The 144,179-nt window shown below is 46.0% G+C and overlaps 1 long non-coding RNA gene across 1 annotated transcript; it reads left to right on the top strand.

The window, feature by feature from the left end:
• Window positions 1-47,359: 47,359 nt before the first annotated feature.
• LOC138265341 (uncharacterized) lies at window positions 47,360-121,103 on the top strand. The gene is made up of 3 exons (XR_011199344.1): window positions 47,360-47,620; window positions 120,313-120,428; window positions 120,720-121,103. It is a non-coding gene; the product is annotated as an uncharacterized lncRNA (long non-coding RNA).
• The last annotated feature ends 23,076 nt before the right edge of the window (window positions 121,104-144,179 follow it).

Genomic DNA, 144,179 nt, shown 5'->3' with positions numbered 1-144,179 from the left:
GTGGGGTGTGTCTGTGGGTGTTTTATGGTGTTTTGGATGTGTGTCAGGTGTGTGGGTGCTAAGCCTAGCCAATGTGTGCTCTGGTTGCTGTTGGGCCCACTTGCCGCCCGTGGCGGTCGCAGCAGCCAATGGTCGTCCGGCCTCCACTGTCCGCTGAGGTGATTTGTGCATCATTATTTGGAGGGCGGGATGTGGGTGTGCTTGGCGGTGGCGTGGTGGTGTGGGCCGGTATTCCCGCCGACAGGGTCCTGGCGGGGAGTGGTGGTGTGGGAATGTTTGGCGGGGTTGAGTTTTTTGTTCATTATATGGCGGGTTTCCATTCGCCGCCACCGGAGGGATTCTGTTCACCGCTGCCACGGCGGTCAGCGGTCTTTCCCGCCATGTTCATAATGACCTCCATAATTTTAACACTATTTGTAGATCTAGGGAGTGCAAAGTTCTCTCTGCTGGTGTAGATGGTTTGGAAGAGAGATGGTCTGGTTAATATGGAAGTCAGGCACTACTTTAGGTCCTCATAACCACCCTGTTATCATGAAAAACTGTGTGAGGTTCTTTAGAACAGAGAGCCTGAATTTCACTGACTTCTGGCTGAAGTAATAGCAACAAGAAAAGCTGTCTTTCATCTAAGATGTTGCAAAGAGGCTTTGTGCATAGGCTCAAAGGGTGGACCCATGAGTTTAGACAAGACCACATTCAATTCCAACGGAAGGGAAAGGTGTACGAACTGGTGGAAATAGTTTCCTTAAGCCCTCTAGAAAATCTTTAACCACTGGCATTGTAAAGAATGATGCTTGAGAGGGTGATTTTGGGTAAGCAGTAATGGCTGACAGATGTACCTTAATTGATTAAAACTGCAACCCTGATTATGCAAGGCGAAGGAGGTAAGGTAGAATAACCTCCTCCTGAGCCAGAATTGGATTGGGGCCACTCTGGATAACCCACATGTAGAATCTTTTCCACTTGAATGAATAAGAGCGCCGTGTTGAAGGTCTTAAGGACCGCTTTAGAATCTTCATGCATTTCAGTGAGAGGCCTAGATGACCATACTGCAGGAATTCAGGAGCCATGCTGTCAAGCTCAGCGAGGGAGGGTTGGGATGAAATACCTTCCCCTTTAATTTGTGGAGAAGATCGGGTCGGTATTGAAGCCTCCTGTGAGGCTTTTCTGATAGGTGGAGGAGATCCGTGTACCACCATTGCCGGGGGCCATTCTGAGGCAATCAGTATCATCCTGGGTTTGGCCCTGTAGAATTTGTTGATCACTGTGGGAATTAGGGAAATGGGTGGAAAAGCGTAGATAAATGTCTCTGACCAGTCTATCAACAGGACATTCCCCTTTGTCCCTGCTCGGTAAAACCTGGATGCAAAGTTTCTGAATTTTTCGTTGTTTTCGTCGGCAAACAGAGCTACCTGAGGGTACCCCCATTGTTGAAAAAAAAGTCTCTTACAACATCGTCGTGAAGCACCCAGTCATGTGAGTCTGGGAAGCTTTGGCTGAAGGAGTCCGCCTGTGTGTTCTGGGCTCCTGGAAGGTGAACCACTGTGATCGACAACCTCCTTGCTAGTAGCCAATGCCAGATGTCCGCGACTCTCGAGATAGAGGGTGAGATTGTGTGCCCCCCTGCTTGTTCAGATAGTACATTGTGGTCATGTTGTTTGTTTGGACTAAGATGGACTTGTCCTTGATGGAAGGGTAAAAAGACTTATGGCTAGATGAACTGTCCTCAGCTCTTGCAGGTTGATGTGGTATTGCTGCTCTTTGTCCGACCACAGGCCTTGAGCTTGGAGAGAGCCCATGTGAGCCCCCCAGCCCAGAAGCGATGCATCCATTACCAGCGTTGTGGAAAGAAGGCTCTGATGAAATGGGTCTCCTATTAACAGATGCTGTCAGTGAGTCCACCATTGTAGTGAGTATTTTTGCAGCTGGTGACAGAATTATTCTGTCTTCCCATTTGTCTGCAAACTGACTCCACTGATCCTCCAGATTCTCTTGGAGAGGTCTCATGTGCAAACTTGTATTCGAAACAATGAAAATGCAGGAGGCCATGGAACGTGGAGTGATGCTATTTTCCTGGCAATTGGTCGCCGAGTGTGAAGGATGCTGTGGCACTTCTGCGCTATTGACAATAGTCTCTCCTCCAAAGGTTTGTATCCAGTGTTTCTCCTAAGTAGTGGAGCCTCTGGGTTGGAGTCTTGTAGGTTTACTTGTAGGTATTCAAGCTGATTTTGAGATGTTGCATCATCTGAATTTAAATGCTACTTTTCAGTAGCCAATCGCCGAGGTATGGATAAATAAAAACCTTTTTCTTCCTCAGGTGTGCTGCTTCTTCTGCTACACACTTGGAAAATGTGCGCAGGCAGCTTTTTTACCAAAAGGTTGTACCATGTACTGGGAGTGGTGGGACGCAACTACAAAGCGGAGGAATTTGCGGTATTTCACTGCCACTGGGATGTGAAAATATGCATCCTGTAGATCTATGGAACACATCCAGTCCCCTTGATGGAGTTGGGGAAAGATTTGATGAAGGGCAAGCATTCAGGATTTTTCTTTCCAAATGTACTTGTTGAGATGTCTCAGATCTAAAATGGCTCTGAAGTCTCTGTTTGGTTCTTTTTTTCGGCACCAAGAAATAACGGGAGTACACCCCTTTACCTCTCTGCGAAGGTAGATCTTCTTCTATAGCCCTTTTTCATAGCAGAGTGAGAACCTCTTTTTGCAGGAGACAAGCTGTTTTTGTTGGTTGTACTGGAGAAGGAGGTGATCCTTTTTCAACATTATTTAGAACTCAGCGCCACTCGCTTATATAATTTGTAATACTTGCCCCCACTGGAGTGGGTGATAGGATCAGGGGAAGCAATTCCTCATTGTTTCCCTGATGTTTTAGCTGCAGACTGATTTTGGCTGTATGCTCCTCATTCCCTTGTTTGTTTTTGGGACTGGTAGAAAGGTCGTCCTTGACTCTGCTGTTGTCTTTGGGCCCAGTGAGGGTTTTGAACCCTCTGCTGGTATGGATGTCTATCGTAAGGTGTATATCTTCTGCTGTATTCCTTGCGCTTTTCTAGACCCACAGCCTTGAGTATGTCCAGTTCAGACTTCATTCTGGCCATTTCTCCGTCTGTGTGGGACCCAAATAGAGAATTCCCAGTGAATGGGAGATTCATGATGCAATGTTGTGCCTATGGATGAGGCCTGTTAGGCGGAGCCATGATGATTGTCTTGCACATATACCATGCACATACCCTTGTGCAGCTAGATCCGAGCCGTCTGCAGCTGCGCTAATTACTTTATTGGCTACTAGACCTCCTTCTAGGAAGATTTCTTCTCTAGGCAGTTTATCGACAAACCTGGTTAGTGAATCCAGAGAGATCGATTGTATCGTCCGAATGAACAAGTTACTTACCTTCGGTAACCCTTTTTCTGGTGGATACATTAGCTACCTGTGGATTCCTCACCTTAAAACTTCTCCCTTGCTCCAGCATCTGATGGAAAATCTTCTTTCTAGCTCTCCACGTCGATGAGGACGTCACAATTGCACGGCTCCACGCGATTCCGTCTGACATCACCGTGCCAATAAGAAGCCCTCGCCGGTGTGCTGACGTCAGTTTCACCCATTTTTTATGTGCTTTTGAGGCAAACAGGTGATAACCGACCTCACAATAGCTCAAACAAATACATATATACATAAAACCATAATGATGCAATACAATTATAACCATCATTAATATATACATATAATTACCAAAACCTATATACACTTATAAAACAAAAATCTTGGTATGACCAGACAGACAACGGGGAAGTGGGTGGGACTGTGAGGAATCCACAAGTAGCTAATGTATCCACCAGAAAAAGCGTTACCGAAGGTAAGTCACTTGTTCTTCTGATGGATACAACTACCTGTGGATTCCTCACCTTAAGAATAGAGTCCCAAAGCAATACCACACTCGGAGGTGGGTGCCTGACTAGTAACACCAAGAAATCCTGCAATACAGATCCTGCAAAATGGCCCTCCCTCCTAACCTACGAGTCCAAGCAATAATGCTTTACGAAGGTGTGTAGGGACGCCCAAGTTGCTGCCTTGCAAATATCCACCACCGGAACCCCTCTAGCCAGGGCCGAAGTGGCGGACTTAGCCCTGGTCGAATGGGCCCTAATACCCTCAGGGGGAACCTTCTTTGCCAACGAGTAGCAAACCTTGATACAAAGAATGACCCACCTGGATATCGTTCTTTTACGGACTGCTCTTACCTTCCTCTTTCCAACATATCCCACAAATAGCTGGTCTTCCAAGCGAAAGTCTTTTGTCCTCTCAATATAAAAACTGAGAGCCCTTCTGGGGTCCAAACGATGGAGCCTCTCTTCCTCTTCGAGGGGTGAGGAGGAGGGTAGAAAGATGAAAGGCTAATGGTCTGCCCCATATGAAAAGGAGTGACAACTTTAGGTAGGAAAGCTGCCCCGGTTTTCAGCACCACTTTATCAGGAAAGAATAAAGTAAAGGGAGGTTTAACACTAAGAGCCTGAAGGTCACCATCACGCCTAGCTGATGTTATGGCTATCAGGAAAACCGTCTTAAGAACTGAAAATCTTAACGGGCAAGAATGTATGGGTTTAACGGTGAACCCATTAAAAGAGTTAAAACGAGATTCAGATCCCACTGAGGCATAAGAAAAGGAGTGGGAGGAAATTTACAAGTTAAACCCTTTAAGAACCTAACAACAATAGGCGATTTAAACAAGGAGGGCTGATCCGGAAGGCAAAGAAAGGCTGACAGTGTTGCCAAATAGCCTTTAACAGTAGCAACTGCACAACCCTTCTGTGCTAAAGCTAATGCAAACAACAGAACATTGGACAGATGGACCCTCAAACGATCAATTTGCTTCTCTCCACAACAGGCCACGAATTTTGCCCACCTGCCGGGATAAACAGTCTTGGTGGAGTGTCGCCTGGCCGATAAAATAACATCCACTACCTCTGGTGGGAGAGAGAAAGAACTCCGATTTCCCCGTTCAACCTCCAGGCATGAAGGTGCAAGCTCTGGAGGTGGGGGTGTACAACCTGCCCCTGCGACTGCGAGAGGAGATCTGCCGTGAGAGGGAGATGGAGCGGAGAGCACAGTGAGAGTTGGAGAAGGTCCGTGTAGCACACCCTTCTTGGCTAATTCAGGGCTATTAAAATGACCTGAGCCCGATCTTGGCGAATCTTCCTCAGAACCCGAGGAATCAAGGGTATGGGGGAAAATGCGTAAAGCAACTGGTTGCACCAAGAGATCTGAAACACATCCCCCAAAGCTCCTTGCACCGGATACTGGCGGCTGCACAATGACGGGCAGTGCGCGTTCTCCCGAGTGGCAAACAGGTCTATCCTTGGAGAACCCCACAACTGAAAGATGTGAAGGACCAGATCCGGATGGAGACGCCATTCGTGATAGGCAGAGAAATGTCGACTGAGAGTGTACGCACGTACATTGAGCACTCCGGCCAGATGGTTCGCTACCAAGCAAATCCAATGGTCCTGAAGCCAGGACCAGAGCCGCAGAGCCTCTTTCCAGAGAAGGTACGACCCCACTCCTCCCTGCTTGTTTATATACCACATTGCGGTAGTGTTGTCCGTCATGACCTGAACTGACTGACCGCGAAGGGACTGGAGGAAGGCATTGAGAGCCAGACATATCGCCCGCAATTCTAACAAATTAATATGAAACGTTTCTTCCACTGGAGATCAACGACCCTTGATCTCTAGGTCCCCCAGATGAGCTCCCCACCCTAGAGTGTAAGCATCCGTCATGACCGTGGCCACCGGAGGTGGTAGTGAAAACGGCCTTCCTTGAGAAAGGTTGCTGTCCACAGCCCACCATCGTAGATCCGCTGCAGCGTCTCTGGAGATCGATATTGACTCTTTGAGATCCCCTTTGTGTTGAAACCACTGCTTGCGGAGGCACCATTGGAGAGCCCTCATGTGCCAACATGCAGAAGTGACCAACAGAATACAAGAAGCAAACAGACCGAGCAGGCGTAGGACCTTGAGGACTAGAACAACCACTTCATTTTGAAACATTGGAATCAATGCCTGGATGTCCTGAATCCGCTGAGGCGGAGGATAGGCCAGATTCAATGTTGTATCCAGTACTGCCCCTATGAACAGGAGGTGCTGAGAGGGCTCCAGGTGAGACTTGGGCACGTTTACCAAAAAGCCCAGACTGAACAAACAACTGAGTTGTCATCTGCAAGTGATGCAGCACTACCTCTGGAGACTTGGCTTTGATCAACCAATTGTCCAGGTAAGGGAATACCGATATTGCCTTCCTTCTGAGACTTGCTGCAACCACCGCCATCACCTTCGTGAAGACTCGAGGTGCTGAAGTAAGACCAAACGGAAGGACCGCAAACTGGTAGTGTTGCGACCCCACCACAAACCGGAGATACTTCCTGTGCGACTTGAGTATAGGGATATGAAAGTAAGCATTCTGCAAGTCGACAGACACCATCCATTCCTCTTTGTTCAACGCCAGAAGCACCTGCGCCAGAGCCAGCATCTTGAATTTCTCCTGCTTGAGGAACCAATTCAAAATCCTCAGGTCCAGGATTGGTGTCAATCAACCATCCTTCTTGGGAATCAGGAAATATCTTGACCCAGACCCCTTTCCTGATTTGGAACCAACTCCACCTCACCTTTTGATAACAGGATTTAAACCTCCTGCTGTAACAACAGGAGATGGTCTTCTGAACAAAACGAGGGACAGGGAGGGATGGGAGGGGGAAACTCCTGAAAAGGAAGGGCATATCCTTTCCTCACAATGTTCAGAACCCAGGAGTCTGATGTGATTAACTCCCACTTGCGGAGAAAAAGACATAATCTTCCCCCTACAGGAGAAGTATGGGTGAAAATGGGCAGAAAACTAGGGCTGCTTCCCTTGTTGTTGTCCTCCAGAGGAAGAGGATGATGCAGGGTGCTGCTGGATGGCCCCTCTTGTCCAAACCCTCCCCACCCTCTAAAGGACCTATAAGGGAGGCTGGTAGGCTGTTGGACTGTGGACTGGGGTCTCCCACGGTAAACGGCTCTATGCCCAAACCCCCTGAACCTCTGAAAGGACTTGAAAGAGGTAGTAGTGGAAGCCTGCAGACCCAAAGACTTTGCTGTGGCCCTACTGTCCTTAAAGTGCTCTAAGGCAGAGTCAGCTTTAGCACCAAAAAGATCGGAATTATCTGCGTAGCCGCTGCCTGAGCATCGGACAGGAGTTCTTCAAATTTTCCTTGCACCTCCTGTGGCAGGTCTGGAACCATAGCCCTAGCTGAATCCATCAGGGCGTGCACATATCTACCCAATACACAGGTAGCGTTTGCTGCTTTGAGGGCCATACTACAAGAAGAAAAAGTCTTCTTCGCCGCCTGCTCCATCCTCTTGGACTCCCTGTCCGACGGAATCACAGGGAAGGAACCTGGTGCAGACCCTGTAGAACAAGAGGCTTGAAAACCCAGACTCTCCGGGGTAGGATGTTTCGACAAAAATCCCGGATCTCCAGGAGCCACCCTATACCTTCTTGTCACAGACCTGTTGACAGCTGGGGACACAGGCTCCCTCCATACCTCTAAGATAGGCTCCGTAAGAGCATCATTAAATGGAAGCAATGGATCCACTGAAGCCGAAAAAGTATGCAGAACCTCAGTTAGAATATTTGTGTTGACCTCTGCAGCAGGCAACGGAAGATCCAAAAGACCCTGGAGAAGAAAGGTCCAATTCCGGGGAAGTGTCTAGCCCACTGGCTGAGTCAAGTCCTTGATATTCCCCCAAGGGCTCCACAATCTCTCCTTCCTCCAGCAACTACCTTTGGTACTCCTGTTCCTCCAAAAGTCTTAAAGCTTTTCTGCGTGACCTCAGCCTGGCCTCTAACCTTGGCGTCGACATAGAATTAGCCGGCATCAATGACACCAGCTTCAGGACTGAAAGGCGCGGACCAGGAGAAGAAGGCTGTCTACGGTCTAATCTGTAGCCGGAAAGGATCCCATCGGCGCTGTGGTCACCTGAGGCTCCGTCATTGGCGTTGACTGAGAAGGTGATGACATTGCGCCGCAGGTCTAAAAGGTGATGTCATCGGAGCCGCAGGTCTAAAAGGTGACGCCATCCGCACCGAACCAACACCCTTAGCCGGCTAGAAGGGCATAAACGGCGCCGCCTTGTAAGGAGCCGGGGAGCTCAAAGTAAATGCCAAAGGACCCGAGGGACCAGCCTGTGTACCAGCAGGGGCCATAGCATTAAACATAGAAAACATGGCATTTAAAAATGCCGCCGGATCCGCTCCCGGAGCCGGGAAGGCAGGATACAGCTGGTCACCATGCGGCACTTGCGCCGGTTGAGCATCCGAATCCTGCGCCACAGGTGAAAAGCGAGGACTCTCTGGAGGCGCGACCACCTTGAAGACCGACGGGGCCGGAGAAGCCTGAGGGCTCTGAGGCTGTCGAGTCACAGTAGGACTAAATTCCCACGTCACACGGCACCATCTAGATGGAGACCTCGACCTTGAACGGCTCCGAGCTGAACCACACCGAGAGTCATGACAACGTCGCTTTTTGTGCTTCTTCAACGAAGTGTGAGAAGACGACCTGTGATGGCTCTTATATCCTTTTTTTGCCTTAGCCAAAAAGAGTTTGGCTTCTCTTTCCTTAAGAGCCTTTGTATTCATGCTCTGGCAGGATACACACTCCTCGACGTCATGCTCGGAGCTTAAACACCAAAGGCAATCATCATGAGGGTCAGTGACCGGCATGCGACCCCTGCACTTTCGACAGCTAAAATCCCGACTTCCTAGGAGGAGACTCTGTAACCAGAAACAAGATTGTAACCAGAAAAAAGATGGAATACCTTCAACAGTAGCGAGAGCTAGGAGAAAACCGTTAGCGTCGAAGGCACGGAAAAAAGGGAACTGACGTCAGCACGCCGGCGAGGACCTCTTATTGGCACGGTGACATCAGACGGAGTCGCGTGGAGCCATGCAATTGTGACGTCCTCGTAGACGTGGAGAGCTGGGAAGAAGATTTTCCGTCAGATGCTGGCGCAAGGGAGAATTCTTAAGGTGAGGAATCCACAGGTAGTTGTATCCATCAGAAAGTGCAGATGCACTAGATACCGTCATAAAGGAAACAGAGGTACCACACATCTTTCTCCCCAAAGAGTCCAGATGTTTGCTTTCCTTATCTGGAGGAATTGTTGATGAGGACCCCCACTGAATGAGTTTTCCTGGCTGCAGCTAGAATAACAGAGTCCAGCGGAGGATCGGTTCTGCGAAAAAATGGGTCCTGATCTGGGGCCTTGTATTTCTTTAGAATTCTTGCCGGTGCTGCACGTAAGCTTGCTGGTGTGAGGAATGTATGCATTACTGGTTACAAAAATCCTGGAACCAGAGGAAGGAGCTGCTTTGAAGAGGAGTGATGGTGCAGAGTTTCAAATATTACAGATAATGACACTGCAGGTTCATAGAGGTCTATATTAGGCTTATGAGCTCCTCGCACCAACACTTCATTAAAGGTTTTTATGTCGTCCACTGGAGAGACTCTCGCCGGAGGAGTGTCTGTTAACTTGGGTGAATAGTTATTAATAGAAGGCGTAGATGCAGTAGACCAGGAAAGTGATCTGTGTCTTTGGTGAAGGGACCGAGAGCTTCGAGATCTTTTGGAAAATTAAGGTGCTCTTGGTCTGGATGTTTGAGGCGATCTACTCCTTGTGAGTGACCGAGGAGTTCTGTGCCTTTTTTGCAGTGCGGGTGACTTATAGAAGACGGTGCTGTCGCTCGCTTGGTTGGTTGGAGGCATTTGTGATGGTGTCCTTGAAAGGGATCTTGAGGGAGAATTCATCCGAAAATATTGTGAGTCCAGAGATTGATGGGCCAGGCTCTTGTTAAGACTCACTAACTATCTTGGTGACAGATTTATAGGTGAGACTTGACCTCCCGAATGCAAAGAAGCTCTTGAGGATGCCAGAGAGGACCTACTTGGTATGGTTGTTGTAGGGTCATGTCTTTGAGGTACCGACGTTGTTAAAGTACCAGTAGGTGAAGTTGTCTTTGCCTGTGGATGATGTCCAGCCGTTGATCGGCGTTGTGGAGAATGCTTCTACGTCAAAACTTGTTTCGACGTTGACCAAATATGTGAGGTGTGCCTCGACGTCGAATGACGGTGCATTGTCATCGGCGTGGACCGTTCATATCTTGAGGTCGAATGTCTTGACGTTGAGTGTGATGTCACAACATTTGTTCAGGAACAAGTATCCTCACCCCCCACAGTGGCATGCTTTATCATAAGATTCTGTCACACAATGCCTAGCTCTATGATCAATGGGGGCTCTTTGATCAATACCTTTGGACTGCCTGTTGTAAGTACTAGTACAACAGTGAAGATAGTGGGTGTGGTGTCTAATGAAAGAAAGAACTAAAATTGTCTATAGAGCTCCCCCAAGAATATGACTTATTTACAAAGGCAGGAGATCCGTGGCATGGTTAAAAACTTTGAGGACCAGGTGAACCTAAGGTGTTCTGTGATCCTTCTACTATGATCTACACGTTTTGCACCGTACTGCCTCACACAGTCAAGTGGCTTTTCTTTAGTACCCTCTAAACAAACCCTATTACATCGGGTCAATGTCTAAAACTACAGGGATGATTAGTTTAAAGTGGTACACACAGTACTATATGTGCCATATAAGGAGAGCCCTCTTCGATTGGATGACTTACGTGTTCCAAGCAATAAACCCTTAAATTCATGGATCTCAGCCCTTAGGGTACAGATTAGCTCAGCATCCACAAAACAAAGTTGTTTCTGAGGTATGATGCACCTGCCGGTGTCCCATCCGCGTGCTCCAGGCTCAAAAAATGACCAATGACATAATCGGTCTCTGGAACATCACATTGTGCTATTTCATGCAACTTCTTCTTGCTGCAGTCTCAACAGTTCCGGAGTGAAGAAAGCAAGGTATTGCCCCTAACACATCCCAAACACAAATGTCTGCTCTTGGCAGTCCAAAAACACAAGAGCTTCAATGGAATGCCAGGAATGGAACCCTGGTTGAGTTATTGAGCTTAGACCCTCTTTCCGGGAAAAAGCCTTCAGTAATCTGTGCAGGGCTGCTGGCTCGAACCATGAATTTATAGCACCCACGGATCTGAACGGACCAGAGCATAACATGAGCCCCTGCAACACATGGGCAGGGCCATACACCCTTAGAGGTCCCACAAACCTTCATGGGGCCTCATTCAGGTCAAGGTCAACAAATATCTGGGATACAGTAGACTCCGGGGCCCCTCTTCACATTCTCCAGGGCGAGTGTAGGCATTATTTTGTGTTACACAATTGGGACAGACTGTTACACCATTGCACCACCAGCATTCCCTCACTCCAACTGTTTCTTCAGCAGCGTTTTCACTGGTAAATGCATTAGAAAAGGAGAAAATGCACTAAAAACTACGAGGACCAGTTTACTGCATCCCCATAGCTCTCTCTGGCCTCCGTCAGTATTTCTGTAACATTTCTAAACTTCGTTCAAAGCATCATTTCTGACTGTAGGGTTCAAATTCCTTTCACTTTCAACATACCCCAATGTCTACTTCTTTCCCTTTTATGCATGTATGTATGTGAGTAATTATACAAACGTGATAAGGGTCACGGAACACTGCATAGGGCCAAAGGCAAACAATACAATCAGAAATCGTGTTCAGGGGTCAGAGACCATTGAGGTTGATGAGTTCAAGAAGGACTTTCTGAGGCGCTGACAAGTAGTGTTCTTTGAAATGGTTCGCCTTCAGCGTGTACCCTTAATTGAAGCAGAGATGTGACAATCCTGAGACGTACAAGGGAGCTTATTGAAGGATCTCGGTGTATAGATGGAGAAGGTTCGGCTCCTGGAAACTTCTTCTTACACTTCTTTATCTCCAGTCAGCAGTGTCCTAGCTGGTGGCGTGCAAGAGCTGCTGAGGATGGTGAGCTTGTCAGCTGGATAGGCAGAGGTTTGTCACGGCTTTGTAGATGAGGGTGTTGGTCTTGAGGATGGTGTAGACCAGCAGGGGACCAGAGGTGTTCCACCAGGATGGGGGAGGTGGAGTGAAGTTGTCAGATTTATACAGGCCCTTGACGGGTTACGGTGGGGTTTGCAGGTTGGCTTTCAGGGAGGCCTGTATGTACAGAGGTCTCCCTTTTAGATGCAATTGTATGAGGGTCTGAGCAGCAGTTCTGAAGTACCTTTCCGGGAGGATCAGTTTCACTGACTTTGGAAGGGAGGGCGGACTTGGTTGTCTTGGTGATGTGTTCCCTGAAAGTGAGGTTGGTGTTGATGAATCTGAATAACTTGGCATTGGACGATGGTTGGGTTTCTGCTAGCACGTTCCTCCTGCATGTTGACTCCTGCACATCACATACCCTTCTCTACCTACTTCCTGTCTCACAGGTTGGCTATTCACAGCACACTATTGCTCTACCCAATGACATTAATCTCTATGGGAAAGAACCTCCCAAACAAAAGTCTCTTTCTTTACTCCAACTTGCTCCCTCTGTTCCTGTACCCTGGTAGCTCCCTTCAAACTCCCCATGTGCCCTCACTACCCTGCGCCAGAAATCAGCTTTACAGCGGGACATGTCAACTACTAGATAAGCAAGCAATAAACAGCGTACTGTGAAAGGCAACTGACATGTTTTCCAAAGCAAATACTGAAAAAATATTAAGAATGCACCCAAACAAAAATAAATCTTTGTCCAGCAAAACAACTTGTAGCTGTTGAAGTGCCTTTCCCACTTGCAGTTTTATTAATTCAGGCTGTAGATCCTCCAAGTGGGTATTTGCGAAATTGCGCTCACAATGTGGTTCTGATCAAAACCCTCAGATATGGACCTTCTCTGCATTGATACATGTGACAGTTCTAGTCTCCAAACAATGGATGTGCTGCACCAAAATTGCAGAGGTTGCCAAGTGGCATCAAGCATCCTTTCACTTTGCTGACATTATAGCGCTCACCCTGGTTCCCACCATCGGCCTCTAAAATTCATCCTATTACAGAAGGTAAATAGGGATGCGAAGTTCCTGGTTACTTTCTTTTTGTGCTACAGGAATTCAGTATGAATGTGAGAAATCTTTATCGAAAATAATATTGTGACGTATCCATCTTTTGAAGACTGTGTTTCAGGAAAGGAGTAATTATCCTGACTCACTATGAGTCACAATGGGTCATAGATGGATTCAAAGGCTTGCAGTGTCTCTTGGGGTGTATTTCAGCACCAATATCATCTGGAATTGCTTGAGGATTAAAGAATGCACAAACATATTTTATGGGAACTGCACTATGTTGCTTATATCACTGAATGCTGCACCATATTATAAATGAGCCAGTGGTCCTTTCCAGTACCACACTGAAGTGCCAACTCGGGAGAAAGTAACAATGCACATAGTTTCATCTGTATATGCAACTTAGCTCCCTTGCAGTGGTGTGGGCAGTGCTGCAGTGGGAAGAACCATCTTCGCCCCTCCCACACTACAAACATATTTATCTTTCTAAATGGGAATTCGATGTGCACAAACCTAAATAGTTTCTTTCTACAGAGCAGTTATCTCAAGGGATGTTAGGAGCACTTCACAGAGATTGTAGGATTATGGACATTTGTTCAACAGGTTGCATGTATGGAAAACATTTATATCAGGTAGTGAACTGCAACTAACATTACAGTAAGTAAATATATTATTTACCGCGGGAAAATGACCATAAGGTCTGAAGACGAGATGTAATCAGGAGTACTGGCCAAACGTTGGTAATGATAATAAATAAAGTTAGCGGGAGTTATCAGAGGGAGACAGGAGTTGGAGTTCGACTTATGACAGGTTGAGGGAGAGGGAAGATGAGTAGATGGTGCGAGTGTTGAGAGATCAGGTGCCTGTTCAATAGCTACAGATACTCTTCTGCTCTCTCTTTACAGCAAAGTCGACCAACCATCTGCGACCGGCGCCACAAAGAGGACAATCTCTACCATATCCAAGTGATGCTGAGATGGGCGGCTACTCTGGCGGAAGTTCCATCGCCCAACTAACAATGGCGAATGACCGGGTGACTGCCCGCAAGTTTCTCCTCCCCTAAAGTTTGACAAACACGACTATGTTAAAACATATGTACATGCTATTTTCAGAATAGCAAGGAAAACGTATGGCTAAGCCTCCTCAGCCTTTCGCACCTGCACCACTTCAAGTACTGTTAGTTTTATTGAGCAGAAGATGTGGTTCTTAAAACGTGAACTAGTTTTGTTTCAACTTTGGAACAGGTCTTTAGTGCTATAGATCTTTTGTGCTATAGTTATTATTTTCAACAAGCTTTCTCGATCATCACAGAGCCACAGGAGATTACAGCTCCCAGACGTCTGCTGCGCTTCTGAACGCCATGACTCCAGCGCACTGTGCCATGGAAAGCCTTCTCGGTGTATGCAGCCACACTTCAGAATGAAGCCCTCAGGACTCTCTCAGCAGTTAAAGAAGGAACATATATTAAGCCTCTTCTGACAACACCTGCTCCAACCAAGATAGCATGCCAGCATCAATAACATTCCTTGTGTGGCTCTATTGCCCTCTGATGTGTACGCGGCCTTACACAATTTATGTAATGTAATAATACTGCCTCATGTATGATTAGAGCTCCATGATTTACAGTATTTATTATTTGACAGGGGTGTCTGAATTTATCCTCATTTACTTTTTCTCACTTATTGTTTTTTGTCCACATGTATTTATCCAGAGGGTGCGAAAAATGAACTTGCAACAACAATATTTCAACATAAACTTCAGCTATTTTCTGTTTTCATGAATAAAAGCAAATAAAGCAACAAATCTGTTTTTGGTCTCTATTGATGTGTAAAATAACAAAAACGAAGAGCAGGAAGTCTTGTGTAGAATCCATCTTCCTGGGCTAGGCACCTATGAACAGCATTAGGTAACCCTGCTGTTTGTCATGTAACCCCCATGCTTTGCATAGGGTTCCCTGCCCTCTATGGCTAAGTGCTTGATAAAAATGCACCCAAATTAAAATTATAAAGTTAGTATAACACTTTATTTAAAATATCCTCAATAGCACAAGAAGCCCATTCAGTGCACATTTTACATTTTAAGTAAATCCCTGGTCAGCCTAGAGGGAAGGTCATTATGGGGCTGCTGGGGAGGTCACCAGCACGGCGGAGACCACCTCGTCGGGAGTTTGGTGCACAGGTGTTCCTGTCTACCAAACTTGTAATCGGCCCCAAAATTGGGAGAGAGGTTATAAGAGCGCTAGATTGATCCAAGCTGGACATGTTCTCAAACACAAACTTTACTCGGTCATAAAACCATCAAAGCATACAGCCATAGTACTCCATATGATTACACAATTAAATAAAAGCTAAAAACAATTTAAATATACATCATGCAATACTATCAGTAAAAAAATAATTGCTTCTCCAAGTCCTTGCCCTTGAGCATACATAATTAGCACCAATAATCAATCAGGCTTGTATATATAAAAAGAGAGAAAATATATATATACTACAGATTTTTTTAAAAGGCGAGTACGTATGTGCCATACAGCCACAAGGAACTTGCTAACTGCATGAACCAAGACAATAGAAGTGTCACTCTTTAAAATCCTAAGGGCGGTAAAATGTTGTCTGATGCCCATGTTCTGACAAATTGGACAAATCCACTTACGTCGTGCAAAAGCATAAGCTGTGCAAAAAAACAGAAAATGTGCAACTGATTCCGAGGCACCGTTATAGCCCGGGCATCGAGTAGTTACTGACAGTGCCCTCCAGCCACTGGTAAAAGACATTAGTGGCAAACACCCATGCCGAAAACAGACATTCAGGCTCTTTCCCAAGGAGTCAGGGATGAGATCCAAAAATGATTCGTACTGGGGTACCATTTGAAATCAAGAAATTGATTGGTCAACCGCCCATGAGATGTACCAAGGAGATAATTGTTCCTGACATGGGACAAATAGGCTAACTTCAAAGATTGCTTCTGGGCCTTCCCTAGGTCCTGAGGATTCTCCCAATTTCTCCAAAGACCCAAAATACGAAACCAATTAGACACATGCCTAAACCATGGAATAAAGGCTGCATTTGGTCTATTTAAAAGATCAAGAAGTGAGTCCCTGTAAGCAATGAGCTCCGGAGTAGTCCAGATCCTTACCCAAAAATGTAATGGTCTTAGGGCTAACATATCTGAGATACAATTAAAACCAAGATCCAGAAAGATAGGAACCAGGCGGGTTCTACCTGGACAAGCAAGTAGTGCTCTTGGAAAACAGTTTTCACTCACAGTTTGTGAGTTTTGCAAAAGCCCCACAACTCAGGGCCATAGGCAGCAGCACTTTGTGCTTTTGCCAAATAGATCTTAATAGCCGGGTAGAGGGCTTTTGTGTCAGTGCTTTTGTGTAAGCGCAGAATGGCTCCTGATCTATGTTGGAGTAGGGAGACGCTTTTACTAATCTGATCCTCCCCATGCAATTTATTAGAGATCCTAATGCCCAAATTATCTATTGAACTGACTTTACCCAAAGGAACACCCACTACAGTGATCGAGGATTTTGTAGCAGGCCCCGGGCTAAACACCCTTAATTTGGTTTTCCTAACATTCAGTTCTAACCCACGATCTGTGCTAAACACTGTAAACTTATTTACAAGGGTCTGGAGTCCCATTGGAGTCTTCCAAATGAGAAGGGAGTCGTCCGCTAAGAGTAGTGTAAGGATGTTTTGAGCATTTAAAGAGGGAGCATCATTCTTGCAAAGAGACATAGCTTGGACCACCTCATTTATGTATTGGGTGAATAGTGTTGGTGCTAGGACACAGCCTTGACGGACACCCTGCTGGATAGGGATATGGTCTGTTAATTCACCCTGATTGCCCAATCTCACCTGAGCATATGTGTCCTCGTGTAGCCACTGTAGAAGATGGATTATGTTCCCTGGAAAACCTATATTGTGTAGGTCATCCCACAATTTCTCTCTGGAGACCAAATCAAATGAAGACAGAAGGTCCACAAAAACAACCTATATAGGTTTTGTTTGGCCAGGGTTACATATTTCCAATAAAGAAGCGCCAACCGAAAAACTTGATCCACCGTGCTGGTTTTGGAACGAAAGCCCGTCTGCAGGGGGACATCACATGATTGATTTCAACCCAATTCAACAGCCTATCCAATAATTGTTTAGGAAAGTTTTTTTGAAGGTTATCGATAAGGCTGATGGGTCTATAGTTTGCGGGGGAACTCACTTCGCCCTTCTTATAAATAGGTATTATTTCTGTCCCTTTCCAGGTGCTGGGCATTGGGCCGCAGCTGCTATCGCATTGGATAACATATTGATATAACTGGACCAAATTTCCGGCTCAGAATTATATAAATCCCCCAGTATCTTATCTGGACCTGGGGCTTTTGATGGTTTTAAGGACTCAATTGTGGCTCTAGCTTCCCCCAGAGTAAAGACAATGTAATCATTGTAATTGCACACTTTCGCCCCTATGCCACCTGACAGTGAGTGCATTTCAACCAACTGTAATGGGGGGGAATCATGGATCAAAATATCGCAAGGCGGAGCATAAAGATTGGAAAAATGATCCACCGAACTCTCTGGTTGAATGTGAGTACGAACAGCGCTCCTACCCTAATTGTGTCTATTGGAAAGTAATTTCCAGAAGGTCACATTATCGTTAAGTCTAGCTGCATCAAGCAGGTTCTGCCATATTGAATCTTCCCAGCTTTTCTTTGCTTGTGTTATAACCCTATTATAAGCATTTCTGGCTGTTCCAATCGCCCCCTGTGAACGAGACGCAATGGCTAACTTTAATGCTAATTTGGCCTCAGAGCAATCCTTGTTAAACCACTCCTTTGTTTTGTATGTGACAGCGGATTGCTTGGTGGTAATCTTTCCTATAAAAAATATTCTGTAATTCAGGTATCAGTGTCTCATGAATATTAAGGATCAGGATATTTATAACCTTGTACTCTTCATCGTTAGCCATGGCATCAACAAACAGTTTATACATCTCCTTAAGTAAGCATGGATTAGACATAACTTTTGGCCAGCTAACATGTTTGTAATTATTAGCCACTAATGGCTGGGGGACCAAGGTGTAGCGGGTATTCTGAGACCTTCTAAATTCGACACTGCAAAGTAAGAAGCAAAGGACTATGATCACTGTCATGGCGAAAATCAACCCTCATGTCTTCCAACATTGGCCAAATCTTACCATCCACTAGAAAATAGTCAATAACACTAGTGGACTAGCCGCGCTTGAAGGTGAGAGTGATGCTTAAATCAGATCGTGTACGACCATTACAAGCCCTGAGCCCTCGCTTAAAATACAGTGATGTCAACTGAAGGGCGACATGAGAGCGAATATGCAATCGTTCCCCCGTTAGTGTGGGAATATTCATCCTCTTCCACCTTTAGATCACAAATTATAGAAGAGGGTTCAAATGTACAATTCATACCCCCTGCAACCACTAGATTGGTAGAATAATGCAAAGTATCAGTGAGTTCAGTTAGCTAGGCCAGAGTCTGAGACTCTACTCCCTGCGACACAGACCTGGCATATACATTGATTATTATTACCTTACTCCATTTGGCAGCCTTAACTGCTTATAGGAAGACTCCTTCGCAGACCTCTTTCTTCAGAATCCCAGTGATAAAAGATTTTCTAGAGGGGTTAAAGAAGGTCTTTCCTCCAATTAGAAGCACTTCGCCACCATGGGAACTTAATGTGGTCCTTTCACGTTTAATGCAGCACCCATTTGAACCCATACACAAGGCATCCCTCCAACACCTCACTTGGAAGACAGCCTTTCTAGTAGCGATCACTTCAACACGAAGGGTCAGCGTAATCCAGGCCCTCTGTGCTCACGAACCTTACACAATATTTCATTCTTCCAAAGTAGTCTTACGGACACATCCGAAGTTTCTACCTAAGGTCATATCCGACTTCCACATTAACTAGTCGATTTCCTTGCCCACATTCTTTCCAAACCCTTCCACCCCAGCTGAGAGGGCTCTCCATTCCCTAGATGTTAAGAGAGTATTGAAATTTTATCTATATAAGACCAATCCTTTACGGAGAACTACACAACTGTTTGTTAATTACGGATATGTACATACTGGCTTAGCCCCCTCCAAGCTATCAATAGCGAGATGGATAGTCTCTTGTATTGTATTGTGCTATCAACAAGCTCAGAAAACCTTACAGGGTAAGCCTAGAGCCCATTCCAACAGAGAAAAAGCGACTAACACTGCTCTTTTGCACATTGTTCCTTTAGCAGAAATTTGTAAAGCTGCGACTTGGAAATCAGTTCACACCTTTACTAAACATTATTGTTTAGATTCTGACGCTAGAGTAGATGTTCAAGTAGGCCAGGCTTCTCTTAGAAACCTTTTTTCTTGAGTACATATGCATGGATTACTCTAACTGCTCCCCCGCTGGTTTTGGGATGGGCTTGGTATTCTATTCTACGCTTATGACTATACATGGAAATCCCCTAAAGAGAGAAGGTATAGTTTCTTACCTATAACTCCAGTTCTCTCGTAGGGGTATTTCCATGATAGTCATAAGCAACCCTCCCTCCTCCCCGGGGGAGCAGTTCGATCTCTTGATTACGTTTATTCCGATTGTCAGCCAGTAACTACCTGCAAAAAGAACTGAGGTAACAGCCTCTCTCTAGGCATGATGGGATACTGGAGGACTGGCTTTTCTTAAAGGCACAGTATCCCTTTTCTTCATTTCTAATGGCAACATATGGACTACACTGTTCTGCACTCCTTCTTAGAGGTTTTGTGAAATAAAAGAAGTTTTTGGAAGTAGTTGGTCTGGAAAATGACTTTTATTTGTCAAGCATTTAATATTTTTACTTCCAGGACAATCTGAATGCAGGAGCTTGAACACTATAGCCCTTCCTATAGGCTGCATGGGAACATTCTTAAGTGTCTTGACAAGCCTTCCTGAAGTAAGGCGAACAGGGACACTTAAGATGTGATATTGGAAAAAGTGTTCCGGGGTCCCTGCAGGCCGGCGGGGAATTATTCTACGCTTATGACTATACATGGTAATCCCCTACGAGAGAACTATTTTTGGTACTGAATGATCACATTGCAGATTCTTATTTATCAATGTCAATAGGCCCCCTTGGCCCGGCCACTGCCCCCTTCTGCAGGTTGGGCCACCACATAATAAGACAGAAAACCATCCAGGAAGACTGGGCCCTCGACCCAAGTCTCCTGGAATAAGCATATATCCTGCTCATTTATGTAGGCGGGCGACTCCAAATCTACTAGTTTACTTCCCAGCCCAGCTAGATTCCAGGACATAATAGATAGTTTGGTACTATCTTCCAGGATGTTAAACCCATGTGGCCGAGCTTTCCTACAGTTGACAGACCTATCTGACACCCTGCACCTGCCCGCAGAAGCCACTGCTGGAATTGTTGGATAGACATGGTAAATAGTCAGTCGACATCTGTAGGTGAGGGGAGATTATGAGCTGCCAATGCCGGAGCATGATTATGACTAAGATCGCACTTCCCACCTACTACTCCCCTATGTTTAGTGGGTGAACTGATGGCGGGTGGGGAGAGTTTTTGTTTAATACCAGCCCCTCTAGGATTCCTAAGGTAACAGGTGCGCAATTCAAAGTCAATAAGATTATTCACTAACAACTTATCAACAAGAAAAATGGAAATAAAATCAAAATTTGATCCTGGCTGGCTGTGTCTTCCAACCTCTAAAATATCTGCTGGAACAACAGAAAGACAGTTACGCTGAACTCTCAACCAGTAAATGACCTTGTTTATCAGGGAATCCTGTGTTTCCATAGACCCTAATGGCAAATTTGGTACCTCAACCATAAAGATAGTGCCTCCTGATTTCCCTGTGCCTTGGGCCTGTTTCTTAGATGTAAGTGATCTTGCATCGAACTGTTGAAGGGCACAAACTAATAACCTAGTTTGATATACTCTTGGGGTAACTTCTGCAGCTTGCACCGGAGTACCAACCGCCCCATAAGGGCCCCTTATGTGCTCAGCTGGTTGAACTTCATCAAATCTGCCTGACTCAGCATGATTCCTGCTCTTGGCGTCAAGACTACACTTACGCCTGCCAGCCTCTAATGAGTCCTGTATTTCTTCAGTCTGGGGAGCAGATGAGTTGATAGAATTAATAGAAGGGAGATTAATAGCAGACCCTGAGAAATGGTTGCCAGTTGCTAGCCTAGATTCGGGCACATCAGTGCCTGTGGACGTTCCCCCTGTAATAGGCAAGGTGACACCCATACTTGGCCTCAAACACCTGCACCCACAAATTTGATCAGGTTCCCCGTTATTTTATTCAACAGCATCAACACCAGGCTTTTCACTTCATCAAGTTTCTGGGAAACAGATGCCAGTTCAAAATTGTTACACGGCGTTGACGGCCTTCCCTTGCCCAAAGATGTGTTGGTCAAGGCATTGTCATCAGCAGAAGCTCCAGTGAATGCAAGAGTGGCAGTATCACAAAGCACCCCAGTGTCCGGCAGAGGGCCACACCGATTGGAACACAAAATGTTTGTGACCACCAGGACCATAAGGGCTTGGGGGGGTGCTCTTCTGCTGCAGCAGAGCCCCCTATATCGTGCAGCGATGCGTCCAGGCCAATGCACTGGGTGTTGGTCAGCACCGGGGTTAAGCCTGATCTTATGAGTTGAGTTGCTTCCTTTTGACCAGACTCCCTAGAGATTTTCGACGGCTGCGGCCTTTTCCTAAACATCAGGGATTTTATTGGCTGAGTCACCACAATTTGCAGGGGAAATATTAGTATTACTTCTCAAAATGGCCTCTACTTCTTCAATTACAGTATCAATGTCCTCTAAGGTGTTACTTTCCTTATTGCCCAAACAGCTTGTCTCATTATTTGGGCGTTTCTTGGATTTTTTTGGACCACTCATATGTGCAGGAGCCTTCACAGCTTTGCGTTTCCCCATATCCTTACCAGCTTCAAAAAGGTATAGCACGAATCTGGATCATAAACGTACTTCTCAACAGCTAAGTGGAGATGCCCAGCCCAGCCTGAGTCAGGTGATGACGGACGAAGACGAGCCAGTCTTGGCCCGGTCTTTGCCTGGGCAAGTGCGGGGTCAATGGTGCTTAAAAGCATGAGGCACAAGGGACTGGGCCACCAGCAAGGCAGTCTGGGGGATGAAGTCCCACCCCAGACGATAGTGTGGCCCCAGGGAGAGTTCTGCAGCTGGACTTGTCTTCACTCCTTTAGCTCCAGATACAGCACACCATGGTTAGCCAGGGCACAAGGTTTCAACCATCATGGTTTGATCTCTACAATAACTTGTACAGCCAGTGCAGCAATACTTTGAAGGGGGGTGATGGATTTAAAGAACTAAAGATGAAGGTAACCCTAAATGCTGTGTGTTGAATCAGATGCCACTGTTGCACATCCAGAAGGTGGTCACATAGAGGGGTATTTACAGATTTGGCAATGTCCTATGACCTACGCACCTTGTTCACCACCCACTCCCATTATTTGCTTGTCCAAATATTAAAGCATTTGGGGCCCCATCCACCGAACGTCCGAAGGGAAGGTTGCCACCTTACTGGCTACCTGCCAGCTGGGCCCATTACGGCTTTCCCATTGGGATGACGGGCGGAAAATAAGGTTTCACTCTGTCAGCCCAGTGGGAAAGTGACAGCAGCATTGTTGCCGGTTCGTTATCAAGCCTGTGGCAATGCTGCCGCCCGCAGGAGGCATCAGCACCCTCGTAATGATCAAACTCATAATCAGGCCTGTAATCTGCTGGTTTGGTGCAGGCCTTAGCATTGACTATGCTCCTTGAAATCCAGCCAACTTTGCTCTGGAAGTTATTATAGTGTGGATGTGAGTGGGTGGGCGAGCTATTATGTGTGACTTGTTTTTTTTCTTATCCTGTAAACTGTAAGTATGTTTGGCTCACCGATTTCACTTCAATGTTATTTTTCACATGGTGGAGCACTTTTAAATGAATTGATGTGTGAGAAACTAAACACTGACTTTTCTCTACAGAGCGCAACACAGCTTACCATTGACCACATCAAAGCACATGCCAGTGGAAGACAGAAGATCCACTGCTGCAATAAACATCAACAGCACAGACTGAAAATAAAACAAACATTCACCAAACCCATAGGTTTTACTTATGTTTAGTGCAAGTGCACAGACAGACAACATCCACGCAAACTGATAAAGATCATATTATCATGCAAGGGTAAAGAGAACAACACAGACGACCATGCATACAAATCAACACACATGGAGATACTTACTCAGACAGGCCTATAGACACCCATGTACAGAGATATCCATGCTGTTGCTCACTCTTGCAGTTCCCTCTTTCAGTAGGATGTGACCATCTGCTGCTACACTATACCATATCCCTTGAGATGAACATTTGGAAAATCTTTCTATTTTCCAGGCCAACCAACTTCAGGATATTCACTTCGATTTTCATCACCTGTGTGTACCAAATAGATTAGATGTTGAGAAGGCATATTTGTTCTTCTGCTTAGCTTTCAGTGTCTTGAAAGTAAGCAAAAACAAGAAGACCATGACAATAACCAGTCAGTTGCATCTGTTGCTGTCCCGCAAACTAGACATGGTATCAAGCGTAATAAAACCAGATGGATCCACTACGAGTTGTTCTCCCATTCGATCACATCAAGCTTGAGGGGAAATAAGGGGAAACGGGAGAAAGGAAGAAAAAAACAGAGGTCAGTCATTAGCATGAGCAAGTCCAGTTATATGGTTTTTCTGTACCAACTTTTTGTAATCCTGGGTAGCACATTAAGATTAAGGTAACATAAGAACAAGTACCTTCGGTAACGCCTTTTCAAGTGGATACATTAGCTACCTGTGAATTCCTCACCTAAAGAATTTTCCCCACGCGCCAGCTTCGACTGACATTTTCTTCTAGCTCTGCACGTCGACGATGACGTCACAATTGCCTGACTCCAAGTGACACCGCATGACGTCATCCAGGCAATAAGAAGCCCTTGTCGACGTGCAGACGTCAGTTATCACCATTTTTTACGTGCCTTTGAGGCAAACAGGTGAACTTTGACTTTGCAGAGAAATATAATTACATCAAATAAAATGATATACCAATGTAGGAAGTTGGTTCTGTATGTACTACTTCAAAGTAAGAAATAGCATACACAGAGTCCAAGGGTTCCCCTTAGAGGTAAGATAGTGGCAAAAAGAGATCATTCTAATGCTCTATTTTGTGGTAGTGTGGTCAAGCTTTGTGCTGAAACCACTGTCTGCGGACGCACCACTGAAGAGCCCTCATGTGCCAGCGTGCATGCATGACCAGCAGAATGCAAGAAGCGAACAAACCGAGCAGACGAAAGACCTTGAGAACTGGGATGACCGCTCCATCTTGAAACATTGGAATCAACGCCTGAATGTCCTGAATCCGCTGCGACGGAGGAAAGGCCCGATTCAATGTTGTGTCCAGTACTGCCCCTATGAACAGGAGGCGTTGAGAGGGCTCCAGGTGAGATTTGGGCACATTCACTGAGAATCCAAGGTCGAACAACAACTGAGTTGTAGACTGCAGGTGACACCGCAAGAGCTCTGGAGACTTAGCTTTGATCAACCAATCGTCCAGATAAGTAAATACAGCTATTTGCCTTTCTTCTGAGCTCCGCTGCTACCACTGCCATCACCTTTGTAAAGACTTGAGATGCTGAAGTAAGACCAAACGGAAGGACCGCAAACTGATAGTGCTGTGACCCCACCACAAACCGGAGATACTTCCTGTGCGACTTGAGGATCGGAATATGGAAGTACACATCCTGAAAATCGACAGACACAATCCAATCTCCTTCGTTCAACGCCAAAAGAACCTGTGACAGGATCAGAATCTTGAACTTTTCCTGCTTGAGAATTCAATTAGAAAACCTCGGGTCAAGGATTGGTCTCAACCGACCATGGGGATCTGGAAGTACCTTGAATAGCAGCCCTGACCCCTCTCCTGCTCTGGGACCAACTCCACTGCACCTTTCGACAAAAGGGACATCACCTCCTGTTGCAATAACAGAAGATGGTCGTCCGAACAGAAAGAGGGGCGGGGAGGGAAGGGAGGAGGAAATTCCCAAAAGGGAAGAGCATACCCCTTCTCCACAATGCCGGTGACCCAGGAGTCTGATGTTATGGACTCCCACATGCGAAGAAAGTGAGTAAGTCTCCCCGCTACCGGAGACGTGTGAGCAGGGAGTGGTGGAGGACTAAGGCTGCTTTCCCTGCTGCACCCCTCCGGAGGAAGAGGAGGAGGCAGAGTGCTGCTGGGTGGCACCTCTAGTGCGTACTCTACCCCTGCCCCTGAAGGATCTGTAAGGAAGAGTTCCTGCAGATTGTTGTCCTGCTGCATGGAGCCTGCCACGAAAGGAAGCGCCATGACCAAAACCTCTAAACCTCCTAAATGATCTGAAAGCAGAGGAAGTGGCTACCTGGAGACCCAATGACCTCGCCGTGGCTCTACTCTCTTTAAAACGTTACGTTACGTTAAAGCAGAGTCGGCTTTTGATCCAACAAGTTTGTCTCCATCAAATGGCAGGTCCAGGAGAGTAGTCTGAACATGAGGGGAGAACCCTGACGATCGCAGCCAGGCCTGCCGTCTCGTCGCTATGAATGTGCCCATAGCTCTGGCCACCGAATCCGAGGTGTCCAGCCCAGATTAAATTACCTGGGTCTCCGCCGCCTGAGCGTCCGACAACAGGTTCAACACCTCCTGTGACAAACCAGGGTGGCCCTTAGCCTCATCCATAAGGGCATGAATAAAACGCCCCAAAATGCAAGTCGCATTGGTAGACTTTAAAGCCATGCTACAAGTAGAAAAGGTCTTTTTAGCTTAGACTCCCTGTCCGCAGGGGCCCCGGGAATGAACCAGGAGCAGAACGGGAGGAGCACAACGCTTGGACAACCAAACTCTCTGGAGTTGGGTGCTTGGTCAGAAAGTCCGGATCACCTGGTGCTACACAATAGCATCTCGCCACCGCCCTGTTGACAGCTGCCAAAGTCACTGGCTTCTTCCAAATGTCCTTAATAGGGTCTAAAAGAGCCTCATTGAAAGGCAGAAGAGGCTCCGCCACCGCTGACGCTGGATGCAGCACTTCAGTCAAGAGGTTTGTCTTCACCTCCGCAGCAGGAAGTGGAAGGTCCAAAAAGTCTGCTGCCTTCCTCACCACAGCATGAAATGAAGCAGCCTCCTCCGTATACTCCCCCGGGGAAGCCAGATCCCATTCTGGGGAAGTGTCCAGGTGTGGAATCACGTTCTCCTGGATCCATTTGGACCTAGTAGACCCTGTGATACACAATGAAAATACAGGCCTGTTTCTGTTGAACACATTACAATGTTGAATTAACTAGGCCTTGAAGAAATGTCTATTGTGCTTGAAACGCATTATGTTGCAAGGCTTGCTAAACTGACGGCCATCACAAGACACCACCGCATGCTAGCTTGCGAAATCCTCACTGCTAAAAGTACTAACGTATGCACTTATGGTTCCTCTTTCTCCACATATAGATGTATCACAAGACATTTGATTCAGAGGACATTGTGCAAGCTTCCTGTCCATGATTCTAACCCTTATATGGAGCATCACGTGTGCTATATAGAAACATTTAATCATACGACATTAGCAAGAACCAATGAAAATGTATTAAAATGTCTGCGGTTTAATGCTATAAAAGATCATGCATTACTTCTTTGGGTAGACTGTTCGAGCTGGATTTTGCCTGCTCAAGTCTCCGTGTACACGTATTTCTTATTGTGTCTTATTAGTTCTTATTAAAAGTAATCTAAAGAAGAGCGGCTGGTCTCGGTTTGTTTCCTGAATTGTCTGGATCTGAAATACTCTGACTTGGCTTCGATATCTTGGCTTCGACATCTGGTGGAGGATTGCGATTGGATCTACGATCTCACAGGCTCAGCTCCTGCCTCTCTGCGGAGGGGGGGCAACGGCGTTTTGGGCTGGTCGGGCCCCCTCCGGGGCAGGGTGTTGGTGTTGTCGTGAGTATCTGTCATTTCCATGGTCCCGTCTGTTTATGTTTTAAGTTTTGTTTCCCTCTTCTTCTCTCTCTCTCCCTCTGTTCGGAAAGGGTGTTGTATAGGGGGGAGGTGGCGGGGTGATTTATGTTTGCACTTCTAAATGGAGTTGTGGATAATTGTACTATATGCTATTCCTATTAGCCTGCTGTTCTTTCTTGTTATGTTTGTTCTTTGTTTACGGTGGCATGCGGATGTTCCTGTCCCCATTATTCCAGACTCTTCTATAGTACCTCGTTCAGACATTCAGATGATGGCCTTTAGATGGCCGCGTGCTGGAGTTTTGTGTTGATATTATCGTTTCTGCCTTATTGCGCCATTTCCTTCCCTCTTTTGTTCTCAGTGCTAAGGAATTCATGGTTCAGTAGTTGCTGTAAATATTAGCCAAGGGTTTCTGATTATCCAGCGACGCTACATGTGTGAGGCTGTTAGTGGTATGGTCTCGGTACACAGTGGACGGCGCTGTGTGGCCACAGCTCCCAACCGGAAAGGTTTGGGGCAGCATTTCCCAGCCGGAGGGGCTGTGGAGGGATACTTTGGCCAGAGGGGGTGGTGATTGTCCACCCCAGCAGGAAGGGCAGGTTGTGCCTGGTGATTGATCGAGTGGTAGGTGTCCACTCCAGTGGAGCAGGCAAGGCAGGCAGTGCCGTGCTCTCGCATATTTATTTATTTGTTTTCTCTCTCTCTCTGCGCTGATAGCGTTGCAGTGTTGTGCTCTGTGGGGGCGTTGTATTGCATTTTTCCTTCCTTCTTTCTGCTCTTTCTCTCTCTCTCTCCTGTTGGTTAGGTGGAGAGATGGACGGGGTGATAGAATTATGTGTTAGGATAGTGGCGAGAATGTAGTGAGGAAGGGGATGGGTATTAACTGACTGACTCAAGCTGCGGTTGTACCAGAACTCAGGAGCATTACGCCCGCCAGTACCGTTACAGTGACTGATTACTACGACTGACAGGGTCTGCCTGCACACCACACTCTACTGTCACCACGCACCAGCACAAAGGGTGGGAGGCATGAGCATCAAGTAGGGCAAGTACCTGTTTTTGTTATATTGTTATCGTATTGTCCTATATGTGATTGAGTGCACTGTTCACCATTATTGCATTACCTGTGTGACACCCGCCACGGATCTGGTCCGGCTTCCAATCCCATACAGCCGCACCCTGTCTCAGGGCAGGAAAGCAAGGGTTTGGGATCTTTGCCTTTCTCTCTTGACTTTCCTGTCATCTTTTATTCGCTAAAAGGACGCCAGTGTACGCCGTCACCAGCACCTTGGCACTGTTTTTTTTTTTTCTTTCTTCATTCCAACTTGTGCGTGCTTGAGGTGAACAAGGCTGCGTGTACTGTTGTGTGATTGCAGACAAACTCTCCGCTTCACTAATAACAAATGCGGTTGGCAGTACTGATTTGAGTGCAGGTTTTCCTCATGTGTCATTTGATATGAGCGGCAGAAATAAGCCGACTCCCTGGTGTTTCCTGGTGTGACCGAACTGTTTACGTGAAGTGGTAAGGGAAAGCAGGGACCTTTTATTTAGCTATGGGGAACCCCTTTAGCAAGGAACATTTGGACACACACCAAATCACACCCCCTAGGGATAGTCCTGCCTACCAAGTAGCCGTTAAGCAAGGACTACATGCATTAATGTTTCTTGCCAAATGGCACAGGCTGACGGAAAGACGACCCGACTTACAGTTTCCAAGTAATGGCACATATGACATGAACAAGTTGTCATACTTGAGACAAATGCTGATTCTAAGGAGACGTAAGACTCGTAACCTGGAATGGGACAGTTTCTATTCCTGGGACTATTGCCTACGAGACCTCCGTCACACAAACGACATAAAAGCTAAAGTGTGCAAGGAATTGGTGGTGTTGAAAGACGGATTTTATTGTGAAAGACAGAGAAATGAGAAGAGGGAGGAGCGGAGGGATAAAATGCTCGATATGGTAGGAACATTCCCATGTCTTCCTGTGGTAGGTGCACCATCACAGGAACACAGTATGCAGGGAACAACAAAGAAAGAGACCGAGGACGCACTCATAGAAGACATACTGATGGGGAGGTTAGGTAATGAGAAGAAAACAGTGAGTTCGGAGGAAAAAGTGCACGTTGAGCACTTAGCGACAGGTACAGAGCCTCCTGAGCTATCTCTGGCTCAGAAAACTGCAGCCCGAGAGCTCGCACATGGTTTAATAAAAGAGGAACTAACAAAAATGAACCTTGACCGAGTGAAAGACTTTCAAATGCTGCAGGAAGTCAGAGAGGAAGTGGCCCACATTGCTCAGAAAACGGACAAGGAAAGTGACAGTTTGTTGGCACAGGCTACAAAGAAAGGAAATGGACCAAAATTGCTGAATACACATTGGAAACAGCAGTTCCAAGACGCGTCCAGGGACAGTAGTGAAGGGATAAAGGGATTGCATGAGCTGATATGGGAGATATGCATTTTCACACACCACACGAAGCATAACATTGATATTTTGAGGAGGTTTTTAGACGGAAGTCTATTTGAAAAGAGGAACAGCCTCACAGCAACACAATTGAAAGGAAATTTACCATACGGTACACCGAGTGCTTCTCCCAGCACACTAAGAAAGACTAAGTTCCTGAAATCAGACAGAAAAAATTGTCGTGCCATACTCACAGATCTCATTGATAAAAGACAGATATTTGCGGAAGTAGAAAGAGATAACAATAGGGAATACAGAGAGGAACTTCTAGCCATGGCGCGATCAGAACTGATGGCCCTAGGCCCTGAGATACACCACACACACTACACTAACAGCACAAATCCCCTGCCAACAGAATACAGTTGGGACACTTCTCAAATGAGTTTCACAGATGCAGACGTGCCATCCTGGAGTAATGACAAATTGTCTGAAAAACTGGAATACGCTATATTAAAATTACAGAAATGGAAAGAATTGAAAGAAGGGTTAAAAGCAGCTCAGGTTCTGCAGAGCCTAGAGAAAAATAAGGAAGGGACAGAACAGGCACAGACGAAGATGATGCCTCTGAGAGAGGTACCTTCGTCCTCCCTAGGGGAGGATGGCCATACCCCAACATATGTCTATGTACCTTGGCATAGAGCTGACCTGTTTTCCTTCACCAAAGACTTCCCAAAATTACGCGATGAGCCACACAAATGGTACACAGAATTGAATAGAATAGTGGCAATGGGAGAAATGTTGTGGAAGGATTTGAACATGTTATTCAGTATAATAATACCACGAGATTTATGGGAGGATTGTAAGAAGGTGGTAGGATGGCCGGCAGAGGAACCAGTGAGGGGTAAAGGGGGGGCACCGGGACAAGAGGTAGAGACCGCAAGGGACAAGGTGATGAAATACATACGAGAAAAAGTACCAGAGGAAAAGGTTGATTGGTCTAAAATAATACATACAAAACAGGAGAAGAATGAAAGTGTGACAAGTTATTATGACCGCCTTCTACAGGTCTACCAGCAGAGTAGTGGAATGAGGAACCCACTGGGTGAGGCGATGCCTGCGTTTGTGACCAACTTTGTATATGGATTACAACAGCCTATACAAACTCATTTACAAACGTCTTTTGTGTGTTGGCAACAAGAACCCATTGACAAAGTGTTAGCAGCAGCCAGGTATTGCGCAGACTATCAAACAAATATCCAAAGGGCAGATGATGAGAAATTAAAAAAGGATAAGGTAAAATTAATGGTGGCACAAGAACGATTTTACAATAATAATCAAAGCAGGGGTAGGGGAAGGGGCAGGGGCAGAGGACAGGGAGAACGGGTAACTTTCACGCCCCCGCCAGGCACCACCTGTTTCCACTGTAACCAACAGGGACACTGGAAGGCAGATTGCCCTTTTTTAGCCAGGGGACAAAGAAATAGAGGTCAGCAGAGACAACAACAGGGCAGTATACGATACGGTACACAACAGTTACTAACCTCACCTTATACAAACAATGCATATGATGCTGCCACAGTAAATGACCCGGCTTGTGCGGGTGGGGTACATATCAAGACATACCACAGGCGCCTCAGGGGGGACATGGGTTTCCATACCCACCTCCTGTGGAGACACATTTCACAGGCCCAGTACTGTCGGTTGATCAAGAAGGTCCATATGTAGATGGAACAGTGCTAAGCAAAACTGTGCCTTTTTTAGTTGACACTGGGGCCACTATGTCAATGCTAAAGGCCTCTGATGTACCCAACGCACCATTATCAGCAACTCAAATAACAGTCGTAGGTTTGACAGGACAACCTATGAGTGAATACTTAACACAACCATTGAAATTCAAAGTAGGCCCTATTACTGTAAATCATCAATTTATTTTTGGGAGACACTGTCCAGTAAATTTGCTAGGAAGGGATCTCCTATGTAAGTTACAGTGCACCATCAGCTGCTCACCTGAAGGGATCTTCCTGGAAAGCAAGGAGAATGGGATAGCATTACAGGCTTTAATGGGATGTGACTCCAGAGGTAAGGGACAAGAACAAAGTCTCCCACAAGAATTACAAGACTCGGTCCCTAGTGAAGTGTGGGCAAAGGGGCCAAATGATGTGGGAAGAATATTAGATTGCCCCCCAGTGCGAGTGACACTGCGCCCTGGAGCCCGTCTACCACAGGTGCCACAATACAAAATAGCCAAAGAGGGAGATGAGGGGATAGCTCCAGTAATAGAAGAGCTTTTAAAGAAGGGAATACTGCGGGAGGTACGACACAGCCCATGCAACACTCCTATTCTCCCCGTGAAAAAGGCAGCGAAAGGACCAGATGGGTCCCCGGTATACCGATTTACTCAAGATCTTAGGGAACTGAACAAGGCAGTTATACCATCATTCCCTGTGGTTCCCAACCCAGCCAACATCATATCAAACATTCCCAGTACAGCTTCGCACTTCACAGTCCTAGATCTCAGTAATGCTTTTTTCTCAGTGCCTCTTCATAGGGAGTCTCAGGGTCTATTCTGTTTTACGTACAAAAATAGAAAGCTGACATATACTTGTCTCCCTCAGGGGTTTGTGGACAGTCCAACATTATTCTCAGACGCTTTAAGAACGGACTTGGCATCATTGCACTTTGCAGGAGGATCAACTTTGATACAATACATTGATGATTTGTTGCTAGCCTCACCATCACGGGAAGCGTGTGTCCAGGACACCGTGGCCCTACTCTGTCACCTTGCCATAAAAGGACATAAGGTCTCCCCAAAGAAGTTGCAGTTCTGCCAAACAAAGGTGAAGTACCTAGGGCACAAACTGTCACCAGGGTCCAGGAGATTGCTACCAGATAGGATAGCAACAATAACTCAGCACCCCAGGCCACAAACACAGAAGGAGGTGAGGGCTTTCCTTGGGGTGGCAGGTTACTGCAGGCATTGGATACCGAATTTCTCCCTGATTGCACGACCACTTTTGAATTTAACACACAAGGATGTGCCAGACAAAGTACCATGGTCAGAAAACTGTGAAGAGGCTTTTCAGAAATTAAAGTTAGCATTGTGTGCAGCACCAGCATTAGGCCTCCCAGATTACACCAAAGATTTCCATTTATTTTGCCATGAAAAAGGTGGTTGCTCCTTAGGGGTTTTGGCACAAAAACACGGCACCTTCTACCGCCCAGTGGCTTACTATTCGGCTACCCTGGACCCAGTAGCAGCAGGTCTTCCCCCATGTCTGAAGGCAGTGGCAGCAGCCGCTTTAGCAGTGGAACAATCAGAAAACATTGTCCTGGCTCATACTTTGGTGTAACATGTCCCACATGCAATTGACACATTACTAACTACCACCAAGACCCAGCACCTGACAAATGCTCGCCTCTCACGCTATGAGTTGACACTATTGGCACCACACATAAGGATAAAGAGATGCACAACATTGAATCCCTCCTGCCTGTTGCCTACCGAAATGGATCACGATGATCCCACCATAGATAATTCTTTCCACGATTGTATTATAGCAGTCGACACACACACCAAGGTGAGGCCAGATCTCAGAGACACCCCATTCCCTGAGGCCGAGGGTGATTTGTTTGTGGATGGTTCATGCATTAGGGACCACACAGGGATGCTACAAGCAGCCTATGCTGTGGGGACGGCCAAAAGATTACTTGAAGGAGGAAGGCTACCAAAGATTAAAAGTGCCCAGGCAGCAGAATTAGTAGCACTAATCAGAGCATGCAAATTGGCAGCGGGAAAGACAACAAATATTTACACAGACAGCCAATATGCTTTTGGGGTCACTCATGATTTCGGTCAACTGTGGGCAATGAGGGGATTTCTCACTTCAGCAGGCCAACACATACAACATGCTTCATTGATTGTTGCCTTGTTGCAAGCTCTACTATTGCCCAGAAAAATTGCAATTGTAAAATGTGCAGCCCACACTTCTACTAAGGACTATGTTTCTGTGGGAAATGCTTTTGTTGACAAAGAGGCACGAAGAATAGCCCTCAGTGGGTGGGAGTATGTAATGGTCCAGGTTAAACCCACCACAATAGCTAAAGAGGAAAGTACATATTTTGATCCAAAATGTGTTCAACAGCAGGCTGATGGGTCAGAACTAACAGATTGGGAAAAGGGTGGTTGCAAGACAGACGGGGAGGGTGTGTGGGTGGTTCCCAACGGTAAAATATGTCTACCATCCACATTACTGCCCTCTATGGCACGCCTTTTCCATGGCCCCTCACATGTGGGTAGGGATGGAATGATACGACTGTTTTCACAATGTTGGTTTAATACCAAATTTCGGCAATATGCAGAACATTTATGTAAGAGATGCACAGTTTGTGCACAGTACAACACGGGAAAAGGTACACCAACTGCTTAAGGCCATTTCCCACCGCCACATGGACCCTTTGAGAGCCTCCAAATGGACTTCATTGAGATGCCCCCGGTATACAAGCTAAAATATGTTTTGGTAATAGTTTGTATGTTCAGCAAATGGACTGAGGCATACCCCACCAGGAACTGTGATGCACAAACTGTGGCTAAGTGCCTTTTAAAAGAGTTAATACCACGTTTTGGGGTGCCGATTCTTTTAAGTTCAGACAATGGGCCAGGATTCATTTCACATGTTATTCAGGGCCTTTGCAAAGGGCTGGGAATAACACAAAAGTTGCATTGCGCACACCATCCACCTGCAGCAGGGGCAGTAGAGAGAAAAAATGGGGTGTTGAAAAACAGAATAGGGAAGATATGCGCAGTGACTGAACTATCTTGGATTGATGCATTACCATTAACGCTCCTCGCTATGAGAAGTACCCCTGATAGAGTCACAAAATTAAGTCCCCATGAGGTGCTATTTGGGCGCCCCATGAATATTCCAGGCCACATGTCAGTTGCCCCATTGGCAATAACAGATGATCTTTTGTTACAATATTGCAGGAAGATAACAGAGACGTTACGCTGTCTTCACCGCCAGGTACTCCAGGCCCTGCCAGAAGGAGGAACGCCACCTGAACACGGACTACTGCCTGGCAACTGGGTTTGGGTCAAGGCCCACACTAGGCGTCATTGCCTTCAACCACGGTGGAAATGGCCTTACCAAGTCCTACTGACAACAGCCACAGCGGTCAAGTGTGAGGGTCTCAAATACTGGATCCACAGCTCACACACCAAGAGAGCAATTGTACCTGAGGTCATCCAGCCACCACCTGCGGTACCCATAAAGGTCACACCTGCACCGCAGGGGTACAACCTTCGATCAACAAAAAACACCAAACAACACTAACAGGGCTGCTCGTGCTGCACTCCTACAGGAGTCAGGAGGTGCAAGCGGGTCCTGCGGAGAGACTACAGGGCTGCTCGTGCTGCACCCCTACAGGAGTCAGGAGGTGCAAGCGGGTCCTGTGGCTTGTGCTGCGCTCCTACAAGAGTCAGGAGACGCAAGCGGGTCCATCAAAGAATTCTTCATAGACTGCTCGTGCTGTACACCTCAGGAGAGGGATGGGTGCAAGCGGGTCTCACCTGAATATCTACGTATATCATGCAAGTGGGTTCAAGTGCTAGTAACCTCTGACACCACTCAGTGACATGCCAACAAGAAGATACAGAGAATAAGAGATTAACAGACAAGAACTAAACAAGTGCAAGTTGTGACACTTGGAATAGAATAATGCCTAGAAGAAGAAGAAAAGAGAAAAAGTGGCCTATGGTACTAACTGCCATATGTACCCCTGTTCCAGCAATAATTATCACTATAATACTTATTATATATCATGAAGAAATACAAATCCCATATCTGGACCAAGAACATTATATAAATAACAATGTAAATAAAATAGGGATTACCATTGCAGTGAAACAAGAAGAAGGGGAGAACTCTAGTGTGTTAGAAAGGGGGGGGAACAGGACACAGTGGATAAAATATTCCAAATGGGAGGAAGATGGGAACAATTACAGGGATAATGCATTTGTGCAAATGGTGAAATTTTATAAGGAATTGGCAAATGTGTCTGATTGCTATATTTGTACACATATACCCACCTCTGCCCAGGGAAGGACAGATTACGCCCAGATTCCTCTTCCTCAGTATGCTTCATGTCACATACTAAACAGCATGTTTGCAAAGGAAGTAAATGGGACTATAAAGAGAAGGCCACCTAAAAGGAAGAGGAAGGTTGGAAAAGGGAGATTAAAGGAGGGAAACAGTGGGGCAGGAAGAGAAAGTAAAGGAGGAGGTAGGATGGGTGTGTGTGGACAACTTGTACCGGAAAAAGGTGAAGCAGAGCTACTGGAAGCATTTAACATAGGAAGAGATGAGGGTTATGTACAGGGGGAGAAGAACATAGATATATCACAAATATCCCTTTCTATACATAAGGAGAAAAACGGGTCATGGTGTTTTCGATACCTCAAAGGCAGCATCCCAAGACCAAATACATTTTATGATAAGGTGTGTCGAATGGTTACACCAGTAATGAAATGCCCTAACATACACCTCCCCAACCATAATAAGAGCAGCATAAAAGTAGGAGAAAGCACCTGCTCCAAATACTCTGATTTGGATAACATACGGAAGGGCCCAGAAGGTTTGTCTATAGGTCTCTCAGCTCCAAGGGGAATATACATAGTATGCGGGACATCTGCATATTTTAAACTGCCTGCAGGGTGGCAGGGCTCCTGCTACCTGGCGTTCGTACTACCCCGAATGTTGCATATAACAAATTTGACCAATGCAACACAAAAGGCACCCGGTAGGGTACGAAGAAGAAGGGTACCTACTTGGTTGGATAGGTTCATAGCAGTGGAAGGAATAGTTGTGATGCCATTAGGAATAGCGCATTCAGAATATCAAATACACATATTGGCAGTATTGGTAGAAACATTAGCAAGTTCTACTGCAGCAGCCTTAGGTAACATTACTGAAGAACTTACAGACTTAAGAGCTGTTGTAATACATAACAGACTTGCATTAGACATCATTTTAGCAAGAGCCGGTGGTGTATGTAACGTGATCCATCAGGAATGCTGTGTTTTAATACCAGACAACAGTGGGAATGTGAGGATGGCAATAGGGAAAATAGAGGTGGTAGAAGAAGGAGCAAGGAAAGTGGCGGATGTGACGGATGTGACGGAAATAGGAGGATTACTAAAGGACATCGCAGCATGGTTCCGTGGGTGGGGATCCTGGCTGATAGAAGTACTGGTGGTGGGAATAGTAGGATTTATAACATTATGTATGTTGATAAGGGTGTGTCCTTCCTGTTTGAACATGTTAATGAAGAAAATGTGTCATAAAGACACTGAGCACCATCATAAGAGAAGGCATGAGGATGAGGCCAGGGAAAATGATGCTATTGAAATGACACCTGTCTATCAGGATGATTAAACTGTCAATGAGTGTTTTCATTGGGTATCAGAGGGCGGAATGTGGAATCACGTTCTCCTGCATCCATTTGGACCTAGTAGACCCTGTGATACACAATGAAAATACAGGCCTGTTTCTGTTGAACACATTACAATGTTGAATTAACTAGGCCTTGAAGAAATGTCTATTGTGCTTGAAACGCATTATGTTGCAAGGCTTGCTAAACTGACGGCCATCACAAGACACCACCGCATGCTAGCTTGCGAAATCCTCACTGCTAAAAGTACTAACGTATGCACTTATGGTTCCTCTTTCTCCACATATAGATGTATCACAAGACATTTGATTCAGAGGACATTGTGCAAGCTTCCTGTCCATGATTCTAACCCTTATATGGAGCATCACGTGTGCTATATAGAAACATTTAATCATACGACATTAGCAAGAACCAATGAAAATGTATTAAAATGTCTGCGGTTTAATGCTATAAAAGATCATGCATTACTTCTTTGGGTAGACTGTTCGAGCTGGATTTTGCCCACTCAAGTCTCCGTGTACACGTATTTCTTATTGTGTCTTATTAGTTCTTATTAAAAGTAATCTAAAGAAGAGCGGCTGGTCTCGGTTTGTTTCCTGAATTGTCTGGATCTGAAATACTCTGACTTGGCTTCGATATCTTGGCTTCGACACAGGCCACTTGCCGTATCTAAGCCTTGCAGGTCCCCTCGATTTCACCTTCCTCCAAATGCTGCCTCTCATACTCCTCTTCTTCCAGCAGCCTTAAAGCCAACCTCCTGGATCGGAGCCTGGACTCGAGCCCCGGCGTCGATAAGGCGTCGGGCGATGCCAAAGATCTTCGACGTTGCCAACCCTCTGAGCCATCTGACGCGGGACCCTCCGGCGCCACAGGTAACTTCACAGTCGACTAGATCCGCGGCAAATCTATTGGCGCCGGAACAGTGGACGTCGTCGGCGTCACCTGCCTTCTGGGCGACGACAAAGGCATAGGTGCTGAAGCAGTTCCTCCAGAAGGAAGAAAGGGCATAAAGGGTGTCAGCTTGTAAGGAGACAGAGGACCAAAGTTAAAGGCCAAAGGACCTGACGGACCCGCATGCCCACCACCAGGCGCCATGGTGGCAAAAATATTAAACATTGCATTAAAAAATGCTGCAGGGTCCGTGCCCGGCACCGGGAAAGACGGATAACCTTGAGGAACTGGCGCCGGAGGGGAAGCTGATGACGGCCCAGGCATCTCCTGCTCCGGAGAAGCCCTCGGCTCCTGAAGTGGTTCCACTTCATATACTGACAGTGGAGACGTCGGAGAAGCTGGAGACGTTGGAGGAGGAGGCGAGACAGTCGGGCTGATCCCCCACATTGGCCGGTGCCGAACTGATGGCGACCTTGAATAGGAACGTTCTCTGCTCGATCGGCGCCGTGAGTCATGACGACACTGAGAGTCCCGATGACGCCGATGAGTCTTCAAAGATCTTGAAGCAGACTCTCTTTGATGATGCCTCTCCTTCCTCTTCTTAGAACGAACAAGAATCAATTTTGCCTGTCGTTCTTTTAGGGCCTTAGGATTCATGCGTTGGCATGAACCGCATGACTCGACCTCATGGTCGCAACTAAGGCACCATAAACAATTTTCATGGGGGTAATTGACCGACATTCGACCCCCACACTGTTTACAGGGTTTAAAACCTGACTTCCTCGGTTGTGACATAGTTACACCGGAGTGAAACTGTAGCTCCCTGGTAGCCTCAAAGAAAAAACGTTACTTGAAGGCACGGAAAAAAGGGAACTGACGTCTGCACGTCGACGAGAGCTTCTTACTGCTTGGATGACATCATACGGCGTCGCGTGGAGTCGGGCAATTGTGACGTCATCGTCGACGTGCAGAGCTAATAGAACATTTCCGTTGAAGCTGACGCGTGGGGAAAATTCTTTAGGTGAGGAATCCACAGGTAGTTGTATCCATCATAATGGTAAGAGGGGATACTAATGGATTATGGGGGTCATAACGACCCCCAGCAACAGACTGGCGATACATACCACCACATTATGAGATTGGCGGGTTGGCTGCAGCCAACCTGCCACTTCTCCACTCAAACCGCCATGGCAGTATGAGCCGCCGGGCCGGAGATGTCTATCTCCAGCCCGGCGGCTGGCATAGTACCAGAGGTGGCATTATGAGCTTTCCTACCACCATGGTTTTCGTGGCGTTAGTAATGCCACAAAAACCATGGCGATAGGCCCTACCAGTGACAGGGAATTCATTTCCTGTCATCAGTATGCGGCTCTCCCACCAACCCCCAACACTCACCTGACAACCTACACCCCCGCTCCATCCAAACACCCACTCAGATCCTCAGACACCCCCTCCACCCCCATCCAAACATCCCCCCACCCCCTCCAATCCTCAGACATAACCCCCCACCATCCATACACGCACACACATGCAGACTCGCACCATGCATACACCCAATCACTCCCACTGGCATAAACTCATTCATACACACAGTGGCATACACGCATTCATACACGCATACATCCAGACATATTCACAAACAGTCTTACAACGATCACACTGACATGCAGAGACGCACTCACTTCACCATTCTTACACGCATTCACTCACACGCGTACAACCACGCAAACAACACAACACACACAGACGCATTCACACATGCAGACCGCACCATGCATACACCCAATCACTCACACTGGCATACACTCATTCATACACACAGTGGCATACACGCATTCATACACGCTTACATCCAGACATGCTCACAAACTTTCTTACAACGATCACACTGACATGCAGAGACGCACTCACTTCACCATTCTTACGCGCCTTCACTCACATGCATACAACCACGCAAACAACACAACACACACAGACGCATTCACTCACTCACATTCATGCACACACTCACACACACAGCTCCCCCCACCCTCACATCCCCCTCCCCTATCGGAAGCACGACTTAGCTTGAGCGAGGAGGTCTTCCGGCAGGGAGTGGGAAGGGGCACTGCTACTGCCAGAAGCGCCCCGCCAGAAGAACACCTCCAGGCCGTATGAATTATCATAATACGGCTGGTGGTGTTCTACTGGCGTGGTGGTGCCGGTGGTAGCAGCACCACTTTACCATCGTCCACCACCATGAACACTGCTGGAATTCCGCTCTTCTTGAGGTGGAAGACCGGCAGTGCTCATAATATGGCAGATGGATGGTAGCCGTGGTGGCGGTATTTTGGCAACAGTCACCGCAGCGGTAGGCGGTTTTTACTGCTGATGTCATAATGACCACCTATATGTCTATTATGCAAGATGGATTTTATGACTTAAACTCCAAGACAGAACTAGTTTTGACCAGCTTTCATACCAACCAGGAACTGGCAGAGAAACAATGGACTCCTAGGAGTAGTTAGTTTGAAACAAGGTGCAATCAGCAGAAAGTATATACAAAAACATACATTGAGAAAGTACTCTGATTAAAGACCCAAGGGAACCAAAAGGCGAGCAAGCCAAAAAAGTGAAGGGCCTGGAGGCCAAGTAACAAATTAAACAGCAAGTGCATAAGCCATACAATTGATTAAATGAATGAATGAATTCCCTGTCACCACTAGGGCCGACCGCCATGGTTTTCGTGGTGTTGCTAATGCCACGAAAACCATGGTGGTAGGCAGGCTCATAATGCCGCCTGCAGTACTATGCCGTCCGCATGGCTGGAGATACACATTTCCTGCCCAGCGGCTCATACTGCCATGGCGGTATGAGTGGAGAAGTGGCGGGTTGGCTCCAGCCAACCCGCCAATCTCATAATGTGGCGGTATGAACCACCATCCTGTTGGCAGTTATAACGCCACATTAACATTCACCGCCGGGGTCATAATGACCCCCATAGTGTGCACAGAGTCCAGGGTTTCCCCAGAGGTTTAACAGAGGCTAAAGAGAATAATACTAATGCTCTCTTTTGTGGTAGTGTGGTCGAGCAGTTAGGCAATAAATGAAGCACACACTCAATGACTAACTCCAGGTCAATTGTTTTTATATAGCAAAAATATATTTTGTTACTTTGTTTGTTACTAAGTACATTAGCAAGTATGTATCCAACATATGTATCAATACCACTTTTAATTTGGCAAATTAAATGGTTTTCAAATGAATAGCAATAATCTGTTTTAAAAGTTGACAATGCACTTTTCAAAAATAGTTCTAGGAGGGATTTAACATGGGCTTCTATGGAAACTGAGGGCACTCAGAAGCAGGCCTGTTTGCAGGTAAGTGCCCCGTCTTTAGAGGGCAGGCCTGGGAGGTTTAGAGGAGCACCAGGGGGGCCACAGCTCAACACCAACCAAACATCCTCAGTGGCAGAGGTACAGCGGGGAGCAGGGTGCAAACACAGCGTAGGCTCCCAATGCTTTCCAAAAGGGGGGCAGCGGGGTCACAAATATGCTGCAGGCTAAGCCCGGGGGTAGGTTCCAGAAAACCAAAGGCTTGACAAGGAGGAGGGCTGCCTGATGCGTGTGGCTGCAACAAAGGTCGGATTCCCCAAGGCCAGGGAGCTGTAGGTGCACGGGTACATTTTGGTGTCGGGAATCTTCATCTGGTTCTCTCACGGTCAGGGGGATCCTCCAGATTTAGGCTGCAGGCATTAGCGTGTTGAATAGGTGGGGTCAACTCAGGGTGGACACTAGGTCAGAATCACCTGGGGACCAGCTCTAGTTGGTTGGGCCACCTGTTCACAGGCCATGGGAGTCAGGTGCAGAGTGGGCAGGACCCGTGGATCCGGGCCGGTTCTGGAGTCCTTTTTTTGGAGTTTCTTTTTGGACAGGGCCACTGTCCATGGAAGATCTTGGTCCTATAGGGTGCAGGCAGTCCTTTTGAGGCTTTTAGGAGGTCGCTGGTCCTGCAGGATACGTCTCCTTCTTTTAGCAGGGCGTCAGCAGCTGGAGACATGCCTGTGGGGCTGGGGCCAAGTCAGTTGGTGTATTCAGTCTTCTCTGCTGAGGGTCAGCTTAGCAATCCTTCTGCTCTACTTTATTCTTGTTGTCTTTTTGAGGTCACCAGGAATCTGAAGAGATAGGTTCAGGGGAGCCCTTGAATCCTGGATTGAGGGCATTAGAGAGGTCAGAGGGCAGTAGCCAATGGCTACTGTCCCTGAGAGTGCCTACACCCCTCTGGTGTTCACTCCCTTTGGAGAGGGGGACATAGACCTAACCCTATTGGTCCCTGTCCTCCAAACCAAGATGGAGGATTTTGCAAGGACGGGGTCACTTCAGCTCTGGACACCTTAGGCATGGTCCCAGCTGAAGTGGTCACTCCTCCTTGTTTTATAATTTTCCTGCAGGACTTGCCTCCAAAAGTGGGGCTTTGTCTGGGGGGCGGGCAGCTCGACTAGCTGGAGTGCTTTGGGGCACTCTAACAAGAGGCATTAGCCCTTGAGGCTCACCACCAGGTGTTACAGTTCCAGCAGTGGGGAAGTGTGAAGCACCTCCACCCAGTGCGGGCTTTGTTTCTGGACACAGAGACCACAAAGGCTCTCACCCCATGTGGTCAGAAACTCATCTGGAGGTGGCAGGCTGGCACAGACCGGTTAGTCCTGCACTAGAAGTTTGGCTAAAATACAGGGGGCATCTCTAAGATCCCCTCTGGGTGCATTTTTAAATAAATCCACACTGGCATCAGTGTGGGTTTATTCTGCTGGCCAAACTTACCAGACTTCAGTGAAGCCATTATGGAGTTGTGGAGTTCGCAATGACAAACTCCCGCCCATATACTCTATATGGCCACACTGCACTTACAATATCTAGGAATTAACTTAGACACTGTAGGGGCATATTGCTCATGCAGCTATGCCCTCACCTGTGGTACAGTGCACCCTGCCTTAGGGCTGTAAGGCCTCCTAGAGGGGTGACTTACCTAAGCCACAGGCAGTGGTTTGTGGGCATGGCACCCTGAAAGGGGTGCCATGTCGACTTTGTCTTTTTCTCCCCACCAGCAAACACAAGTTGCGACAGCAGCGTGCTTGTGCTTGGTGAAGGGTACCCCAGGGTGGCATAATACATGCTGAAGCCCTTGGGGATCTTCACTGGTCACAGGGCCCTTGGTACCATGGGTACCTTTTATAAGGAACTTAACTGTGTGCCAGGGGTGTGCCAATGGTAGGCACAATGGTGCTGGGGCCTGGTTAACAGGATCCCAGCACACTCTCAGCCAAGTCAGCATCAATATCAGGCAAAACATAGGGGGTAACCATGCCAAAAAGGGTACTACCCTACACAACCCCCTCACAAACGAAAGAGGATGAGACTAACCTTTCCCAAGAGAGTCTTCATTGTCTTAAGTGGAAGAACCTGGAAAAGCCATCTGCATTGGCATGGACAGTCCCAGGTCTGTGTCCCACTGAAAAGTCCATTCCCTTTAGGAATACAGACCACCTCAGAAGTTTAGGGTTCTCACCTTTCATTTGCATCAGCCATCTGAGAGGTCTAAGGCCAGTTTGAAAAATAACGTGAGTACCAAACAAGTATGGTCTCAGGTTTTTCGGTGACCAAATCACAGCAAAGGCCTCCCTCTCAAAAGACACTCCAACTCTGTTCTCTGGGGAGTAACCCCTGCTAAGGAAAGCAACAGGCTGATCATGGCCATCATCATTGGTTTGGGACAGAACTGCTCCTATCCCATGTTCAGTGGCATCTGTCTGCACAATTAACTGCTTAGAATAATCTGTAGCTTTGAGAACTTGTGCTGAACACATTGCCTCCTTCAAAGGCATTTTGACAGTCAAGAGTCCAAATTACTTTTCTGGGCATTTTCTTTGAGTTCAAGGAATGCCCTGATTTGAGTCTAGGTTTTTGGAGCTTCCCAGTCCAGAATAGTCTGGATCTTGGGCTGTAGAGGTTGTACTTGGCCTCCATCTACACGGTGGCCAAATATACAACAGTGCCCTGCACTACCTGGCACTCTGATGCCTTAATAGTGAGGCCTGCTGATTCCAAGGCCTGCAAAACCTTCCCCAGGTGGATCAAGTGATCCTGCCAAGAGGAGCTGGAGACAGCAATATCATCTAGATATGCTGCACTGAAGGACTCCAAACCAGCTAAGACTTGATTCACCAACCTCTGGAAGGTGGCAGGGGCATTCTTTAAACCAAAGGGCATAACAGTAAGCTGATAATGCCCATCAGGTGTAGCGAATGTGGTCTTCTATTTTGCTCCAGGTGCCATCCTAATTTGCCAGTACCCTACAGTCAAGTCAAAGGTACTAAGGAATCTGGCTGCACCTAACTTGTCGATTAGTTCATCTGCTCTTGGTTCAGGGTGAGCATCTGTCTTGGTGACAGAGTTGAGATCCCTATAGTCCGCACAAAACCTCATTTCTCTCTTGCCATCTTTGGAATGAGGTTTGGGGGCTAAGGCCACTGGCTAACCCGAGACTGTCAGAGGGGTCAATAATCTCTAAATCCAGCATCCACTTTGATGCTCTCTTTGACTTGGTCAGACTGTCTATATATTTGTTTTTGACAGGTAAACTGTCTCCTGTGTCCACATCATAGGTACACAGGTGTCCAGGGGTCAAAGAGAAGAGCCCAGCCAACTGCTGTAGGGCATGCCTGCAGTCAGCTTGCTGTTGGGCAGTGAGGGAGAGTAAACAACCCCATTAACTGACTCATATTTAGGGTCATTTGAGAGGAGGTCAGGGAGAGGTTCACTCTCTGGTTCCTGCTCTTCGTCAGTAACCATCAGCATTGTTACATCTGCCCTGTCACAATAGAGCTTTAGACGGTTTACATTGATCACCATTTTGGGGGTCCTGCTGGTGCCCAGTACTACCAAGTAGGTGACCTCACTCTTTCTCTAGGATAGGGTAAGGGCCGCACCATCTGTCCTGAAGTGTCCTGGGAGGCACAGGCTCAAGAACCCATGCCTAAGCCATCCTTGAGCAGATGCTAAGCACATAGTCCACCACATCTTCTCTCCAAGGCTTCTTTTACAAGTGCCACTGGTCTCCTAACAGGGTGGCCAAACAGAAGTTCAAAAGGGGACAGCCAGGCACCTTTGTGTAGGCGAAAAGCAAGCATGCAGGAGGAAATCCCATCTCCTTTTGAGTTTTTCAGGGAACCCTATGATCATGCCCTTCAATGTCTTGTTGAATCTCTCAACAAGTCCATTGGTTTGTGAATGGTAAGGTGTGGTGAACTTATAAGTTACCCCACACTCATTCCACATGTTTCAGTTAAGCTGACATGAAGATTGTACCTCTGTCAGAAACCACCTCCTTAGGAATACCTACTCTGGTAAAAATACCAATCAGGGCCTTGACTAATGCAGGAGTTCTCATAGACCTAAGGGGAAGTGCTTTAGGATATCTATAAGCATGATCTACTGCTACCAGAATGTACTGGTTTCCTGAGGCTGTGGGTGGCTCAAGTGGACCCACAATGTCCACACCTACCATTACAGAGGGACCCCCCCCCCTTGAAGTGGAAAGAGGGGGCCACATGCCTTACCGCTGGCTTTGCAGGTGACACAGGAGTTACAAAACTCCTTCATCTTCTGAGACATATTGGGCCAGTAGAAATGGCTGACAAGTCAATGCCATGTTTTTGTCTGTCCCAGATGCCCAGCTAGGGGGATATACTGGGCCAAAGGAGCATTCACATCAAGTTTACCCATCAAATCCACAAACACAAAATTTAATTTCTGTATGTGTTAGTAATGGTAACGCCTGAGGTTACTCATACGAGGGCCTTTACTAAGCCTACAGACAGAAACAATAGCCTGCATTACAACAGTACAGTTTTCATCATCCTTCTCTGAAGACTCATTTAGCTTTTTCACAATTTACTAGATTAACAAGAATCATCTCGGATCCAGAGGAACTATTGAGTTAATTTGAGGAATTTAAAAACAAGTTTAAGGATAGAGATTTTCCTCAAAAAATTCTTGATAAGTCCATTTCACGAGTGGAACGATTACAAAGGAAGAACTTATTGGGAAAAAAACACAAAGAGAAAGTTCCCAAAGATAGGTTTGCGTTCTTAAATATTCAACCAAGGCTCATTCCCTGAAGAAAATCATTGAAAAAAGATGGGAATTTCTCACTAATGAACCAGATTTTCAAGGATTGCTCAGTCAAAAACCATTATACGCTCACAGCCGCTCGAGAAATTTGAAGGAAATTCTATACATTAAGAAACAAAAACAGAACGGTCCACGTAAGGGAAATCAGAAGTGTCTGAACTGTGAGCATTGCAATAACGTATTTACAGGAGACGCTACGATGCACCCTACGAAAGGCACTCGATTAAAACTGAAACACTGCAGACCGCAAAAGTAGGAATGTCATATATACCTTGAAATGCCCCTGCAGAAAAATGTATGTGGGTAAAATGGAGCGAAAGATAAAAGTGTGGATATCAGAACGTAAAAGTAACATACCAATAAAGTTTCCAATTCGAACATGGTTGTTCATTGGCAGGACATAACATTTCTCAATTAAGATTTCAGATTTTGGAAGTAGTGCAGCCAAGGCAGATAGTGACCATCAAAAGCAGCGGCCTCAGAACGAATTTGAGAGTATGCAACCGAAAGGGATGAATGATAAACTGGAATATACTTGTTTTCTTTGAAAGAACCAGTTACATCATTTTGTAAGAGAAAGTGATAATTTGGAGTGACATGAAGCATTTCGTGTATTTTATTTTGTTTCGATCATGTTTGTTTTTCTATTTGTATATTTTTCCAGTCACATGTCTTGTGTTTCGTTGTTTCAGAAATTGTTTAAATAATTGTATTCTTGAGGATATGTGGCAATAGACTTTGTAGGAGCCACTGTTTTAGTGCATGTGGCAGATATTGTATTTAGTGCTACGTGTTGCAGCTCGCACGTATAGCGATGGCACACATTGTTTCTCTAAAGAAGAGGGTAAAATTAGTCCATTATCAAGCTTTGGTAGGCGGGCGGGAAGGGTTAAAAGCTGGCGCATGTACGTCCGGGGTGCTGCAAGCCTTTGCTTTACAGATTCGTACAGAAGTACGCTTTGGCCTAGCAGTCTCAGTTACCGGTAGACTGATTAGCGGGCCCACAAGTCAGATGTACATAATCTCCACAAATAAGTGTTCTTGCATCATGTCGCACATACCAACGGTGGTGAGAGGTTGATGAAAGTTGCCTGCGCAGCTCACAGGTACTGAGGTAGATGAATCATGGCAGTAAAAGAGCGGGATAGCTCGGTTTCCATTAACCCACAAGCTTTTTTTTTTAAGCGCAGCCATGCAGTCACAGAGAGATTCGTTTGTAGCTATTTAGCCATGGGCGTAGGAAGTGTGGGGGACGCGGGGGATATGTCCCCCCCAGATTTTGGAGTGGGGGGGACACGGGGGACAAGGGTGGGGGGGACGAGGGCACAGAAGAATTTTCCCTTCTCCTGTAATTCGCAGGGCCATTAGCACATGAAAGCGCTACCTATATGGCCCTGCACTTGACCTGTGATCTGGCTCCAGTACACTCGCCCTCTGCCCTTTTGTTGTGCTGCAGCACACAAGGGATTCTTTCTCACCTTGCCGCCACAGCTGCCTGCAGTCTGCACTTCTGAGAACAAAGGGAGAGGAGAGGCCCTTTGTTGATTGCTCTGTGCATCCAGTCCCTCCTGAGCCCGACCCTTCCTGTCCCTTGAAGATCGAACCCTGAAGACAGCAGCCAGATTTGAGAAGGTAAGGAGGTTTGGGTAATTAAATAAACTATTGCTAAGTAACTCCCTTTCTTTTTAAATACAGTGCTGTGTTGCAGAGTATCTCCCTTTCTAAAAACAGTATTGTTGAGTTACTGTTAGATATGAGCAGGGCAGGCTTTAGCGCGCTAGTGGCACCCTGTGCGCCAGTGTTTGTTAGGGCCCCCCTTTCTGTCGCCTCTCTCTCACTCTCTTCTCTCCTCTGTCTCCAGCTTGCCTGCCCCAGTGCTAATTATTGTCCCCTAAGTTGACATCCTGCCACCCCCAACATTTCTGTCCCCTGTCTCTCCCTCAGCCTTCCTGGTATTTGTGAAAGCCCGCTCTGAAGGGCAAGGGCTGTCTGTAAATCTCATTTCCTGCCAATGGCCTGTGGATGCGAAGCCAGCACTGTGGCAGCTCACAGGCTTTACAGGACTTCACAGGCTATGGTGGAAAAGAGCCTGACACTGCTGGATAGACAGCGGAGAGACCAGCACACAGCATGGGTCCCAGGAAGAACCAGATGGCCTAAGAGATGGACAGGACAAGGTAAGGCAGCTAGGGCGATGCAACCGGTGCTGCCGCACTGGGTGCTGACTTAGGATGGGGGTGCTATGTTTGCAAGTATATTGTGACTTTAAAAGCACCTGCTGGATGTTCCTTGCCACCAACAGTTTTCAGGCAACAATAAAAATCTTAAGATAATTCCGGTGATTAATGGTCATTCTGGAGAGAGACTGAAGTTTTGTCTAGTGGAAGTTTTGACTCATCATAACGTACAGGGTTACTATGCCTGCTACAAAGGCCGTCTACATGCAGATCACAAAGTGTATATAATGTGAATAGGTCAGTGGGTTTCTGCTTTTGTCAGATGCAGAAAAGTACCCTCTTTTTGGCATGGTTGCCCCACTTTTTGCCTGTTGTCAGTATGTTTTGACTGTGTTCACTGGGATCCTGCTAACCAGGACCCCAGTGCTGTCTCCCATTAAATTTGGTTGCTTGGACCACACACACCCCCCACTTGGCATACTGGTGCCCCTTATAAGTCCCTAGTATATGGTACCCAGGTACCCAGGGCATTGGGGGATCAGGGGTTCCCATGGGCTGCAGCATTTATTATGTATTATGCCACCCATAGGAGCCCATGTAAACTGTGTCTGCAGGCCTGCCATTGCAGCCTGCGTGAAAAGGTGCTTGCACCCTTTCACTTCAGGCCACTGCACCAGGTCACTGTAAATCACCCCTATGGTAGGCCCTCCTAGCCCAGAGGGTAGGGTGCAAGTACCTGTGTGTGAGGGCACCTCTGCAGGAGCAGAGGTGCCCCCACGAACTCCAGCTCCATTTTCCTGGACCTCGTGAGTGCGGGGACGCCATTTTACACTTGTACTGGACATAGGTCACTGCCTATGTCCAGCTACATAATGGTAACTCCGAACCTGGGCATGTTTGGTAACAAACATGTCAGAATCATACCCCAATACTATTGTCAGTATTGATTGTATGATTCCATGCACTTTGGGGGCTCCTTAGAGGATCCCCAGCATTGCTCCTACCAGCTTTATGGGGTCTTCCGAACAGCTCACGCTGCTGCCACCCCTCAGACAGATTTCTGCCCCCCTTCTGCTGCTTGAGCAGCTCATGCCCAGGAAGGCAGAACAAACGATTTCCTTTGGAAGAGGGAGGCAACACCCTCTCCGTTACAAGGCTTGGGAGGGGTAGCCTCACCAAGCTACTAGTATGCTCTGAAGGACACATTTGGTGCCCTCCTTGCATAAACCAGTCTGTACCAGTTCAGGGACCTCAGCCCCTACTCTGGCGTGAAACTGGACAATGGAAATGGCGTAACCACTCCCCTGTCCATCACCACCCCAGGGGTGGTGCCCAGAGCTCCTCCAGGTGGCCACTTGATTCTTCCATCTTGAATCTAAGGTTGGCAGAGGCCTCTGTGAGAATCTGAGTGTCCAGGTCAGGGAGGTGACATCACAGCCCCCTCCTAGGTGGTCACCCGGCTAGGTGACCAATCCCCCTTTCTGGGCTATTTTGGGTTTCCCTCTTGGGTGGGTCCTCAGATTTGACGTGCAAGATTCCAGCAGGACTCCTCTGCAACGTTTAATTTGACTTCTGGCCACTGGAACCGCAACTGGACTTCACAGGAACCTACAATCTGCAGCTCCAGCGACGACTTTGCCACGCAACATTGTTTCTCCGACTCCTTCCAGCAACTGCAACATTTGCCCAGCTGTGCTTCCTCTGAGGGCAGCAAGTCTTCAGTCTGAATGAGAAGAAAGAAGGAAAATTCCTTGAAGTGAAGGAGTCACTTATCTGCATCCGCAGGCACCAACTGCAACAACAACCGGCTGCGTGCATCTCCTCTCCTCTCCTCCTGAGCTGCGTGGATCCTGCATCAGGGGTGGTAGTCTGGAGTGGTCTCCTTGGTCCTCTCTACCAGCTGCCCAACTTTGGAGTAGGTAGGTCCTTGCCTTCCCATGCAGGACAGTACCCCCATGCACCGCATCTCTTCCAGCTACCCCCGGCACTCTTCTCTGTGAAGCACAGCCCTCAATGTGCTTCGCCTGTGAAGTGGGACCTCTCTTCAGGTGTGCTGTGGGCCTCTCTACAGCTCCTGGGCTCCTTGCCTGTAGGTCTTCTGTGGGGGCTGCCTCTCCTCCTCCAGACTCTCTGCCTTGCTGATGGTCACCTGAGACTCCCCTCCATGGGTTGAGTCCCCCTGGACCTTGCTGGTCCCCGGTAGCTGCACTTTTCTCCTACTGCGACATTTGCTTTTGCCAAGGCTTGTTGGTGGGTTTTCCACACCACAGACTGACTGCAATTCTTCATCTGGCGTGGGACGTCGACTGCATCACCTAGGAACTCTTCATCTGCTCCAGTGCTGCATTGCTGACCATCTTCGTCTCCCCGTCGACCAACTCCTGCATCCACAGATGGGTGGGTAGTGGCTCCTGCCACGACCGGACCATCCTACGTAAACTGGACTTGGTGCCCTTCTTTTCCAGGTCTTACTCTTCCAGGATCCACCTCTAGTTTCTTGCAGTCTTGTCTGCGTTTTGCAATATCCTTCTCTGAAGTCCTTTTGGTGGGTCAGGGAAAAAACTGTAACTTACCTCTTTTCTCCTGGTCGCGGGGGGGGCACTCTGGTACTTACCTTTGGGGTTCCCTAGTTCCTCCAGCTCCCCTCTACCAATTCCACTTCCTTGGGTGGGGACCCGGCTTTCTCATTTCACTTTCTTAGTATATGGTCTGGTCCCCTCTAGGCCTTCAGTATTGCCTATTGCTTTTCACTGTTTTCTATTGCTTTTTATGCCAATTTGTGATTGCTGCTGTACATATAATAGTGTGTTACTTACATCCTATTGGAGTATTGCCTATCTAGTGTTTTAGTGTTTGTGTTACTGTAATAAGGAACCTTTATTTTCGCAACACGTGTTTCTTTCATGTGTGTAAGTGCTGTGCGACTACAGTGGTATTGCATGATCTTTGCATGTGTCCTAGATAAGTCTTGGCTGCTCATCCACAGCTAACTCTAGAGAGCCTGGCTTCTAGACACTGCCTACACTTCACTAATAAGGTGATACCTGGACCTGGTATAAGGTGATAATACCATAGGTACTCACCACACACAAGGCCAGCTTCCTACATCAGAGAGCTCCTTTTTTGTCCCCTGCAATTTATAAATGAAAACTGAATATAGAACAGTGAGCAATGAACTCATCAAAGAGCTGCATGCAAACATCAAGGTATAGATTAGAGCGTCATGATTTCCCCCCACTTTTTGATTAACTTAATGTTGCAAAACAAGTTGATTTGAGTGCAGTTCTTATTATTAAAGAGAGCCCCCAACCATGGTGTTATGTTTTAAATTCAGAGTTTGCGCTTCTCCAGATAAAGCACTCTGAAACTATACCTGCTACCAGTATGGATGACCTGTGACACCTACACCTTGTAGTCCTCTGTCTTATGTAACATTTCATATACACTGATTTACACATATATGATGATTGTTTCTGCGTAATGTCTGTGTGATGTAAAGTGCTTTGACACCCTAGACTGGTATGAGGGATGAATGATAGAACAACACATGCGTATATCGTGCATGCCTTAACATCGCGGTCTCAACAATGACCGTGTCTTTACTACGCATGCCTTTACAACGAATTTCATTGTAAAAGCATGTTTGGTAAAGGAACATGTGTGGTAAATTCTCCCTACCCTGCCCCCTTACACCTGATACCATACTCCACCCATCCAAGCACTTAAAACTGCCCCTGCCCTGAGCCCTAAACCCCCCTGCCCTGAGCCCTAAAAGTAACCCTGCCCTGTCCTAAAAACTACCCCGACCCCCACTCTGAAGCCTAAAACCTACCCTGAACTGCTCTAAAAACTACCTTGATGCCCCTGCCCCCACCCTGAACCCTAAAACCTACCCCGCTCTGTCCTAAATACTACATGACCCCCCACCCTGTACCCTAAAACCTATCCCACACTGTCCTAAAACTACTTGAACTCCATGCAATCCTCCTGACCCCTAAAACCTACCCCACCCTGTCCTAAAAACTACCCCGACCCTACCCTGCCCTAAAAATGACCCCAACCTCCCAACCTCCCACTCTAAACCCGGCCACAGCCCTACTTACTTACCTCTCTCTCCTCTGCTTCTTCCTGTTCCACCCGGACAGCTAGACCGCTATCTATGCTGTAACCACGCATATGTGTGGTAAAGATATGTGTGGCAAAGGTATGTGTGCTAGACCCATATTTGTGGTAATGGCAGCATGGTCAATGCATTGCATTGCATTGATTGCGTTGTAAGGGATATTTCCCGGTATGAGTGGTGCTATAAAACGAATGAAATGCATCTGAGAGAGAGTGGTGATGGATAGTAGTGAGGGAATCCGTGGCAGAGGTGGTCACTGGGGGGCACCAACAAACAATGTCGCACAGGGCGCCACCAGCACTAAGGGCGGCCCTATCAGACAGCACAGCAGTTCACAGGAACGCGGCAGCACAGAGACTGCCACTTGACAGTCAGACAAGGACCTAGCAGCAATCATAGGCCTTACTGGCCTTCATAGGCAGGCGGAGGCCCCGAGACTTATACAGCCTGACTAGTAAGAAAGCTCCCAACAGGCAGCACAGTGCCTGGCAGGCAGCACAGGAATCGACAGGAAGCACTGCGCCCAGCAGGCAGTACAGGCCTCTTAGGACTTCACACAGGCGAACAGCATCACAGAGCCTGTCGCTGCCTAACAGGCAGCAAAGGGCCCAGCAGACAGGGAATTGCAGGCCACACAGGACTCGACTGGAAGTGACTGTCTTCCCCATCTCCCCCCACCACGGCAACCCTTCTGGGTGCAAACTTTGTGCAGGGGGCCCACCTCAAGGTTGTCCCTGTCCCCCCCAGAAATTTAGTGTCTCCTACGCCCCTGTATTTAGCGATATATACTCGTGTGATTTCACTTTTCAACTACTTAGAGAGTCACGCACGGAGCACTCACTAGAAGCGTTGGGTTACAAACATTCACTTGCCAACAGTGTGCAACGCTTTAGGATCGATGGCTCAGTCTGAGTCACTGCAGTTACATTTTTGGTTTGGTTTGCGATTGCCAGTTGGTCTTTGATCTTCAAACTGAAACACACCGTTTACCATTATGGTCACATCACAAAGCATGTTGCACTCGCACTTCGGCGTCATGGGGTCACCAGTGTAGAGCCAAGTCAGGCTGAGAGATTTTTGTTTTTCAGATACCCCTGATAAGGGGTTATTTAACACGAAATACTGTGGGACTGGGACACTGTTTCTGTGGATGATACTGTTAATATCATGTAAATACATTCATTGCTGATCACATATTCAGAAGGATGATAATCTACATGGTTCAGTGGATTAAAGTCAATGGAGGTTGAACACATGAAATAAATGGAAAACGTTTTAAACTAGAAAAACTGGAGAACCGTGATTTTTATTTGTTGGTAAAATTTGGAATGAAAAGACCTTAGAGGGTTTGAAGCAAAGTGCGCCCAGTTGCCAGCAATAGAGGGTCCTCATTGCCAGCATATGCAAATAGTGGTACTCAATAAATGCCCCTCGCTCTTCTAGATAACAAATAACTACACAAACACCTAACGCATCACTTCGCACATTCATTTTCTTCATTACGCTCAGTTTGGCATTTCCCATTTCAGTTCCACAAAGCGTCCTGTTTCACAACATCGTGCCTTTCTAAAGTACATTTAAACAATCAGCACTTCTTTGAATTGAGGAGCATCCACTTATTTATACATTTTAGACAATATAGAGAAACTGACTCTCCTGAGCTCAAGCAAATCAAAAACCTCTTACATTGAAAGTACCAATAAGGGCCGTGCACTCGAGCGAAAGCTCCACTGAAAAACATTAAAAACAGGCCCTTCCCGAGGTTTGAAAGACTATGCCACAGTAGTACCTTTTCAGTGCCCATGTCATAAAAGGAAATCCTATACACCATTAAATTATTGGACCCATAAAACAGCCTCCTTCTTGTGGCCATTCTTTGATCAGGCATGATGTCATTGCGGTGCTTAATTCAGTGTGCCATATTTCACCAAGAGAGGATTGTGGGAGAGGTCGGCTCAGTAGACGAGTTTTCCACACCTAATGTGGTCGACACAAGTAGTCTAAATTATGTTTTTTCAAGTTTTCAAATGCGGTCTAGTGTTTAGAGCTTCGCCTGCAGGTAATGCATGTTTCTACCTAACCTAACATGAGAGATAGGCTGGAGATACTTCAGTACATGCGCTGTCTCCCCTCCCTCATAACCTATTTCCCATTTTCTGGTTCTTCAGCGCCACAATGTCATACAACTTAAAATAGCGCTATGCAAATATCATCACTCCACTGCATAAGAACGTTTTTAAAAACTGCCTCTTTCAATGCCAAGAGTCCTAACTTTCCCATATGCAAGACCGATTGCATTGCAAATGCTTGTTAAAGACATCTTGCTGTAAAAGTGCAAAAATATAACAAAGTCTCTTTAAAATTTAAAAAGTGTATTTTATTACCATACAAAACCGTTTCTCCTTAATACATAAGATTATATCTGTGCATTGAGAAGCATGTTTTTTTTTTAAAGTGAGCGTTTAAGGATAAAGTTAGAAACATTAATTGTTCACCCCACCCTGGCAGCAATGCCATTATTAAGACAAGTCAGTTCCTATGTGAACTCTCTGGGGGGGCCTGGGTTCCTATCATCAATTAACTACATTATAGTTCATTACATAAAAACCAGGAGAAGGTGTTGTACAACACATATCCCGAAGCCTCCCAGCAAAGGAGAATCAAATCACCCCAGAATTTTCAGCTTGTAAGCCCCATCTCCCTCAGAGCCCGAGTACTGTTCCTTGTTGACATAATTTAGAATGAGAGCACCAGTCACTGCCAGCTACTGAAGGTGCAAATTTCATGTCACCTGGCAATACGTAACATCCACTGGCCTCCTGCTAAGATGCAACAGGTTCGCAGCAAAAGTCTGAGACTGCCAGAGATAAGGGTGACCCCTTCCAGTAGCCACGTTGCTGTCATCACTATATAGCACCTAGCAGGAAAGTGTCTTCCGGAAAAAGTCCAAAAGGAGATGGAAAAACAAGGGTAAAAAAAAACTCCTGACTGTAGGTGGGGATTTAGGAAACCATAGAATCCTGACTGGTGGAAAGGCAAATTCAACAGGAACCTAAAAAATATCAAACTCGGGAGAGATGTGGAGCTGGAGGAAGTACTGCTATGCAGAAGAAAATTCAAGAAGGTTAATAAGAGAAATGTAGTTGCTTGTTGGGGGAGTGAAATCCTATTCAAGCGACAGCCATAAATCTTGTCAGGGTGAACCATGAAAAGTCACTAAATTAACCTGTGCTTAAACCTCTGGTAGCTTGGCACAAAAGAAGTCAGACTTTACTTATGTAAAATATAATGTATTTATGCAAAATATAGCAAAAGATAAATCTAACACCAATTTAGAATAACAGAGTCATTTTTAATAAGTTATTTGACACCAAAATGACAAAAATCCAATCAGTAGAACCAGAGTTATGAATTTTTAAATTTTAAAGTGTGAAATAGTACCTAAAAGATCAACGCGCCAGCCGTGGGTATCTAGTAGCGTGGGACCGGGCAAAGTCGAAAGTTATGAAGGACCACGATGGAGCGCAGGTCAGATACACAAAGTGGATTGGGCCTAGCCTCTGCTTACCTTCAGACTTAAAGACATTTTATAGAAAAATGTCTGAGAAGGTAAACTTCAGCTCAGCCGGCGGTGCCCAAGGAAGTGAGTGGTGTTGTCTTTGGGGACCCACTGGTTAATGTCGAGGTAAAGATCTCTATGTTCGGACCTATAACCCCATTACGAGGCTGGCGGTCGAACTGCCAAGGTTGTGGAACCCTACTGATTACAACCTTGCTGATTACAACAGTGTTCTCCACCAGCCTTTTCATAGCAGTTTCCCCACCATGAAATGGCTGGCGGAGAACAAGTGCAGGGGGCCACAGGCAGGCCCCTGCACTGCACATGACATGGGCAGTACAGGGGGCCCCCTCTGCCCAGCACCCTCGGAATGCGCACAGTCTGCAAAGCAGGTGCTGTTTGGTCACCTCTGATCTACAAGATAGCACTCGGCTCCTCTAAGAGAGCTGAGTGTCTCGTAGCACTGTTTCCGCTGGTCCGACCAGTGGGTTTGCTGACGGTCAGCCAGGTCAGGCCGGTGGAAACCTTGTAATATTCCTGCGAGTTTGGCAGTCCCGTGTTGGGACTGTGTAGGAAAATGCCACTGTTGGCATGGTTGCCCCCCACTTTATTTCCTAGTATTGATGCAAACTTTGATTGAAAGTGTGCTGGGACCCTGCTAACCAGGCCCCAGAACCAGTGTTCTTTCCCTAAAAGCTGTACCTTTGTTCCACCATTGGCACAGCCCTGGCACACAGTTAAGTCCCTTGTAAAAGGTAACCATGGTGCCAAGGGTCCGGTGGTCAGGGAAAGTCCCCAATGGCTGCAGCATGTATTATGCCACCCTGGGGGTCCCTCCCTGAGCCTATGCTCACTGCCTTGCAGCTTGTGTGTGCTAGTGGGGAGAAAAAGACAAAGTCAACAGGGCAGCCCTCTCAGGGTGCCCCACTCCCAAAATCGCTGCCTGTGGCATAGGAAAGTCACCCCTCTAGCAGGCCTTAAAGCCCTAAGGCACGATGCACTATACCACAGGTGAGGGCATAGTTGCATGAGGATTTCCTTTTATGACATGGGCACTGAAAAGGTACTACTGTGGCATAGTCTTTCAAACCTCGGGAAGGGCCTGTTTTTAATGTTTTTCAGTGGAGCTTTCGCTCGAGTGCACGGCCCTTATTGGTACTTTCAATGTAAGAGGTTTTTGATTTGCTTGAGCTCAGGAGAGTCAGTTTCTCTATATTGTCTAAAATGTATAAATAAGTGGATGCTCCTCAATTCAAAGAAGTGCTGATTGTTTAAATGTACTTTAGAAAGGCACGATGTTGTGAAACAGGACGCTTTGTGGAACTGAAATGGGAAATGCCAAACTGAGCGTAATGAAGAAAATGAATGCGCGAAGTGATGCGTTAGGTGTTTGTGTAGTTATTTGTTATCTAGAAGAGCGAGGGGCATTTATTGAGTACCACTATTTGCATATGCTGGCAATGAGGACCCTCTATTGCTGGCAACTGGGCGCACTTTGCTTCAAACCCTCTAAGGTCTTTTCATTCCAAATTTTACCAACAAATAAAAATCACGGTTCTCCAGTTTTTCTAGTTTAAAACGTTTTCCATTTATTTCATGTGTTCAACCTCCATTGACTTTAATCCACTGAACCATGTAGATTATCATCCTTCTGAATATGTGATCAGCAATTAATATATTTACATGATATTAACAGTATCATCCACAGAAACAGTGTCCCAGTCCCACAGTATTTCGTGTTAAATAACCCCTTATCAGGGGTATCTGAAAAACAAAAATCTCTCAGCCTGACTTGGCTCTACACTGGTGACCCCATGACGCCGAAGTGCGAGTGCAACATGCTTTGTGATGTGACCATAATGGTAAACGGTGTTTCAGTTTGAAGATCAAAGACCAACTGGCAATCGCAAACCAAACCAAAAATGTAACTGCAGTGACTCAGACTGAGCCGTCGATCGTAAAGCGTTGCACACTGTTGGCAAGTGAATGTTTGTAACCCAACGCTTCTAGTGAGTGCTCCGTGCGTGACTCTCTAAGTAGTTGAAAAGTGAAATCACACGAGTATATATCGCTAAATAGCTACGAACGAATCTCTCTGTGACTGCATGGCTGCGCTTAAAAAAAAAAGCTTGTGGGTTAATGGAAACCGAGCTATCCCGCTCTTTTACTGCCATGATTCATCTACCTCAGTACCTGTGAGCTGCGCAGGCAACTTTCATCAACCTCTCACCACCGTTGGTATGTGCGACATGATGCAAGAACACTTATTTGTGGAGATTATGTACATCTGACTTGTGGGCCCGCTAATCAGTCTACCGGTAACTGAGACTGCTAGGCCAAAGCGTACTTCTGTACGAATCTGTAAAGCAAAGGCTTGCAGCACCCCGGACGTAAATGCGCCAGCTTTTAACCCTTCCCGCCCGCCTACCAAAGCTTGATAATGGACTAATTTTACCCTCTTCTTTAGAGAAACAATGTGTGCCATCGCTATACGTGCGAGCTGCAACACGTAGCACTAAATACAATATCTGCCACATGCACTAAAACAGTGGCTCCTACAAAGTCTATTGCCACATATCCTCAAGAATACAATTATTTAAACAATTTCTGAAACAACGAAACACAAGACATGTGACTGGAAAAATATACAAATAGAAAAACAAACATGATCGAAACAAAATAAAATACACGAAATGCTTCATGTCACTCCAAATTATCACTTTCTCTTACAAAATGATGTAACTGGTTCTTTCAAAGAAAACAAGTATATTCCAGTTTATCATTCATCCCTTTCGGTTGCATACTCTCAAATTCGTTCTGAGGCCGCTGCTTTTGATGGTCAATATCTGCCTTGGCTGCACTACTTCCAAAATCTGAAATCTTAATTGAGAAATGTTATGACCTGCCTCCTGCCAATGAACAACCATGTTCGAATTGGAAACTTTATTGGTATGTTACTTTTACGTTCTGATATCCACACTTTTATCTTTCGCTCCATTTTACCCACATACATTTTTCTGCAGGGGCATTTCAAGGTATATATGACATTCCTACTTTTGCGGTCTGCAGTGTTTCAGTTTTATAAGAGTGCCTTTCGTAGGGTGCATCGTAGCGTCTCCTGTAAATACGTTATTGCAATGCTCACAGTTCAGACACTTCTGATTTCCCTTACGTGGACCGTTCTGTTTTTGTTTCTTAATCTATAGAATTTCCTTCAAATTTCTCGAGCGGCTGTGAGCGTATAATGGTTTTTGACTGTGCAATCCTTGAAAATCTGGTTCATTAGTGAGAAATTCCCATCTTTTTTCAATGATTTTCTTCAGGGAATGAGCCTTGGTTGAATATTTAAGAACGCAAACCTATCTTTGGGAACTTTCTCTTTGTGTTTTTTTCCCAATAAGTTCTTCCTTTGTAATCGTTCCACTCGTGAAATGGACTTATCAAGAATTTTTTGAGGAAAATCTCTATCCTTAAACTTGTTTTTAAATTCCTCAAATTAACTCAATAGTTCCTCTGGATCCGAGATGATTCTTGTTAATCTAGTAAATTGTGAAAAAGCTAAATGAGTCTTCAGAGAAGGATGATGAAAACTGTACTGTTGTAATGCAGGCTATTGTTTCTGTCTGTAGGCTTAGTAAAGGCCCTCGTATGAGTAACCTCAGGCGTTACCATTACTAACACATACAGAAATTAAATTTTGTGTTTGTGGATTTGATGGGTAAACTTGATGATAGATAGATAGATAGATAGATAGATAGATAGATAGATAGATAGATAGATGGATGGATAGATAGATAGATAGACAGGTAGATATTCACTGGAAAAAACAAAGGTTAAAGCAACATTATAGTAAGGTGTAAATTTCAGTGAGTACGTTTGTTTTACACTCCATATTCCACTGACATTTACCACTTATAATTATCTCAAGTAACTTTAACTTGTGCCTCAAGGTTACTAAGTAAGTTGTAGTGCTTTAAAAAATATGGTAAGCTTTCCTCAGCTCATGGATTTAATGACCCTGGTAAATTACTATTCCTTTTTGTAATGTTGTTGGGGCTGCTGCACTCCTCACAGCCCCACACAACATAAAGAAAAAGGCTTGGTGGTGCCCCTTCGTCTTCTAGGTGCACCTCAAAGCTCAATGAAAATATAAGCAAAAAGCCCTGCAGTTTATAATGGGGCACTCCTTCAAGGAGGAGTAAATAATAAATTAGTAGCTCCTGTTCCTACCGGTGGGAGCAGCTGCTTTTGCATGCTCCTGCCGGACAGTAGCAAGCTGAGTTTCCCGGCCCACAAGAGCGCAGGTAGAGAAACAAATCTCTTCTCCCAAACAGCGAAAGCATTTTTAAAGCTCATGCTGAGTGTAGGCAGACAGTTTTTTGGAAACAGTGTCCTAGTATAGCTGCAAACAGACTAAACCAGGACAGGGAGGCATGACATTCCTGGCATTGCTGTGGGGGAAAACTCCATTAGCTTTCTTCCTCTTCAAAGTGGGCACCAGGATTAAAAATAGGGTTTTCAGTCCCTCCCTTCAGCTCACTTCCGGATCTGTTGCCTGCTGTGTACTTCAAAGGACTGTTCTGCTGCCTAAAGCCTGCCTTGCTGCTTCAGAACTGCTTTTCTGCTTGAACACTAGACTTCCAGAGTGACTCCAATAGCTAATTGGCGGCCTCCTGGTCACAGCGTCAGAGACAGAAAAGGCTCCAACTATTTTGAACCCGCTCCTGTACCCAGTCTGAGTGAGTCCTGACCCTCCAAGTGGTGGCCTTCCAGTTCCGGACCCTTTGCATTGGTGCTTAAGCTGCGCAGATACGCTAAATCCAAAACTTGGGACTTCGAACATTTTTTACCAAAATGTGCTTTGAGAACAGAGAGGAGACCAAGATCTGTCTCATCTGCCCAAGGTGCATCTGCGGTCAGCTCGACTTCACCGCAATTCCTACTACATTCTTCACCACATTAGCAGATCCTCTTCAGTGGCTCCTCGAAAAAGGGTATTTGGTCCTGTGGAGCCCTTGTCAACTACAGTCTGCAAGTTTACCCCAATGGAGATTTTTGACTTCCATAAAAGAGACTAAGGGGCTCATTACGTGTTTGGCGGTCTGTAGGAAGCTGGCTCTGTATATACTATATCAAAATGAGATACAGTGTGCACAGAGTCCTGGGGTCCCCCAGAGGCTTGACAGAGGCAATAATAGGTAATATGAATGCTCTATTTGTGGTAGTGTGGTTGAGCAGTTAGGCTTATCAGAGGGTAGTGTTAAGCATTTGTTTTACATACACAAGTAATAGGAAAAAAACACACTCAATGACTTAACTCCAGACCAATAGAATTTTATATAGAAAAATATGTTTTCTCAATTTATTTCTAGAACCAAAAGATTCAATTTACAGGTAAGTACATACATTGAAAGGTGCCTTGCATAGGTATATTCAGGACTTTGAATAGAGTCAACAATGTACACAGTTTTCTTTAAAATGGCAAAAAGCTATTTTAAAAGTGGACACTGCAATTTTCAGTGGTTCCTGGGGGAAGAAAATAAAGTACAGTTTTTGAGGTAAGTAATGAACTTACAGGTTTAGTCTCCAGGCCATAGGTAGCCCACCATTGAAGGTTCGAGATAACCCCAAACACCCAGCACCAGCAACACAGGGCCGGTTAGGTGCAGAGGTCAAACAGGAGCCAAAATAACGTGGGCCCCTACGGAGAGGGGGGGTACAGTGGGTCTGAGCTGCTTGCAGGCAACTACCTGCGTTGTCAGACGGCAGACCAGGTGGGTTTAAAGGAGCACTGGGGGGATCCCAAGTAGGCACCAATCCCACACCCTCAGCAGCACTGGGGAGGCTGGGTGCAGGGTGCAAACAGGGTGTCGAGTTCCCAATGGAACTCTATGAGGGGACCCCGAGGGTCACTTAGGCGCTGCAGGTAAGGCACAGAGGGGTCCGAGCAGTTTTCATCTCCTTTTCTTCTCTGCTGGGGTTTCAGCTTAGCAGTCCTTCTTCTTCCTGTAGGTCGCCAGGAATCTGACGACTTGGGTTCGGGGAAGCCCTTAAATACTAAATGTAGGGACGTTTTAGGGGTTAGCGGGCACTAGCCAATGGCTAGTATCCCTGAGGGTGGTGACACCCTCTGTGTGTCCTCTCCTTTTGGGGAGCGGGCACATTTTTAATCCTATTGGCCCTGATCCTCCAAACCAAGATGAAGGATTCTGCAGGGAGGTGGGTCACCTCAGCTGGAACCTAAAAAATATCAAACTCGGGAGAGATGTGGAGCTGGAGGAAGTACTGCTATGCAGAAGAAAATTCAAGAAGGTTAATAAGAGAAATGTAGTTGCTTGTTGGGGGAGTGAAATCCTATTCAAGCAACAGCCATAAACCTTGTCAGGGTGAACCATGAAAAGTCACTAAATTAACCTGTGCTTAAACCTCTGGTAGCTTGGCACAAAAGAAGTCAGACTTTACTTATGTAAAATATAATGTATTTATGCAAAATATAGCAAAAAATAAATCTAACACCAATTTAGAATAACAGAGTCATTTTTAATAAGTTATTTGACACCAAAATGACAAAAATCCAATCAGTAGAACCAGAGTTATGAATTTTTAAATTTTAAAGTGTGAAATAGTACCTAAAAGATCAACGCGCCAGCCGTGGGTATGTAGTAGCGTGGGACCGGGCAAAGTCGAAAGTTATGAAGGACCACGATGGAGCGCAGGTCAGATACACAAAGTGGATTGGGCCTAGCCTCTGCTTACCTTCAGACTTAAAGACATTTTATAGAAAAATGTCTGAGAAGGTAAACTTCAGCTCAGCCGGCGGTGCCCAAGGAAGTGAGTGGTGTTGTCTTTGGGGACCCACTGGTTAATGTCGAGGTAAAGATCTCTATGTTCGGACCTATAACCCCATTACGAGGCTGGCGGTCGAACTGCCAAGGTTGTGGAACCCTACTGATTACAACCTTGCTGATTACAACAGTGTTCTCCACCAGCCTTTTCATAGCGGTTTCCCCACCATGAAATGGCTGGCGGAGAACAAGTGCAGGGGGCCACAGGCAGGCCCCTGCACTGCTCATGACATGGGCAGTACAGGGGGCCCCCTCTGCCCAGCACCCTCGGAATGCGCACAGTCTGCAAAGCAGGTGCTGTTTGGTCACCTCTGATCTACAAGATAGCACTCGGCTCCTCTAAGAGAGCTGAGTGTCTCGTAGCACTGTTTCCGCTGGTCCGACCAGTGGGTTTGCTGACGGTCAGCCAGGTCAGGCCGGTGGAAACCTTGTAATATTCCTGCGAGTTTGGCGGTCCCGTGTTGGGACTGTGTAGGAAAATGCCACTGTTGGCATGGTTGCCCCCCACTTTATTTCCTAGTATTGATGCAAACTTTGATTGAAAGTGTGCTGGGACCCTGCTAACCAGGCCCCAGAACCAGTGTTCTTTCCCTAAAAGCTGTACCTTTGTTCCACCATTGGCACAGCCCAGGCACACAGTTAAGTCCCTTGTAAAAGGTAACCATGGTGCCAAGGGTCCGGTGGTCAGGGAAAGTCCCCAATGGCTGCAGCATGTATTATGCCACCCTGGGGGTCCCTCCCTGAGCCTATGCTCACTGCCTTGCAGCTTGTGTGTGCTAGTGGGGAGAAAAAGACAAAGTCAACAGGGCAGCCCTCTCAGGGTGCCCCACTCCCAAAATCGCTGCCTGTGGCATAGGAAAGTCACCCCTCTAGCAGGCCTTAAAGCCCTAAGGCACGATGCACTATACCACAGGTGAGGGCATAGTTGCATGAGCAACATGCCCCTACAGCGTCTAAGTCAATTCCTAGACACTGTAATTGCAGGGGAGCCATATTGAGTATATGGTCTGGGAGTTTGTCATTACGAACTCCACAGCACCATAATGGCTGCACTGAATACTGGGAAGTTTGGTATCAAACTTCTCAGCACAATAAACCCACATTGATGCCAGTCTGGGATTTATTGAAAAATGCACACAGAGGACATCTTAAAAATTCCCCTGTATGTTAGCCAACCTGGTAGTGTAGGACTGATCGGTCTGTGCCAGCCTGCCACTGGCAGACGAGTTTCTGACCACATGAAGTGAGTGCCTTTGTGCACTATGTGGTCAGAAACAAAGCCTGCCCTGGGTGGAGGTGCTTCACACCTCCCCCCTGCAGGAACTGTAACACCTGGCGGTTAGCCTCAAAGGCTGAAGCCTCGAGTTACAGTGCCCCAGGGCACTTCAGCTAGTGGAGATGCCCGCTCCACAGACAAGGCCCTACTTTTGGCGGCAAGTCCGGCGGGAAAGTTAGGGAAAACTGGGAGGAGTGACCACATCAGCCAGGACCATCCCTAAGGTATCCAGAGCTGAGGTGACCCACCTCCCTGCAGAATCCTTCATCTTGGTTTGGAGGATCAGGGCCAATAGGATTAAAAATGTGCCCGCTCCCCAAAAGGAGAGGACACACAGAGGGTGTCACCACCCTCAAGAATACTAGCCATTGGCTAGTGCCCGCTAACCCCTAAAACGTCCCTACATTTAGTATTTAAGGGCTTCCCCGAACCCAAGTCGTCAGATTCCTGGCGACCTACAGGAAGAAGAAGGACTGCTAAGCTGAAACCCCAGCAGAGAAGAAAAGGAGATGAAAACTGCTCGGACCCCTCTGTGCCTTACCTGCAGCGCCTAAGTGACCCTCGGGGTCCCCTCATAGAGTTCCATTGGGAACTCGACACCCTGTTTGCACCCTGCACCCAGCCTCCCCAGTGCTGCTGAGGGTGTGGGATTGGTGCCTACTTGGGATCCCCCCAGTGCTCCTTTAAACCCACCTGGTCTGCCGTCTGACAATGCAGGTAGTTGCCTGCAAGCAGCTCAGACCCACTGTACCCCCCCCTCTCCGTAGGGGCCCACGTTATTTTGGCTCCTGTTTGACCTCTGCACCTAACCGGCCCTGTGTTGCTGGTGCTGGGTGTTTGGGGTTATCTCGAACCTTCAATGGTGGGCTACCTATGGCCTGGAGACTAAACCTGTAAGTTCATTACTTACCTCAAAAACTGTACTTTATTTTCTTCCCCCAGGAACCACTGAAAATTGCAGTGTCCACTTTTAAAATAGCTTTTTGCCATTTTAAAGAAAACTGTGTACATTGTTGACTCTATTCAAAGTCCTGAATATACCTATGCAAGGCACCTTTCAATTTATGTACTTACCTGTAAATTGAATCTTTTGGTTCTAGAAATAAATTAAGAAAACATATTTTTCTATATAAAATCCTATTGTCTGGAGTTAAGTCATTGAGTGTGTTTTTTTCCTATTACTTGTGTATGTAAAACAAATGCTTAACACTACCCTCTGATAAGCCTAACTGCTCAACCACACTACCACAAATAGAGCATTCATATGACCTATTATTGCCTCTGTCAAGCCTGTGGGGGACCCCAGGACTCTGTGCACACTGTATCTCATTTTGATATAGTATATACAAAGCCAGCTTCCTACAGACCGCCAAACACGTAATGAGCCCCTTAGTCTCTTTTATGGAAGTCAAAAATCTCCATTGGGGTAAACTTGCAGACTGTAGTTGACAAGGGCTCCACAGGACCAAATACCCTTTCTTCGAGGAGCCACTGAAGAGGATCTGCTAATGTGGTGAAGAATGTAGTAGGAATTGCGGTGAAGTCGAGCTGACCGCAGATGCACCTTGGGCAGATGAGACAGATCTTGGTCTCCTCTCTGTTCTCAAAGCACATTGTGGTAAAAAATGTTCGAAGTCCCAAGTTTTGGATTTAGCGTATCTGCGCAGCTTAAGCACCAATGCAAAGGGTCCGGAACTGGAAGGCCACCACTTGGAGGGTCAGGACTCACTCAGACTGGGTACAGGAGCGGGTTCAAAATAGTTGGAGCCTTTTCTGTCTCTGACGCTGTGACCAGGAGGCCGCCAATTAGCTATTGGAGTCACTCTGGAAGTCTAGGGTTCAAGCAGAAAAACAGTTCTGAAGCAGCAAGGCAGGCTTTAGGCAGCAGAACAGTCCTTTGAAGTACACAGCAGGCAACAGATCTGGAAGTGAGCTGAAGGGAGGGACTGAAAACCCTATTTTTAATCCTGGTGCCCACTTTGAAGAGGAAGAAAGCTAATGGAGTTTTCTCCCACAGCAATGCCAGGAATGTCATGCCTCCCTGTCCTGGTTTAGTCTGTTTGCAGCTATACTAGGACACTGTTTCCAAAAAACTGTCTGCCTACACTCAGCATGAGCTTTAAAAATGCTTTCGCTGTTTGGGAGAAGAGATTTGTTTCTCTACCTGCGCTCTTGTGGGCCGGGAAACTCAGCTTGCTACTGTCCGGCAGGAGCATGCAAAAGCAGCTGCTCCCACCGGTAGGAACAGGAGCTACTAATTTATTATTTACTCCTCCTTGAAGGAGTGCCCCATTATAAACTGCAGGGCTTTTTGCTTATATTTTCATTGAGCTTTGAGGTGCACCTAGAAGACGAAGGGGCACCACCAAGCCTTTTTCTTTATGTTGTGTGGGGCTGTGAGGAGTGCAGCAGCCCCAACAACATTACAAAAAATAATAGTAATTTACCAGGGTCATTAAATCCATGAGCTGAGGAAAGCTTACCATATTTTTTAAAGCACTACAAACTTACTTAGTAACCTTGAGGCACAAGTTAAAGTTACTTGAGATAATTATAAGTGGTAAATGTCAGTGGAATATGGAGTGTAAAACATACGTACTCACTGAAATTTACACCTTACTATAATGTTGCTTTAACCTTTGTTTTTTCCAGTGAATATCTACCTGTCTATCTATCTATCTATCTATCTATCTATCTATCTATCTATCTATCTATCTATCTATGTATCTATTTATAGATATATTACACAGTGCCCAATCACCATCGTGTAGTTACTATTCATATGGACTGTCCATTGAAAAGGCATCTGTTGATTTGCTAATAACTTTTGACCTTGTGGACTGATTTCTACAAAATTGCAAATAGCTACCATCAGCAACAGGGCAAGTTTCGTGCAAATCCAGGCAGGGGAAAGAAAGGTTAAATTGGGAGGGTGAAAAAAAAGAAGCGTTTTCCCATTTTTTTCTCCCATAGGCAATTGTGCTCACAGCTAAAGCCCAAACAACTGAACGGAGTAATACCAAAGTTGGAATGGAAGTAGAACTTTATTTAGAACATGTGCTTTTATTTATTTGATGTAAATCCTTTCAGTTGTTTTTGAGAAATTAGATTATACAAAGTAGGAATCACAGTACAAGCAGAGCTGATTGGCTGTCATTGGTTACACATTTTTGAAGGAGCAGCCACTACAGAATGCAGAGCACTGTTGCTGTGTCGTACAAATTGGCTTATAAGGTGACAACAAATGCAACCCTAACTTCAAGACCACACTAGGAGGAACCCACAAAGTCCCTATTAGTTTACATTTAAACCCACCCCACCCCAAAAGTAATGTGACTGTCATATCAGACTAACACATCTCTGACACCTAAAATTGTGGTAGTATACTGCTGTGCCTTCTTCTGTACCTGGGCCCTACCAATGTTATTTTAGGTGTCAGGAGTTTTTAAATGACAATCATGGTGGGACCCTTTGAGAGTCCCTCGACTGTGGCCTGTCGTCAAGGTAGTATTATCTTGCATATTACATTTCTTTGTGATTTATTTTATAGTTTTAAATCCCAATTTATGCCTTAGATGGATCTTCTTTTCTTGTTCTCCTTCATCTTCTATTTATTTCACAAATGGAAAAAACTCCAAAGTCTGATCATACATTCAAATAAGTAGTCATTAAAATGATAAAAAGACGGACGTTCTATGAAATATGTTTATTTCTGGCTCCTAATGAGACAAATATGTCCAACATCACCTATGTGATGAGAGGCCACGAGAGACCACAATTTAAAAAAACATAGAAAACTGGAAGTCACATCAATGGATTTCCCCAGGTGATGCTGAGAATTCTGCGTAATTACTGATGACCACAGAGGAATAACTCCTTAGCTACCTCCAATTAGGCTGCTATAAAGTTTAGCTTAAATGTAGGAGAGCTAAAGCTCTGCATCTTTGCTCGAGAAAGAGATGGTCCCATTGGCCGTTACCCGAGACAGCTTTGGCAACATTCTCTTGCTGCTTTTCCATTTCTGCCTGGCCACCGCCATTATGATACTTAACCTCTCCGTGTTCCTCGCCATTGTGCTAACGAGGTCATTCCGGAAGGAGAACAGGTTCATTTACATGATGAGCACGTGCGTTAGCGATTTCTGCACAGGCGCTTCCTGTTACTACGTAGGGCTCTTTGATGTCAAAGATGATCACCCCAGGAAGAATGACACCAAGTTCATTGCTTCCAACTTCCTAGGGCTGTCCTACCTGTCCATCCTGGCAGCCCAGGCGGACAGGTACCATGCAGTTATATCCCCAATCTATTACCCTCAGAGAATGAGTCCTAGAAAGACTCTGTTGGTCATCGGGAGCCTGTGGCTTTATGCATTTGCAATTTTAGCATCCCAAAATCTCACCACTTCAGCAAATGCACTCAAGATCCAAGCCACAGGTATTATCATTTGGAATCTAATCACGTTCTGCATCATGATAGGCCTCAATATCAAACTGTACCTTGTCGCCAAGTACCAGTTAGAGCGTGAGCCTGCCACTCCCGAGAGGGAGGCAAAACAGAGCTCTCTCTACCTCATCATAGCTGTGGCTGCCAGTTTCATCCTCGTTTGGTCTCCCATCTTTCTGCGCATCAACATCTGTAATTTCACACCACTGAAGTGCTATGTGACCAATAACCTGGCGACAGATCCCCTTGCAATACTCCCGCGGATCAACTCAGCTGTCACCCCGATCCTGTACATCAGAGGGTGCACTCCTCTCCGGAAGGTGCTGTGCAGCAAGATCTGGAGGTGCACCTGCATCTACAGTAGGTCCCACAGGTAAGTCCCCCCGCACAACTAATTGCTGATAGCAGCACAATCATAAAAACATCTGTAAATCTACATCTGTGAGTTTATGCATCCTGATAGAGTAGATATACCAGCTTTTGGAATTCTCAAAGAGTTTCACGAGTACTGCAAGGACTGCAAGAGATGTTGCTTACTCTTGTGTACTTTAGTGGTGAGATGGGTTGACAGGGGGCCTAAACTATGTTATGCTATGCAGCTTTGTAAAGTGCACTTTCTCTCAGAGGGTATCATGGAGCTGAGCCGGTGTGAGTGTAGGCACATCTATGGCCTAGTGGGACTACTCAAAAAGACAGGTGTTCAGCTTCTTGAGGAATTCAAGAAGTGAGGACCACCATTCAAACTCCTTACCCACAATATCAAGGCACTATATAACAGTGGCCCAGCATACCTCATTAATCACAAACTTTCCAGACACCTTTGCTCATCCAGACTCCTACTTGCCCAAATTCCAAGCATATGGAAAACCAGATCTGGCGGTTGAGCCGTCTCCTACTTCTCTCCTAAAACATAGAAGGCCCTGACGCTACACAATAGAGACTCGTCGTCACTTCTTGCATTCCGTGAGGAGCTGAAGACCTTGCTTTTCGAGCAGTCGCATCAGGCCACAGGTTAGGCTAGACTCACATGTGCTCAGCGCCAGGATACCCTCCCAGGTAACAGAGCACTCTACAAATCTGCATAACATAACTACAAGTGTCCATGTTTGTGAAATGCAGCTGCCTGCAAAATGAGCCTAATTTGGAAGCTTCTCTAACATCTGTATTCGTGTTTTGCTACAAGCTCACACAAACATTTTAATCAACCACAGAAATATATGTATCTTGTGCTGGACGGTATTTGCCACAAGCATGCTCATGTGTGACCCTAGTCAAATACCTGACCATGACGATCTAACTTTATTGTTTTTTTAAGAGAATCTCCATGATCTCACCTACCTCCTTACGTACTCATTCATGGCATGTGCATCTCGCTTCGTCCCTTACAGCTCCTTGTCGTTAGCAGCAAATAAACATTTGTCTACCTTTGTTTACTTTAACAGAGCACAAAACATTCTGCAGTAATTCACTACAATGTACTTACAAGGGCTGTTGTTAAAACGGTTAAGGGTGTTGTTTATAGTAAAGTAAAAGACCAAAAATACATGTTTAATCAATGCGGACACAGGGCCTGATTCAATGCAAGAGGTTGCACCCTAGGATGCCCAAGAAACAGTGGATTCCTCAGTTCCAGTGGGTGGGGAGGGTGTAACCACCTTATTTAGTTTACCTAAGGTGGGGAATTTGCCGCTGGTGGAGATTTCTCTAACTCCACCAAGGTGAGGGGAGCAGACTCGTGTAGACATGGTGCGCAGGACACATCCATCTTTGACTTGCCTGTCATCATGTCTGGTGGCAGTAGCACTAGGAAGATTGCCATGGGAATGGTTGTGCCTTTCAAGAAAGGTAAGCATAGTGTCCTTAACTTGCTCTCTGATATACTCCTAGCATGCTATGGAGGCCAGTACAGGGGTATTGATTGTATGCCACCCCCTCTTTGAGGATATTCCAAGTGTCCATGTTTGAGGGTAGAGTTTTCATTAACATTGACACACTTTAATGGCCTTTCCTTTAAAATATTTACCATGACCGATTGGGCCATTATGGGGGAAAAAAACTTCTCACTCTCTAGGGAAAACCCCTAAATACCAGTCCTTTTCTTTTAGCATAATGTATTCTATGTACTTAGTTCAAAACTTTAAAAAGCGTACTTCTACTGGAGACTACAGTAAACTAATCACACGCCTCTCTGCAGGCCTACAGCAGTGACAACATACCGGTTTTTCTACGCACATCTTCATTGCTGCTGTATTTTTAAATGAATATGCAGCACCTACTGGCAAGGACTTTGGTGGAGTTGAAATGAGACTCGGGAGTAATAAAAGGGAAAACATGCAATTTCAGATTGTAGTTTAGTAAACTAAGTAAACAACCAACCAGAAGAAGTGATCAGAGCAAACACAGTTAAATAATTTACAAACGTTTGGGGCAAACAAAGGGAACAACATCGCGAAGGAAGCAAGTAAAAGTAGCAAATAATGCTTAAGTGGCAGGGATAGGTTCGCAAGTAGGGAAAGTGGCTTGGCCTAGGATTCCTCGTTTCCTTTCAAATTCAAGATTACTTTAATTTTATTCAGTCATGCTGCGGGAAGGACTGGAGAAGCAAACATCACACTCCTCGGTTTTGAAAAATTAGCATCGTTATTTGCATAATGAATTGCTCCCGTATAGTTATTTGCATAATGAATTGCTCCCGTCGTCTGCCAAGATCACTGTTTCAGGTCACAGAGCTGCTCTACACTTTTAAATCCCATTTCTTTTTAAGAAATGTAACGCGTTTGCATTCAAAAGGCAGATGTTTCACCTCTTTATACCTTGGCCAGCTGACACTGTCTGTGTAGCCCACGTCTTTAATTCCAACTAGGTACTCTTGAGTGCCTCTGTTAGTAAGAAGTTTCTGAAAATCCTGCAAATGTACGCCTTGATAGTAAGGCATGGCCAGAAGGTGACCAACAGGAATTGAAGAGAAGATCTGGGTAGATTGGGAGGTCAATTCTGGGTTAAAGTACTGTGTAGAGAAGGTTTGTGAAACTAGTGCCCTCACCTACGTAACTTCCTCTGTAACTATGGGCCAGATTTATCATGTAATGGGTTTGCGATTCGCAAATAGCGATTTTTAAGAAATCGCTTTTTTTGAATCGCAATAGGCCATGTATCATAATTGCGATTCGGAAGTAGCGATTTCTAAAAAATCGCTATTTGTGGTTTGCAAGGCCCAATTACCGAATCGCAATTTGCATTTTTGCAAATTGCGATTCAGTAATTGAAAATCGCAAATTGCGAGAAATTGCGAGAAAGCACACCTGGAGGAGCCTGATGACATCACAAGCAGGAAGTGAGTCATCCCAGGCAGTTTTAGGTGCCACACCCAAACCAGCACTTAGAGAGAGTCAGCCCAGCCACACTGAGCAAGTCTCTGGAGAAGGCAGCACAGCTGAACAAACATGGACACCTCTGCCCAGGGAAAGGAGAAGGGAGAAAGAAAGCGCAAGCTGAAATATAGCGAGCAAGAGCTGGAGGTGCTGACAGAGGAGGTGGTCAGGAGCCATGACCGGTTGTTTGGCAAAAGCTCACTCCAGGTGCCTGACAGTGAAAAACTGAGACTCTGGGCAGAAATCCAGACAAAGATCTGCGCTGTTGGAGTTGCACAGCGCTCAGTAGAAGAAATCAAGAAGAGGTGGTACGACCTGCGGTCCCGTGCCAAGGAGAGGGTGGCAAGACAACTGCAGGAGGCCATGAGCACAGGAGGCGGACCACCCACAGAGACACCCTCCACCCCGATAGAGGACCTAGTGGAGTCCACACTCCTCCCAGAAGCAGTCAGTGGGGTCACTGAGATTGACACCTCCGGCACACCAAGTACCAGTAAAGGTAAGTGCAATATTGAATTGTAACCCAACATGTGTATGCACAAAAGCCCCTTAGGAATTAGCAAGTAATGTAAAACATTGTGGGAAGTAGTCCATTCCACATCTTAGAAGCAGCACAACAATGCCTTATGGGAGTGGTTGTCCACAACCCGGAGCTGAAAGTAGCACATACAATGTAAGAGGCAGAGCGACACACAGAAGAACACAACACCCACTACATAGTGATATGATGGAACTGTACATTTATTACCATTGTGTGACCTTAATTGTAACAAACATAACTGACATGCTGCATATTGTTGTTGCAGGTGGGCCAGGCCCAGCAGCCACAGCATGTGCCAGTGTAGGGGAGACAGACACCCATCCTGCTTCAGATTCCAATACGAGTGGGGCTCAGAACATTGCACCACTCCGACGCAGGCCTAGGGCACTGCCACTGCCAGAACTGAGTCAGGACTCCGATGAGCAGCAGGAAGGCCCACAAACACCATCCCCAACTGGGAGATGTACCCAGATGCAGGAGCCCCGTTCGCAGCAGACTACAGCACCCTGCAGGATGCCTACATATGCCGGCGCACAGGCTTATGAGGCAGGTGAGGGAACCTCCTTATTTGGTGGCCTGGAATCGGCTATGTTGCAGCAGCAGCGCCTGCAAAATAAAAATATAATGGCATTACAAAGGCAGATACAGCAACATAATGCTAACACGGGGGGCCTGCATCGCCAGCTGGAGTGCCTGAATGCCAACATTGAACAGCTGCATGAGGGACAGGTCCAGGCATCGCAGGACACAAGGGAGCTCACTACTGCTGTGAGGGAACTATGTCAGGAGCTGCGCCATGACAGGGTGAGCCACCGCAGGCAGGAGCGACGCTTCATGAGCATGTTTGGGGGATTTTGTCGCTCTGTGACTAGGGTGGCTAATTCCACCTCCCTAATTTCACGTCGTGCAGTGGCTGCACAGGTTGAGGCAGCACACAGCAGCAGGGATGTGGCTCAAGGACTGGTACAAATCACCAATGTAATTGACAATATCATGGGAAACAGGTCAGCCACACCTAGCGAGCTTGGACTGGGGGACACGGAGGACACATCCAGCCTCAGCAGCCTAGCTGTGCCCGCAATGGACACCAGACGGCACAGTGCCAGGCACAGCATTGCCACAGAGGAAGACAATCGAGGTGCCAGTGAGGCAACTGGGCACTTGAGTGGCGTGGTATTCGTTGGACTAACATTACCTGACATTAAGGTAATACATTTACTCACTACAGGTATATTTGTCAGTGGATTTGTGTTTTCATACTTACATCTGAAGTGGTTGTGTGTGATGTCAGCACGCCTTTGCCTTCCCTCTGCTGCATTGGTCCTGTCTGCTGGCTGTAGGGGTGGTATGGGATCATCATCCTCGTCTGAGTCTGGCTCCGATATTTCCACAGGTATGCCCCAGATTGGACTAGTAGCCACTATTCTACATGTTGTCTCTGGGCTGTAGTGTAGTGCCCCTCCACTTTTGTGGAGGCACCGGAAGCGACTCTTCAGCAGGCCAAAGGTGCGCTCCACCACGTTGCGGGTCGCTCTGTGTGCTGCATTGTATCTCCGTTCTGCTGGTGTTGCAGGATTGAGGTAGGGCATCATCATGTAGGAGCGCACTGCGTAGGCACTGTCTCCTGGAGGGGACAGAAGGTATATTGAGTAATAGAGCCATCTGACATCAGTAGGCCATCAATGCTCCAGTGTACAGAGGGACAATACCTAGTAGATATCCTTCACCAAACTCCCCAGCTAGCAGTCTTGTCTGAATGCCGCTGTGGCGAAACGTATGAATCATGGGTGCTCCCTGGGTACCTGGCCACGAGATCAGTTAAGATGTATGAGGCATTGCATATCACCTGTATATTCATTGAATGTTGGTATTTACGGTTGCGGTACACATACTCTGTGGCTGATGGTGGACAGATTGCAACATGTGTCCCATCTATGGCACCTAGGACATGGGGGAACTGTGCTATCTGATAAATAATCTATTTTTGTCTGCTGTATTTCCTGTGGGGTGTTGGGGAATCTGATCTACTGGTGTATTCTGCTCAGCATGGCGTTAATAAATGCATTGAAACATCTAGAGAGGGTTTTCTGTGAGACCCCTCCAGCTGCTGCTATGACCCCTTGATAGCTCCCTGAGGCAAGTAGGTGGAGGGAGCATAATACCTGCACATGGGTGGGGATGCTATGGGTCCTATGTGTTCTGCTCTGCAGTATGGGTTGTAGCTCAGCTATCAGATCAAGTATCATGGCTGAGTTCAACCTATACCTCTCAAATATTTCCTCCTCTGTCTGGTCAAAAAGTGTTATGCGCACTCTGAAAATGCGCTCCTGTCTCCTCCTTCCTCTCCTCAAATCTGCCAAGATCCTCATCCTCCTCGCCATTACGTAGAGTGCAGCCATTGTGGAAAAGAGTCTAAGGCATTCTGGGCTTCTTTATTTAGGTTGCACCTGGTTACCACCTGGTTTCACTTAGTGGTATTTTGCATGTGCAAAATGCCATTCTGCGAAAAAACGCAATTTGCGATTTTTTGATGCATCGACTTGCGACTTGGATTTTGCGAATCGCATTTTGCGCCTCGCAATTTCCTACTTGAAATAAGGAATCGCAAAATGCGACTCGCAAAAACAGGTCGCAACGCAAAAAATCGCAATTTTTGCAATTTCTTCTTTTTGGTCTGCGAATGCCTTTCATGCATCGCGTTTTTGCATTCGCAAATGGCCGAATTTTGCGATTCGCACCATTTGCGAATGCAAAAAAGTTTCATACATCTGGCTTTATATTCAGAGCAGATAATGGTTAGTGGAAAGATTAGCTTATGGTTTGCAACTAAATAAATGTCAGTTACACTTGCACAAATATGGTGCAGTGCGAGATATCAGAAAGTGCACCAGTGGCATGCCATTTAGCACCAATACTAGACCATTTAGCATTGGTGCTGGGAGGTTTTCCATTGAGTGCCACTTGTGAACTGATGGATGGCAATTTAGCACCAGTCCTGGGCTGATACTTGTACTGACCAAATGCTGCAGAAGGCTTATGCAAAGGACAGTCAGTACAAACGCCATTTTTGCACCTGTCATCTTCGCAAATGTCAGTGCAAACTTGTTAGTGCTGTTGCAAATTACACAGAACCATCGCAGAGTTCCAAGACCAGGGAAATATATGTGATATGGTCCATGCTCTTGTTCATTCTCCTTTTTTTCTTCACTCTCAGTTCATTCTCCTACTCATTAAGGCTTCTCCATACATTTCCATCTGGAAATAAGATTGTTTAAGGTTTGTTTTATACTCATATTTTCAGCTATTCAAAGATCCTAAGCTTAGACTCATCTTTGTAGTAGTTTGGTAGGTACGGTAGTCCACTGTCCACGTATACATTTTACATTTCCTATTCTGTTTACGATTAAAGACAGGCAACTGTTGCACAGTGTGGGACAGGAAATAATTCGCACAGAAAATGACAAATTAGCTGAAACGTCTCACAGCAACAACAGTAAAAGATTTTAGTTGTTTTGTTGTCCGTTCGTCCATTTTATTTCTCCCATAGTCCTCACCCACTCATAGAAGTCTTTAAATCTTTGGCACGGGGACTATGGGTGCAACAAGTGCTCAGAAGAAACCTTAATGAGCTATTTACAGTGATTCCTTCTTGCAATGTTATCCGTTTGTTTCTAAATAAATTTTATAGAGTTGTCACAGCAAGTAAAATAAGACACACATATGACATATCAAGGACACCAATACAGCAGTCAAGCACAATTGCCCCAGTCGATAGACACATAACAAAAGCACTATATTTGTACCCCTCGCAAGATCTCAAGCCAGCTGAGCAAGCCATTTCCCCCAGATACGGTTAGATCTTGTAGACAGCCTTCTCTTGCTGAGAACACCAACACACCCCCTGGCACCACTGGTATATGTTAGGAGGAGATGGAGTTCTCACGTGAGTGGCTTTGTCCACTTGGCAAAGATTAATGCTGTGCCGAGGAATATCCTTTCGGCCCTCGTACCTCCGGTCCCTCAAGGATTCCCAATAAATGCATCAAAGGGGAAAGGGAGAGTTCTCACCTCACAAGTACCACTGAAACTCTGGAACTCAGGACACACCCAAACCATATGATATAAGTCTATAGGCATTCACCATAATGGAGGCAGGTTGGTTCAGAGAGGAACCCTGCACAATGCAGTCTAGCTGGGGAGAGGTAGACACTATACAAGTAGTACGTTTGAATCAAGTGCAGTTTAGAAGATATGGTGATGGTCAAAGGCAAAATAAGGGTATCTCGCCAATCATCATTCTCCAGTGTGCCTATCCATTTCTCCCATCGAGCTCTGAGGTGGTCTAGCGTGCCCGTAGTGTGAATGATCAATATACAGTAAATCTGGGAGACCCCACCTTTGCCCAGTGGGCCCATGAGGAGTTTGGCTTCCAACGGGCTTAACTCAGGGAGGGTGGTGGTCTGGGAAACAGAGGAGTAGAGGGTGTTTCTCAATTGAAGATATTTATAGAATTGCATGTTAGAGAGGGTGTAAGTGGCCTGATGGTCTTGAAAGGACAACAAATGCGCCCCTGACCAGACATCACCTAACAGTGAAAGGCCTATAATGTCCAATTTCCCAAAGCCCTGCAGTGACGCAGTCTCTCGCAGCCAGGTGCCATGCCAAAGGTGTGCTTGCTGCATGAGTGTTGCATTCCAGTGTTGGATGTGTGGTAGGGCAGCCCTCCAAGCCATGAGTACCGTTTTGGTCACAGAAGGTGTGTTTTGGGGAATCAGGGAGCAATAGAGTATTGCCAATAGTTGGGAGAGCCCTAGAAGGGAAAGTTCTGTCCGACAGTCAGGGTCCGACCATCCCCCATTGAACCAATCGTGGATCACTAAAATATGGAATGTCAGCTAGTAAAGATAGAGGATGTCCATACCCAGGCCACCATCATATAGGGGACGTTTGAAATGAGTGTAAAGCGTGACCTAGATCCATGCCAAAGGAAGGAGGCTGCAACCCTATCCAGTGCTTTAAATCAAGGCTGTGGTACGAGGAGCCGTAGGTTTTGAAGCTTGTATAAGAACCTCTGCAGTATCATGATTCTAAATAATGCTATGCACCCCATAACATTCAGAGGGAGGGCTTGCCATTTGGTAAGGTCAGCCTTGGCTTTTCCGCATCAGGGGCTCAAGGCTGAGGGCCCAGGTAAGTTTGGGGTGTAGTGCCACCAAGAAGTACTCTCTTTTGAGGACTGACAAGATATATAAGGACATCATCCGCATATAAAGCTATGAGGTCCTAGTATCCTTTGTTCCATTTCCAGCCCTGTAGCTGGTCATTGCCGCGGATGAGGCATGTCAGTGGTTCACCTGCTAAGAGACATAGAATGGGGCACAGGGTCAGCCGTGTCTGGTCACCCGGCTGATATGGGAGAGGACTCTGTTAATTTGGACTTGGGCCTGGTGGTTTGAATAAAGGACTTGGACCGATCCTCGAAAGTGGGACCCCACCCCATCACCCGACAACACTGACTGCAGGTAGCCCCAGTCCACACCATCAAATGCTTTCTCAAAATCTATAAAAAGTAATGCCGGATCAGGGGCAGGAGATGACGGTGGGCCAGGGCCGCATGGAGGTGTAGGAGGCAATGCCTTGTGCTGTGGTTCGGCATAAAGTCGCACGGGTTGGGATGTATCAATGTACAGAGGATCATTTGTCACAAAATGTTGTGTAATATTCTGCAAGAAAGACGTCAGGACCTTGTGTTTTCCCTGAATCCATCGCAGACAGGGCCACACCTATCTCCGCCACCATAAGCGGTTTGTCTAACAACGGAATTTCCGGCGCAGGACAGGTGGGGGAGGGGTATTTTGCTAAGGAACTGAGAGGAAGATTCTATGTCCCCAAAAAGGACTGCTGTATATAGACGGCAATAGTAAAGGGCAGAGGCTTACATTATCTCAGTGAGGGTATGGCGAATAATACCGCTTTCGCCAGCAATTTCCGGCACAATTCTGGTTGCATGGTGACGAGAGGTCAACCAATACGAGAGTTTCCCATTCTTGTCTCCCCACCTGCAGACTCTGGCTGTTGTGGCATGCCAAAGGTGTTTAGCGGCTTCCAGGGATTGGAGGGGTATGTCTTCATAGAGAAGGCTCAGCTGGTGGGAGGTGTTGCCATGTGAGTCTGTTGCCATAGCACTCTTCAGTTGGAGAGTGCGGGCCTCCAGCTGAGCAATGTGTAGGGAGCGTGCACGCTCCTTTGCACGGCTGTGTCCCTTGACAACGCCCCTCATGGTTGCCTTACCGGCTGCCCACAGGGTGCCAACTGGGGCAACAGAGCTTTTACTACAGAAGTAGGCTTGGAGTTCAGTGCAAAGGGCCTGGGTCCTGAAGGTACAAGGCATGAAGTCGCCACATAGGGCATTGGCCATTCTGGATAGAGCCAAGATGGAGGAGGAGAGGAGCACAGTCTGATATGCCCTGAGGGAGAATCTGAACTTTCGAGATGGTATGACAGTCCACTGCGGGCATATAGAGAAGGTCTATAAATGAGTGTGTGTGATGTGCTGCCGACGTGTAAATTGACGTCGACGGAGATGCCGTATCCTCCATTCATCACCAAGTCCAAAAGTGTTGATCCAGTCAGAGAGTCGTCTACGTTATCCATTTTCAAAGACATTCAAATGTCAAATAAAATTAAACAGAACAAAAAGGCATTGTCTGCAGTGCCTTTATGTAAAAGGAAGATATCTTGAAGTTACATGACTCTACTGTAAGGTTCCTGGAGGTGTGAACAGATGTAGGAGGCTGGACTGGCTTGTAGTGAGTACCAAGGGGTACTTACACCTTGCACCAGGCCCAGGTATCCCTTATTAGTGTATAGGGTGTCTAGCAGCATAGGCTGATAGATAATGGTAGCTTAGCAGAGCAGCTTAGGCTGAACTAGGAGACGAGTGAAGCTCCTACAGTACCACTAGTGTCACTTGCACAATATCATAAGAAAACACAATACACAGATATACTAAAAATAAAGGTACTTTATTTTTATGACAATGTGCCAAAGTATCTCAGAGTGTACCCTCAGTATGAGGATAGCAAATATACACAAGATATATGTACACAATACCAAAAATATGCAGTATAGTCTTAGAAAACAGTGCAAACAATGTATATTTACAATAGGATGCAATGGGGACACATAGGGAAAGGGGCAACACAAACCATATACTTCAAAAGTGGAATGCGAACCACGAATGGACCGCAAACCTATGTGACCTTGTAGAGGGTCGCTGGGACTATTAGAAAATAGTGAGGGTTAGAAAGATAGCCCACTCCAAGACCCTGAAAAGTGAGTGCAAAGTGCACTAAAGTTCCCCAAAGGACAAAGAAGTCGTGATAGGGGAATTCTGCAGGAAAGACACAAACCAGCAATGCAACAACGATGGATTTCCAGTTGAGGGTACCTGTGGAACAAGGGGACCAAGTCCAAAAGTCACAAGCAAGTCGGAGATGGGCAGATGCGCAGGAAATGCCAGCTGTGGGTGCAAAGAAACTGCTACTGGACAGTAGAAGCTGAGGATTCTGCAAGAACAACAAGGGCTAGAGACTTCCCCTTTGGAGGATGGATCCCCCACGCCGTGGAGAGTCGTGCAAAAGTGTTTTCCCGCCAAAAGACCGCCAACAAGCCTTGCTAGCTGCAAGTCGTGCGGTTAGCGTTTTTGAATGCTGCTGTGGCCCAGGAGGGACCAGGATGTCGCCAATTGCGTCTTGGGACAGAGGGGGCGTCGAGCAAGACAAGGAGCCCTCTCAGCAGCAGGCAGCACCCGCAGAAGTGCCGGAACAGGCACTACGAAGAAGAGTGAAACGGAGCTCACCCGAAGTTGCACAAAGGAGTCCCACGTCGCCGGAGACCAACTTAGAAAGTCGTGCAATGCAGGTTAGAGTGCCGTGGACCCAGGCTTGGCTGTGCACAAAGGATTTCCGCCGGAAGTGCACAGAGGCCGGAGTAGCTGCAAAAGTCGCGGTTCCCAGCAATGCAGTCTGGCGTGGGGAGGCACGGACTTACCTCCACCAAATTTGGACTGTAGAGTCACTGGACTGAGGGAGTCACTTGGACACAGTTGCTGGATTCAAGGGACCTCGCTCGTTGTGCTGAGAGGAGACCCAGGGGACCGGTGATGCAGTTCTTTGGTGCCTGCGGTAGCAGGGGGAAGATTCCGTCGACCCACAGGAGATTTCTTCGGAGCTTCTAGTGCAGAGAGGAGGCAGACTACCCCCACAGCATGCACCACCAGGAAAACAGTCGAGAAGGCGGCAGGATCAGCGTTACAGAGTTGCAGTATTCGTCTTTGCTACTTTGTTGCAGTTTTGCAGGCTTCCAGCGCGGTCAGCAGTCGATTCCTTGGCAGAAGGTGAAGAGAGAGATGCAGAGGAACTCTGATGAGCTCTTGCATTCGTTATCTAAGGAATCCCAAGAGACAGAGACCCTAAATAGCCAGAAAAGAGGGTTTGGCTACCTAGGAGAGAGGATAGGCTAGCAACACCTGAAGGAGCCTATCAGAAGGAGCCTCTGACGCCACCTGGTGGCACTGGCCACTCAGAGCAGTCCAGTGTGCCAGCAGCACCTCTGTTTCCAAGATGGCAGAGGTCTGGAGCACACTGGAGGAGCTCTGGACACCTCCCAGGGGAGGTGCAGGTCAGGGGAGTGGTCACTCCCCTTTCCTTTGTCCAGTTTCGCGCCAGAGCAGGGCTAAGGGGTCCCTGAACCGGTGCAGACTGGCTTATGCAGAAATGGGCACCAAATGTGCCCATGAAAGCATTTCCAGAGGCTGGGGGAGGCTACTCCTCCCCTGCCTTCACACCATTTTCCAAAGGGAGAGGGTGTAACACCCTCTCTCAGAGGAAGTCCTTTGTTCTGCCATCCTGGGACAAGCCTGGCTTGACCCCAGGAGGGCAGAAACCTGTCTGAGGGGTTGGCAGCAGCAGCAGCTGCAGTGAAACCCCAGGAAAGGCAGTTTGGCAGTACCAGGGTCTGTGCTGCAGACCACTGGAATCATGGGATTGTGCCAACTATGCCAGGATGGCATAGAGGGGGCAATTCCATGATCATAGACATGTTACATGGCCATATTCGGAGTTACCGTTGTGAAGCTACATATAGGAAGTGACCTATATGTAGTGCACGCGTGTAATGGTGTCCCCGCACTCACAAAGTCCGGGGAATTGGCCCTGAACAATGTGGGGGCACCTTGGCTAGTGCCAGGGTGCCCTCACACTAAGTAACTTTGCACCTAACCTTTACCAGGTAAAGGTTAGACATATAGGTGACTTATAAGTTACTTAAGTGCAGTGTAAAATGGCCGTGAAATAACGTGGACGTTATTTCACTCAGGCTGCAGTGGCAGGCCTGTGTAAGAATTGTCAGAGTTCCCTAAGGGTGGCAAAAGAAATGCTGCAGCCCATAGGGATCTCCTGGAACCCCAATACCCTGGGTACCTCAGTACCATATACTAGGGAATTATAAGGGTGTTCCAGTAAGCCAATGTGAATTGGTAAAATTGGTCACTAGCCTGTTAGTGACAATTTGAAAGAAATGAGAGAGCATAACCACTGAGGTTCTGTTTAGCAGAGCCTCAGTGAGACAGTTAGTCATAACACAGGTAACACATTCAGGCACACTTATGAGCACTGGGGCCCTGGCTGGCAAGGTCCCAGTGACACATACAACTAAAACAACATATATACAGTGAAAAATGGGGGTAACATGCCAGGCAAGATGGTACTTTCCTACAACAGAGAAGACATGAAAGATGGCCACAGATGTAAAATATGCTCTAGGTGCTGTGTAATGTTTACATTTCAGATATAAGGTACACTGTGCTTCTTAAAGTGGATAGGAGATGAAAACATATTTTAAGTAAGGTCGTTTAAATAAAAACACGAAGCAGTAATTTTACTTTAGTGTGATAGGCACATGGCTTGCACAGCTCTGCTATGTTATTGTACATTTTCCAGTTAAAAATTATGCAGGTGTAGAATCAATATTCAGTATACAGTGTGACATGGAATGCAAGTCTTCTGGCAAAAATCTAAAAAGCAAGCTAAGGATCATTATTGACACTACAATATCAATGATATGCACTTTTAGACTGTGATGGGTTCAGTTTTCTGATCCTTGAACTTCTGCTTTCACACGAGTTTTTGGAGAGCTGACACCATTGACCAGCACCCCACTCTAAAAATTGTTCCAGCGACACTGTTTAAAATATTATTTCACACTTTCTATCACTTGCAGCAAACTCCTTAAATAATTAAGTATGCCAGATACAGATTTAATGGAGAAAATGTAAGTCTTACTGTTGAAAAGACTTAGGGCCTAATTTATATGTTGGCGGAGAGCGAACTCCGTCGCAACAGCAAGTGTTCCCTCTCTTCGAACACAGTTGTCCACCAGCTCGATTTTAATGTGAGCAGACCTTAAATTTGCCCACAGGGTGACTACTTCGTCACCACTATGGCCAAGCATCTCAAAAAGCCAGACAGAGTAAGGCCCATCAGAGAAATTACTATACGTCCATCGACCTAATTAAGATGGGTGGACAGATAGGCCCTCATTACAACCATGGCCGTAAATGCCACCTACCGCTGTGCTGACGGACGTCAACATACTGTGACCGTGGTGGTATTCCGCTACGGGTATTATGACCCCCACTGAGCAATCCGCCACGATACAGACACCCACACAAGTCCGCCACCCCAAAGGTCAGTGAAAAACTGGCGATAGTAAAACCCACACTGTTACGCCAACAGGAATACGCCCACAGTATCACGACCCACAAATCTCTGCAGCGGTCTTTCAACCCCGGTAAACCATTGGCGGTACACACCGCCGTGCTCAAAATACACACACATTTACAAAACACCACCATATTAGACAATTCAAACTACACACACCTGACACACATATACACACCACACCCACACCTAATCCAATATAAAACACACACCCACATTACCAACAACCCTTTAATAGAAAAAAAATATTGCCAACAGAGTAAGACACAAGCCACGAGCACCCACTCAATCTGAGCCATTGAACACCATCACCCATACAACATCCACACACCACAACACAGCACCCCACACATCACCCCACACATCCTCACACATATCACTCACACCACATCCATGGCACCCCAAAGACACCCCAGGTTTTCAGAGGAGGAGCTAAGGGTCATGGTGGAGGAAATCATCCAGGTAGAGCCACAGCTATTCGGACCACAGGTGCAGCAGGCGTCCATTGCAAGGAAGATGGAGCTATGGCGGAGGATCGTGGACATGGTCAACGCCGTGGGACAGCATCCAAGAACAAGGAATTACATCAGGAAGAGGTGGAATGACCTATGGGGGAAGGTGCGTTCCATGGTTGCAAGACACCAGGTAGCCGTACAGAGGACTGGCGGTGGACCCCCACCTCCTCCCCCACAACTAACAACATGGGAAGAGCAAGTCTTGGCAATAATGCATCCTGAGGACCTCACAGGAGTAGCAGGAGGACTGGACTCTGGTAAATCAAATCTTTACTACTTTATCCCCTACATCCTACCTGCATGCCATCACAAACTCCTACCCCTACCCTCACCCCCATCACTCCACCACCTCACACATACCCTACCATCACAACCCACTCATCCCAATACCAAGACCTGCATGTAACACCAATGCATGGACCTCCATCTCAGACCTGCATGGACACCCATCACCACAACATGCCCAGTAGAGAGACTCACCCAGCGCACAAAATAAATCACCACTCACATAAGGCCAGGCTAACAGGGAAATCACAATCATACAGGGAAATACACCCATGCACAAGATGGCACACGCAGATACAATAACTGCATTTGCATCCCCACAGGACCCATACTCAATGTCACCCAAGAGGAGGTGCCAGCTACATCCAGCCCCCCCCAAAGAGGCCCACAGTGACGACAGCAGCTGTGCACGCCTGGATCAGGATGAGCAACCTGGCCCACCTGGGACCTCTAGACAGTCTGTTCCCCTGCCACAGTCCCAACCCACCACAGACCTTCCCCCTCAGGAAACACCAACACAGCACATCGGACTACTCTTTAACCGGGTCCCTCCGTGCTCCTCCATTCATTCGGGAGACGCGGACCCGGGTAGGTTGCCCGCCGGTAGGAGGATCCTAAATCAGTAAGTTACTGACATTCTTCCCTACGCTGGTTTCTTTAAACGCTAGGTGCTTCGGATGAAGCATCTGTCCGGGACCTTACGGGGCTCCGCAGGCACTTCAATACTATCAGCATTACTTTGAAGACACTTATGGGACCCTCATTACGAGGATCCCATGTTGTGTACTTTGCGCTTTAGACCGCAGCAGGGTCTAGTACGGCTCGCTATGGTTTACATTGGCAACCACTATGGCGATCTATTTCTTTTTATGACATGTCAGTTTGAGAGATAATATCTGATCTCTCTCAGATTTCATTTTTCATTTTTCTGTATACTGACCTTTACTATTCAATGGCCTCCTTTAATGGCTGAATTATATTAAAAACACTGCATTTTTTATAATGCTTCATATAAATAGTGTTGTAGTATCGTGCCTTTCTGAGTATTTTACAAACTCTCTTCGCTCAATATAAGCACAGCCTCATTTGTTACATTAACTATTTTATGTACCATTACTCTCCCACTCCAGAGGAGGTATATACCTGACCATTGGTCCGCTCTGTCCCATGTAGCACGCTCCTTAATGGGGACGGTAAGCCCTTTTTTTTATGTCTTTACACCTTTGTTTCTGGGGTCACTTGTTTGACACTCTCACTGAGCCTGACCACTTTGTTTGACACTACTATTTTCCCTCTCCCATGTTGAAGAATGTGTCATTATGGGTATTTATGTCAATATTACATACCATTGCTCAATTATGTTTATCTCATTTCAGAGGGCGACAGACAGGATTAGCAATCCCATATTAGTGTGAGTGACTGGATACAGTTTATCCTGACAATTTCAGGTATAAGTTTCTTTGTACTTTACACAAATAGGAGATACATCTAGTCTATTTTTGGTCCTGAAGAAGCGTCACTGGACCCGTTTGGGCCTCTGGGAGACGCGAAACATGTTGACCTTTATGGGGGATGGCGTGGAAATTCCCCACCCCTGCCCTAGAGTGATTGACCATTAACTCTGTTTCACTCTTATGATTAGTTTTAACCTTGGCCTCTGACCTACACATTCTTATTAAATAGATTCTTCTTTGAGGTTCAGTGAGTCAATTTTAGATTTCTCTTTCTTGATCTCCTTACTTTATGCACACACTTAGGGTCTTGGCATCATCTCAGACAAGAACTCCGGCAAAGGGCCCCCCCATCTGGGGTGGTGCCCGTCAGACATTGCAGCGCCAGTCTGACGAGGAGCAACTCCGATGATAAAGCATGACACCTATTTGGGTGTGTGAGGTTTTTGCTCCTAAAATAGGACCCTCCCTTAGTTGCTGTCTTTCTCCCTAGCTGGAACAGTGTACTTTTCTTGTTTTGCATACCCTGTAACAGGTTGTCAAGAAACCAAATGCCATTGACAATATCTACTCTAGTGGGTTGGTCGCTGGCATGCAAGTGGAGGTTTAAGAGCTGAACTTAAACAAATCTTTAAACTGCCTTCAGTTTTTCCTTCCAAGAATGCGTAATAAACAAATGATGGACTGTTCCCATGAAGAGGCGCCTTAGTCTAGATCGGCATGGTGGCCAAAAAATGAGGGACTGAAATGCTGACCTCAAGTGATCCCAGTTGGTGAAATTAATTCAGGCATTCTATACATCACCTTGTTGTTGTTGCAGTTGACGGCCTAAGTGTGATGGGTAGGCTCTGATGTGAGTCCTGTTAAATAAAAATCGCTCTCAGACTTGTTGAAGTCTGGAACATGTTTATTACAAAAAGCAAAGAGGTTTATAATCGTGAAATAAATCACTGTTGCTTTGCCCTCACAGTGCAAATGAGGGTATCGATCAAGGACTTCTTGTAGAGCGCAAGCTTTTCACCCCGAGGGGTCTCCAGGCGCTTGAAATTGTTTTACTTTTATATAATTTCTTCAAATACACAATGGAAGGAGTCACATGACAGAAAATTAACCAAGAGATAATGGGAGCAGGTGTCACTTCTTAAGTAACCTATTGATGTTTAAATTCACCTTGTCGTCCCCTATGAATTCAAGGAGAGAAGTAATCTGCCCAGTTCTAAACAGTGTATAGATGTGTTTTCCTTTCTGTCGTGTGACATACTTGTGGCATCTCGTTGATGAACAGATTTATCTTTGGACTCAGACCTCCAATGTGAGGCCATCCTTCATTAGGCTTGAAGCCTCCATATAGATACTCCTTCAGAAATGAAGGAACAGTGAACAAGGAACAACACACTGAGGAATAAGAACGCTAGAGCCCTTCTGGGCCATTCTGCATCTGTTGAAGGTAGCGTTGCTGCTTATGTATTTTTCTTGGCTCCACAATTTCTGAACGTGATGGTCTTTAAAGTGAAGTGGATCTTGAAAACAAAGAGCATCTCAACATCAAAGTCCTATTGCCCCTTGACTTTCAGTGCAGGCAAAAGACCGCCAGCACTGAAGATCTTTTGCCCCCCATATTTAGAGTGTTCCGCTGGGCCAGCAGGCGAAAACAGTGTTTCCACCCGCTGGCACAGCGGAAAACTCACCATAACATTATGAGCCTGCAGCAAGGTTGTGGTGCGTCGGGTGCGACAGCACCCGTCATGCATTTCACTGTCCGTAATTCGGGCAGTGAAATGCACGATAGGGCTGTGCATAGGGGCCCCTGCACTGCCCATGCCAAGTGCATGGGCCTCCAGGGGCCCCCCGATGCCCCCATTCCTCCATAACACCGCCATGGAAAGGCTGTCGGATGGGTACTCGTAATCCGGAGCCCTCGCGGATTAAAACTGCTGGGACGGCCAGGCTCCAGCCTGGCGGTGTCAGCGGTTGGACCGTGGCATGCAAATGGGGGCATTCAGACCGCCCTGTCTGCGGTGGTCCGTACCGCCATGAGCCCCTGAGTTTTGAGGCTGGTGTGCCACCTCTCTTGGTGCTTGCACAAGGATAGGAACTGGAGATAATTACTTTCTACCTCTTGGTCTCTCTACTTCAGCCACCTATTTGGCATCTCTTGACACACTGCGATCCTCAATGGTGTGAGTGTGTGGAAAACAAGGCACGAAAAACTCTCTATTTATCCTTACCACCACTGGGAGCAAGCTTACCAAAATAACATAGCCGACACTGTGGTTGAAAATGCAGCTTCATTGCTCGATGAAAAAGAATGAATCTGATAGCTGAGATCTGTGGTGTCTACTGAATGGTGTCTATTGATGGCTAAAACATGCTACAATATTGCTTTCAGTGGAAACACAAGTCTAAGACAGTTAGAAGTGTTCAGAAATCCCAGATCCAACGTGAACTGGTGAAACAGCACCACTTGAATTCGGGGACAGAGAAGCAGATGGATTCCTTAAAGGAGCGGTATCAAAGGTCTCCGTTTTAGATGATGATGCCTATTTACACAATTTTCTGTTTTGTGTTTATTTATTTTTTAAATCAAAGTGGCCTTCACTGCTATTTTTAGATAAGTTGTTTCATAATGTCGTATTTAAATTTAAATTATTCCGCAAGTAGTACGGAAATCAAATCCCAAAAAATCAACATGTAAAGATATTGTGACTTCAATCTCGAAATAAATATCAGATAGGAAGGTGCACAGAGGGCGGTAAGGATTTACTATTTTTAACTCTGCATCTACCTACCTTGAAGGTATACATATATGGGCAATATATGTATATGTGGAGTCAATAGCATAGGCATAGGCAGCTTATGAGAGGGCTAAAGTGGTCCCAGTGGTCTGCTCAGATGTTTATTACTCAACCCTTACTTGTTGCTTATGTTTTTTTTCTGTCAGCTGGTTTTCATAAAAGGAGAAGCTGCTAATAAAAATGCTGCGGAGAATACAACGAAAGAGGACTGAAGGGCTGCTATGCACAGTGATGGGAAGTTAAATTATGCAAAGAAGGAAAAACACTTAGAGGGGGTAATACAGATTAAGTAAGGATGAGAGAAAATAATGGGTAGATAAGTGAAAGAAATAATGGGGAGAGGAAGGAGGGTGAAAGGAAGCAAAGAGTGAAAGGAAACTTGGAAAAGAGGGAAGGTAGGATGAAAGGTGAATGGATTGATGGAAGGGTGAAAGGATGGATGGAAGAGTGAAAGACTCGGTGGGTGAACCTATGAATGGATGTAAGAATGAATAGTTGAAGAACGAAAGGATGGATGGGTTAAAGGACAGATGCATTCATTTATTAATGGGTGGATGGGTACATAAAAAGGTGAAGGGAAGTTAAGAGGGATGCATGAATAGATGGAAGGGTGCATGGATGAATGACTGGGAAGATGGAAGGATGAATAATGGGTGTGGGTGAAAGACACTCTTCTAAGGAAGGTCAGGTTTGCTCGCTTTACATTCACGGTGTGATGAGGTATGTTTCAAGTGGAGGGTACCTTAATTTTCTGGCTACTCCACTGTGTGGAGTTAGGTATGGAAAATGTATACAAACACACCCTTCAATATTTTATCCATTGACACTGTGATCACAATACCTTGACTCGTCAATATTTCAGATTCATTATTCCCACCCTACACCAATTGCTCCTATTAAAAAAAGACAGAAATGCTGCCGTTTGAAGGTATCGTTTTTTTAAGGGACCATTTTCAGAAAGTAAACTTTTATATATGACCATGACTTTCAGGAACCTACACACACAGGTGAAGATATTCTGTTTATGAATATCATAGCTCCATGATGGAGAAGGATAGGTTACTTACCTGTAAATCCTAGTTCTCTTCCAGCAGAATCCTCATCAAAGTCATAAGCACTGAATATCGCCGCCCACATGCGGGGACCCCGGAGCACATATAAACACACATGTATATACCTTAAATGTATATGTAAAAGTAAAAATTGTATAGAGAATTGTGGTACATATGTATCATTTACATGTGTAAGCAATCATGCAGTCTATGTTGACTAACAGGCCCCTTGAGGGCCCTGCTAGGAATTGTGTGACAGAATCCTATGATGAAGCATGCCACTGTGGTGGGTGAGGATACTTGTTCCTGAACAAATGTTTCCCTTGCAATTATGTAAGGTTCATAACAATGTAGAAAGTACTACAAAAATGTGATTTTACTGAAATAACATTTTCCTATGGTTTCTCCGGAAAGTCATCTTCTACTGTTTTATTTTTCAGTAAAGAGAGTGTATGTGACAGACTGATACTTACCTCCCAGCCATTCTCGTTTTATGTATTTATAATGAATGGCATGACCTAAGCCTTGGGACTATTAATATTGTTTTATAACTTATTTTATATGTCTGTAAAGACCTTAGTATCGTAGCTTTGATGCATCTAAAATCTGTAAGTATCATTTAACCGCTCTAGAAGACTGGTGGTACAAAAGAGTGAACATCCACTGTAAAAAATACTTAATTTGCATATCAAGTTAAAGATGCTTTGACAAAACAAGTTTGTGGGATAGACACGTATTCAATTAGTCTTTTCATGCTTTTTTTCTGTGAAATGTCTGTTTTTTTCTACCTGACCTGTGTCTTCTGGTTACATGTAGAAGCCTACTTCTCTTCTAGGGAATCCTCATCAATAGTCATAAGCACTGAATATACCCGTCCACGTGCGGGGACCCTGGAGCACATATAAACACACATGTATATACCTTAATTGTATATGTAAAAGTACAAATTGTGTAGACAATTTTGGTACATATATATCATATACATGTGTAAGCAATCATGCAGTCTATGTTGACAAACAGGCAAAAAATGCCCTATTTTTGTAAAGTTTTTATTTAATAAAACTCTTTAACTAGAGTTAAAATGTTTCAGTAATCCTAGAAGAGAGCATAGAAAGCACTACCAATATCTTATAGAGAGAAAACGGCAGTGAAAATAGGCATTTTTAGCCAACAGGCTGCATCCAAATTAACATAGCAGAACCAAAAAACTAGCACTGTGCCTTTAAGGCCCATAGAACCTCCAGTATCCCACCATGCCTCAGAGGTGTGAGTGAGGTGACAGTTGGACTACAGTTAGGTCAGTACTTTTTTTTCGGTGATCAGAGGAGTAGGATAAAAGATTAAACTGCTGCACCTCCAGAATTACATCCGGGATGGCAGGCGGGTCGCTTATGCCTTTGATGAGGATTCTCCTGGAAGAGAACTAGGATTTACAGGTAACTTATCCTTCTCTTCCAGGGGATCCTTATCAATATTCATAAGCACTGAATAGATTAGCAAGCCCATCCCACATCCCTGCGGACGAAGAGGTGGAAGTATAAGTAGTTTACTCATTCTAATTAAATAAATTACTTAAAGAAGTCTGACCCACTTGTGTGTCAGTCTTAGCATATGAATCTAGACAATAATGTCTTGTAAAAGTATGTACCGATCTCCATGTTGCAGCTTTGCAGATTTCAGAGATGGGCGCATTCTTCAGAAGGGCTGTTGTTGCCACCTTGCCCCTTGTCGATTGGGCTTTTGGTCTGGCAGTCAATTGTTTGTTAGCCACTTTGTAAGCAAATACAAAACATGATACTATCCACCTGTAGATGAGCTATGGCCGTCCTCGTGGGACCATAGTTTACAAGTAATTGATCAGATTGTCTGATATGTTTAGTCTTAGGGAGTGCAAAGCTCTCTCTGCTTAGGGAGTAGATGGTTTGGAAGAGAGATGGTCTGGTTAATATGGAAGTCAGACACTACTTTAGGTAGGAACCCAGGATGGGTCCTCATAACCACCCTGTTATCATGAAGAACTGGGTAAGGTTTTTTAGAACACAGAGCCTGAATTTCGCTGACTTCTGGCTAAAGTAATAGCAACAAGAAAAGCTGTCTTCCATCTAAGATTTTGCAAAGAGGCTTTGTGTATAGGCTCAAAGTGTGGATCCATGAGTTTAGACAAGACCACATTCAATTCCCACTGAGGGGGAAGGTGTACGAACTGGTGGAGATACTTTCCTTAAGCCCTCTAGAAAATCTTTAACCACTGGCATTGTAAAGAATGATGCTTGAGAGGGTGATTTTTGGTAAGCAGTAATGGGTGACAGATGTACCTTAATTGATTAAAACTGTAACCCTGATTTTGCAAGGCGAAGGAGGTAGGGTAGAATAACCTCCTCCTGAGCCAGAATTGGATTGGAGCCACTCTGGATACACCACATGTAGAATATTTTCCACCTGAATGAATTAGAGCGATGTGCTGAAGGTCTTTTGGACCGCTTTAGAATGTTCATGCATTCCTGTGAGAGGCCTAGATTACCATACTGCAGGAATTCAGGAGCCATGCTGTCAAGCTCAGCGAGGGAGGGTTGGGATGAAATACCTTCCCCTTTAACTTGTGGAGAAGATCTGGTCTGTATTGAAGCCTCCTGTGAGGCTTTTCTGAAAGGTGGAGGAGATCCGTGTACCACCATTGACAGGCACCATTCTGAGGCAGTATCATGGCCCTGTAGAATTTGTTAATCACTGTGGCAATTAGGGGAATGGGTGGAAAAGCGTAGATAAATGTCTCTGACCAGTCTATCAAAAGGACATTCCCCTTTGTCTCTGGTCGGTGAAACTTGGATGCAAAGTTTCATCATTTTTTGTTGTTTTTGTCGGCAAACAGGTCTACCTGAGGGTACCCCCATTGTGAAGCACACACTTGTGTGAGGCTGAGAAGCTTTGGCTGAGGGAGTCCGCTTGTGTGTTCTGGGCTCCTGGGAGGTACAATGCTGTGATTGACAACCTCCTTGCTAGTAGCCAATACCAGACGGTCTACGACTCTCATGATAGAGTTGGCGAAATTGTGTACCTCCCTGCTTGTTCAGAGAGTACATTGTGGTCGTGTTGTCTGTTTGGACTAAAATTGAGTTGTCCTTGATGAAAGGGTAAAAAGACTTGAGGGCTAGGTGAACTGCCCCCAACTCTTGCAGGTTGATGTGGTATTGCTGCTCTTTGTCCGACCACTGGCCTTGAGCTTGGAGAGGGCTCATGTGAACCCTCCAGACCCTGAAGCAATGCAACCATTACCAGCATTTGAGTAAGAATGCTCTGATGAAATGGGTCTCCTATTAACAGATGCTGTTGGTGAGTCCACCATCGTAGGGAGTATTTTTCAGCTGGTGACAGAATTATTCTGTCATCCCATTTTCTGCAAACTGACTCCACTGATCCTCCAGATTCTCTTGGAGAGGCCTCATGTGTAACCTTGCATTCGAAACAATGAAAATGCAGGAGGCCATGGAACGTGGAGTGATGCTATTTTCCTAGCCATTGGAGTCTGTATAGACTTTTGTAGGTTTACTTGAAGATCGAGATTCTTGTAGGTATTCAAGCTGATTTTGAGATGTTGCATCATCTGAATTGAAGTGCTACTTTTCAGTAGCCAATCACCGAGGTATGGGTAAATAAAAACCTTCTTCTTCCTCAGGTGTGCTGCTACTACTGCTACACACTTGAAAAACGTGCGCAGGCTGCTTTTAGACCAAAAGGTTGTACCCTGTACTGGGAGTGGTGGGATGCAACTAGAAAGCGGAGGAATTTGAGATGTTTCACTGGGATGTGAAAATATGCATCCTGTCGATCTATGGAACACGTCCAGTCCCCTTGATGGAGTTGGGGAAAGATTTGATGAAGGGCAAGCATTCTGAATTTTTCTTTCTAAATGTACTTGTTGAGATGTCTCAGATCTAAAATGGCTCTGAAGTCTCTGTTTGCTCCTTTTTTTTCCGCACCAAGAAATAGTGGAACTAAACCCCTTTTCCTTTCTGCAAAGGTAGATCTTTTCTTATATATCCCTTTTTCGTAGCAGAGTGAGAACCTCTTTTTGCAGGAGAGGTTGTTGATGACAAGCTGTTTTTCTTGGTTGTACTGAAGAAGGAGGTGATTTGAAACGTAGGGAACACCCATTTTTGACAATATTTAGAACCCATTTATCTTTGGTTATTGGGCGCCACTCACTTACATCATTTGTAATACTTGCCCCCACTGGAGTGGGTGACAGGATCAGGGGAAGCGATTCCTCATTGTTTCCCTGATGTTTTAGCTGCAGACTGATTTTGTCTGTTTGCTTCTCGTTCTCTTGTTTGTTTTCAGGACTGGTGGAAAGGTCGTCCTCGACTTTGCTGTTGTCTTTGGGCCCAGTGAGGGGTTTGAACTCTTTGTTGGTATGGACGTTTATCGTAAGGTGTATACATTCTGCGGTATTCCTTGCGCATTTCTAGACCCACGGCCTTGAGTATGTCCAGTTCAGACTTCATTCTGGCCATTTCTCCGTCTGTGTGGGACCCAAATAGAGAATTTCCAGTGAATGGGAGATTCATGATGCAATGTTGTGCCTCTGGTTTGAGGCCTGTTAGGCGGAGCCAAGATGATAATCTTGCACATATACCATGCACATACCCTTGTGCAGCTAGATCCGAGCCGTCTGCAGCTGCGCTAATTACTTTATTGGCTGCTAGACCTCCTTCCAGGAGGATTTCTTGGAAATCCTGTCTGTCTTCTCTGGGCAGTTTATCAACAAACCTGGTTAGTGAATCCAGAGAGATCAATTGTATCGTCCGAAAAGTGCAGATGCACTAGATACCTTCATAAAGGAAACAGAGGTACCACACATCTTTCTCCCCAAAGAGTCCAGATGTTTGCTTTCCGTATCGGGAGGAATTGTTGATGAGGATCCCCACTGAATGTGTTTTCCTGGCTGCAGCTAGGATAACAGAGCCCAGCGGAGGATCGGTTCTGAGAAATAATAGGTCGTGATCTGGGGCACTGTATTTGTTTAGAATTCTTGCCAGTGCTGCACGTAAGCTTGCTGGTTTGAGGAATGTATGCATCACTGGTTACAAAAATACTGGAACCAGTGGAAAGAGCTGCTTTGTAGAGGAGTGATGGTGTAGAGTTTCAAATATTACAGACAATGACACTGCAGGTTCATGGAGGTCTATATTACGCGTATGAGCTCCTCTCACCAACACTTCATTAAAGGTTTTTATGTCGTCCACTGGAGAAACTCTCGCCGGAGGTGTGTCTGTTAACTTGGGCAAATAGTTGTTAATAGAAGACGTAGATGCAGTAAACCAGTAAGGTGATCTGCGTCTTTGGTGATGGGATCGAGAGCTTCCAGATCTTCTGGAAAACGAAGGTGATCTTGGTCTGGATGTTTGAGGCGATCTACTCCTTGTGAGTGACTGAGGAGTTCTGCGCCTTTTTTGCAGTGCGGGGTGACTTATAGAAGACGGTGCTGTCGCTCGCTTGGTGGGAGGCATTCGTGATGGTGTCCTTGGAAGGGATCTTGAGGGAGAATTCATCAGAAAGTATTGTGAGTCCGGAGATTGATGGGCCCGGCTCTTGTTAAGACTATCCAACCATCTTGGCAACAGATTTATAGGTGAGACTTGACCTCCTGAATGCAAAGAAGCTCTTGAGGATGCCAGAGAGCACCTACCTGGTATGGTTGTTTTAGGGTCATGTCTTTGAGGTACCAACGTTGTTACAGTACCAGTAGGTGAAGTTATCTGTGCCGGTGGATGATGTCCAGCCGTTGATCGGCGTTGTGGAGAACGTCAATGGTTTTGCTTCTACATCAAAACTTGTTTTGGCGTTGACCAAATATGTGAGGTGTGCCTCGACGTTGAATGACGTGCACTGTCATCGGCGTAGACTGTTCATATCTTGACGTTGAATGTCTTGATGTTGAGTGTGATGTCACCGGTGGTGTGTGTCTCAATGTCGAAAGGCACCTCGTTGCCGTAGATGGAGAAGCAGATCTTTGCCTTGACGTCGATTTGTGTGGCATCATGGTCTTCGACATTGACTGCTTCAACGTTAATGGGTGGAGTTTCAGCATGCCGGTGCTGGCTCGACACTGAGTGGTGGGTGGCTGCTGACAAAGACTTATCTTTTTAAGTCGACTGTGTTTTAGACGTCATGCCCCTTGACATTGCGTGTGTCGCCGTTGACGTAAAAGTGCTTCTCAACGTTGGTTGATGACATTGATGTGACAATGACGGAATTGATGTCGACGCTGACTGAGAACAAAGAGGTATTATCCTACTTCTGGAGTTAGATCTTGCGCGCCGTTTTTCTGTTGCACTTTTTTCTCTGGAGACCTTATTATGAAGAGAGGTGGATGTTGTCTTCTCCCTCTCTTGTAGGCCATGGAGCCGAATCCTTCCTCTGTCTTTCAATGTTCTTTTTGAAATACTCTGGCAGTGACTGCAGGTCTCAGGACATTGGCTTTGAGGCAGGGCATTTAACAAAAAGGGATGGCATTTTGTGAGATTTTTTTTTTATTTTAGTCAGAAAATTAAAAAAGATTGTAGGAAGTTGGCTCTGTATTTACTATTTCAAAGGAAGAAATAGCATGCACAGAGTCCAAGGGTTCCCCTTAGAGGTAAGATAGTGGCAAAAAGAGATAATTCTAATGCTATATTTTGTGGTAGTGTGGTCGAGCAGTAGGCTTATCAGAGGGTAGTGTTAAGCATTTGTTGTACACACACACAGGAAATAAATGAGGAACACACACGCAAAGACAGTTCCAGGCCAATAGGTTTTTATATAGAAAAATATATTTTCTTAGTTTATTTTAAGAACCACAGGTTCAAGATTTACAATCAATACTTCAAATGAAAGGTACTTCACTCAGGTATCATAGGAACTTTGAATCAGCAAAATAGCATGTACACTTTTGGCAAAAATGGCAATAAGCTATTTTAAAACTAGACAGTGCAAATTTCAACAGTTCCTGGGGGAGGTAAGTATTTGTTAGTTTTGCAGGTAAGTAAACCACCTATAGGGTTCAAAGTTGGGTCCAAGGTAGCCTACCGTTGGGGGTTCAGGGAAACCCCAAAGTTACCACACCAGCAGCTCAGGGCCGGTCAGGTGCAGAGGTGAAAGTGGTGCCCAAAACGCACAGGCTTCAATGGAGAAGGGGGTGCCCCGGTTCCAGTCTGCCAGCGGATAACTATCCGCGACTTCGGAGGGCAGACCAGGGGGGTTTTGTAGGGCACCGGGGGGGACACAAGTCAGCACAAAAAGTACACCCTCAGCGGCACAGGGGCGGCCGGGTGCAGAGTGCAAACAGGCGTCAGGTTTGTAATAGGTTTCAATGGGAGGCCCAGGGGTATCTTCAGCGAAGCAGGAAGGCAAAGGGGGGGCTTCTCAGGGTAGCCACCACCTGGGCAAGGGAGTGGGCCACCTGGGGGTCGCTTCTGCACTGGAGGTCGGATCCTTCAGGTCCTGGAGGCTGCGGGTGCAGTGTCTTTACCAGGCGTCGGGTTCTTTAAAGCAGGCAGTCGCGGTCAGGGGGAGCCTCTGGATTCCCTCTGCAGGCGTCGCTGTGGGGGTTCAGGGGGGGTCAACTCTGGCTACTCACGGGCTCGCAGTCGCCGGGGAGTCATCCTTGTAGTGTTGGTTCTCCGCAGGTCAAGCCGGGGGCATCAGGTGCAAAGTGGAAAGTCTCACGCTTCTGGCGGGAAACATGTTGTCTTTAAAAGTTGCTTCTTTGCTGCAAATTTGCAGTCTTTGTGGAACAGGGCCGCTGTCCTCGGGAGTTCTTGGTCCTTTTAGATGCAAGGTAGTCCTCTGAGGCTTCAGAGGTCGCTGGACCCTGGGGGACGCGTCGCTGTTGCAGTTTTTCTTGAAGTGGGGAGACAGGCCGGTAGGGCTGGGGCCAAAGCAGTTGGTGTCTCCGTCTTCTCTGCAGGGCTTCAGGTCAGCAGTCCTTCTTCATCTTCAGGTTGCAGGAATCTGTTTTCCTAGGTTCTGGGGGCCCCTAAATACTCAATTTAGGGGTGTGTTTAGGTCTGGGGGGGTTAGTAGTCAATGGCTAATAGCCGAGGGTGGCTACACCCTCTTTGTGCCTCCTCCCTGAGGGGAGGGGGGCACATCCCTAATCCTATTGGGGGAATCCTCCATCTGCAAGATGGAGGATTTCTAAAAGTCAGAGTCACCTCAGCTCAGGATACCGTAGGGGTTGTCCTGACTGGCCAGTGACTCCTCCTTGTTTTTCTCATTATCTCCTCCGGCCATGCCGCCAAAAGTGGGACCGTGGCCGGAGGGGGCGGGTATCCCCACTAGCTGGAGTGCCTTGTGGTGCTGTAAAAAAGGGTGTGAGCCTTTGAGGCTCACCGCCAGGTGTTACAGTTCCTGCAGGGGGAGGCGAGAAGCACCACCACCCAGTACAGGCTTTGTTACTAGCCACAGAGTGACAAAGGCACTCTCCTCATGTGGCCAGCAACCTGTCTGGTGTGTTGCAGGCTGGTAAAACTAGTCAGCCCACACTGGAAGTCGGGTATGTTTTCAGGGGGCATCTCTAAGATTCCCTCTGGGGTGTATTTCACAATAAAATGTACACTGGCATCAGTGTGCATTTATTGTGCTGAGAAGTTTGATACCAAACTTCCCAGTTTTCAGTTTAGCCATTATGGTGCTGTGGAGTTCGTGTATGACAGACTCCCAGACCATATACTCTTATGGCTACCCTGCACTTACAATGTCTATGGTTTTGCTTAGACACTGTAGGGGCACAGTGCTCATGCACCTATGCCCTCGCCCATGGTATAGTGCACCCTGCCTTAGGGCTGTAAGGCTTGCTAGAGGGGTGACTTATCTATGCCATAGGCAGTGTGAGGTTGGCATGGCACCCTGAGGGGAGTGCCATGTCGACTTAGTCATTTTCTCCCCACCAGCACACACAAGTTGGCAAGCAGTGTGTCTGTGCTGAGTGAGGGGTCCCCAGGGTGGCATAAGACATGCTGCAGCCCTTAGAGACCTTCCCTGGCATCAGGGCCCTTGGTACCAGGGGTACCAGTTACAAGGGACTTACCTGGATTCCAAGGTGTGCCAATTGTGGAAAGAAAGGTACAGGTTAGGGAAAGAACACTGGTGCTGGGGTCTGGTTAGCAGGCCTCAGCACACTTTCAAATCATGACTTGGCATCAGCAAAGGCAAAACGTCAGGGGGTAACCATGCTAAGGAGGCATTTCCTTACAAAGATGTTGAGTAAAATGTAGAAAGTTGAGTATTCATAGAAATTTTCTACTACAAAAAATCAGAAAATGAGAGCTCAATGCTCCAGGATCCTAACAGAAGGAGCCCGAAAAGAAAAGTGACCTAACTGTGCCCAACTGTCACCTCAATCTCACCTCTGAGGCATGGCGGATACTGGAGGTTCTCAGGGCCTTAAAGGCAGTGTTTTGGTTCTGCTATGGTAATGTGGATGCAGCCTATTGGCGAATAATGCCTTTGTATTTTCATTGCGGTTTTCTCGCGTTGCTAGTGCTTTCCAAGCTATCTTCAATGATTTCAGAAACGTTTTAACTCTAGTTGAAGAGTTTTTTTGGTTTTTTTTACAAAAATAGGGCAGTTTTAGCCTGTTTGTCAACATAGACTGCATGATTGCTTACACGTGTATATGATATATATCTGTACCAAAATTCTCTACACAATTTTTAATTTTACATATACATTTAAGGTAGAAACGTGTGTTAATATGTGCTCCAGGGTGCCCGCACGTGGGCAGGAATATTCAGTGTTTATGACTATTGATGAGGATCCCCTGCAAGAGAAGTAGGCTTCTACATGTAACCAGAAGACATAGGTCAGATAGTAAAAACGGACATTACATAAAAAAAAGCATGAAAAGACTAATTGAATACATGTCTTTTGTGAACTATCCCACAAACTTTTTTTGTGAAAGCATCTTTAACTTGATATGCGAATGAAGTATTTTTTACAGTGGATGTTCACACTGTTGTACCACCAGTCGTCTAGAGCGGTTAGATGATACTTACAGATTTTAGATGCAAAGCTACTATACTAAGCTCAGTACAGACATACAAAATAAGTTATAAAAACAGTATTAATAGTCCTGAGGCTTAGGTCATGCAATTCATTCTAAATACATAAAATGAGATGGGCTGGTAGGTAAGTATCAGTCTGTCACATACACTCTCTATTGGCGAATAAAATAGTACAAGATGACATTAAGGAGAAACCATAGGAAAAACTTATTTAGGTAAAATAAAATTTTTGTAGTACTTTCTACATTCTTATTAACCTTACATAATTGCAAGGGAAACATTTGTTCAGGAACAAGTATCCACACCCACCATGGTGGCATGCTTCATCATAGGATTCTGTCACACAATACCTAGCATGTCCCTCAATGGGGGCTCTTTGATCCATATCTTTGGACTGCCTGTTGTGAGTGCTAGTGCAACAGTGATGATAGTGGGTGTGGTGTCTAATGAAAGAAAGAATTAAAATTGTCTATAGAGCTCCCCCAAGAATATGACTCATTTACAAAGACAGGAGATCCATGGCATGGTTAAAACCTTTGAGGACCAGGTGAACCTAAGGTGTTCTGTGATCCTTCTCCTATGACCTACACGTTTTGCACCGTACTGCCTCACACAGTCAAGTGGCCTTTCTTCAGGACCCTCTAAACAAACCCTATTACATCAGGTCAATGTCTAAAACTACAGGGATTAGTTTACAGTGGTACACACAGTACTATATGTACCATATAAGGCGAGCCCCCGTTGATTGGGTGACTTACGTGTTCCAAGCAATAAAGCCTTAAATTCATGGATCTCAGCCCTTCGGGTGCAGATTAGCTCAGCATCCACGAAACAAAGTTCTTTCTGAGGTATGATGGACCTGCTGGTGTCCCATCCGCGTGCTCACGGCTCGAACAATTCATGCAACTTCTTCTTGCTGCAGTCTCAACAGTTCCGGAGTGAAGAAAGCAAGGTACTGCCCTGCGCATCATCCACGTGCCCCTAACACATCCAAACACATATGTTTGCTCCTGGCAGTCCAAAAACACAAGAGCCTCAATGGAATGCCAGCAATGGAACCCTGGTTAAGTTATTGAGCTCCGACCCACTTTCTGGGAAAAAGCCTTCAGTAATCTGTGCAGGGCTGCTGGCTCGAACCACGAATTTATAGCACCCATGGATTTGAATGGACCAGAGCATAACATGAGCCCCTGCAACACATGGGCAGGGCCATAGACCATTAGAGGTCCCACAAACCTTCAGGGGGCCTCATTCAGGTCAAGGTCGACAAATATCTGAGATACAGTAGACTCCGGGGCCCCTTATCACATTCTCCAGGGCAAGTGTGGGCATTATTTTGTGTTACACAATTGGGACGGACTGTACAATTTCACCACCAGCATTCCCTCACTCCAACTGTTTCTTCAGCAGTGTTCTCACTGGTAAATGCATTAGAAAAGGAGAAAATGCATTAAAAACTACAAGGACCAGTTTACTGCATCCCCATGGCTCTCTCTGGCCTCCCTCAGTATTTCTGTAACATTTCTATACTTCATTCAAAGCATGGTTTCTGACTGCCGGGTTCAAACCCCTCTCACTTTCAACATACCCCAATGTCTACTTCTTTCCCTTTTATGCATGTATGTATGTGAGTAATTATACAAACATGCTAAGGGTCACTGAACACTGCATAGGTCCACAGGCAAGAAATACAATCAGAGATCGTGTTCAGGGGTCAGAGACCATTGAGGCTGATGTGTTCAAGAACGACTTTCTTAGGAGCTGACAAGTAGTGGTCTTTAAAATGGTTTGTCTTCACCTGTACCCTTAACTGAAGCGGAGATATGACAATCCTGAGACGTACAGGAGAGCTTATAGAGGGTTCTGGGTGTATAGATGGAGAAGGTTCGGTTTCTGGAAACTTCTTCTTACTCTTCTTTATCTCCAATCGGCAGGGTCCTAGCTGCGAGAGCTGCTGAGGATGGTGCGCTTGCCAGCTGGATAGGCGGAGGTTTGCCATGGCTTTGTAGATGAGGGTGTTGATCTTTAGGATGGTGTAGACCAGCAGGGGACCAGTGGAGTTCCACCAGGATGGGGGAGGTGGAGTGAAGTTGCCATATTTATTTAGGTCCTTGACGGGTTGTGCTGGGGCTTGCAGGATGACTTTCAGGGAGGCCTGTATGCACAAAGGTCTCCCTTTTAGATGCAATTGTATGAGGGTCTGGGCAGCAGCTCTGAAGTCGTTTTCTGGATCAGTTCCACTGACTTTGGAAGGGAGAGCGGACTTGGTCTTCTTTGTGATGTGTTCCCTGAAAGTGAAATTGGTGTTTATGAATCTGAGTAACTTGGCATTGGACGATGGTTGGGTTTCTGCTAGCATGTTCCTCCTACTGTTGACCCCTGCACATCGCATACCCTCCTTCTCTACCTACTTCCTGTCCCACAGGTTGGCTATTCACAGCACACTATTGCTCTACCCAATGAGATTTATCTCTATGGGAAAGAACCTCCCAAACAAAAGTCTCTTTCTTTACTCCAACTTGCTACCTCTGTTCCTGTCCCCTGGTAGCTCCCTTCAAACTCCCCATGTGCCCTCACTACCCTGTGCTAGAAATCAGCTTTACAGTGGGACTTGTCAACTACTAGGTAAGCAACCAATAAACAGCGTACTGTGAAAGGCAACTGACATGTTTTCCAAAGCAAATACTGAAAAAATATTAAGAATGAACCCAGACAAAAATAAATCTTTGTCCAGCAAAACAGCTTGTAGCTGTTCAAGTGCCTTTCCCACTTGCAGTTTTATTAATTCAGGCTGTAGTTCCTCCAAGTGGGTATTTGCGAAATTGCGCTCACAATGTGGTTCTGATCGAAACTCTCAGATATGGACCTTCTCTACATTGATACATGTGACAGTTCTGGTCTCCAAACAATGGATGTTGCAGCGCCAAAACTGCAAAGGTTGCCAAGTGGTATTAAGCATCCTTTCAATTTGATGACATTATAGGGCTCACCCTGGTTCCCACCATCGGCCTCTAAAATTCATCCTATTACAGATGGTAAATAGGGATGCGAAGTACCTGGTTACTTTCTTTTTGTGTTACAGGAATTCAGTGTGAATGTGAGAAATCTTTATCGAAAATAATATTGTGACGTATCCATCTTTTGAAGACTCTGTTTCAGGAAACGAGTAATTAGCCTGACTCACTAAGAGTCACAATGGGTCATACATGGATTTAAAGGCTTGCAGTGTTTCTTGGGGTGTATTTCAGCACCAATATCATCTGGAATGGCTTGAGGATTAAAAATGCACAAACATATTTTAAGTGTGAACTGCAGTATGTTGCTTATATCACTGAATGCTGCATCATATAATAAATGAGCCAGTGGTCCTTTCCAGTACCACACTGGATAATTGTAGTTACAGGTAAGTAACTTGTTTTCTTATCCAGTATTGGATCTTTCATAAATTCACATGCTTGAATCTGAATAGCCAGCAGTACTCCTAATAAACGTTATGCCCGCCGTGGATGGTGGGTGCGAGCACTGACATCCTCTAAAATATACTACCCAATAATATGCTTATCAATCTTGTTCTATGTGCATAAAACAAATATATATATATAACAAAACTGCATACCAATTATAGAGTACTGCATTTAGGATTATGTCTACACATTAAAGGAAAGATCTCACCTTAATGAAAAAGATGACGTAGAACCGCCTGTCCAACAAGGGAATCAGTTCTTTGAGACGATTCCAAACAGTAGTGCTGCGCAAAAGAGTGTGTAGTCTTCCACGTTGCAGCCTGACATATCTTATCCAAAGTAATGCCTTGAAACAAAGCAGCCGATGTGGAGACTGCTCTTGTGGAGTGCGCTCTCGGGTGCTTAGTCAATGGTTTTCCCGCTTTTATGTGGCAAAACTGAATGGTGGATGCAATCCAACCGGGCTAAGGCAGCCTTAGTGACCCCTGCCCCTTGCCGTCCTTGAGCATAAGATACTAGCAGCCTATCTGTCTTCCGAAGCTGCTTAGTACGCGGAAGGTCACATTTCAGGCATCTCTTGATGTCTAATGAATGCAGAGTCTTTTCTGCGAATGTTGACGGATTCGGGAAAAAAGTTCTTAATATTAATGGCTTGTTCAGGTGAAAGGATGAGAGCACCTTAGGAATGTACCTCAGGTTAGTCCTAAGAAGAACAAAGTCATCTGAAAAGATAAGAAAGGGTTCCTTAATGGTAAAGGCCTGTATATCACTGACTCTTCTGGTGGATGTAAGAGCAAGTAGAGTTGCCACCTTCCATGTGATGTAATTGAGCTCCACTCTGTGAGTAGGTTCAAACGGGGCTTTCATTAGCTGAGACAGAATTATATTCAGATGCCACTCTGGGGGAGGTGGATGCACCAGGGGAAAATTGCGAGAGGCCCTTCATGAACTGTTTAATAATTCTGGTGAGGGTATATCCGCTGAGCGTATATAAGAAGCTAGAGCTGCTAAATGGATCTTAACGGATGCGTGACATAGCCCAGTCTTTGAAAGGGTGAGAAGGTATGAGAGAATTTGCTCCGGCTCAATCTTTAACGGATGGAAATTGTTCTGCAGGCACCAGACACAAAGGGGGTTATTACAACTTTGGAGGAGGTGTTAATCCGTCCCAAAAGTGATGGTAAAGTGACGGATGTACCACCAGCCGTATTACGAGTTCCATAGGATATAATGGACTCGTAATACGGCTGGTGGTATATCCGTCACTTTACCGTCACTTTTGGGATGGATTAACACTTCCTTCAAAGTTGTAATAACCCCCAAAGTCTCTTCCATTTGAGTCTGTACATCTTGTTTGTACTGTCCGCTCGTGCTCTGGACAAAATCAGTTTGCATACCTCATCAATGTTCATACCCTGGAACTCTTGGAACTCAGGAGCCATGCGTGCAATTGCAGAGATGCTGGATCCGGATGAAGAATCTGACCTTGACTCTTCGTGAGGAGGTTGTACTTGCAGGGAAGAAACAAGGGATTGGTCACTGACAGGAGCAGCATACTACCTGGGCCACCTGGGCGCTACGAGTATGATCTTGCAACCCTCCAACTTCATCTTCCTCAAGGGTCTGGGAATCAATGGGATGGGGGGAAAAGCGTATGCAAAGATCCCGGACCATCTCATCGAAAGAGCATTCCCCCACGACCTCGGCAGTGGGTATCGACTGGAGTAGAATAGGCATTTGGCGTTCTGATTGGGGGCAAATAAATACAGGGTCGGCCGTCCCCAGCATAGAAAGAAGCTGTCCAGTACCTTCTGGTCGAGTTCCCATTCGTGGCAGTTGTCGTCCATCTTGCTGAGAGAGTCCGCCAGGACGTTGCTGACACCTGGCAGGTTCTCCACTCTGAAGCAAATGTTGTGCAGCGTGAGCCAATCCCAAAGAGCTTGAGCTTCTCTTGAGAGGGAGAGAGATCTTGTTCCTCCATGTTTGTTGATAAAGAACATGCTTGTTGTGTTGTCTGTACGGACCAACACCGATGACCCTGCAATCCGTGGAAGGAACACCTTGAGCGTGAGAAAAATTGCTTTGAATTCCAACAGATTTATTTGCATTCTTCTCTGCGCGTCTGACCATCTTCCCTGAATGCGCATGACCTCCCCAACCGTCCAATGAAGCGTCCGTTGTGATAATGAAGTCTGTCATTGGAGTGAAGAAGGTCGGTCCTTGAGAAAGATGGTTGCCTTGAGACCACCATTGCAATGTCTCTACTATTCTCGGTGTAACCTTTGTGAAATCCTTGGAGGACCCTTGGGATTGGGTCCATTGCAGCTGTAACTCTTCTTGCAAAGGTCTCATTTTCAACCTTGCCAGATGGACTAGGACAATGGATGAGGAGATCATACCTAGAAGAGACTTGAACAGCCGTACTGAAACAGACCTACTTCTTGAGATTCTGACAGCCAAGTTGGCTAGTTTCTGCTGCCGTGCCTGAGTGAGGTACGCTTTGCTCTTGATGGTGTTGAGTTCTGCACACAAAAAGACTATCCTGCATGTGGGAAGAGTGACTGATTTCTGGAAATTCACAGTTAGCCCCAAACTGTGAAATAGTTCTAGGCAGACGTTGGTAGCCTTGGACGCTAGCTGTGATGTTGGAGCTTTTATCAGCCAGTCGTCCAGATATGGGAAGACCTGAAAACCCCTGTTGCGGAGAAAGCCAGCTACTGGGGCAAGACATTTAATGAAAATTAGTGGTGCTGACTTCAAGCCGAATGGGAGGACCTTGAATTGATAATGGGCACCAGCCACAGTGAAGCGGAGATATTTGCCATGCTTTACATGTATCGGTATGCGGAAATAAGAATCCTGGAGATCTATTGTTGTCATGTAATCTCCAGGTTTCAAAAGGTGCAGGAAATCCGACAGCGTGATCATACGAAAGGATTGTTTCAGTAGAAACTTCTTCAACTTCCTGAGGTCTAGGATTGGCCTCCATTCCCCTGACCTCTTCCTTGTTAGAAAGAACCGGGAATAGAACCCAAGTCCTCTGTGCTGAACTGGAACCTCCTCTATCTCTCCCTTGGCAAGCATCAGGAAAACCTCCTGCTGAATCAAGTGAAGATGAAGCGGTTTGGATCTCCTGGTGAATGGTGTGGTGTTTTTTGTATAAATTTCAGCATATGACCTCGAGCCACTATAACCTGCACCCATTTGTCCGATGTTACGTTTTTTCAATTCTGGAGGTAATTGGAGATGTTCTCTCCCACTTCATGGCACTGTGAATACTGTGGAAGCGTAGCCGGTGCCTGACAAGAATCATTGTTTTCGAGGCTGATCCTGGGTTTGGGAACTCGCTTTCTCCTTCCTCCCTGTCTGGCGTATGAGGTGGTGAATGGTTGCCTATATTGCTGCTGATAGGTTGGTCTATACTGAGGCTGTTGATACCGCCTGTGGTAAGAACCTCGAACTGCTGAAAAACCCCTACCTCTTGCACCCCGAAAGGGCTGCTTTCGGTACTGCAAAGTACCTAGTGAACGAGCAGTGTCAGCCTTCATGGCCTGTAATGCGTTGTCTACGTGTTTACCAAAGGGAGACTCTCCGTCGCACGGCATGTCTAGAATTCTGGACTGTACCTCTGGTCTGAAAGAGGTTGCTTTTAACAAACCATGGCGGAGTAATACAGCCGCACCCGCCAGCTGGCGAAAACCCGTGGAAGCTATATCCAGGGCGCAGTCAATAATTTCCTCAGACGCACGCTCTCCTTCCTGAAGGATCTTTCGTGCCTCCGACTGTTTGCTCTCCGGAATGAGATCCATGAAAGCATTCATATCCGACCACATCTGACGATCATAGCGACCCAAAATCGCCAGGGAATTTGCTGCACGAACAGTTATGGCCGACATGGACAAGAATCTCTTGCCCACATTATCCAATCTTCTTCCTTCCCTATCAGGAGGAGCAGATATAAGCGCTGACGGGTTCTTAGAACGCCTTTGGGCAGCTTGGGAGATCACAGAGTCTAGTCTTGCATGGCCGGTCAAACATGCCAGAGAGTCCTGTGTCACCTTATACTTTTTTTCGGGCTTCTGTGGAAATGGTGGAACAGTTGCCGGGTTCTGCATGATCTTGATCCCCTCACTCCAAATGAAGTTTATGATAGAGATAGCCCTCACAGACTTTCTTGCTTGTTCCTTAAAGTCATGGAGGAAGCATTTCGACTGTGAGACCGACGCTGGCAAGCGAAAACGTGTGGCCGCCCTATCCATCAAGTTGTGGAAACCACCTATATCCTCCGGTGGAGAATCTGAAGGACGAGGAGGTGGTGGAGAAAGAGTAGGGGCTAGATAGTCGCCCCATTCCTCACTAGGATGCTGTGGGGTTGAAATTTCACCTTCTTCTTCACCCCCAGACGTCGAAACCTTATCTCTAGGGGGAACGGTTAACGTAGACTGTGGAGTCATCCTAGGAGTTGCTGGAGGTGGAGGTATACTCCTTGGTGTAACAGGAGAGGTTGGAAGAGGCAGTTGTTCCTCCGCTGCAGCTGAGAACATCCTCTTAAAATCCTGCAACATTGACTGCAAGTCCTAAATCAAGGAGGCAGGCATCTGTACAGTGTCTCTTGGTTGAGGTGGAGGTTCATAATAGCGTCCCTGATGAGAGTAATAAGGCTGGTATTGATCGTACTCATCATCATCATCCTCCTGATACTTAACATGCAACTGGGATGGGCTGTGTGCATCACCAAATGGGCCCTCAGCACACTCTTCCCAATCCAGCAAATGACTAGACAGCAAGGTTGTCACTTTACTTGGTGAAGTATCCTGAGGATATAGTAGACCTAGACATTGCTGTGATCCTAACTGTAGTGCGAAGATCAGGAGACCCGGAAGAAATAGGAATAACATCCTGGCTCATAGCTACTATTGGCATCGTCGATGGTGTCGATGACAATGGTCCCATGGACTGAACTGATGCCGTGGACGATTTTTCCATCCACGACGGTCTCGTCGACGGTGGTGTCATCAGAGGTGGCCCGTCAACGGTGATGTAGCCGACGGTACTCTCGTCGGCGGTGTTGCAGTCGACGGTATTTTCATCAACGATGTCGTCAATGACGATGTTCTCGACGAAGATGGTGTCAACGTTACCTTCAGCGACGAAGTCTTTTCGCCTTTGTCGATGGTGGTCTAATTGAAGGAATAGGAGCTTTTACCACGGATGTCGACGTAGTCGTAGTTGACGACTGTCTCGTCGACGAGGTGGTGGAGACGGTGGATGTGAAAGACGTCGTCATTGTCACTGTCATCAACGGTGGTGTCGTCATTGTCGACTTAAGCTTCAAAGATACCTTTCTAGAGGTGGAAGGCTCAGATGAAGGAGAACGGTGTGATTACTCCTTCTTTCGACGAGGAGTGGATGGTTCAGACGAAATTGAGCCTTGTATGCCTGTAGCACCTTCTTTATGATGCATTTTTTGTCGCTTCCTGGATCTTTCAGCCTGTCCCAGGTCCTCAAATCTGGACCTTTTATGTGGCCTTTCTGACTCACTCTCCTCACCTGAAGTACAGGATTTTGCCTGTAACCATGTTAAGAGTCTACCCTCTCTGTCTCTGAGGGTTTTTGCAGAGAAAGTGCAGCATATCTTGCAGTCTTTCACTTGGTGTTCTGGATATAAGCAGTATAAGCAGTTTTTATGTGGATAATCCACATGCAGCCTTTTCTTGCCACAGGTCTTACAAGGGCAGAAAAGGCCTTTCCTAGAAGAATCTGACATTTTCTGAAGTTTTCTGAGAGAAATTCTTCCTGAAGAAGTAGAAAACTGAAACTTATTGAAGTACACTGTTCCATAAAGGAGGAAAAATGCAGAAGTACACAGGGCTAATGATAGTCAGTAGATTAGGAGAGCCCTCACACACCCAATAGGATGTCAAGCTTCATCACTGGGCAACCTCCTCGTCAGACCGGGACTGCAATGCCTAACGGGACACACCTTTGTGGGGATGATGGTACTTAGCCGGAGATCGTCTACCAAATTTGGTCAGATCTATGATGAATTCTAACTATCGGTGTATGTAGGAGAGAGGAAGTGAAAGTTAAAATTGTCTCAGAACCATAACTATCATATTTAATAGTTCAGAATTAGGTTGAAGGCCAAGATTAAAAGAAAAACGGGGAGTGCTAATAGAGATAATGCTCAGCTGCGCTCCAATGGAGGAAACTAGGTAGTGTCCCAGATCCTGTGATACTAGGTCAACATGTTTCACGTCTAAGTGGTCCCTAATGATACAATGACGATTCTTTAGGACCGCTACTACTACTTCTCCTATACTTATACAAAAACAAAGAAAAATGAGTGCTGGTCGGTCACTTACTTATGTAGACTGCACAGTCGTAGTCAGTTTGGTCGCCCTGTGAAAAGGTGAAGACAAAGGTTCGTTTGCATAACAATTATAGTGCACAGTGAAAAAACAGTGACTGAACCAGTCCCAAGAGTGGTAGATGAAAAAAACACACAGTTGGCTTACCATCCCATCATAGAGTACGGGCTTCCTAGGAATACGCAAGCCACACAACCAAAAATGTCATACTAGACAAAGAGACAGGAATAAAGCACATAATCCAAGAATGCTGGTTGCACATTAATACTGACCACCAACATATATTGTGGTAAAAATACCATAGTTATCAAAAATAAATCAAGCTGATCTTCTGAAGATAGTAACAATACCTACACAGTTGTGAGCAGTACTTAAGTCTTGTCCTAGTGTTAAGCAGAGGAGGCAGGTATTGGAAACAACTTGAATCCCAACACAGTTAGAAAACCAGCTCTGGTAATCTAATCGAGTCAAAAGCTATGTCCATACAGCGCCCGTAATCCAGAAAAGAGCACTGAGATGCGCACGATCAGTCATAAAAAAGAGAGGGTACTCACAATTTGCCGCTTCTTGGTGTACGCGAAGACCTACCCGGGGCTGCAGCTCCTGAAAACAATGAGGATGCGCGGTCACCGCGTTGAAAAAGGAAGCGCCGCAGTCCAGCGCAGCAAACCAGGAAGTGTTTCAAAATGCCGGTAGGGCAAACGTTGGCGGGACGTGGCCCGATCATCGGAGCCTGGAGGAGGAAAAAGAAAAAGAAAAAGGACTTCAAGATCGGCGCTGTTTTGCAGCCATCTTGGAAATAAAGTCCTATTCAGGATAAAGCTGAAAATAAAGAGAGGAAAACAATCGAGGCAAAATTTCCCCTCATCTCAAAATGCTCAAAGGATGGTATAAGTCAATGTGGGAGACCTTATGAGTCTCCTGGCTAGACAAGGTTAGAGTGAACGTAGAAAAACAATTTTTATGTTCAAGGGAAATGAGTATAGATGTTCATAATTAGTGTCATGTAACGCTAGTAGGGCCTGGCTCGAAGGAGGAAAGTAGTTAATAAACAAAGTCTGAAAACAACGTAGTGAAGGTACTCTGGATTCTAGAGGCTTGGATGTAGTTCGACAAGTTAATATGAAGATTTTTGCGTCAAAATGAAAAAATGACTCCCAATAACAAGGTCAGGGGAAATGGAGGACCAATGATGTGTGGGGGTGCAGTCAAGGGGTTAAGGTACACCAAGGAATGTCGTCCTTCAAACCCACAGCATATGTCTTCAATCTGAATACCCAGCGTTGCTCAATCCTAAATAAGGTTGAAGGGTCATTGTTGGCGAGGTTCGGGGCTTGTAAGACACCCCACCATAAATCGTAAGGGCCATAATGTGCTTCCAAAAAGTGAGCACTCAATTTGGTGGTGATATGGGCACATCTGATATAACTACGATGTTCATTGATCCTATGTTTCACCGGCCTCGTGGTCATACCAATGTATCGCAAATCACAGGGACAATTGATCATATAGATACAGTGTTATGTATTACAGTTGGTACGCCTGTTAAGGTACCAAGTTCCAATGTGTTCCAGATCCAATTTGTCCAATCGCTTCGTAAGGGGGCAGACATTACATGTGCCACAGAGGTGGTGGCCAGTAACCGGAGGAAGGTTCCATAAAGTAGTCTGCAAGGGCGGATCTTGTTTCACGCGGGGACGAGTATAATCCACCAAATCCTTAATGTTGGTAGTCCTTTTAAACGCAAACAAAGGCTTTGGGATTTGTGTGCCACTACTCTGTAGAATTGCCCAACGTTTGTGGATCAATTTTTTTATAGTATTGGACAAAGGGGTGTAACTGGAAACACATGTCAAGCGAGTATCTGGTTCTTTGACTGTAGATGTCAACAGTGCGTCCCTGTGGTTATTGCGGGCCCTTTTGTAGGCAGGGTTGATGACACCCAAAGGGTAGTGTCTTTTCTGGAGTTTGTCCTTAAGGTCATGTGCCTGAGTCTCAAATGATCGTATCGAGCTACAATTGCGGCATAGTCTCAGGAACTGGCCAAAAGGGAGATTGTCACGTAGGGCCTTGGGATGGTGGCTGTCATAAAGTAATAGGCTATTATGGTCGGTACATTTCTGGTAAGTATCAGTAATAAGTTTGCCATTGTCAATTTTGATCAGTAGATCCAAAAAGGAGACCTGGTCTGGTGAGGTGTGAGCAGAGAATCTCAGAAAAGGGTCAAGAGTATTGACCCAGTTAGTGAAGGTGTCCTCATCTTCAAGAGTCCCCTGCCAGACAATCAGAATGTCATCAATGTACCTCCGCCATAGCTTAATCCTATCATGAAAAGGATTAGAGGTAGGTAAAATAAACATTTTTTTGAAATCGTACATGTAAAGGCACGCTAAACTTGGAGCAAATGTACTGCCCATGGATGTACCTCAGATTTGGTGATAGAGAGAATCCTCAAACCAAAAGAAATTCTTTGTCATAGTTAGTGTGGCACACTACATAATGAATTGTACTGGAGTAGGTGAGGTCCAAGGAGATTGGAGGAGAGCAGACGCCACTACTCGCAGAGTGGTTTCCTGGGGGGTGTTGGTATATAAAGCCTCTACGTCCAGAGTGATCAAGGCCTGGACCTCTGTAGTAGAGTTGATGGATTCAATCAAATTAAGGATGTCTTTGGTGTCTTTTAAGAAAGTACTGGAACCCTTCACCAAAGGTTGAAGAAAATGGCCACAAAAAATGGAAAGAGGTTCTAGAAGGGAACCAATTCCTGAAACTATAGGGCGTCCTGGCGGAGGAGATTTTCCCTTATGTATTTTAGGAAGACAATAAAAATAGGGAGTCCGAGGGTGGGTGGTATCAAGAAATTCGGCTTCTCTTGAAGAGATCCATGCATTATTACGAGCCTCTTCGATCATACTCCTGATTTGTATTTGTAAACTCTCGGTAGGGTCACGTGAAAGAGGGGCGTAATAGGTGGTATCGCTCAAGAAGCGAAGACATTCCTGTCTATAGTCAGTGGTGTTCATAATGACTATGGCTCTCTCTTTGTCAGCTGGTTTGATCACAATCAATTGATCTGCTGCTAGATCTTTCAAGGCTTTCCTTTCTGATGCAGACATGTTAATGAAAGGACGTTTAGGATGGATTTTGTCGAGGTCAGATAGGACAGCTTTCTCAAAGGTGAGGACTTCACAAAGGAGAGAGAGATTGAGATAGAGGGACAAAAGTAGACGGTTTCTTTAGACCAGAATCATCAGTCGTGGGGTTCATAGGTTGATCCTTGAAGAAAAAATGTAAGCCAATTTTCCTAAAAAATTGGGAAAGTTCACAGTGTAACCGAAATACATTTTCAGATGGTGTAGGGACGAAGCCTAGGCCTCTATTGAGGACTTTAGATTCATGTTGGGTGAGTGGTCTGCATGATAACTTGACAACTAGGTCCTCGGTGGGAGATTCTTGCCCTGACTCCGGGTGACCATTTGGGGTTCCTCCCTGCCCCAGTGGACTCGTCAGCCTCTTCCTCTCCTTCTGCCTCTTCCTCTGCCCTGGCCACAGCCTAAAAAAGGTACTTAGGGCACCATTGGGTGAGGATGGAAAAAGGGATATGGGGGTTGCCAAAAGAATGGTTGATTGGTCAGATATTGTGGGGGATTGAAAAAAGTCTGTCGCATGTTGTCATTCGTACTCCACCCATCGGATGAGGAGCTACTGCTGTAGTTCCGAGTTTTTCATATGAAGAGGTGGAGTCATCCGAGGATCAAGACTGAACATCAGCATCAAAATCCTCTTTGATGTAGGGGTAAACCTTTCCTCGTTCAAACGTCTTAATATCTTTCTGTAGCTTTGAAATTTTCTGTTGGGTTAGAAATTCTTTAGTCTCATTGAGTTCAGAATTGATCTCAAGGAGAAGACTCTTAAATGCACATAAAGTGACTGTTGTCTTAAGGGTCCTCTCAACCAAATTGATCTGGACGGTGATTGACTCGGCTAACCGTTTGGAAGTGTTGATGATAAGGACTAACCAGTCCCTAGTACATTTCCACGCAATCTGGGCCCAGTCCTTCCTAAAGGTCAAGTCCTGTAGGAAGATCCTGGGCATATTAGAAACCAAAAGCCCATTAGGGGCAATGTTGGCTCTCAAGTATTCGGTCATAATTGTACTGTGCATGATGGTTTTGATCAAGTCACGTTTCAGGGAAGCTAATCTGTCCCAATCTTCTTCGAGACTACCGGCAGGACCCGAACTGTCATTGTTAAGGATGGAGGAGGCCTGTAATATAGCAGACAATACCTCATCATCATAACTAAGACCTTGGAAGTCATCCATGGTCAAAAAATAGGTAGGAAAATCAAAAGCTGCTCCAAATGGGCAGTAGGGAAAGTCCCACAGCAAAGCTGCTGTACTAGATACTTACAATCAAGGAGGGGACAGGGAGATTATTGGTCTAGTGTACACTCTCCCAAATACGGCTAATGAAACTTATTGAAGTACACTGTTCCATAAAGGAGGAAAAATGCAGAAGTACACAGGGCTAATGATAGTCAGTAGATTAGGAGAGCCCTCACACACCCAATAGGATGTCAGGCTTCATCACTGGGCAACCTCCTCGTCAGAAGGGCACTGCAATGCCTGACGGGCCACACCTTTGTGGGGGCGATGGTACTTAGCCAGAGATCCTCTGCCAAATTTGGTCAGATCTATGATGGATACTGACTATCGGTGTATGTAGGAGAGAGGAAGAAGTGGGGGACGCGGGACGCGCTATCTGTTTGTTTGACTCTCCTCACCTGGGGCCGAGCACCGAAGCCAAAGGGCAGGAGCCCTTTAAATTCTTTCATTGCGCTCCCGCTCGCGGGGACGCGGGACGCGCTATCTGTTTGTTTGACTCTCCTCACCTGGGGCCGAGCACCGGAGCCAAAGGGCGGGAGCCCTTTAAATTCTTTCATTGCGCTCCCGCTCGCGGGGACGCGGGACGCGCTATCTGTTTGTTTGACTCTCCTCACCTGGGGCCGAGCACCGGAGCCAAAGGGCAGGAGCCCTTTAAATTCTTTCATTGCGCTCCCGCTCGCGGGACGCGCGCAGGCGCGCCCGGGCAAAGCCCAGGCCAAGGGCGGGCCCGTCCGTGCCCGTCAGAGGCCGAAGGAGGCCGGGCTGGGCCACCCCTCTTGGCCCTAAGGCACGGCAACTGCCCCTTCTGCATAGGGAAGCACCCCAAACTCTTCTTTGTATCGTGACATAGTATCATTCTCCAATGGGGAAGCGTAAGGCAAAAGACAGCCCGACTTCAGGCTCTGGCAAATCCAAAATACTTAAAACCAACAAGGCTATGTTACCCCACACTAGTTGTGTTGCCAAGGAAATAGACGATCTAATAGAAGAGGTAGAACAGATTCTAAACAACAAGGAGAAGCCTAGACGAAAGTGCCAAAAATTTGGCACGCTTATTTCATTTCTAACTCCTAGTTTACATACTGTAGCCAATTCACATTCTGTTGCCTCACCTCACCAGCCATCCCAACAGTCGCTGGCTTGTCAAGACCCCACTGCCCTTCCTACATCCTATTCTGAATTAGATGCACCTAGAGCTTACACACCACACCCTACAATTTCATGCTCCAATCGTTTTTCTCCGCTGGCATCCATTGATCTGGCCAACCAGCAATCAGCCTCCCCGACTTTGCCATGCACAGCGAGTCCTCCTCCACAAAATGATCTGTTCACATTGGTATGTAGCCTTAAGGCTGAAGTTGGTGAGTTGAGAGCATTATTGTTTGAAATTACCACCCTTCTTAAAAACAAACATTCTTCCCCTATCAGCGAGCTTAATCTAAACCTTTTGCCTACCAAGCATCCACCTGCAAAAGGCGTCTTATCAAACGGGCCCCTTCTGCCGCTAGCTTGTGTTGCAGGCCCCATAGACGATCAGGGTCCCGTAAAACAGCTTATGCCCTCTTTTGGAAGAATCACTCCTCTCCTTCCCAATGCTCCTTTTAAATGGGACATTACCAAAGCCTCACACCACAACCATAAACCAACTAACAATAACTACATATACATGTGCAACGTCCCACCCTTGCCTCCAAACGTGAGAGAAGACAAAGCCTCACTAGCAAACAAGGTCTCGCACTGGGTGAGACACACCAGGGGCTGCGGTTCAATCATCCATGATGACATTGTATCTGTTGAACGATCTAATGGTTCCCCTGGTCTCTTTGGTCCTAGTGACTTTATAACACTCAGTCTTAAAAGTCCCCATTTGGTAGCAGGCCTCTTGGAAATGGAAGCACGGACCACAAGCAGGAAGTCCTCAGCAATTATTCTTTCAGCTAGCTGTCCTATTGCTAGCCATATGCGTCCGAATTCCTCCATTAGATCAGCCAATTTGGTCCCGAATCACTCTACAACTATTCAAGACACAAGACCAATAGGCCTTCAGGCTCAGAGAGATCTATTCCCTGATCTGGCCCCCAAGACCTGTTCCGGTCCTGTTTCAAGGGCCCAATTAACACATGATCCTGGGGCTACTTCGGACATTGATTGACTATGTTTCACTAATTCTTGCCCAGTTACAGCAGCTATGAATTTTCCATCCAATTCACCTAGCCCAGGCTTTTTTCTTTTACCGGACTCACAACCTGGAACTACTACTATTAATAAAGCCACAAGTTCACCTAAGGCGAACCCTGTTGCCAGCTACGCCCAAGTTGACACTACCACGAACTTAAATATCTTTAGTGCCCAGGACACAGCAAAATTCTTGTCCTGGAATGTGGCTGGCATCAACAGCAAACTTGTTGACTCTGAGTGGGGGGCATTCGTCGGAAACTTTAATGTCTGCATGCTCCAGGAAACATGGGCAACACATTGCACATATAAACAAGGGTATAGTTCTTTTTTCAAACCTGCTAAGCCATCTTCAGCTGGCAGGGCGGCAGGGGGTCTAATTACATGGGTTAAATCTACAGAGGGGAGAGGTTCAAAGGAGATATATGTGGATTCTCATGATATTTTGGCTGTTGCCATCTACCCAGCCTCAGGCTCTCCTGTCCTTTGTGTAAACATTTACAGTAGACCGGGACCCTCCAATCACCGCTCTCCCACTATCGAGCTATTGAATACCTTAATCTCAGACCTCCGTCTTAAATACCATATTATAATAGCTGGTGACTTTAATGTTCTACTTGAACTTAATGCAGACCACATAGAGGTCATGCAGCCCGAAGATAGTGTATGGAATATCCCTTCTCCTGTGATTTCTCATTCCATCCAGCAAAACTTACATAAATCATGTGTCAGGGCCACACAGATAGTGGATCTTATGATATCCCATGGCCTTCGTTTGGGTAATGGCCACTTTCCAGCGGACATTCCGGCCAGATCAACCTTTTTCAGGGGCTCATACAGCAACAAATTGGATTACATTCTTTTCGACTTAAGAGTTTGGCATTACATTCTAGACCTAGAGGTGGGCACTCCCCATACTAGTGATCATGCTCCCCTCCAGATCACATACAAGAGACCTCTCTTAGCAGGGGTCTCACTTCCCCCTGTCTCCTCTACTGTTATGGAGCTGTCTAGCAACAGGCGTACAGTCAGGTGGGACTTCTTTGTGCAATCAAACAAGCTTCAAGGAAATTTGCGTGCCCTAACCTCTTCCCATCAGTTATTTGATTCCAATCTTATTTTGGCTCCATTAGAAATACTGCCTCTTCATCTGGACCTCTTCGTTACTTTGAAAGAGCTGTTTACTAAACGTCCTAGGCCATTGACTATCTCTTGTACTCGACCACACACTAAATGGTTTAATAAGAGGTGTAGGGAGGCCAAAAATACTTTGGCCATCGCGCTAAGGACTAAGGATAGATCAGGTATCATCAATGCTAGACGCCATTATGCCTCTACTTGTAATAAAAGTAAACTCGAGTATGAAGAGGGGCTATGGAGCAATCTACTTGAGGCAGCTACCGTCCATGACTCCAAACGGTTCTGGCTTCTAGTTTCCTGCGGTGATCAGAACCGAGCACCTCACCTGGAGTCTTATATCCCTCCTGATATTTGGCTCTCCTACTTTAAGGAATTGTATGGACCATCGCTGGCCAGCCATATTCCTGACATAATCTCGGGGGAGCTAACAACCTTTGATGAGCCCACGTCCTTTTTGCCTCCTTTTTCATTGAATGAAACTGTGTCGGCCATCGCAGCCCAGAAAGTAGCGAAAGCCCCTGGGTTGGATGGGATTCCCTCTGATATGTTTAAAGTGGACCAGAGTATCTGGGGCCCATATATCAACAGACTTTCTAATGCCATCTTGATTACCAGAATTTATCCTGACTCACGGAAAGAGGCAATCATAGTGCCTATCCACAAGAAAGGAGAGAGGAAGAATCCGGGTAATTATAGACCTATCAGCCTCCTCGACAACCTCCCAAAAAATTTTTGTTATCAGTTGTTGAGCAGGCTCAATAAGTGGCTAGTTGAAAACCAAATCTTAAATCACCTTCAAGCGGGCTTCAGAGAAAAAATTAGTACAATAGATCAGATATTCCGTTTTACTTCTATTAAATGGAAAGTCGTCGATGTTGACTTAGGCCACCTATATGTAGCATTTCTCGACCTAAAATCGGCCTTCGATCTAGTACCCCGCCACAAACTGTGAGAAGTTTTGTCTAAAACAGGAGTCCCGCGCTCTATCTTAAATATTATCAGAGATCTCTATACTGGCAACTATGGAAGAATTAGATGGGGCCCACAAGGTGAATTAACAGAAAAATGTCTTACTGCTCGAGGTGTAAGACAAGGTTGTGTGCTCGCCCCTACCTTAGTCCTCCTTTTCATAAACGCATGCATCCCTTATCTTATGGAGTGCTCAAACGACTCTCCTAAATTAGGAGGGCAGAAGATTCCCTGCCTTCTTTTTGCCAATGACACCCTGCTGGTATCTCAAACAGCTACAGGCCTTTCAACCCTGCTCTCAAGATTCATGGATTTTTGCAATGATTATGGCCTTGAAATTAACCGATCAAAAACTAAGTGCATGGTGTTTGGCGATAGGAAAGGCAGAATGCGACGACCTATTCACTTAGAGGGTGCCGCGTTGGAAAGAGTCAGTGACTTTGATTATTTAGGCCTGAAATTAGAAGACTCGCACAAGTGGCAGTGCCACATCCAGAAGGCAACTCTACGATTGCAACAGCGAGCGAGTGGCATTGTAAGATTCGCAGCTAGATCTCCCAGCTTTGCCATGACGCCCGCAGTGGAAATCTATAAACTACAAGCAAGAGGGGGAGCAATTTATGGAGCTGAATTGTGGGGCCACTGTTGCCTAGATGACTTGATAAAAGTGGAAAACTCTTTTTTAAGGTCATTGCTAAGAGTTCCTTCCAGCACCCCACTGCTTCCAATACGAATGGACTTAAATCTCCCTTCCATCAGTCAGATTGTTGCACTTAAGCCCCTGCTGTATTGGATTCGCTTATGGTCATCAGATTCCCTCGTTCACTATAGATGTGCGTTAGTTAACTTAATGGCCAATAACACCAGCTCCAAAATCAAGTGGTGTGTATATGTAGAACGGACCCTCTCGCTTCTTGGCTTGGGGTCTTATTGGAAGGAACCATTATCCATTCCAAAGAACGCAACCCAGATTTTAAAGGATGCATTCTGGCTCCATGTCCAACTTTCTCAACTGTCTGCCGTCTCGCCATCATCCATGACGGAAAATTTTCTATATTTTAAATGCCATTATGAATTTGCCCAATATATGGATATAGTATCTTCTCTGTTCGCTCGTGCACTATATATTAGATTCAGGGTGGGCTCTCTCCCTTTGTGTTCCCTTATACATAAATGGTCTAATTTTAGTTGTTCTTCTAAGATGTGTCCGATGGGCTGTGCCAGAGAAGAATCAGTAACTCACATTCTCTTCCAATGCCCCGCATACCGTAAACAAAGAGCCCGTTGGATTATTCCTCTATGTAGGATAATGGGTTTTAAAAACTGTTCGCTAGCTCTGAGAATTTTTAAATCTGATTTATCGGTTTTAGTGGTCTGTTGTCTGTCAAAATATTTAGATTCAATCTGGCGTATCAGACTGAACACGCTCAAAAAAGCAGAGGGAAATTTAACAACGAATGTGGGGAGCAACAATTGATTAATCTATTATTGTATGCACCTACTATTCTAACTGGTTTAGACGTATTCCCCATCTGCTGTTTTTATTTTATTTTGTTCTTAGATATTTTTAAATAGAAATTTCTTTTTTATCTGATATGGTTTTGCCAGGCTTGTATTTTTATTTTTTTTAACATCCACAATGTGTTTTTATGTAAAACTATAAGGTGCGATTTTTCAGTAGGGAATTGCTTATGTTTAAATATTTTTCTCCTTTTTTTTTCCTTTCCTTTTTAACCTTTTATGACTAAAACTGTCTATCATGTAATTTGTTGTTCTTTTTTTATGTGATGTGCTTTTATGGTATTTATATTTACCGAAATAAAGCTAATAATAATAATGAAGAAGTGAAAGTTAAAATTGGCTCAGAACCATAACCATCATATTTATTAGTTCAGAATTAGGTTAAGGCCAAGATTAAAAGAAAAATGGGGAGTGATAATAGAGATAATGCTCAGCTGCGCTCCAACGGAGGAAACTAGGTAGTGTCCCAGATCCTGTGATACTAGGTCAACATGTTTCGAGTCTAAGTGGTCACTAATGATCCAATGACGCTTCTTCGGGACCGCTACTACTACTTCTCCTATACTCATACAAAAACAAAGAAAAATAAGTGCTGGTCGGTAGGTTTGGGTCCTTTTCACAAAAGGACAGAGATAGGCTATATGAGTCATTTGGATTAGCATTATAGCCTATGGAAAAAAATGTTGGTGCTTATTGCTTTTCATGTACCGTGGGACTCCCACTTCGACGATGGGGATGATTCAAGCATGTGAATTTATGAAAGATCCAATACTGGTTAACTAACATTTCAGTAAGTAAATATATTGTTTACTGTGGGAAAATGACCATAAGGTCTGAAGGCAAGAGATGTAATCAGGAGTACTGGCCAAACGTTGGTAATGATATTAAATAAAGTTAGTGGTAGGTATTAGAGGGAGACAGGAGTTCGAGTTCGAGTTATGACAGGTAGAGGGAGAGGGAAGGTGAGTAGATGGTGCGAGTGTTGAGAGACCAGGTGCCTGTTCAATAGCGACAGATACTCTTCTGCTCTCTCTTTACAGCAAAGTTGACCACCCATCTGCGACCGGCACCACGAAGAGGAGAATCGCTACCATATCCAAGTGATGCTGAGATGGGCCGCTACTCTGGCGGAAGTTCCATCGGCCAATCAACAATGGTAAATGACCGGGTGATTGCCGGCAAGTTTCTCCTCCTGTAAAGTTTGACAAACAAGACTATGTTAAAACATATGTACATACTATTTTCAGAATAGCAAGGGAAAACATATGGCTAAGCCTCCTGAGCCATTTGCTAATGCACCAATTCAAGTATTGTTAGTTTTATTGAGCAGAAGATGTGGTTGTTAAAGCATGATCTAGTTTTGTTTCAGATTTGGAACAGGTCTTTAGTGCTATAGATCTTTTGTACTATAGCTATTGTTTTCAACAAGCTTTCTCGATCATCACAGAGCCACAGGAGATTACAGCTCCCAGACATCTGCTGCGCTTCTGAACGCCATGACTCCAGTGCACTGTGCCATGGAAAGCCTTCTTGATGAATGAAGCCACATTTCAGAATGAAGCCCTCAGGACTCTCTCAGCAGTTAAAGAAGGAACATATATTAAGCCTCTTTGACAACACCTGTTCCAACCAAGATATCATGCCAGCATCAATAGCATTCCTTGTGTGGCTCTATTGCCCTCTACTGTGTACGCTGTCTTACACAATTTATGGAATGTAATAATACTGCCTCATGTATGGTTAGAGCTTCATGACTTACAGTATTTATTATTTGACAGGGGTGTCTGAATTTATCCTTTTTTTCACTTATTGTTTTTTGTTCACATTTATCCAGAGGGTGCGAAAAATGAAGTTGCAACAACAATATTTCAACATAAACTTCAGCTATTTTCTGTTTTCATGAATAAAAGGAAATAAAGAAACATATCTGTTTTCGGTCTATATTGATGTGTAAAATAATAAAAACGAAGAGCAGGAAGTCTTGTGTAGAATCCATCTTCCTGAGCTAGGCATCTATCAGCAGCACTAGGTAACTCTCCTGTTTGTCATGTAACCCCCATGTTTTGCAAAGGGGTTCCCTGATCTCCATGGCTAAGTGCTTGATAAAAATGCACCTGAATTAAAATTATAAAGTTAGTATAACACTTTATTTAAAATATCCTCAATAGCACAAGAAGCCGATTCAGTGCACATTTTAAATTTTAAGTAAGTTTCCTACAACCCTAATAAGGCTGCAGCCCAGTTTAACTTGTTCTGCCAGAGGCGTCCTACCTTTGGAAGAAATCTCTTCAGTTACTTCTAACACATAGGATGCCTTACTTTCTTATTGGGCAGAGAAGGCATTCCAAAAGAGCCCACCCCTCTCTCTCGAATAATGTTCCCATATACGAATGGAGATAAAGGGCCTTATTATGATACTGGCGGTGCGAGGACAGGCGGACTGCCGCATTACTACCGCCATCCCCTCCCAGGATCTTTGATCCCGACGGGCTGATGGAGGGTGGCGGTTGTAATCAGCCAGGGGGGTTCTGAAATCAGCGCCACCCTGATGATTATAACCTTTTTCTACTCCAGCCTTTTCATGGCGGTACCACCGCTATGAAAATCCTGGCAGAGAACAGGTGCAGGGGACCACGGGGGGTCTCTGCACTGCCCATGCCCATGGCATGGGTAGTGCAGGGATCCCCCTTCCCAGCACCCTCGAAATGCGCACTACTGAGCAGACAGTGCTAATTTCAAGGGTGTTTGTGCCCCCTGCATGTTCATTTATGAGCCGGAAACATTGCTGCTGCCACTTTCCCACTGGACTGACCAATGGAATCCATGGTTTCCGCCGGTCAGCCTAGTGGGAAAGTCATAATGGGGCTGCCGGGGAGGTCACCAGCAGGGCGGCGACCACCTCCTCTGGAGTTTGGCGGACAGGGTTCCTGACTACCAAACTTGTAATCGGCCCCAAAATTGGGAGAGAGGTTATAAGAGTGCTAGGTTGATCCAAGCTGGACATGTCTTCACTCCCTTAGCTCCAGATACTGCACACCATGGTTACAGGGGCACAAGGTTTAAAGCATCATGGTTTGATCTCTACGATAACACGTGCAGCCAGTGCAGCAATACCTTGAAGGGGGTGATGGATTTAAAGAGCCACAGATTAAGGTAACCCTAAATGCTGTGTGTTGAATCAGATGCCACCATTGCACATCCAGAAGGTGGTCACATAGAGGGGTATTTACAGATTTAGCAATGTCCTATGCCCTAGGCACCTTGTACACTACCCACTCCCATTATTTGCTTGTCCAAATATTAATACATTTGGGACCTGATTACGAGTTCAGCAGACTGGCCCATTAGGACTTTCCCGCTGGGCTGATGGGTGGAAAATAAGGTTTCCGCCCGTCAGCCAGTGGGAAAGTGACAGTAGCATTGTCGCTGGTTCGTAACTAAGCCTGTAGCAATGCTGCAGCCCGCAGGAGGCACCAGCACCTTCGCAATAATCACTGTCTGCACAACAGACAGTGAGCATTGCGAGGGTATTGGGCAAGGGGACCCCTGCACTGCCCATGCCAAGTGCATGGGCAGCGCAAGACCCCCCCTGGGGCCCACTGTACCTGTTCTCTGCCAGCCTTTTCATGGTGGTAATACCTCCATTAAAAGGATGGCGGAGGACAAGGTGGTAATCAGCAGGGCAAAGCTGATTGCAACCTGCACCTGCCGCGATCACCGTTCCCGGCTGAGATCGTGGTACACTGGCAGTCTGACCAATAGGCTCCTGAACACCACCGTGAGCCTGGCGGTCTAGTGATCGCCAAACTCGTAATCAGGCCCGTAATCCGTTGGTTTGGTGCAGGCCAGAGTATTGACTGTGCCCCTTGAAATCAAGCCAGCTTTGCTCTGGAAGTTATAGTGTGGATGCAAGTGGGTGGGCGAGCTGTTATGTGTGACTTGTTTTTTTCTTATCCTGTAAACTTTAAGTATGTTTGGCTCACCAATTTCACTTCAATGTTGTTTTTCACATGATGGAGCACTTTTAAATTAATTGATATGTGCGGCCTGCCTTATTTTTTTATATATACGTCAGTAAAAATAAAGTTATGTTTGTGAAAATGTCTTGAGAAACTAAACACTGACTTTTCTCTAGAGAGCGCAACACAGCTTACCACTGACCACTTCAAAGCACATGCCGTTGGAAGACAGAATATGCACTGCTGTAATACACATCAACGCTCAAACAAAAGTTTAGCAGAAGAGGGACAAATTAAGTAATTGTTACACAAAACCAATAATAACTCCTGGTTCGGAGGAATAAAACTATTTTCCTTATTTATTATATTTGTAAATATACACACACGTATCAAGGTCAGAGTCAGACTTCCTACCTACACACAAAAGACACTACAGTGGATTAGAATACACTGATATGTACATATTTACAATCATCCCAAACATGTAAAACATATAATCCATACAATATAACTACATATGTGCCCTACTCCAACGATTTCTAGAAAAGTCACAACACAAAATATCATAAACGAAGTGATCAACAATTATATGGTGCCCAAGGATCTTGCACCCAGCTGTATACTGCCTTTATTTTCTTTATCCAAGGCAGTAAGAAGTGCTAAATAGGTTTCTTTTGGAATCAATTGATTATTTGATCCGACTCCTTGGACCCCATGGAAATATGTCGACGCGTTTCGGCCTGACAACTATAGGCCTCATCAGGACTGTCGGAGAACACTGGCAACACTTTTCTTTTAATTATAGGGGGTGTACGAGCTTCGAATGCTAACTAATGGCGCCCTTCATTTACACACCGGCGTCTGTGAAGTCATTTCACCTTGTTCTGAAACCATCAAAAAATATCCAGCGTATGAAGATCTAATTAAGTCTAGAAATTGCTCTCTGCACGAGCTGCACAACCTCTAGGATGCAGGAGTTATAGAGGTTGTGCAGCTCGTGCAGAGAGCAATTTCTAGACTTAATTAGATCTTTATACGCTGGATATTTTTTGATGGTTTCAGAACAAGGTGAAATGACTTCACAGACGCCGGTGTGTAAACGAAGGGTGCTATTAGTTAGCATTCGAAGCTCGTACACCCCCTATAATTAAAAGAAAAGTGTTGCCAGTGTTCTCCAAAAGTCCTGATGAGGCCTATAGTTGTCAGGCCGAAACGCGTCGACATATTTCCAATGGGTCCAAGGAGTCGGATCAAATAATCAATTGATTCCAAAAGAAACCTATTTAGCACTTCTTACTGCCTTGCATAAAGAAAATTAAGGCAGTATACAGCTGGGTGCAAGATCCTTGGGCACCATATAATTGTTGATCACTTCGTTTATGATATTTTGTGTTGTGACTTTTCTAGAAATCGTTGGAGTAGGGCACATATGTAGTTATATTGTATGGATTATATGTTTTACATGTTTGGGATGATTGTAAATATGTACATATAAGTGTATTCTAATCCACTGTAGTGTCTTTTGTGTGTAGGTAGGAAGTCTGACTCTGACCTTGATACGTGTGTGTATATTTACAAATATAATAAATAAGGAAAATAGTTTTATTCCTCCGAACCAGGAGTTATTATTGGTTTCGTGTAATAATTACTTAATTTGTCCCTCTTCTGCTAAACTTTTGTTTGAGCATTGTTTAATTAGTATCCTACGCAGTTGAGGGTGATAGGATACTCCCCTTTTTTTGGTTAGATTGTAATACACATCAACAGCACAGCCTGAAAATAAAACAAGCATTCACCAATCCAATAGGTTTCACTTTTGTTTAGTGCAAGTGCGCAAACAGACAACATCAAGGCAAACTGATAAAGATCATACTAACATGCAAGGGTAAAGGAAACAACATAGACGTCCACACATACAAATCAACACACATGGAGATACTTACTCGGACAGGCCTATAGACACCTATGTACAGAGATATCCAGAAATGCTGTTGCTCACTGCTGCAGTTCCCTCTTTCAGTAGGATGTGAAACATCTGTCCATATCCATTTAGAAATGAACATTTGGAAAATCTTTCTCTTTTCGAGGCCAACCAACTTCAGGATATTCACTTCGATTTTCATCACCTGTGTGTACCAAATAGATTAGATGTTGAGAAGACATCTTGGTTCTTCTGCTTAGCTTTCAATGTCTTGAAAGTAAGCAAAAACAAGAAGATCATGACAGTAACCATGAGCAAGCATGTCAGTTGCATCTGCTGCTGCCCCGCAAACTGGACATGGTATCAAGTTTAACAAAAGGAGATGGATCCACTACCAGTTGCTCTCCCATTTGATCATATCAAGAAATTCTAACTAAGTAATGCTTGAGGGGTCATGAGGGGAAACGGGAGAAAGGAAGAAAAAAACACAGATCGGTCATCAGCATGAGCAAGTCCAGTTATATAGATTTTGTGTACCAAGTCTTCGCAATCCTGGGTAGCACATTAAGAAAAAGGTAACATAATGGTAATAACGAATATTAATGGATTATTTATCTATTGTGCAAGACGGATTTCATTACTTAAACTCCAAGACAGATGTAGTTTAGACCAGCTTTCATACCAACCAGGAACTGGCAGAGAAACAATGGACTCCTAGGAGTTGTTAGTTTGAAACAAGGTGCAACCATCAGAAAGTATACACAAAAACATACATTGAGAAAGTACTCTGATTAAAGACCCAAGGGAACCAAAAGGCGAGCAAGCCAAAAAAGTGAAGGCCCGTGAGGCCAAGTAACAAATTAAACAGTAAGCACATAAGCCATAAAACTGATCAAATGGCTGCCACGCGCCTTCCTACTAGGCTGCGGTTTAAGTACTTGCGTTGTCTATGCCAACTTGGAAGTGAATATCCCAGTGTTGGGCTTGAGGTCAAGTCTATTCTCCTCACTCTTCACTGCCCAGTCCTCCAAAGTCTCTAATTTCTTCCCACACATATGTATGTGGATCAGTAAGGAAAGGGTGGAGAGGATTCATTCTTGTCTTGTGATGCACGCTTTCTACCTTTAGTCCTGACATTAGCACCTTTTGCCCAAATCCCAGCCCCTTGCAGAATTTGTGGGCAAGTTTCAGCTTATTCGGATAATGTGCATTAAAACCCTTAAATATTTAGGTAGCATGAACTAAAGAAGCAGTCTCACCAGAGCAGTCTGTAGGAAGCTGTCTCTGTATATACTATATCAAAATGAGATAGAGTGTGCATAGAATCCAGGGGTTCCCCAGAGGTTTAACAGAGGCTAAAGTAGATAATACTAATGCTCTCTTTTGTGGTAGTGTGGTCTAGCGGTTAGACTTATCAGAGGGTAGTTCAAAGCATTTGTTGTACACACAGAGGCACTAAATGAAGCACACACTCAATGACTAACTCCAGGTCAACTGGTTTTATATTGCAAAAATATATTTTGTTACTTTATTTCTAGAACCACAAGATTCAAGTTGCAGGTAAGTACATTTGCAAGTATGTATCCAACACATGTATCAATACCACTTTGTTTCGATTTGGCAGGTTAAACGTTTTTCAAATAAATAAGAATAATCTGTTTTAAAAGTTGACAGTGCAATTTTCAAAAACAGTTCTGGGGGGATTTAACATGGGCTTCTATGGAGACTGGGGCACTCAGAATCAGGCCTGCTTGCAGGTAAGTACAAGTGTCTTCAAAGGCCAGACCTGGGAGGTTTAGAGGAGCATCCGGGGAGGGGGGGGGGCTACAGCTCAACACCAACCAAACACCCTCAGTGGCACAGGGATGGCCAGGAGCAGGGTGCAAACACAGCGTGGGCTCCCAATGCTTTCCAATAGGGGGACCCTGGGGTCACAAATATGCTGCAGGCTACGTCCAGGGGGTCGGTTCCAGAAAACCAAAGGCTGGACGAGGAGGAGGGCCGTCTGCTGGATGTTGTGGCAACAAAGGTCGGATTCCCCAAGGCCAGGGGGATAAGGGCGCACGGTACCTTTTGGAGTCGGGAATCTTCATCCGGTTCTCTCACGTTCAAGGGAATCCTCCGGATTTAGGCTGCAGGCATCATCGTGTTGAATAGGTACGGGTCAACCCAGGGTGGACACTAGGTCAGAATCACCTGGGGACCAGCTCTAGTTGGTCACCCAGACATGGACCATGTGCGTCAGGTGCAGAGTGGGCAGGACCCGTAGATCCTGGGCGGTTCTGGTGTCCTTTGTTGGAGTTTCATTTTGGAAAGGGCCACTGTCCATGGGAGATCTTGGTCCTCTGGGGTGCAGACAGTCCTCTTGAGGCTTTTAAGAGGTTGCTGGTCCTGCAGGATGCGTCTCCTTTTAGCAGGGATTCAACAGCTGGAGACAGTCCTGTGGGGCTGGGGCCAAGTCAGTTGGTGTCTTCAGTCTTCTATGCTGAGGGTCAGCTTAGCAGTCCTTCCGCTTTCTTCTTGTTATCTTCTTGAGGTCATCAGGAATCTGACAAAATAGGTTCAGGGAAGCCCTTGAATCCTGGATTTAGGGGTATTAGAGGGGTCAGAGGGCAGTAGCCAATGGCTACTGTCCCTGAGGGTGCCAACAGCCTTCTGGTGTTCACTCCCTTTGAGGAGGGAGACAGAGACCTAGGTCTATTGGTCCCTCTCCTCCAAACCAAGATGGAGGATTTTGCAAGGAGGGGTCACTTCCGCTCTGGACACCTTAGGGGTGGTCCCAGCTGAAGTGGTCACTCCTCCTTGTTTTCTAATTTTCCCGCTGGAATTGCCACCAAAAGAAGGGCTTTGATCGGCGACGGGCATCTCGACGAGCTGGAGTGCTTTGGGGCACTGTAACAAGAGGCCTGAGCTTTTGAGGCTCACCTCCACGGGTTACAGTTCCTGCAGCGGGGAGGTGTGAAGCACCTCCACTCAGTGCAGGCTTTGTTTCTGGCCACAGAGAGCACATAGGCTCTCACCCCATGTGATCAGAAACTTATCTGGAAGTGGCAGGCTGGCAAAAGACTGGTCAGTCCTGCTCTAGGAGTTTGGCTAAATGACAGGGGGGCATCTCTAAGGTATCCTCTGGGTTCATTTTTCAATAAATCCACACTGGCATCAGAGTGGGTTTATTGTGAAGTTTGATACCACACTTCCCAGACTTCAGTGAAGCTATTATGGAGCTGTGGAGTTCGTAATGAGAAACTCCCAGCCCATATACTTTATATGGCCACAATGCACTTACAATGTCTAGGAGTTAACTTAGACACTGTAGGGGCATATTGCTCATGCAGCTATGCCCTCACCTGTGGTATAGTGCACCCTGCCTTAGGGCTATAAGGCCCCCTAGAGGGGTGACTTACCTATGCCACAGGCAGTGGTTTGTGGGCATGACACCCAGAAAGGGGTGCCATGTCGACTTTGTCTTTTTCTCCTCACCAGCACACACAAGTTGCAACAGCAGTGTGCTTGTGTTTGGTGAAGGGTCCCCAGGGTAGCATAGTACATGCTGCAGCCCTTGGGGATCTTCACTGGTAACAGGGCCCTTGGCACCATGGGTACCTTTTACAAGGGACTTAACTGTGTGCCAGGGGTGTGCCAATTGTAGGCCGTTTTTGGGAAAGAACACTGGTGCTGGGGCCTGGTTACCAGGATCCCAGCACACTCTCAGTCACGTCAGCATCAATATCAGGCAAAACGTGGGGGGTAATCATGCCAAAAGGGGTACTACCCTACACAACCCTCTCCCAAACGAAAGAGGATGAGACTAACCTTTCCCAAGAGAGTCTTCATTGTCTTAGGTGGAAGAACCTGGAACAGCCATCTGCATTAGCATGGACAGTCCCAGGTCTGTGTCCCACAGAAAAGTCCATTCCCTGTAGGGATACAGACCACCTCAGAAGTTTAGGGTTCTCACCTTTCATTTGCATCAGCCATCTGAGAGGTCTAAGGCTAGTTTGAACAATAACGTGAGTACCAAACAAGTATGGTCTCAGGTTTTTCAGTGACCAAATCACAGAAAAGGCCTCCCTCTCAATGGCACTCCAACGCTGCTCCCTGGAGAGTAACCTCCTGCTAAGGAAAGCAACAGGCTGGTCATGGCCATCATTGGTTTGGTACAGATTTGCTCCTATCCCATGTTCAGAGGCATCTGTCTGCACAATTAACTGCTTAGAATAAAACTGGAGTGTTGAGAACGGGTGCTGAGCACATTGCCTCCTTCATGGTGTCAAAGGCATTTTGTCAGTCAAGAGTCCAGTTTACTTTTCTGGGCCTTTTTCTTGAGGTCCAGGAATGCCCTGACTTGAGTCTGGGTTTTTGGAGCTTCCCAGTCCAGAATTGTCTGGATCTTGGGCTGTAAAGGTTGTACTTGGCCTCCATCTACACGGTGGCCAAAGTATACAACAACAGTGCCCTGCACTATCTGGCAGTCTGATGCCTTAATAGTAAGGCCTGCTGATTGCAAGGCCTGCAAAACCTTCCCCAGGTGGATCAAGTGATCCTGCCAAGAGGAGCTGGAGACAGCAAAATCACCTAGATATGCTCCACTAACGGACTCCAAGCCAGCAAGGAATAGATTCATCAACCTTTGGAAGGTGACAGGGGCATTCTTTAAGCCAAAAGGCATAACAGTAAACTGATAATGCCAATCAAGTGTAGAGAATGTAGTCTTCTCTTTTGCTCCAGGTGCCATCCTAATTTGCCAGTACCCTACAGTCAAGTCAAAGGTACTAAGGAATCTGGCTACACCTAAATTGTCGATTACTTCATCTGCTCTTGGTGACAGAGTTACGATCCCTATAGACCGCACAAACCCTAATTTCTCTCATGCCATCTTTAGAATGCGGCTTGGGGACTAAGACCACTGGGCTAGCCCAGGACTGTCAGCTGGCTCAATAACCCCTAAATCCAGCATCCACTTTGATGCTCTCTTTGACTTGTTCAGACTGTCTTTATATTTTTGTTTACACAGGTAAACTGTCTTCTGTGTCCACATCATGGGTACACAGGTGGGTCTGTCTAGGGGTCGAAGAGAAGAGCCAAGCCAACTGCTGTAGGCTATGCCTGCAGTCAGCCTGCTGTTGGGCAGTGAGGGTGAGTAGACAACTTCCATCAACTGTCCCATCTTTAGGGTCATTTGAGAGGAGGTCAGGGAGAGGTTCACTCTCTGCTTCTGCCCTTCGTCAGGAACCATCAGCATTGTTACATCTGCCCTGTCACAATACAACTTTAGGTGGTTTACATTGATCACCCTTTTGTGGGTCCGGCTGGTGCCCAGGTCTACCAAGTAGGGGACCTCACTCTTTCTCTAGGATAGGGTAAGGGCCACACCATCTGTCCTGAAGTGTCCTGGGAGCCACAGGCGCTCCAGAACCCATACCTTCTGCCCTGGTTTGAATTCTACCAGTGCAGCCTTTTGTTCATATCACTGCTTCTGGAGCTGTTGGCTGGCCTCAAGGTTTTTTGATGCCTTTTCCATGTGCTCAGCCATCCTTGAGCAGAGGCTAAGCACATAGTCCACCACATCTTCTCTCCCAGGCTTCTTTTACAAGTGCCAGTGGTCTCCTAACAGGGTGGCCAAACAGAAGTTCAAAAGGGGACAAACCTACTCCCTTCTGAGGCACCTCTGTGTAGGCGAAAAGCAAGCATGCAGGAGGACATCCCATCTCCTTTTGAGTTTTTCATGGAGCCCCATGATCATGCCCATTTGTCTTGTTGAATCTCTCAACAAGTCCATTGGTTTGTGGATGGTAAGGTGTGGTGAACCTATAAGTTACCCCACACTCATTCTACATGTTTCAGTTAAGCTGACATGAAGTTTGTACCTCAGTCAGAAACCACCTCCTTAGGAAACCACACTCTGGTAAAAATACCAATCGGGGTCTTGGCTAATGCAGGAGCTGTAATAGACCTAAGGGGAAGTGTTTCAGCATATCCTGTAGCATGGTGTACTGCTACCAGTATGTATTGATTTCCTGAGGATGTGGGTGGCTCCCCCACAGGAAGTGGAATAAGGGGGCCACATGACTTACCCCTGGCTTCACAGGTGACACAGGAGTTACAAAACTCCTACACCTTCTGAGACACATTGGGCCAGCCGAAATGGCTGACAAGTCAATTACATGTTTTTTCCTGTCCCAGATGCCCAGCTAAGGGGATCTCATAGGCCAAGGGTAGGATAAACTCCCTAAACTCTGACGCACTACCACTCTCATGGTTGCACCAGGTCTGGGGTCTCTGGCCTCAGTGTATAGGAGCCCATCCTCCCAATAGTCCCCAGAGGAGTCACTGGCATCACCCTTCTCCTGTGCAGCTGCTTTCTGCTTCAGGCCTTCAGGAGTGGGTCAAGTCTTTTGTCCCTGGCACAGCTGTTCGCTTGAGTGTCCCCCTGGGACCAAGAGCTCTACCTAGTAAGGATCCAGCTCCATGGACTCAGTTCCCTCGGAGACAACTATGGAGGCTACGGGTGTAGGGGTACCTTTTGTTGTTGGGAATCTTCATCCAGTTCTCTCACTGTCAGGGGGGGGCCCTCCGGATTTAGGCTGCAGGCGTCATTGTGTTGGACAGGAGGGATCAACACAGGGTGGACACTAGGTCAGAATCGCCTGGGGACAGGCTCTAGTCAGTTGTGTCACCTGGACAAAAGCCATGGGCGTCAGGGGCAGAGTGGGCAGGACTCACGGATCTTAGGTGGTTCTGGAGTCCTTTGTTGAGGTTCTTTTTGAACAGGGCCGCTGTCCACAGGAGATCTTGGTCCTCTGGGGTACAGGCAGTACTCTTGAGGCTTTTTTTAAGAAGTCGCTGGTCCTGCAGGGTGCATTGCCTTCTTGCAGCAAGGCTTCAGCAGCTGGAGACAGGCTTGTGGGGCTGGGGCCAAGTCCGTTGGTGTCTTCAGTTCTCTCTGCGGGGGGGAGTGAGCTTAAAAGTCCTTCATCTTTCTTCCAGTTGTCTTCCTGAGGTCAGTAGGAATCTGACAAGCTAGTTTCAGGGGAGCCCTTAAATCCTAGATTTAGGAGTGTTACAGGGGCAGAGGGCAGTAGACAATGGCTACTGTCCCTGAGGGTGACTACACTCTTTTGGTGTCCACTCACTTTGGGGAGAGGACACTGACCTAACCCTATTGGTCCCTGTCTTTCAAACCAAGATGGAGGATTTTGCAAGGAGGAAGGTCACTTCATCTCTGGACACCTTAGGGGTAGTCACAACTGAAGTGGTCACTCCTTGTTGTTTTCCCTTATTTTCCCACCGGACTTGCCGCCAAAAGTGGGGCTTTGTCTAGGAGGGGGGCATCTCCATTAGCTAGAGTGCCCTGAGGCGCTGTGACAAGAGGGCTGAGCCTTTACAGCTCACCACCTGGTATTACAGTAATACTGCTTGTCTGTAAGTGGCGGGCTGGCACACACCGGTCGGTCCTACACTAGAAGTTTGGCTAAAATACAGGGGACATCTCTATGATGCACTCTGGGTGCATTTTTCAGTAAACCCAACACTGGCGTCAGTGTGGGTTTATTGTGCTGGGAAGTTTGATACCAAACTTTCCATACTTCAGTGAAGCCAATATGGAGGTTTCGAGTTCGTAATGACAAACTCCCAGCCCATATATGTTATATGGCCACACTGCACTTACAATGTCTAAGAATGGACTTAGACACTGTAGGGGCATGCTGCTTATACAGCTATGCCCTCACCTGTGGTATAGTGCACCCTGCCTTAGGGCCATAAGGCCTGCTAGAGGGTGACTAATCTTTGCCGCAGGCAATGGTTTGTGGGCATGGCACCCTGTGAGGGGTGCCACATCAACTTTGTCTTTTTCTCCCCACCAGCACACACAAGCTGCAAAGGCAGTGTGCATGTGCTTGGAGAGGGGTCCCCCAGGGTGGCATAATACATGCTGCAGCCCTTTGGGACTTTCCCTGGCTCAGGGCCCTTGGCACCATGGGTACCTTTTACAAGGGACTTATCTATGTGCCAAGGGTGTGCCAATTGTGAGAGCAATGATACAGTTTTTGGGAAAGAACACTGGTGCTGGAGCCTGGTTAGCAGGATCCCAGCACACTCTCAGTCAAGTCAGCATCAAAATCCGGCAAAAAGGAGGGGGGGAGTTAACCATGCCAAAAGGGCACTTTCCTACACAGTCCAACACATCATACTCATTCCATGGAATTTAATACCATAATTGCTCATGATGGATTTGGGAGTCCAAGGGCTTCATTACAAATGTGGCAGTCCGTGGACCGCTACGGCGGCATTGGCAGTCCGACCGTTGTGGGGTTGGCTGTCTGCCCAGCATATTACGTGTCATGTGGGCTTATGGGTCAAACACCGCTGCTGTTCTGTCAGCACCCAAGGCAGCACAGACCACCTTGGTCACGAGGTTGCACTAACAGGCCAGCAGAGTCTGTGTTTCTTTTATTTATTTATTTAAATCTCTTTATGTATGCTTTTATGTTGGAACTCTTAAACAAGGTGCAATTACATCGTCACACATTACAGTTTTAATGTACATATCACAATCAAATTCTGCATAACATGTATCTTCTCTTACTACATCAGTGAGATCGGACCATAGCAGTACCACACTATGAGGACCCTTCCCATATCCTCCCAAGCTCTCCACCTTTGATACAATTTATGTCTCAGTCATCCGATGGGACCCAGAGCCCATTAGGAACTTGTAGCGTGTTCATGAGGGCTGTCGTTATCTGTGCCCCGAGATCCACCTCCCTCAGGTTCACCCGTTTCTTTACCAATCAGGTATTTCTTATAAGCTCCCCAATATTGTTTAGGTCTGCTGGTTGGAGGAGCCAGTTTGCTGTATGCATCCGATTGTGTGTTGCAGTATAACATGTCAGTGTGCCATGCACGTACCATCGATAGTGGCCCCCGATCCATCTCATGGCTTTCCTACGCTTTGCCAGTAACAGCCCCCAAGATATCAAGTGTCAATCAGTTTTCTGCACCTCCCTATCATAGCCAAGCAGTGCCAGGAGAGATGTGAGTTCCAGCTGTTGTCCCCTTATACTTTCTAATTCTACAAATATTTCACTCCAGAACTGTTGTATGCCCTGACAGGACCATGCCATATGTAAGAAAACCACCTGGTCCTCCCAACATCTAGGGCAGGTGGACTCTTTATGCAATCCATATTTATAAAGTTTGAGGGGTGTATAGTATACCCTATTTATGTATTTAAAGTGGTGCCTGCCATTTAATGAGATCCTGTGTGTCATCTAGCTGCAGTATTGCCACTGTTCATCAGTGAATTGTATCCCCAAATCTCTCTGCCATTCAATTCTAGCCTTTATTGTGTCTTCTGCACATGTGTGTAATGTCTAGACACTAACCGATGGGGTTGTGCGTCCATAGTAATCATAGAGAGGGACTGTATGCCTGGTGGTTTCCGCAGCTCCTCGCCCAGAATAGCGCCCATTGCATGTCTGGCTCTATAATAGTGATATTGCATAAGCGGGGTCAGTGTCTGCACCTGCTCAGCCATCATTGTCCAGGTGCGCATCCCGCCCTCGTGAAAAAAATCCCCCATTGTCTTGATACTTAACTTATGCATTGCCTCAACTGCTTTTTTGTCACCCCCCTAACGTATACCACGCACACCACTCCAGAGGCACATGAGGGGAATACAGTAGGGAAAGCCCCTGTTTAGCCATCAGGCCATGTCAGGCATGTACCATAGTGCTTAAGGAAGCAAATTCCCCATTACGCAGGGACGCAGGTTGAACTAGCCTATTAGGTAAGGAATGTGGGTAGCCATCTCGCGTTCTAGTTTTAAGTATGGCAATTCCTGAGAGCCATGTCTCCAGGTGTGGGCAAACATAGCATGGGTTACCTTATAACACGTCTCTAAATCAGGTGCATTAAGTCCACCCATCTCGTATGGCAGGGTCAATATCCGCCACTGGACTCTCGGCTGCTTTCCTGACCAGGCCAGTCTGATAAGCCAGGTCCTCAAGGTTGCGAAAACCGCCCTTGGCAATAGCATAGGGATATTCTGGAAGAAGAACAGAAATCTCAGAAGCCCTACCATTTCATGAGGGCTATTCATCCTACCAACGAGAGCGGCAGCCTAATCCATCTCTCCACATCTCTTGCCAGCGTTTTAATTGCAGCATCATAGCTATCTGTCATTACTGTCCTAGGGTCCATGTGGATCCAGATTCCTAGATCTCTAACTGATCCTGTTTCCCCACTTAAGGGGGAATTCCATGTCTATGGGAGTCGTGGCTGGCTTCATTGATAACACCATGGATTTGTCCCAATTGATCCGCAGACCAGAAAGGGTGCCATATTTTATGATCTCTCGCAATACCGGTGCTAGGTTGCTATTCGAATCTTGGATATATAGTAAGGTGACATCTGCATATGCAGATACCACCAAATTGTAAATCTGGAATCTGAGGCCACAATGTCCATGGTATTCATGTAACGCACACACAAGGGGTTCCACGACAATCACATACAACAGGGGTGGCAGGGACACCCCTGTCTTGTACCCTGATAATGCATAGTGCATCCGATACCGAGCCATTAATTCTGATCCTAGCAAATGGTTTTTCGTATAAGGTTTTCACTAATTATAAGAAGACGTCCCCCACCCCCATGCGCCAGACAACCGCCGTCAAAAAGTGCCAGTCTACAGAATCAAAGGCATTCTCTGCATCCAGGAAGACCGGCCACAGCTCTCATCTCAGGGTTCAAGTTCTGCATGACCCCGAACACCGTGCGGAGATTAGCCGTGAGATTACGGCCCGGGATAAACCTTGATTACTCCAGTTTGATCAATTTGGGTATAAGTGTGGCCAACCGGTCTGCTAGGATCTTAGCGCAGATTTTGATATCGCCATTTATTAATGACAGTGGCCTATAGGATGAGCATTGCAATGGAGATTTGCCAGGCTTCAGCAACCCAATAAGCATCGCCTCTCGCATTGAGGGCGGCATCACCCCAGTCCCTGCCATCTTTTCATACACTGCCTTCAGGTATGGAAACAATAAATCTTGGAAGGTTTTATAGAACTTTACTGTCAACCTGTCAGGCCCTGGAGCCCTCCCCTCTGCCATACCCTTGAGTGCTTTGGTAATTTCCGCAGTGGTCAGAGGCGCCATAAGGGACTCTCTATCCGCATCCGATAACCACAGCATTTCTACATGCATCAGGTAATCTAATGTGGCATCTGAATTTGGGGCAATTTTATATGTATAGAGGGCCCCCTAATACTTGCAGGACCTATTAGCAATTCACTCTTGATCCGTGGTGATGTTACTATCCTCATCCTGTATTGCCATAATCGTGTCTTTCTCTCTGCTGGGGTGTGCTATGCCAGCCAGTACCGCCCCTGGTCTCTCTCCCTGCCCATAGATACGGGCTGTCGCATATTTCCCCATATGTTGGACTTCAGTGAGTGCAGTGTCCTGCAATTCCACTAACTTGGTGTATATACGGCCTAGAAGGTGTCTGTCTGCCGTGAGCACGTGTTGCAACTGGGCAATTTCTTTCTCCAAATGGGCCAGATGCATGCGGATTGATTTTACAACCCCTACATGTTTTGCTATGGTAATCCAACTCCACTGCACCTTTTGACAACAGGATTTGAACCTCCTGCTGCAACAACAGGAGATGGTCTTCTGAACAAAACGAGGGACAGGGAGGGATGGGAGGGGGAAACTCCTGAAAAGGGAGAGCATATCCTCACAATTTTCAGAACCCAGGAGTCTTATGTGATTAACTCCCACTCGTGGATAAAAAGACGTAATCGTCCCCCTACAGGAGAAGTATGGCTGAAAATGGGCAAAAAACTAGGGCTGCTTCCCTTGTTGTTGTCCTCCAGAGGAAGAGGATAACGCAGGGTGCTCCTGGGTGGCCAATCTTGTCCGGGCTCTCCCCCACCCTCTAAAGGACCTATAAGGGAGGCTGGTAGGCTGTTGTACTGTGGACTGGGGTCTCCCACGGTAAATGGCTCTGCGCCCACACCCCTTGAACCTCCGAAAGGACCTGAAAGGGGCAGTAGTGGAGGCCTGCAGACCCAAAGACTTTGTTGTGGCCCTAATGTCTTTAAGGCGCTCTAAGGCAGAGTCAGCTTTAGCACTGTAATGTGGTTAGTTTTACGTATATTTTGCGCATTAGCTTCAGGCTTTAGGCCTCTGTGCACTTTGCCCTAAATATATTTTATTCATTTGCTAACAGCTTAGAGCCTCTGTGCACTTTACTCTAAATGCTTTTTATTAGGCTTCGTACTGTTATTTTACAGAATAGCCAGTTCTACGGTGTTGTTTTTTATTCATATCACACTGTTTTGCCTACTTCAGCACTGGAGTTCTTCATAACATATTCACTCTGTGCTTCAGTCAAGGATACAGTCTGGTACATTGCCGATAGACGTGGTAGGAGTTTAGACTTGGCATTCCTGCGTAGGGACATTTTGTGATCACGATGACATGTTAGTTATAAAATCACTTCCTTGTACCAATACATGCAAGAGGGAGATTCCGACCAGGGAACCACAACTAGACGCTGACTGCCTTGTTGCAGATGCTGAACCAGATCACAGGCCTTTGCTCAGGTATGAGGGTGTCTGTCTCCCTAGTGACACAGAAAGGCAAGCTGGAAGCTTAACATGCTGTGCTCTAAATAGAACAAGCAGAGGGAGAGTAGAAACGGTTAGGAATTATGATAGCTTTATTCTTATGTTTTACTCTCCTGGTTACTATATCAATCCTACTATGTTGTATTGTTCTGGTTATTGCGGCTCACACCTTAATATCTAAAATACAGTCGTTTTATTAAAACATTATATAAAACTTATACTGTCTTTGTCATTTGTATATGAGACCATATTGTGAATGAGAGAGTTGGTTTGGATCTGAGTGACCACGACTTCCCTGAGAAGTTCCAAAGATGTCATGTGCTCGGCTGCCCAATCATCTCTTCCCCATGGGAGAAATGAGGCATTGCTAGTTAGACGGAGCAACAACCGGATTTAGGGTGACAGAGTTCCTTACACGTGGGTCAGACTCAGTCCCCCACACCGTTATCGATCCTGCTGCCTAGAAATCCAGTAGTCTCATTTAGGATAATGAGAGCCCACGTGACATGGCGCCGCCAACGATTGGTCTGGCTGTAATGTTTAGGTCCGACTGACTCTCTCGGTCTCGTATATATTTTGACTCCTCGGTTCCGTATGCGGAGACGTCCGTGGGGCTGAGGGTTTCCGCCACCACGGGTTAGGTACATCCTATTGCTTGGTGGTTGGTTGTTCAAGCTTGAACTTTGAAAGGAAAGACCCCGATATTGGTGTGCCTTCTCTGTCCTAGAGCTATTTTTGTTATACAAATGGCGAATCCAGTTGTAGTAAATATACCGCTTAATATGCGATTTCCGCTCACGGGTCATCTGATAGCACATGGACTGACAGTCCAGGGGGGTCCGGTTACTTTTGTGGTGGACGCCCATGCAGCCTATAGAACAGAACTTTTTTATTCTTGGGTCGTATTTCCAGCAGCTCATGGGGGTACAAATACTTTTCACGAATATACTGTTGCGAATGTCCCTGGACAATACAGGGCTTATGCATACTTAGAAATACCTTTATCTTATCAAGAACACCATAATTGGCTTGATGGCGCCCTCCCACACTCAGTAACACCAGTAAGGTTAGGTCCGTTGAGTAATGATGGTCCGACCTGGCCTTTATTGGCTACATATACACCATATCCTGGAGTGGCAAATGTGGCAGTGGCTGAAGTGCGTCGTTTATATATGGAATTAACTGCAACGTACAGACGACTAGTTCAGTTTGTGATGCAGACATTAAACACTAATCCAGCGCGTGCTGCTCCAGCGCACCCACAAGCGGTGGTACCGGGTATCAATCCGGCCACTGTACACTCAGTTATGGGTAAGGTACCGGCTAAACGTGAGGAGACTCCATTTTGGCTGGCGCAAAAAATTAATACGCTGGAAGCAGTATTTCCCCATACGGGACCTCAGGATAAGCATAGAATTTTGACGATGTGTTTGCCGTATGGGATGGTTTCTACGGTGGACCTTTGTAATACTTGGGGCACGGTGTTTGCCGCACTCTACACTACAGCACACGGTACACCGACTTTGGCTAATTTGCCGGAGGTGCTTAAACAAATTCAGGATGAATATGGGGCTGCCCCTGCCTTGGATTTAGGCATGCAATTGATGGGTAATTTTGATGCAGTTTCTTCTATTATTTTGAGTAATCTCAAGGGGGAGGCTGTAGCACTAGCAGTGCGAATGCGTCTTCGAGATGTTCCGCAGATTAATCAGGAGCGGGAACTTCCGAGAATAATAGCAGAAACATATTCTAGTATTGGTCGTGATAGCCTGGGGGCTCGACCGCAGAAACCACAATTGCAGGATAAAAATAATAAGGATAATGCTAAGCAACAGCAACCTGAGGGTGCAAAAAAGCGCTGGGAAAAGAAACAGCTAACACCTAAAATAGATGGGGGACAGTCTCCGCAACCGGAGACCCCGCAGAATAGGTATAATCTCAGAAATAGGGATAATTTGAAGACGCCTGATCGATATCAATATACTGATACACGCCAATCTCGTTCCTTTCAGGACTCCTCTGAGAAGAGAAGTGAGAGAGGTGGGCGGTCAGAGCGGAGGACGGAGTACGTGAAACCAAGACAGGATTCGCAACGCTCAGCAGAGGTTTCTGTTAAACAAGAAGAGAAACCACTGCAACAAAAACAACAATTTAAAAAGAAAAAAGTGGCAGCGGTCTCTGTTAGACATGCCGCTCAAGAAGAGAGTTCTCTTGATGAACAAGACATGGGCGTTAGCACTGTTAGACAGCGCGGCAGAGGTCACAATAGTTCGCCGGAGTCTTCTAGAGCATCTGGAGGTGAAAGCAACTGATGACTTCATACAAGTCGAGACTGCGGATATGCGAGTCTCTGATCCCGATTGAGTATATCTAGTGACTCTACGATTGGAAGGGGACATTGACCGCATTGTACACGCCATCTTTTGGGACCATGTGGTAAAATCATATGATGTCCTGTTGGCCGAACAAGATTGGCCACCTGACTTTGTTCGCGACTGTCCGGTTGGGGAGGAGGTTATTGCGCCTTCCTTTTCACCACTTGTTCCGAGAGAACTAGCGGAGTCCTATAGTAAATCATGGGCTCTAGCACAAGCCCCCGCCCTATATAGAAATAATGTGGGGTGGGATAAACAATCACCTTATCATGTCATTCCAATAAAGGGCGAACCTCAGCCACAGCCGCAATATCCTATTAAATTTGAAGCAAGGGCATCGGTTAGGAAAATTATTACACAATTGGAGTACCAAGCTGTGATTGAGCCTTGTGTCTCGCCGATGAATAATCCCTTATTTCCGGTTGCTAAACCGGACCATTCCTATAGGATAGTGGTGGATTACAGAGCCTTGAATAGTCATACACGCACATATGCAATACAGAATTCACATAGCGCTGCGCTTATGAATAATATAGTGCGTAAAAAATACAAAACAACATTGGATATCTCAAATGGATTTTTCTGCAGAATATAGCGCCCGAAAGTCGGGACTATACCAGTTTCAGTGCGTTTGGCTCTCAGAAAAAATGTTGTCGTTTACCTCAGGGGTAAAAGAATAGCCCAGGACTGTTTTCGGCTCGTGTGACTGAACTTCTACACAAGTTGGACCCTGAGGCGTTATCATATGTTGATGACATATATTTGACGGACGATGAGATTCTACAACATCTCAGACGCGTATCGCGCATTGTTGTGGGATTTGCTGATATTGGCTATAAGTTTAATTTTAAGAAATCAAGGATTGCCTTCCTCAGTGTTATTTTCCTGGGATATGAGTTATCGAGTGAGGGCAAGAGCCTGGCACCACATTTTTTGGAGAAATGTGCTTTATTGCAGCCTCCTAATACGGTTCGGAAGCTTGTCATTATTGGGGTTTCTGAATTTTGGCAGAACTTACATTCCTGATTATGCTACACGTATAAAACCTTTATATGAACTGATTCGCCCAAATTTTTCGAGTAGATTTTGGACGATTGAGCATACACATATAATGCGAGAGTTGCAGAATGATCTCTTGGCGGTTAAGCACTTACACACACGGGACAATAAAACACATTTGGTCATCAGGGTGATACCTGGGGCTGTTGGATTTACGTATGTCACCTTTAATGAAGGGGAGACAGTCCCGATTGCATACAAGTCCCACTTGTATTCTGCTGCAGAACAACGTTTTGCACAGACTGAGAAAATACTCACTGCAGTACAGATGGCTGTGATCAAACAAAGACCGCTTGCCCAGGGCCAACGCATCATTGTCGTTTCCCCGATTCTGGCCTTAGAGACTGTTACAAAAGCGAGTGTTCCTAATTCGAAAGCTTTACACCCGCGGTGGATACAATGGGCTATGTCTTTGACAGCCACTGATGTAGATTACGTATTTGACCCTAAGCTGCAGACTCAAGAATTTCTTCAATATGAAATAGAATACCCAGTTCCTGCTGGCACATTGCCTATTGACCAATATCAGGTGGTTATGTATACCGATGGCTCTGCGCAACCAGCGGTTGGGACTAAACAACAGTATTATTCTGCATGTGCGGTGGTGAGCGGCACTATGGAGGGGGAAGTCTTCTGCCCCCAACATACTTATACTAAAACCTTGGGAGATTGCACAGCGCAGCTGGCTGAGCTCAAAGCTCTTTTGTTAGCGTTGGAGCATGCAGAGCCGGCGATATTGACCTTGCTGGTCTGTGACTCCTACTACTGTGTGCAATCTTTCAATGAATATCTGCACTATTGGAAAATGAATGGGTTCAGAGATTCTAAAGGCAACACCATTAAACATAAATTGTTGTGGGGTAAGGTTGCGGATCTGAAAGAAACGCTTCCTAAAGTCCATGTTGTACATACACTTGGACCCCAGCGCGTTGGAATACACGTTGCTGGGAATACTTTGGCTGATGAGGCTGCAAAGTCGGCGGTGGCTATCGCCACTGTAGCCGCGGTGACTCGTTCGAGTTCCAAACCAGACATAGAGATCTCGGCTGCCATAAAAGCTACGGCTGATGGCACGCCATTTCCTAAAGGATTCCCTTCTAAATATAGTTACTGCTTGAGTGGTGCACTAAGTGCTGTTGTTAATATTCCAGGCATTGGTGTACGTGAATTACCAAATAAGATTGAAAGATCTCGATTAATTTCTGCAGCACATGAAGGGGTGGCATCTGCGCATGCTGGTGTGGCTGCCACGATTTCACTTTTACAGGCCTGTTACTGGTGGCCTGGTCTCTATAAGGAGACAAAGCAGTATGTCCTTTGTTGTGACGTCTGTCAACAAATTAAAGCATCGTCGGCTAGACGCCTGCAGCAGACGCCCCTTCTGATTTCAAACAGACCATTACAGTGTGTGTACTTGGACCATTGTGGTCCGCTGACACCAGATAGTGCATACAAATACATATTGGTTGCTGTAGATTCGTGCTCCAGATTTGTGTGGGTCTGGCCACAGCGCTCGGCTGACGCTCGGACTGTTATTAAAGATTTGCGTATCTTTGTCGATACATTTGCAGTTGCGGCTTTTCATTCGGACCAGGGCCCTGCTTTTGCCTCTAAGGCATTCAGGGACACCATGGCTTCGTTGGGGGTCCAGCTCCAATTCTCGTCTCCATTTCATCCCGAGGGAAATTCTGTCGTGGAGCGTTTAAATCGTGATTTAAAGCAATCCTTAACGGCCAGGGTTATAGGTACGGGTCGTAGTTGGCTAGCCCACCTGTATGGAGTACAGAGAGCACTTAATAACTTGCCTAGAAGGTCACTGGGGGGTCGTACTTCATATGAGTGCCTGTTCAGAACACGAATGTATGTTCCTGATCTAGATGGTCCTGGTGTGGAGGCGGCAGATACGCCCTTTGACATAAATGATTGTGTCACTGTTTTGCAGGATTTACAACAATTCCGTGAAGATAACTCTTCTGCAAGTGCTGCCTCCTCAGGAATTAAGGATGAGCCAGTAACACCTACTGGTTGGATACCCAGGATTGGGGATCAAGTGTATGAAAAGGTCGCAGTAAAGAAAGAATTTGGTCCTTCTTATCGAGCACCTGTCCCGGTGTTAGGGGTGAGCGGCACGAGAACTGTGATTTTACCGCCGCTGCAAGGGGCCAAAGGAAATCGTTTTGTTTCCATTGATAATGTCAAGTTACAACATGTGGCCGATTCTGCACAGCAGACCAAGAGGGACACCCAGTAGTTCCGGCATCCCTCTCACTACTGGGGAAGAAGTCCCGCTGCAGGTGATTTGCACCGACACTGTTTCCTCTCCGAGCTTGGGGAGGGTGGAAGATGATCTTGCGATTGTTCCACAGTCAACGATTAATATCGATTCTTTTGATCAAGTTGCTGTACGTTCTACTGATGTTTCTGAACATGTGATTTATAGTGTACCTAGGAGAGAGCCTCCGTCTGCTTCTTTGTTCACTCTTGCACCTTTTGCGAGAACTGCCTCTGGCTGCTTCAACAACGCGGATGCGGCTGTATCCAGCTCTTCGTCTTCGCTGTCTTCAGTCCGAGGTCCACGTAAGCTACTATGTTGGCTTAAAAGTACATATTTTGTTATTCCTTGGAACTATTTGTGGCTTTTTATGGCTATAATGACTCTTTTTTTATGGTTCGGATTTATGGTTACTTTTTTTTTGGTAATACATGGTCATTTTCTTCCTGATCGATCTGACATTGAGCACGTGGAGACTGTGTTGAGACCACATTTTTCGTCTCATATGGTTCGAAGAGACTTATCCAATGTGAACATTTCTGCAATACCAATTCCGGATGGGATTGTGTGGGATAAAGTAATGTTTGATATATATGGTCCCACTGAATTGATTCAAATACCGTATGTCCTCAAGTTATCAATGGATGATATTGTTATACCAGGCATTGTTTCTGATGATT

The sequence above is a fragment of the Pleurodeles waltl genome, chromosome 11, assembly GCF_031143425.1.
Source record: "Pleurodeles waltl isolate 20211129_DDA chromosome 11, aPleWal1.hap1.20221129, whole genome shotgun sequence".
In the NCBI taxonomy this organism is placed as follows: Eukaryota; Metazoa; Chordata; class Amphibia; order Caudata; family Salamandridae; genus Pleurodeles; species Pleurodeles waltl.
Note: the sequence above shows the minus strand (reverse complement) of the source record. Positions and strands in the feature narration are given on the sequence as shown.